The sequence below is a fragment of the Rattus norvegicus genome, chromosome 2, assembly GCF_021556685.1.
Source record: "Rattus norvegicus strain SHRSP/BbbUtx chromosome 2, alternate assembly SHRSP_T2T, whole genome shotgun sequence".
In the NCBI taxonomy this organism is placed as follows: domain Eukaryota; kingdom Metazoa; phylum Chordata; class Mammalia; order Rodentia; family Muridae; genus Rattus; species Rattus norvegicus.
The window spans coordinates 118,964,277-119,108,455 of record NC_141535.1 but is presented as its reverse complement, the minus strand read 5'-3'; the positions used below and the strand labels follow the sequence as shown (position 1 = coordinate 119,108,455).

At 44.4% G+C, this 144,179-nt stretch overlaps 1 long non-coding RNA gene across 11 annotated transcripts; it reads right to left on the bottom strand.

The window, feature by feature from the left end:
- Nucleotides 1-72,742: 72,742 nt before the first annotated feature.
- On the bottom strand, nt 72,743-122,990 carry LOC120100803 (uncharacterized). Of its 11 annotated transcripts, none has more exons than XR_015671584.1 (6): nt 122,876-122,974; nt 121,654-121,836; nt 111,492-111,599; nt 110,743-110,859; nt 108,716-108,912; nt 72,743-79,285 (listed from the first exon to the last, which is right to left on the bottom strand). It is a non-coding gene; the product is annotated as an uncharacterized LOC120100803 (long non-coding RNA). The 11 variants fall into 11 exon arrangements; XR_015671582.1 differs by having other exon boundaries at nt 111,492-111,625; nt 122,876-122,961; XR_015671581.1 differs by lacking the exon at nt 108,716-108,912 and having other exon boundaries at nt 111,492-111,625; nt 122,876-122,982.
- Between the last annotated feature and the right edge of the window lie 21,189 nt (nt 122,991-144,179).

Sequence of the window (144,179 nt, the reverse complement as noted above, 5' to 3'; positions counted from 1 at the left end):
ATAGTACAGAAATGATAGACTACAGAATAATATAATATAGGGATATACATAGTACATAAATATACGTAGGAACAGCACTGGGACATGGCTTTCTTAAGGTATTTGACACATAAATATGGGGACTTAAATTCAGATCCCCAACAGCCATGCTTTTTAAAAAAAAGCTAAGCATTACATAACACACTGGTGACCCCAGCACCGGTGGAGGAGACAGAGGAACTCTGAAGCTCATTGGGCAGCTCGCTTGACAGTCGGCAAGCCCCAAGTTTATTGAGTGACTCTGGCCCTAAAAGTAAGGTAGAGAGTAACATTGACCTCTGGTCTTCACACACATGCACACACACAAACACATAAGACGCACTCCACAGAGGAACTTTCCTAGAAAGATACAGTATAGACTATTCACAGAAACAGTACAGTATAGAAATATGCACACTTTCATCTTCGTGTGAATAGGTAGAAACCGTCTTAACTGATGATTGTAAAATATTACAAAAGAGACACATGAGACTCAGTCATAAAGAGATTCAAAGCAAGCATCATCTGGAGAGCGCACACTGGGTGCACACTGGAGTCCAACGGAGAAACTATTCGACCAGTTCACAGCTGGCTGGAGCGCTCTCTGTACAGACCAAGTGTATGTCAAGGGTGCCTCTGGGCAGCACGCAGACTCGTGTGGTTCCAGACAAGGTAACTCTCTGCAGTAGGCCCAGTATGTATGTTTTATCCCTGGAAAGATATAAGGGGAAAACATAAGGGGAAATGGAGAAATAAATAAATAGAGAAGATGAAGAGGAAAACCATGGGGTGAGATTAACCATGGGGTTAATAATTTCCAGGGAATTTTTTAAATCAGTTTTTAATTTATTGCCATTTCCCAAAGTATGGTCTTACAAACTGATACATTGTATCAGTTGGATTTATAATATAATTCATGGCTTTTGGAGGGCAAAACGTGGAGATACCTTCACTTTCTAAATTTTCTTTGACCAAAATAAAATGCATACTTTGTCACACATCGTCCAAATGTTGATGAAGTGAGTCAGGCCAAATGACAAGACTGAGCCTTCTCTCCTTGGACAGGCATCTCCCAGACACACTCACTCCCATGGGGTGACTCCAGCATTGGCACTTGTTCACGTTCATGATGCTGTGATCCAAGTAAACCCCCTTCTCCCTGGAGCTATTTCCCAGCTTCCAGAAGGCCCCAGGAGGGATCGGCATAAACACTGTGTCCGTTCCTAACTGGGAGCCAGGCAGCAGCAGCTGGCCTGTTTGCATGCTATGCAAATGGAGCTCTGTCAGGGAAGAAAGGCCCACTGCTCTGTTGCTTGCAGAGCAAACATGCACTGCTATGGGAAGGAAGCCAGCAGAGAAACCAGACAAGGGAGTAGGCAGTGAGGTAGGACAAGAAACATCTTCCACAGAAACAAAATGAAATGGCACAAAATGTTGCCAAGGCTTGGTCCAGCTTTCTCAGTCTGGACAAATAATACTTGGGTGGGTGCTGGGCAGGAGCCCATGGGTGGGCTCTGGAGTGAAGGGAGGAATGATGGGGAAAAGAAGAGGAAGGGAGGGAGGGAGGATATGAAGCAAGACAGACGTGGCCTGGGTTCCAAAGCCTGGAAACCTGTTTCTCTACACCCTGTGTTTCCTAGTCAACAAATGTGCAGCCGCCACACTGGGTTTAGGGCAGAGTTAATGTGTCATCTTCCAGGCTTTTCCAGACATGGTGAGAGCTGAGAGTCCAACTCCTCTGGGTCTCCAAAGCCCAAAACAGCGTTCCCCAGTAGGAAGAGATCTAGAAACCGTAGGGGTCACAAAGAAGCAACCTGCCTATCACAGACTGTGTGATCCAGTGAGGAAGACCTGCATAGCTCTGACTCGAACCTTCCTTCAACATGTGATGGGTGAAGTCTCTTTAAAACACCTTAGGTTAGCCAAGATAGTTGGACGTTCCAGGCCCCAGTGTGCATGCTGACCCTGCCCGTGCACTCAGGGTGTTAGCTGCAGATGATGGAGGATCTGTGTGCTTGGTGAGTTCTCAGTTTCTCCCTTCCTCCCAGGAGCACGTCCCTCTGAACTACAGCCTCCGTTCCGTGTCTGTCTCTGTTTTCTTATAGCCCCAAAAAATGTGCTATTAGTCAGGCTTGTCAGTTTTATAATTTAAATAAAAAATAAATAGAAATTAAAAGAAACCCTCATATTGAAGAAACTGCTTCTATTCAATGTCTTTTTTCTGAAAAGAAGAAACTTGTGAACGGCTACTTTTCACATTTATCTGAATTTTACTATCTTTATATTTTAATTTGTTGTTCTCCTTCATATAGTACCTAATTTTGTTTATACATTTTCCTTAATTAATGCCTCTTTCTTTTCCTTAGTTTCCTTTTTCCTACTGCTATTTTCTCCATCCCCCCTTTAACTATATATTTGTCTCTTGTCTTTTAAAAATATTCGTGTTTTATCTTTATATTCCCCTTCTTACACTAATTCCACCTTTGAACTTTTCTCACTAATAAGAAAGGCTTTCTGCTAGGTTTTTTTTTCTTATTTGTCCTCTTCCATTCTTAGCTCTTCCCTGCACACCATCCCCTTTCTCCTATCAGATATTGAGCATGGTCTCATTCGTTTACTATTTCTATATTTACTTCATTTTTTTTACTTCAGAAACATCCTACATTAGGTTTGCCATCTTTAGTTTAGTAAGCACTGGGATATATTAGTGGCTATAATTGCTTTAAGTGTATTTATGTCCCTTGCACTGGTCAATATTCCTGCTCATATAATAGTGGGCTTCCTCCTGGCTGAGTGCTACCAGGGATTGAGCCCTTAAGAGCAGCCTGCTCAATAAAAGGACAACCCCCCACCCCATACCCCCCTAGAAGGTAGGAGAGATGTCCAAACCAACAAGTATGCAAATGACAACACAGAAATGTGAGAAATAAAAAAATAAAATAAAAGACAACTTGACTTCCCCAGAACACCATGACTCCTCAACGACTAAGCTCAAAGACACTGAAACAGATAAGATACCAGAGGAAGACTATTACAAGGTGCAGGCAAAATGATCGGTGAGGGAAACTTGCTTGCCCATGCGATCCCCTCACTCATAAAGGACCAACTTCTGGTACAGCACAGCCTAAAGTAGCCTACAGTCTCACATCAGACGCAACCAAGCAAAGATGTCTCTATATCCAGGTCACATTTCTCTCTCTCTCTCTCTCTCTCTCTCTCTCTCTCTCTCTCTCTCTCTCTCTCTCACACACACACACACACACACACACACACACACACACACACACACACTAGCCCTAAAGAAATGTTCTCCAATGAGAACAGCCTAGATAGATTCCATGACCCAGAACTTAAAAGATCATCATAAACATAATCTTAGACATTCGGGACTCTAAAGAAGGCATGAACAAACATGTCAATGAAACGAACAAGGATAGAAATGAACTCTCAAGTGATTTTCAGGAAAACACAAATACATGGATAAATGAAGTGGTAAAGGTACTTCAAGACTTAAAAACTAAATTCAGTAACAAGATAAAAACACTGAAGAATGCTCAGGCTGAAATGGAGGTAGAATTGGCAAAGTTAACCTAATTAGTTCTTCAGAACAGAGAGACGCGATAGATAGAATGGATCAGTAGAACTCAAACTATTTTTAAAATGTGAAGGGAGCATATAGGAAAAGAAGAAACACTGAAATACCAAACCTTTGGATTATAGACATGGAAGGAAGAAAATTCCAGGTCAATGGCTTAGATCAGATCTTCAACAGGATCATAAAGGAAAATGTCCCCAATTTGAGGTGAGACATAGCCATATAGATACAAGAAGCAGTAGAATACCAAATAACCAAGGCCAGAAAGGAAATTCCTCAGAGTGTATCATGATTAAAGCACTAAATACACAGAACAAATAGAAGATTCTCAAAGCAGCAAGAGAAAAAGTGCAAGTCCCAGATAAAGGGAAAACCCATCAGAGTAACAGCTGATTGCTCAATGGAAATTTTAAAAGCCAGAAGAGCCTGAAGCCATGTACTTCAAGTTTTAAATAGACCACAAATGCCAACCTAGTCTACTTCACCCAGCAAAACTCTCTGTCATAATGAAAGGAGAGAGGAAACATCCCATGATATAAACAGGCTAAAAGAACCCATGTTCACCAAATCGGCCCTACAGAGAATACTGGAAGCATGCTTTGGACTGAAGAGAAGCAGCACAGCCAAGAGACTGTAGGAAGAAAAATGAAGCTATAATTATAGAAACAGAAAATAGGACAAAAATACAGCAAATAAAGCAACAAAATGACAGACAGCAAGCAACCAACGTCTTTCAAGTAATAGCTAAATATGAATGGTGTCTATTCCCATGTCAAATACACTGGTCTGATTAAAAAGTTGGGAAACAAAATTCATCTGGGGCTGAAGAGATGACTCAGACATTAAAGACACTGATCACAACAAAAAGAAACAAAATAGAGTTTAGTTGTTACATTCAAGAAACTATACTTAGTTCCAAGCATCGGTGCAGCCCAAGAACGAAGGGAAGGAAAAACATGTCCCCTGCAACTGGGTCCAGGGAGGCAGGAGTCACCGTCCTCTTATTTGACAAAATAGACTTCGAGCTAAAATTAATCAGAAAAGGTAAAGAAGAAGCGTCGTTCCTATCAAGGAAGAACTAACCTTGACAATGTTATAATGCTAAGTATATTTGCATCAAATGCTGGCACACTTGAATTTATAAAAAGCATGCTACTAGACGTCAAGACAAGGTTAACCCCAAATCAATGATCATGGGCAAATTTTAACATCCCAACCTCTCCTGTAGATTATCGGAACAAAAAACATCAGAACAACACGTCTGTCGTGAAGAGTTAAATGGGTTCATACAGCAAACAGACCCAACAGATACCTACAGAGTATTCTACCCAGCACTAGATGATAAACATTCTGCCCAGCACTTCCCGGGAGCTTCTCTAAAATAGACCACACTCTGGGACATAAAGCAAATCTTAACAAATTCTGAAAGATTGAAATAACTCCACACATCCTAATCGACAGTAACGTAATAAAACTTAAAGTCAAAGAATCTCTAGTAAGAACGCAAACTCTGGAGACAGAACAAGGCGTTACTGAATGATAAAGACTCTCTAATAAGAATGCAAACTCGTGGAGACTGATTGATGAGCAGGCCAAAGGAAAAATCAAGACAGAAATTCTTAAATTCCTGAAATTAAAGTAAAATGAAAACACAACGAAGAAAAACTTCCAGGACACAGCAACAACAGTCCTGAGGGGGAAAATGTACAGCTCAATTATCTACATTAAAACATCAGAAAAAGCACAAATATGTGTTTTACTGATGCGACTCAAGAATTTGGAAGACACGAGAATGAACCAAACCCAAATGCAGTAGACAGTAAGAAATAATAAAAATCAGAGCAGTTGTAGATACATGAAATAGAAACAAAGAAAATAGTGCAAAGAATCAACTAATTTAATAGCTGGTTCTTTGAAAGAATAAACATTGCCTAGTTAACCTCTTCAAAGACAGAGGAGACTCTAAATCAGACACTAGCAGGGAAACACCACAACAGATAACAAAGAAGTGCCCAATATTATAAGGGAAAATCCATACCTGTTAATTAGAAAAATCTAGAGAAACAGATGAAAATTTAGATTCATCCAAACTACCAGAGTTAAACCAAAAAGAAATTAATAATTTAAATAGGCCCATAACTAATAAGGAGTTCAAAAAGTGAAGAAATGAAAATTCTTCTGACTGCAAAAGACCCAGTCAGGGCAGATAGCAGAATCTACTAGACTTCCAACGAAGAACTATAACCAATACTTCTTAAAATAAAAATAGAAGGAGCTCTTCCAAATTCTTTATCTGAAGCCATTACTACTGTAACATCAAGACCAGCTGAAGGATATGGTAATAGCATCAGCAACCAGTACAGGCCAAAATCCCTGATGAACACAGATGCAGAGATTCTCATCAAAATCCTTGTCAACACAATACAACCGTATATCAAAAAGACATCCACCATGATCAAGTGGATTTTATCCCAGAGATGAAGGAATAGTTCAATGTATTTAGTAAATTATAGCAATGGATTTAAAGGCAAACCACACGATCAATTCAATAAATACAAACACGGCCTCTGACAAATTCTAACATGCCTTCATGATAAAAGGCCTAAAAAGACTAAGACTGGAGGGAACATACCACAACACAATAACGGCTGTATATGACACCCATAGTCAATATCATCCTAAATGGAGAAAAACTCGGAGAAATCCCATTAGTAATGAGACAGGGTAACCCACTTATCCCTACACATTTTCAAGACACTGCTTGAAGCGTTAACTAAAGCAGGAAGACAGAAAGAGGATGAACTTAAAGGGATACAAGTAAAAAGTCAAATTATCCTTATTAACAGATAATAACACTATACATAAGAAGCCCTAAAAGTTCCACAAGACAATTTCTTGGAATAATTAACACTTTCAACAAAATGGCAGTATGCAAAATCAATGTGCAAACATCAGTATCTTTCACCTACCAATAACAAACATGCTAAAAGGAAAAAGAAAAAAAGACAACAAAAGAAAAAAGAAAAGAGAAAGAAAGCAAAAAGAAACCCACCAAAACACTCCCACTCATAAAAGCCTTTTAAAAAAATTGTGTGCAAACCTAACTGAGGAGATGAAAGATCCTCTAATCCTCTGAAGAGATTGGAACAATGGAGAGACCTTAAAAGCTCGTGAATTGGTAGAAATCATAGTGTGAAAATGACCAGTGTTCTGAATAAGAATAGCTAGCACAGGGCTGGAGAGATGGCTCAGCGGTTAAGAGCACTGACTACTCTTCCAGAGGTCCTGTGTTCAAATCCCAGCAACCACATGGTGGCTCACAACCATCTGTAAAGAGATCTGATGCCCTCTTCTGGTGTGTCTGAAGACAGCTACAGTGCACTTATAGACAATAAATAAATACATCTTTAAAAAAAAAAGAAGAATAGCTAGCATAGGCTCATAGATTTGAATGGTAGGTAGGTCCTTAGAGAGCAGTCTACCTAACAGGAACTAGATGTGGCCTTGTTGGAGTAGGTGTGGCCTTGCTGAAGAAGCAAATCATTGGAAGTGGGCTTTGGAGTTTCAAATGCTCAAGGCAGGCCCAGCGTTTTTCTCTCTTCTTGCTGCCTCTGGAACCGAATGCAGAACTCTCAGCTACATCTCCAGCACCCTTCTACCTGTGTGCCACCATACTTGCTGCCATGAGAGTAATGGACTCAACCTCTGAAACTGTGAGCTCCAATGAAATGTTCTCCATTACAAGAGCTGCCATGGTCGTGGTGTCTCTTCACAGCAGTAGGACACCGAGACAATGACCGTCCTCCAAAGCAGTATACAGACTCAATATACTGCAATCTCATCTCATGATATTCTTTATGGAAATAGAAAAAATAACTAAAAGTGATATGGACTCACAAAGGCTACAGATACCAAAAGAAGTCCTGAGCACAATGAACAATCCTGGAGGAAATATCATATCAGATATCAAGCCATATTTGCAAAGCTATAGTCATAAAAGCTATATAAACATGTAGGTCAGTGGGACAAAACAGAAGACCAAAAATGTAATTACACCTATCTCATATTTAACAAAGATCCCAAAAATTATATGCTATAAGAAAGAAAACATCTTATAGTATAGATTACACGCTATAAGGAAGACAACACTTGCTGGGAAAATTGGCTGTCCACGTATACAAAAAAGGAAGTTAGAATCACATCTATTACCCTGCACGGAAATCACCTGGAAATGGATCAAAGGCCTCAATGTAAAACCTGAAATGTTGAACTACTAGAAGAAAATGGAGGCAGGATGCAACATGGTACAGGCATAGGAAACTTTTCTTGGTGGGATGCCATTTGCTTGGGAACTAAGCACAGCAATAGACAAATCTGACTCATAAGACTAAAGTCCTATGCATAGCTAGGGAAACAGTCAATGGACCACAGAGGAAGGCCACTAAGTGGGAGAAAATCTTTGCCAGCATACATCTGACAGAGAACTAATATCCAGAATGTATACAGAATTCAACAGGGAGTCAAGAAACCAAATTGTTCAAGAGCAATGGCAATGGTCTGGATTTGGGGTGGGGGTGGGGTCTCCAGAACACCTCTGACTATATATATATGCAACTTTTGACTTCTGGGAAGAGTATAATCCCCTTGAGTAGAGTAACATCAATTAAACATGTGTGTGTGTGTGTGTCTGTGTGTGTGTGTTATAAAGCGTATACAGCAGTAATTTCTACTGGCTTTTCAGATATGTTAGTATTAGTTATCCTACTTGACAACTTAAACCTTTCACAGTTTTATCAGTCTTCGCTTCTGCATTTTGAGGATGTGTAGTAAAAACACCCAAGTTCCGAACAAAGCTACTTTTGGGCCTTCAGGCATTATGATACGAGTCCCATCCACAGCCCAAGGTCTCCTTTTCAGCTGTCTTCAGTTCACTTCTCTCAACACTGCTCTCCGAGCTCCTGTTGTCAAAGGTCATGGGGACTCCCACTTCAATCTATTTATTTTAGATTCTCAATATCTGTGCTGGACATGTCCCCATAAATTGGGTATTTTTTTAAAAATCCAATCTTTAGAACAACATATTTAGTTCATATATTAATTTTTTTAATTTTATGCTTCTGAGTATTTTGTCTGCATATATGTATTTCTATGCACCACGTGCGTACCAAGAGCCAGAACAGCACATCAGATCTCCTGGAACTGCAGTTACAGACAGTTGTGAGCCATTATATGGGTGTTGGGACTCAACCCAGGTCCTCTGCAGGAGCAGCAAGTGCTCTTAACTGCTGGGTCATCTCTCCAGCCACACATCTTTTTACTTTAAACTATTTAAAGTTTAGCTATTCTTCTAATTCCATCATCTCCACTACCGGTTTGGATGTTACACACTTCTATTTCTTTCAAAAATCATCTGCCTAAGGTAAACATGTATTCATACTTTATTGAAGCCTGTGGTTTGTGATGCTAACATTGATAACATTGTCACCTTTATAACTCTATGCTCAGGAAACACTCCCAGTTGCTGTGTTTTTCTATATTTTACTTCTACTTTGGGACCTCATAATTTTCATCATTTATCATATAGTTAATCTTTGCATAGAAGCTCTTATTGCTTTCTGCTTATTAAAAATTCTTTCTACTAGGCCATCAAGATGGCTCAGTGGGTAGTATTACTTTTAAGCCTGATGACCTGAGTCTGATCCCAGGAACCCACATAAACATAGAAGAAGAGAATTGGTTCCACAGAGCTGTCCTCTGACTTCATATCTATGCCAACAGCACACACACATAGAACTTTTCTGTTACGACTCAAATTTCTTACCTGAGATTACTTTCTTCCTGCCTGAGATACACTCTATAGATGACACCCTCACTTGGTATGTGTTTATCAATACTGGTTTTTGTTTCTCTTTCTAAAAAGCACATTCAGAGAATATAAAATTCTAGGTTTTCCAGTACTTTGGTATAATACCATCCCACACATCCATGGCTGCTTCTGAGAAGGTGGCTCCCAGACTAATTGTGATGCCTACACAAGTGACCCTTGCGTCAGGCTCCAAAGATCTTCTTTTCATCTTGATTGTTCTGAAATTTCTCTGATGTCAATGACTGTTTCATCGATATTCTCAAGATTCTTTGAAATTTCTGTGTTGAAGAATGTGTTGCCTATAATGTCTGGAAAATGGACTGCCATAATTTCCATTTTTAATTTTTAGTTTTTAATTTAATTAAAATATGATTATATCACCCATCCTCCTCACTCCAGTTCCTTCCATGTTAAACCCCTCTCCAGGTTCACTTTCAAATTTTTGGCCTCTTACTCCTTAATTATTATTGTTGTACATATGTGTGTGTGTGTGTATGTGTGTGTATATGTGTATATATGTGTGTGTATGTGTGTGTATGTGTGTGTATGTGTGTATGTGTGTGCGTGTGTGAGTGTGTGTATGTGTTGTACATGTTTGTGCGTGTGTATGTGTTGTACATGTTTGTGTGTGTGAGTGTGTGTGTATGTGTGTACATGTTTGTGTGTGTGTATGTGTGTGTGTGTATGTATGTGTGTGTATATGTGTATGTATGTGTGTGTATATGTGTATATATGTGTGTATGTATGTGTATGTGTGTATGTGTGTATGTGTGTGCGTGTGTTAGTGTGTGTATGTGTGTGTACCTGTTTGTGTGTGTGTGAGTGTGTGTATGTGTGTGTACATGTTTGTGTGTGTGTGTGTGTGTATAATAAACAAATAAATGCTGCCTGCTGCATCTATTTACTTTTGTGTGTAAGTATAGATGACCACTTGGGTTGGATAAACATTCACAGTGTTCATCTCTAGGGGAAACTACTTCTTCCTATCTCTGAAGATTTCAATTGTCTGTAGCTCTTCATCTAAAGATGGGACCCCACGTGATCTCTGCCATTCACTGTGGTATTAACCATTGTTTAGATCTTCTTTAAACAGCCATATTGTTGGGATTTCAGTGGTGTGACTTACCTGTTATAGGTAGAAGACTCAATTATGCAGCAGATTTCCTGGTCTTTTGTCCCTTACAAAATTTCTGTCTCCTCTTCCATGCTGTTCCCTGAGCCTCAACTGAAAGGGTTGTGTGAGGTTATATGAAAGAGGAAATGGAAAAAGTAGGGGAGAGACTTAAATCGGGAGGTCGGAAGTATGTCAGTATAGAAGAAGGAGAAGAAAGATGAGATAAATAACACTGAGAATTCTTGAAAGGTCCATAAAGAACATATAGTTGTATATTTACCTAAAACTACATATGATACATATAAGTGCATATGTAATCACATGTATATAGTTTAAATGGCATTATACTACTTGGAATGATAATGTCCCCCTAAAGGGCTGTAGACAATCGAAAAAGTAAGCCCAGTCCAAGACACGAGAAACTTCCTATTGAGTTATTTGTCAGAAGATTCCAGAAAACTCACAAACAATATAGGCTATTTCTGCTGCCATTGGTGCTTCCCAGAAAGTGAAGAGAAGTCATTTGTGCTGACAACACCACACATTTCAGGAACAGTAATCTAAAGGCATGGAGCAGGATTTAACCTAAAAGCTTCCTCACTGAAAACAAGCTTTTATAATAAATACCAGAAAGGTGTAAGCAAGATACCAAGGAAGGAAAGCATCCAATAGTCCTACCTAGCTAGAATGTCTACGAACAAACAAACAAAAAATCAGATATCCCTGAAGGTTCAATAGTGGTACTTACATGTTGGGAATTGCCAATAGCTATCTAGCTGGACTTAGGTCCACTCAATAGGAGGTAAATCATGCCTGGTACCGAAGACGGAATCAACCACCCATAGCTAATCAGGTCATTAATTTTAGAGGAGAACATATTGCTGCCACTTTATTAAACGAGTATAATTTCTAACTCTATTCTAAATATTTAGCATTATACCAACAGTTAAGTGTAGCTCTTCATCAAAGAAACTGCTTTTTGCAACAAAGAAACAATTATATAAAGCTACAGTTGGTCAAAATGCAGAAACAAACTCTGGGGGTTTGAATAAAAATAGACCTCAGAGGCTTACGTGATTAAATAGTTGGTCCCCAGTTGGTGGAACTGTTTGGGAAGGATTAGGAGGTGTGACCTTGTCAGAGGAGGTGTGCTGCTGGGGATAGGCTTTGAAGTTTTAACAGACTCATGCTATTTTCAGCATGTTCTTACTCCTGCTTGTGGATATGAGTTCTGCTCCAGCCACCTGCAGCCATGATTTTACTCTACAATCTATCAGATACTCCAAACTCCTGCAGCTGGAGGCTCAATTAAGTTCTTTCTTTTATATGTTGCCTTGGTCATGGTATTTTATCACAGCAATAGATAAGTAACTGAGAAATTGGTACCAAGGAATGGGCCATTGCTATGGGGTTTTTGTTTGGCTGGTTGGTTTTCAGCGTATGGAAAATTTCGGACTAGGAAAGTGATTAAATGCCATAAGCATTCAGATCATCCTAGTTGGAGCTTAAAAGACAAAAATAATAGTGCAGAGAACTGTGTCAACTCTGGACAGTCAGATCTCAGAAGAGGAACAACGTTAACGACCATTCTTATGGTGTGTTGGCAAAGAATGTGGCTGCCTTATATGCTTGTTGTAAGAGTCTGCTTGAGGCTAAATTGACAAGGTTGTACTTTGTTGGAGTGGATTTTAGAACAATGTTGATGTTGTTTCATGGTTATCGGGGATCATTCTTCTGCAGGTCTACAGTAGGAAAGAGCAAGAGGGGCAGAAAGATAGAGAAATGTATAATTGGATCCACCCACCCAACTGAAGGTGCAAAAGTGTTTTTATTTAAACTCTTTAAGGTCAATTTGTGCTAACCATGTATTTTTAGATGTGTGGACTTCCACTGGAGTGTATCAGGGGCTACAATCTTTTTAGAAAATTACACTCACCCCCTCCACAGCACCTATTAATTGGCGATATCTCCTCAGCTAGGGTGGGACTTCCTGCCCACCTCTACCTTCCATGGTGGGACTTTGTCTGGATCAAGCTTGCTGAGGCCCGTGCATGCTGCCTCCAACCGGGAGTTCATATGTGCAGTTGTTCTGTGATGTCTCAAAGACACTGGTTCTTTGTAGTTAGCTAGTATTGTGGTTTTATTTTCCCATATATGTATACTTTGATATTGCCCAAATTCAAATGGTCTTTGAACCTCCAAAATAAAGGGTTATAAAAAGATTTCATTACTGTTATAGTCTTTAATCTTTTGAATAAACTTAGACCTCTTCAGAATAAGTATGAAGCCAATAGAGATCTGACACTCATGCTAGCTTCCAGACCAAGGCTCTCTGAAGTGAGGCACTCATACCTCGTTAAGTGCAAAAGGTGCCCCATTTGAAGAGAAGAGACATTTTATTCATGAGTATTTTACCTTGTATTAGGAATTTATCTCGAAATTAGAAAACACTGATATTTGAAAACTTCAATATCAGAACTGACATGGGTATCATTACGTGACCCACAGAAAGAACAGCCCATAGCATGGTTTACCCCAAGATTGACCATGATACCCTCAATCTCTCCCACTCTTACACAGGGTGTAAGTTTATGTCAGCATGTGTTCACATTACATTTTTCAGTTAGGAAACACATTACCAAATGAACATGTAGCTTCCTAATGTTTGCTACACAAATACTGTGGAGCATATGGAATATTACTGTGAGGAAGAACGTGACTGAGGGAACACTTCTAACAAAACATTCTGATGTCTACTTTACAAATAAAAGTTAATGACCTTCTCTTCTCTGATAAGACATTGTTGTATCCTCAGAGAAATGTTATCAAGAAGGCTCCTTGCAGCCATGAACACCTGAAGACAGCTAAAGGAAAGAAAATAGTCTTCCCCAGGGATGAGTCCTACCAGGTTGTTCAGTCACCAACCAGTCAACCCTAAAGTCATACACATGCAAAAAATACTAAATGGACTTGACAAGTTGTGTCTATATATCTCTCTGTGTAACAATTTTTAAAAAGAGGCCATGAATTTGAGGGAGTCAGGGGAAGAAATATGTAAAGGATTGGAGGGAAGACAGGGAGGGAGAAAATGATATAATTATATTTTCATTTTTAAAAATCAGAAATAAAAATTTAAATTAAAAAGAAGGCTCCTTGAAATGGTGTATAATGCATGGCATATAAATTTAAATATGTTAGTGATAATTTGCTTAGAAAGATTTTAATTCTCCTATCTAGGAGCCCACTCAACAGAAGACCCCCCAAGTACAATTTTTTCTGATAATTGCTGTTGGGTTGAGATTCTATCTCTGTGGATGACTCCTTGTCCTCCAAAGTGATGAATCGACCCTTCCTCTGTACTTGGATCATGTGACCAGCTCTATGCTGTTTCCTAACATCCTATAACCATACCCTAGACACACTTTATACCATCTCCTGCTCTTCCATATAATTAGACATGATGAAATAAAGAAACTTGGAGTAGTGTTCCAAAGTTACTCACAGACACTGAATCACAGATTCAGCATTGTGATTTCACATAGGTACTAATGCTGTCAGAAGTGAAGTTCACACAGCCGGTGTGTGACTTGGATCCTCCTATGAATCAATGGTTTTAGGTTGGAAAATCTTAAGCAAAACTCATTCTTCGTATCTAGGAATCTCTGAGGAGACATAGGACATTATGCTTATAGATTAATAAGTTTATAATAGCCTAACATAGTCTCACAAAGCTCTTTTTTAGCTTCTAAGAGATCTGGGGCTTCTACCTTCCAAATCTCAGGAAGGGACACAGAGAAATCAGAGGAAGAACTGTCCCTGATATTTGCCCCCTTCTATTCATTTATCTGTTCTGTCATTGCTGCTTGTTTTTGTACTTATTGGAGCAAACTAAATGACTCCTGGTTTTCTAGAGAGTAAAAGTTATTTCTTTTGGACCTAACAAACTGATCTTATCTCCTAAATTTCCTGGTCATTGTTATCCAATGTATCCCATTGTGCTGTCCTATGTATGTCCTAAAACCTTGTGTTTGCTGATTGATTGATACAATATTAACTAGTATACTCTCTGCATAAGTACACACACACACACACACACACACACACACACACACACACACACACTAGAGGAGCCAAGGGTAGGGGTTGGCAGGGAGAATCTGAATGCAGAAAGGCCAATACTTAGAGCCTGACCCTTGTGTTCCTAGAACACACGTTAGGAGATACTGGTATGTGGAGACTCAGAAGAGTAGTCTGTCTGTCTTGTCTCTGTCTATGAACAGGAGGCTAAAGAGCCATCTGCAACATACACACATTGTGAGTTAAGAGGACTATACAAAAAACCTTGGGAAATGGTCAATGGTGGCAAAGTATTTCTGTTCAAGCCAAAGAACAACTAATTTTTCTAGAAGAAATAGACTTTAAGGATTTGCCATAATAACCTCTCCCCTCATTTTCTCTTACACACTCCACATTTTCCCACTCAGTGTTTCTTCTAGTACTTTTTACTACTATGTGATCATTTTTACTATTGTGTGGTAATTTTTACTACTATGTGGGAATTGCCATAAGTTTTCATGATGATAAAACCAGAAGTCATTCTTTACTGGCCTCCCATGATAACCACTCCACTACTCCAGAAGGGCCCTGTTAGTGATCAGGCCAGAGACCTAAGAAAAGCATACAGGTCATAACGCGTAATATATCGGTCTTTAATTAATATTTCTTATTGAATGCTCGTCATGGTCATAAAGCTGCTCCACGAATAATGTTGAATGAAATTCTGATATGATAAAAGGCTATGCAAACAAGTGCCATGTGAGGAGAAACAGCACGAAAGAGGCACTCAAAGGACACAAAAAGAAAGCATCTTTCTGTGGATGCCGCTTTTGTGACTGTGCCTGATGCTCACTGGTGCATGTTCTCCATTGTCAATACGCAGGGGAAATGACAGCTCACGATTTACAAGCAACTGATGAGCCCCAGTATGTATTTTCATGTCCCTGTCTCCCTGTCTCCTCCAACGTCTCTTCTTTCGACTCTTTTCTGCTTCTTTTGTTTCTTCTTTTGAATGGCTGTTTCTCAGGTTCTACCAAACAGACATACAACTTCTCAACTTGGTTCTCTCACCCCATTAAAATGAAATGAAAGGGCCATTCGACAATGTGCTCACCACTTTACTATTCACGTATCTGAAAGTATTTTAAGCCTCTTGGATTGGTGACCTGTGAGATCCTGGTATGTGATAATCACCAGAGCTGTCCCCCAAGCTACTTGCACCATATCTTAGGTGGGCATTGTGGGCCCATAACGCTTCTGTAGGCACAAATTGCAGAACAATTACTGATGAGAGAAAGGTCATAATAATAGGTTACAAAAGTCTGGCTGGCTTTGGGACCATTTAGAAGGAACCATTTTTGCTCCATTGTTGTAAAGATAAGAAGGAAGTAGTTTCAGGTAGTTAGAGACAAGCAAACAAAAGCCAGGGCAGCAAAGCTATAGCCCGTCTACTTTCACTTCCTGCCTACTCCATTACTTCTAGTATTATTGGAAATAACATGATTGGAATGACCTAAAGGTTAGGGAGTGGGCAAGTCTTACCCGGTAGGGAGGGGACAACACTGTTGGGTAAACCCATATGAAAGTGAAAGCAGTAACATTTAACAGAATCTAAACTGATGCTAGTGGTGGGAAAGGACATTTAGCTGTTGAATTTTTTTATTCTTCCTAAGTGGGTACCTTTTATTAAGGAAGATATAGTATGGAGTTTTGCAGAATGGGAGGAGGGTGGACAGGAGCTGGTGAGAAGCCGAAGTCTACTATGACCCTTCTGCATCTACAGTGCCTCTCAAACATTACAGCAAAAAAATCAATAAGATACTGAATTGTTTTCAATCAATAAATATATTTCTTGGGCATTTATTCTGTGTCAAAAATGACTCTACAAAGCTCAACTATTTTTGCTTTTAGTACACCCAGAGCTCTATGGATCTTTAAAAGGGCTGTACAAATGACATCTGTTTTCAGAAGAATTAAAAGATTTGATAGCAGTCACTGTTCTGTAAAGCAATATTAGTGACATTAAAGAAAACACTTCTTTAAAAGTCACAGAGATATAAAAACACCAGAAAGATAAATTATGATGCTACCAGCATCAGTAATCAGCTTTTTAATACTTGCTATATGTTTATCATATTGAGTCATATTTATATCAAGTCACTTCTACCATAAACTAAATCTTTCACTTAATGAGTACATAAAATAATGTGAGCATGACCAAGAATTGAAGTAGAAGTGGAAAGCAATCTACCATGAATTCCTAGTCCAAAGATAACATTTCCTGCTTTCAGATGTGAAGAGATGTTGGCATTTGTCAATACCTGTGCAAGCTCAGTGCCTAACACTGCAAGGTTCATGCCTGTTCTAAGGTCAGCATCTGCTGTAAATTCACGGTCTGGTTCAAGGGCAATATTGAAGGAATGAGCTCGAACATCCTATTCTCAAAAAAAAATCATGAGGAGCAAGTAGAAATTAGAAATTAGAATGCAGATTCAAACAAAACTACCATCACACCTTCTTCGATGATATTAATTTACATATTTCTCAACCCATGGTTGTTTTAAGATGTTTAATCTGAAGCACTAGCTAATGGTTGATCTGAAAATATGTTGTTAATGTACTGCTAACCACAAAGCACTCAAGTCAGTTCCGAGTTTTTCCTCCATTTCTACAGTCACAGGACTGTCTTGAGATCTGGATAAACAGTTAAACTTCCAGGTGTTCCCAAAAGCCACAGTGGTTCTATTTTATCTATCATCTCTGTTGTAGCTGGGGTTTCTAGTGCTGTGATAAACACTGTAAGCAAAATCAGCTTGTGGGGAATGGTATTTCAGTTTGCCTTTCTGCATCACAGAGCAAAAACTCAAGGCAGGAAACTAGAAGCAGGAACTAATGCAGAGGCCATGGAGGTACACTGTTTACTGGCTTACTCTGCTAGACTTGCTTTCTCTGGTTTACTTTCTTCATTTTTTTAAACAGCCCAAGACTACCTGCCTAAAGGTAACACCACTTTCCAAGGGGTGGCACCAACCACTGGGCCCTCATCTCCATCATTGATGGTTGGGATTCCTTTGTTCCAGAGAACCCTACCTTATGTCAAGTTGACATAAAACTAGCCAACACAATTTGACCCACAAACACATCACCTATTAAGCCATAACTTTTCCTTTCTTCTTGTTCCAAAGATAATTGAATATCAACATTATACTGTAAAACATTTTTATTATTTATTAAAATAAATAAAAATAAATTTAAATATAGTATTTGTTATTTATTAAAAGTCTCACAATCTTTAAAAATTCAAACACATTAAAAAGTTCAGTCTCTCTAAAATATCCATAGTATCTCTAAAAATGTAATGTCTCTCAACTGTGGGCTCCTGTAAAACAGAAATAAGTTAAATACTTTCTTACACCAAGAAGAAAGAACCAGGACATAGTCACAATTAAATGAAAGCAAAACTGAACTCCAACAGAATAGAAAGTTCAGTGCCTGACATTTGAGACTTACTCACAATCCTCTGGGTCCTAAAGGGTCTAGGATGCTGGCTCCACTTCTCCTGGTCTATCATTCACAGCACACGCAGGTTTTCTCCTAGGCTCAGGCAAAAACCACTTCACAGTAGCTACTGTCCTTGGCAGTCATCCATAACACTGGTATCTCTGAAATGTTTGGGTTTCCTGATGCAATTGGGCTGCACTTTCACCAAGTACCTTTCCTGGGCTCTCTCCATGGTGGCAAAATTCAAATTCTCCCCTGGGCACCTTCTACTGCGATTTTGTCATGTTTATCAATGGCCTCCCCCAACCTCTAAGCCTCAGCATATTGCTTTGATCTCCTTATACCTTCAAAATCAGTACTAACTGGGTGGCTCTTAAACACTGCCCGATTCAGCTGACAAGAGATGCAGGCTCAAACCCTCTTGACCTGAGGAAATACCCCCATAAGATTTCACCTCCATAATACTGGTTTCTTCTTCATCATTTCTAACACTTCAGATCCAGATGCTCATGTCTGATGGCTGTGACAGAGTTCTGAAGGGACTTTCAAACTTCACCCAGAAATTTCAGAAACTGGGCTCCCATTGTCTACACTCAGAATGCTCTCAGAATGCTGATCTTTCAAGCTCCCTCAGAACAGCCTGTTGACCTCTGAGCACTCAAGGGGTTTTCCAGCTCTAAGTTCCAAAGTCTGTCCACAGTCTTCCTCAAAACCACACAGTCTGTTCTGTCCCAGTAATACACCACGGAACCAATTTCTGTCATAGAGTTTTCACTGCTGTGATAAAACACCATGACCAAAATCAACTTGGGGAGGAAGTACTTAGAGCTTTTAAGTCCATAACTGAAGGGAATCAGTGGAAGAACTATGGGAAGCAATGGTCAACAGAGGCCCTGGAGTACTACTACTTATAGGCTTGCTCTCCCTGGCTTACTTGGTTTGTTTTCTTATACACATAGGACCATCTATATAGGGGTGACACCACCCACAGTGGGCTGAACCCACCCATATCAACCATGAGTCAAGAAAAAGCTCTACAGACTTGAATACAGGCCAGTGCTGTGAAGACATTATCTCAACTAAGATTCCTTCTTCCCAGATGACCCTTCCTTATGTCAAGTCAATCCAAGAACTAAACAACTAATCTAAAACACTTCACACCTACCTGTGCTTTTCTAGTGAAGATCAAAAAAGGCAGAAGGCCACCACAGACATAGCAGCAAACCCTAACTATGGGAAATCTACACAATGTGCTACATACAAGATGAGTAAACTGGCTTCTTCAACAACAAAGGCAGGGAGGTAGAAAGGGAAGGAAAATAGGAATTTGGAAATTTGGAAATTTAAAAGATATCAATGAATCCGTGAGTGGACATTATTTTCTTAATATATGATTTAACATGAAACCTTTTCAAAGTATGACTTTTTTGAGGAATTTGAACACTAAATACTGAATGTATATTTAATCACATTAAGACTGTCACTTTTAAAGAGTAATAATAGGTTGTAGTTAGGTTTTTAAAAAGCTTTTACCTTTTAGAGATAACTATAGATACAATATGGTTCTGGGGCATGTCTCAAAATGGAGGAAGAGGTTGGTAAGATTAAAATGAAGTAAATGTTCCTAAAAAATTTATTATTAAAGGGTGATGGATAGCTGGGAGTTTCCCACATAACTCTGACCTACTTTTGTGTGCATACATGTAAATTTTTTCATAAGGAAAAATTTTCTTTTAAGAATCATCAGGTAAGGGGGTGGAGTTAGTTCTGTGATTGAAAGCACCTGTTCTTGCAGAGGACCTAGGTTTGGTTAGTATCACCCACATGGTGGCTCAAAACTATCTGTAACTCCAGTCCCAAGGTACCGGATGCCTCCTCTGGCTTCAGGCACTAGGCACGAGCATACTATAAAGATATGCATTCATTCAAAACACTCATACACATAAAATGAAGATAAGTCAATCAAACAACAAAAGAGTCATCAGGAGAACTGAGACCAGGCCAAAAGGCTTAGAGGCTTGGGGAGGTGGCTCTGTCAGAAAAGGATTTGCTTCCCAAACACGGAGTTCAGTTCCCAACACTTATGCACAAAGAAGGCAGGTATGGTGTGATGCGTATCCATAACCCCAGTGCTGGGGATGGGAGGAATGGACCAGTGGCTTAAAGGTCTGGTTGGCGTGTAAGCTCCAGGTTCAGTGAGAGACATAGGGTCTCAAAACATAAGGGAAGAGAAGGATAAGGGTCACTGTCATCCAGCTACATATGCTGTGACCTACAACTGTGACCGCAAGATCAAACGATGCAATAAGGCCTGTCATAGCTAGGGTGTCTGTTGCTGTGACGGAACACAATGACTGAAGCAACTTGGGAAGAAAGGGTTTATTTGGTTTATTCTTCCACATCTCTGTTCATCGTCAAAGGAAGTCAAGACAGGAATTCAACCAGGTCAGGGACCTGAGGCAGAAATGATCAAGAGGCGATGGAGGGGTGCTGCTTACTGACTTGCTCTCCATGGGATGCTCAACCTGTGTTCTTTTGTTTGTTTGGGGTTTTGGGTTTTTGTTTTGTTTTTTTGAGATATTGTTTCTCTGTGTACCCCTGACTGTCTTGGAAATCACTCTGTAGATCAGGCTGGCCTCAAACTCATAGAAATCTGCCTACCTCTGCCTCCCAAGTGCTAGGAGTAAGGTATGCACCACCACTGCCTGCTAACCAGCCCAGAAAAAGTCCCACCAATAGACTGGGCTCTCCTGCATGAATCACTAATTAAGAAAATTCCCCAGCTCCGAAAAAAAGAACCAAAAAAAAAAAAAAAAAAAAAAAGAAAATTCCCTACAGCCAGATTTTATGAAGACATCTTCTAAACTGATGATCCCTCCTCTCTGATGACTGTAGCTTGTGCAAAGTTGACATAAAACTAACCAGTACAATGGCACAAATCTGAAAGTAACCAACTACTTTTGGGACTGGATTTAAGGCTCACTCCATGAATGAGTTAGATCTTACACATGACACTGCTAAAGTGGCCGAGAACCTGAGACAAGACAGGCCATGGCCAATGGTAAAACCTACTATGATTATGCTAAAGAAACATAACAATAAAATTACTTTTAATGGCCTGCTACTATCAGTGCCTTCCTCAACACTCATCAAGAAGCTTCTTCCAATAGATAAGAGTTAGTCCACAGCCCCACAACTGGATAATTTTTGTTCTCTCTCTTTTAAAAATTAAACACACACATTAAATGATATGTCTTCATCAAACCCCTCACATGAGGCCACAAGGAGCCATGCAGAAGAAGAGGTGCAAAGGCTGTAAGAGCCTGAGGTGGTGGATGACTCCAAGAACTACTCTAGACACAGGAGGACCAAGGCGTACATGACTGCACAAGAGCCCAATAAGACAAAAAAAAAAAAAAAAAGGCAACAAAAACCATGGCGGCACAGATGACACAGGTTCAAGCCAGACAGTGTCCCAGCACTGAAAGGGGAAGTGTACATCAGTCTCACCCCTAACCAAGAAGCCATCTGCAATACCTGCTGGGAGAGGGAATATCCCATTTTCCAATAGACTCGCACCAAGCATATGAACTGCATGCCGGGGCAGGCCCCACAACTGAGAGTGGTTGGGCTACATAAAACAAACTTCATGGGGTTTGAGGGGGCAGGATGGGGGGTTGTTTCTTTGTTGTTTGGAAATGTTTTTCTTCTCTTGTTGGTCTTTGGTCTCTGTTTTGTGTGTGTGTCTAATTTTTAAAAGAGAGAGAAAGAACATATACTAGGCCTGCCTGTAATTTTTGCCTCCCTATGTGTTTGAATTTTGTAGTTCCTGTGTTAATAGCAGCCCTCCAGTATCTTGTTTGTGTTTCTATAGCACTTGAACATGAGAACTAAGTATTAATGATGCACAAAGTCTGTCTGGTTTAACATTTTTATCTTCCATTGCTTTATATTGACTTAATCCATACTTCTGCACCTCAGGTAATGCAAGTAATTAATGACCTTTTCTATATGTGATACTAAATCTATGAAATGAGGATTGAGTCTTCACACCACTAATACCTTTGTATAGCAGGATGTATCAAGTATTTAAATACTTTTATTTCATTTTATACTTAAAATTCCATTTAGATAACTAAAAGGTACAAAACTATCAACACTGAAGATAAGATATGTAAACAAAATGATGATACTATCTTTACAATAGTATCTTCACAGCACTTAGGAAGGTAGATCAAGAGTTCAAGGTCATTCTCAGCTACAAAGAGAATTTAAGACCACCCTAAGCTACATGAAACCCTGTCTCAAAAAATAAATGAAATAACTAGTCAATTGGATTGAATGCTTCCTTAAAAGAGTTAAAATCATTAAACATATCATCGAAAGTGGAATCTTCAGCTTGGTCCAGTAGGACCTTTAAGAGAGCTGAGATACTCTGAAGGAAAGGAACAACATGAAAACTATATATATGAGGTATTAAAATTGGCACCACTAAACCCTTGTCACTAAAATATGTCCATAAACCTGTGTCTGCATTTTCCTTAAGTCTTTGAGACTAGAAATCCTTAATATCTCTAGGACTATTGCTTGCATTTTTCACATTCAACTTAATGTGTACTTGTAAGTTGTTTGTCCTAGCCAGAAGGGGAATAATTACAATAATAGATTTATGAATATTTTCTGATAAGAATATATTTTTAATCCTTTTCTTTGACATTGGTGGCTGGGCCTTGTACCTCAAGCAAAGAACTCCACTTGAAAACCAGAAAATATTTCATTTAAAATCTCTTCCTTGGGAGAGGGGGAAAGTGGGGGGAACATGATCAGGTTTAAGGGGGGCAGGAGAGAAGCCCAGAGGGCCAGAAGAATGAGTGGAAATATGCAGCCTGAGGAGAAAGGAGGAGGGAGTTAAAGGGACACTCTAGAAAGTTTCAAAGACGTGGGAGGTGAGAGACTCTCTGGTTTCAATGGGGATAGACCTTAGCCAACTGCCCAACACTGAGTAGAGAGAACTTGAATGAACAGTCCACCTCCAGTTGATAAATAGGGCCTCAAGCGGAGGGACTGGGTTACCAACCCATAGTCAAAATTTCTGACCCAGAATTGTTCCTGTCTAAAAGAACTGCAGAAGAGACTGAGGGAAAGGTGATCAAATGACCAGCCCAACTTGGAATCCGTCTCATGGGTGAGCACGAAGGCCTGACACTATTATTGATGTTATGATGTGCTTATAGGTAAGAGCCTAGCATGGCTGTCCTCTGAGACAGTCCTACCAACAGCTGACTGAGACAGATGCAAATACTTACACCCAATCATTGAACTGAAGTTGGGAATCCTCACTGCCTGGTCTGGCCTCAGTGGGAGAAGATGCCTTTAATCCTTGAAAGACTTGATGCTCCAGGGAAGCTGGAGGTCTGAGGGGGGAGCACCCTCTCAGAGGCAAGGGGGAGGAGGAATGGGATGAGAAATTCTGGGAGAGGGACTGGGGGCATGACTAGAATGTAAATAAATAAAATATTCTTTTAAAAAACATACAAAAAAAATCTCTTGCTGCCCCCACTTGAGCATACAGCTCACTACTTTCTAACTCTGCCATGTCAGGGTCATGTAAGGAAAAAAAACATGATTTTTAGCCTTAGAGACTATGACACAAATGAGAGTCCCAATACTGGATTATTCTCAGGAAAATGCACCTGTTTCACAGCTCAAGACCTTTAGCCTTTTTTGTTTATTTGTTTTTTGGGTTTTTTTGTTTTTGTTTTTGTTTTTGTTTTTGTTTTTGTTTTCTACCTAGAGTGTTCCCTGCATGGTGCTGTGTATCAAGCTGAGAGCTGAGGACAGCTACCTCTCAAGACACATTATTAAAAGAACATCATTAAGGAAACCATTATATAGTATCATAAGAGATACACATCGTAACAAAGGAACAATTCTCAACCTAGAAATACAAGGAAAAACTCACACAAGGAATTAAATGAGTTAAGGAAGGCAACCCAGGGTCTGGAGAACTAAACAGAAATTATAGAAGTGAGTAGGTCTGAGGGTCAGATAGAAACATTTGCAAGCAGCCTTGGTTGCAGATTAGATCACATGGAAGAAAAGCCAACAGAGCTTGAAGATATATCTCTTGAATTGTTAGTGCCTAACAGAAAGAACAAAGGGGAAGTAAAAAAGATAAAGAGGTAAGAGAGAAAATGCAATAGCTCTGGGATACCCTAAAAAGTCAAACATTTGTCTCATTGGCATGTCTGAGGGAGAAGAAGTTGGGGGACATTGAAAATTGCTTCGGCAAAATAATGGCAGAAAACTCGAATCCTGAGAAAGATGTGTACAAGTCCAAGAGGCATTTAGAAGCTCAAAACGCATGGTCAGTGAAGTATGTCATCACATCACACTATTAGATTGTTTAAAAAGTAAAGAACAAAGAAAGATTGCAAATCTACAGAGATATATGTCAAGCACCATTTAAAGACAAATATATTACAGGTGCTGCAAATTTCTCTGGAGGATTCTAAATGTCAGGAGGACACAGAACAATGTGCTTCAGTCTCGGAAAGAAAACAACTACCAGCCAAGATCACTGAAAACACCAAGGGAAATAATTCCCAGGGAAAGGATAAGTTGCGGGAATTCATGACCACTAGACCAGCATTATGAAATCCTATACCTGGAAAAGAAAGAATTTAGGAAATCCCATTTTTTTTTAAGAAATCCTGGTAGAAAAAGTCTTGTGCCAATGAGAAATAAGGAAAAACATATATTACTAACACACTAAACTAAAAGTGTACAAGAAAAGTAGGTAATAAGCAAAATATATTGGAAGCTACCTGAAGAACATAGGAATAAAATGTAATGTATATGCCCTCCGTGTTGAAACAGCACATCGTTTTATGTTAAAAACAAAAAACAAAAACAAAAACAAAAACAAAACAAAACAAAACAAAAAAAACAAAAAAATTTAAAAAAAAAACCCACATACAGCATAAGGAGATCTCAGCCTGATGTAGCAGTGGGTAACTTTAACACCAAAAATAAGTTTACATCACACCTCAAAGGTCATGTGAGAGCATAAACGCTTCAAGTAGCCATGGACCTGAGCAAAGCCACACTGAAGGCATAGCAATGGAACCAGAGAAGACACAAGGGAAACACTTTAGGGGACCACACAGGTATACTTCCTCGATAAGAGTTCCAAAGTAGGGAAAACAGGAATTACACTGGAAGGCTCTGCCTGGCCAAGTAGACTGTTTCCACTCTGTTAACTTACAGAACACAGTGGTCTGTGGTGGTTTGGATGATAATGGCTCCCACTAAGCTCATCTGTTTGAAACTTGTTGGAAGGGATCAGTTGGGAATTATTAGGAGGTGTGGCCTTGTTGCAGGAAATTTGTCACCAGGAAGGGCTTGAAGTTTCAAAAGCTCACGCCCTTCCCAGGGTGCTCTCTGCCTTCTGCTTGAAAATCAAGATGTGGGCCCTCAGCTCTTCCTGCCACCATGGCCTTCCTCTGACATCATGGACTCTAACTCTTTGGAACCATAAGCCTAATTAAACCTTTTCTTTTATTAAAAACAAACAATGAACAACCACCACAACAAAAATCCACTTCAGACACTTATTTCTACTTTATTATTAGGTAATTGAACCAATTTCCCCTCATGAAAATTTTTCCTCATGAAAAGCAGCCATTTGATTAGTTTTGTCTGCTTTGTTTTTATTGTTTACTCATTTGGACAAGGCCTCACTTTATCTCCCAGGCCACTCCCAAAGTCACGAGCCTCCTACTGTGTCCTCCAGAGTGCTGAGATTATACTCCAATGGCATCCCGCTCAGCGAGTTTCTTCTATTTTCCAATGTAGGCTCCTATAACCTTTTGTTAACCTCTAACTCTTCTCCAACTGCCGATCACTTTGTATACTTTCTGCTGCTCCTAAATGTGGAAGGTGGGGATGGGGCCAGGATATAGATGGTAATAGAGAATGAGGGGGAATTCTTTTCTCAGAACCATGCCTGGTCCCTCCGGCAACATGCTCTGGTAGAGTACACACTGTATAGTCTACAGGCTGGGCCTGGTAGAATGAGCACTAGACCTCGCCTGGTCTGGTCTGCCTCAAAGGCTGTCCTGCCATCAACCGTAAAGTCACAGACAAGTCATTTAACTTTCCAGTCTGGGTGGAGATTGGAGAGAATAGAGCTCTAGTAACATTCATCCTGCATGCTTGAAATTGCCAAACTCAACATGCTGCTCTTACACTCTTCTCTGATGCTGCTTAAGGGTTCCGGAAAGCTGAGAGCATTAATTAATCAACCTCTCTTGTCTGTCACCTCGTCTTCTGGGCTTGTGTTATTTCAAAGATGAACTTAGAGCCAACCAGTTGGCCCTTTTATTCACTCTTCTAACCAAAGCCCTGTATCTCCCTTCCCCTCTCTCTTTCTCTCCCTCCCCCACCTTTTCTCTCTTTTTTCCCTGCCTCTCTCTTTTCTTATTAATAAACGTTTCTTCTTCCTGACTTCTTGTCCTTTAACTTAGGCCACCTTTCCTTGCCCTCCGGTTTCTGAGCCACCACCTCAGTTGAAGTCACGGACATCATAGCACAAGTCTCCTATTTGGACACATCGTTCATGCCTCTCAGCCCCACTCTTGGAATCATGGGAAAGAAAGCCCGTGCCTTTAAATCTACCTGTCTCTGGTAACAGAGTTCTTTTCCTTGGGGAGTTCTATCCCTCAGTTCCCCTGTGGCCAAGACCATTTCCTCATACACATCCCTCCAATTATTTCCTCTTCCAGGTCATTAGCAGAACATTGGCTCACGTGTATGGGATTCCACCTTTTGCTCAGATTCCCAAACGTACCCACCCATCACACTGATTTGGAGCATTTACTGCAAACAGACCCACCAACCACACTGCCAGAATGTGCCCGTCTGTTTACTGAGGTGGCCCTTCTGCTCGCTGGTTCACAGGTTCTATCAAACTCAGATCCTGTGAAAAGCAGTAAGCATGCTGACCCCCTCCCCACCCCTCCCCCAGCATCTCTCCAGCTACTAAGCAGTTTGGTTTGGTTTGGTTGCTTTAACGTACAAAGTATTCAGTGTCAATGATGTCAAAGAAAATGAAAGAATTTTCACTGCAGTTAGAGAAACAAAGAAAGGGACATGGACTTTAGGGTGTTGAGGAGAGGTGCAAGCCAGGGGACACATGTACCTGGAAGACCTTTAGTCACTGGCCTGACAAGGCACATCTTCGACAGCTGGCCGGTCCACGCTGTCGATGCTGTCAGAGGCGGGCTAACTGCGGTCAGCGTGTGTGAAGAATGCACGGTGCGCGAAGAATGATGGAAAAGAACTCAAAGCCTGTACGCTGCTGAGACTAAGGAAACTTGGATATGAGAGCCTTTGTGAAAACTACCATCAAGGTGTGTGGTACAAAAGAGATACCCTAGTTCATTACAAGTAACATTGGCTTGGGAACTGTCCTCTAATTTACTTTTGGGCCAATGGTGTCAGGTCATCTATCATTATAAACTTAGGAGTGATTTCTAAAGGCAATGAAGGACAGAGAGAGCTACAACTGCCCTGTGGAAAGAGAGTGCATGCCTTCTTTTCGTAGAATTTTCTCTTGCGTCTTCGACCTTGTTGTGCGTGACAGCTCCGAGCAGACCGTATTACATAGAACCGTGTTCTTTTTCTCGCCTCCAGCTGTGGTAATGGGAAATAAACGAGGCTGATATTTACAACTCCATTTTCTTACTTGCTGGAATATTCTGTGATTTTTTTTTTGTTCTCTGATTGGATTCACAAAATTACTGGTTTGCTATTTCCAAGTTATTGAGTTCAGGTTGCAACCAGATCAGCCTTGGCCAGCAGGAGTGGTTCCCAGGAGCAACACCTGCCTGGGTGGGATTCTCACCACACTGCCACTGGATTTCAGCCACAAAGGGCAACCTCAGCTCTTAGGGCTTGGTTTGTTTGTTTGTTTTCCCCCTTTTTTTTTTGGATCTCAGGACTCACATGTGTTTATTACACATAATGAGGGAGGGTTATTGAGAAATAAATTTGAGAAACAAGATGCATTTGCTCGCACAGGTACCACCCAAAGACCTCTGGAGGCAATGTGAAAATATTATAATGATGTTAGGCAAAAGAACCATTGACATGTGATCCTGCAATATACTGAAAACCTTATGTATTATAGATAGAATGTATTAGAATATCTGTAAAGATAATGCGTGGTGATTTTTTTTATTAGTGTTACTATTAAAAACACCTTAGGCATGCTAACTTTCTGAAGCATACGCACCTTTTTTCCTACTGACTTTACATTAAAATCCGATAGGAAAACCGATGTAAATTTAGAGGCTGAGTTAGGAACTGAGAACAGTGGGGCTGTTCTCTGCTCACGTCACACAAAGCCCGGGGGTCTTGCTTGGTACACTGCCCACGGGAGAACATATGCACTTCTGTTAGTGTTTGGGGAGCCTGCCTTTGTTCCACATTCTAAGGCCCTGCCTGGTTTTCTTTGAAATGTAGAGTAGCATCCATCCACCTCAGAGATCACTGTGACCAGTGGCAAATGTCCACTGCCTTCTGATAGCTGTACCTATGCTCGCAAAGGAAGCAATTGTGATCATTCTGGGGCTCACCTTGGTGGGCATTCTTAGGCCTTCCTGAGTAGTGTGACCTTTATAATGTCTTTAGTGACGAGACTGGAAAAACTACTCCATACCACAGACAACATTGAGTGAATTCTGTTTTGTTTAGCTATGGTTCAATCTCTGGAATATATTTAAGATGGTTTCACAAATCCCCGGATGCATCTAGAAACCTGTTTCGCTTTTCAAAGCTCCCGTACAGTGGGTTACTTTTCCGTTTGTCCTTGTTCCTTCTCCCATCCCCATGTACAGCTAAATTTAAACCTTAAGCCATTATTTTCCATAAAATTCAAAAGGAAAGGCATTTATTTTTCATGCTTTAGTAAAACACTTTACTAGTCACTTACATTAAAATCAGTCCCCCTACCTCCACCCCCACCCCACAAACAAGTGTAGAAAAATGAAAACTGTAATTTGGAGTTGGTAATATCCACCCCTGTAAACTCCCAGAGCTTCGAATCTATTGCTTACTCTTGGTTTTTCAGGGCTTGTGGTTCAGACAAGAACTGAAAGACAAAAATTCCTTCTGTAACTTCCCTGGAGCCCCACAGTCAACCATTCCAACAAAACCACCATTTCCTCGGGCTGATTTTTCTATTGTTGTTGGAAAAATGAGTAAAATAAAATGAGGGGGGTCAAGACGATTAAAACTAGTGTTATTGAGTCATAAATTTTAGCAGACATTTCCAAAATATTTTTTAAAGAGACATGAATACCAATTTAACAAAAGAGGGAAAGTTGGTAGTGGACCCTCAGATGCCTCTATCACGTGAAGGTGTTAGCGACAGTAACATTTTCCTTCCTCCATCTCCCTCATCCTTTACTTGAGACAAGGTTTCACTAACTATCCCAGGCTGGCCTTGAAGCTCTGACCTTCCTGCTTTAGCAGTCAGAGTACTGTCTCACCATCACGTACCACCATATTCAAGGTGTAAAAGGTCTTTCTGCGTCAGACTTTGAGACAGCCAAACCCTGTGTTTTGTGCCCTAGTAGGATGATGATGTATTTTCCTCATACTGGAGAGTCGGATGCCCACCTTTGAGATGTGGCAAGAGAATGTGAATGAACTTTAAGGACAGGTATAGTTTACTCCTCACTGTCCCTCCCTCTTTCCAGCCTGGCTCCAGGTGCACACTGAGTCCTCAGTTACTCCATGTCCCATGCATGAAATCAGTCTCACCTCGGACGTCACAGGCAAATGCTTAGGACTTGCTCTCTATCTTGAGCTGCACATATATTTTCCCCACCCAAATTTCACACTTTTTAATGTTAAATTCAAGATTCTGAAACTGTTTGGGGGGGGGTGGGCCTCTAGAGAGATGGCTTGGCAGTTCAGAGCACTGGATGAACATGCAGGGGACCCAGGTTTAGCTCTTAGCACTCACAGGGTGGCTTAACACTGTCTATAATTCCAGCTCCAGGGCATCTGGTGCCCATGTAGGTGGTGCATAGAGAGGCCTACATGGAGCCAAAATACTTCCACGCAGAAAATGAAATTAGTGAATGAGCATGTGAAACTCCTTTGGAAACTTTGGCTTTTAAAGAATGGCTTCCCCATTCCCAGACTCTGTGGCAAGTATCCCGGTGGTGTTAGCAGGCTGCCCATGACCCTGGCACAGAGCTCTCCACGTCAGTTCTATCGCTGCAACGTGAGAACGAGATGTGTTGAGGGATGTCGTGTTCAAAGATGCTCTCAGGCCTGGGAAACGGCTCAGCTGTAAAGTGCTCGCATAGCTAAATGCAAGTTATGACCTCAGGGGTCAAATGTCAAGGTCAAGACAAAGCAACCCAGGAACAGTACTGTGGAAAGCTCCTGTGTTTCCAGAAGGTAAGGCAAACAAACTAGAACCCCATTCGGACTGAGGTCTTGAAGCTGAGTTTTGTTTCGTCTGCTACTCACGTGCTCTACTCCTTGAATGACAACACTAATATTTTATGAACACGAAAACGCTAATGCAAATACACTGCAAGGAACTCTAGTTATTGGGAGCTGAGATAATCCCATGATCACTGGGTTGAGTAAGTGCTTTGGTGCTGATGTGTCTATGTGGGAAGAAGTTTCTTGGAGAATCACAGGTTGTCTTCACAGCATGCATCCATGGCAAAGTCCCCAGATAAATAGAAATGCATATTTTTACTTTATCTCTCAAGGAAATGACAGCCAGAAAGCGTGAGTAGCAAGAAAACTAAACTCACCCTTAGGTAGCTGTTTGATTCATGACAATTGCGTGGGCTGAACTCAAAGTCTAGATGACACAAATGCAAGCCCATGGAATGTGTTGCTACAACTTTGGAAAGCGTAATGAAAGCCTTCCGTTGTTCATATCAGGGTTGTCTCAGTAAGCATGGATGACCCCTGTCCTGTCGGAGGAGGAGGAGGAAGGCAGGAGCATTGGGGCCAGCTGCCTACGGTCCCCATTGCTCTAACTTTCTAGACCCTTCCTTCCACTCATCCCGAAAAACCCAGGAAGTCGTTAACTATGCAAGGGATAGTATAATCTCTGACGTCAGTAAGTTGTTTGTATAAAATTGTCAGAGGGTCTAACTGTTCTCTAACACTGCTTATAAAAGAGTCTGAAGCTGTAGCCGCTTCTCGGGCTTTCTCTTGGGAGGACTCAGAGGTTATGCTTAGGAGCGCAATAAGAAATGACTGCTATTCATTATGTGAGAGTTTTTCTTACTTTGTGTCTCCGTGCCCTTACAACTTCTAATTGTGTTTCTTGTGAAGTTGGACGCTCCTGTGAGGCTAATTCCCTGGTAAAGATGGGCTGAAATAACATGAACACCATATGTGCATGCGTATCAAAGCTAATAAGTATGTCTAGTGTATGTAAATTTTGTGATTTTTGTAAGTATAAAATACATCTATTAAAAAGTAACTTAATAAAAAGTGATTTAATGCTTTGTTCCTTCTAAGAGCTGAAGTAATTAATATGTTTTATATATTGAAAGAGTGAAAAGATTTTATTGCACTTAAACTTTTCAAAGAGTACTACAAACATGTAAAGGCCGGTTTCTGCTCTGACGATATTATGCTTCCGTGGGACCTTGCAGGGATGGGTCTCCCCATCTTGTTTAACAATGCCCACTTAGAATTGTGAGGTCAAAAGGGAAGGAAGGCGAGAACCAGGGCATGCAGTTCTGAGGTGGACACTGGCCTGACCCTGTGATTGGTCACTGGCACCACGGAAGGAGAAAGAGGGAGATAGGGAGAGAGGGAGAGTCAGAGAGACAGAGACAGAGAGACAGAGAGAGACAGAGAAGGAGGGAGGAAAGAAGTGGGGGAGGGATGGAGAGAGGGAGGGAGGAAAAGAGGGAGGAAAAGTCACAGAACTGAGAATCAAAGTAAATTTTCAAATTTTCAGGCCAGAGTCCCTTTTCTCTCAATTCTCAGAACTTCCCCCATTACCTTTTTAGAAAGTTATACAAATGAGATGCACAAAATCATTAAGTATTTTCTTAATCCCTCACCCAGAAAAACCTTAAATGAGACCACGAATGTGGAAATGACTGCTTCCCTCACACCATGGGTAAAAACCACATAAAGCGTTGGTTGTAACATGAATTTCTGGAATTATAAGCATTTGAGTTTATTTTGCAATAGAATGTGTCTTCTGAAATTGCTCAGAAATCAAAAGTAAGAGGATAAGCCCCCCCTGAATGCCTCCAAGTACTCGATTAGCAGGTAGAAATGAGAATCACACTTTTCATAGCTGTTGAACGTGTGGGAACACGTGGATATATCCCCAAGGCTTTGGAGTGATGTAGATTTTACCACTTCCTTTAATGGTGTAATTTCATATTTTGGACATGAGTAAAATAAGCCCCCTAACAAAAACCATTTGCTTTTAAGCAAATCCAGTCTGTTTTCAAAGATCGGTGTGTGCCTCTCACACCTGACTTCTCATAAACAGCAATCAAATCCTGGTTAATTTCCTTCACCCTCCAGTATGCTGCCCCCAAAGCTCCTGACTTGTGAGGGCATCCGAGTGTATTGTGTTACATCTCTGCCTGCCAGCTGGATTCTCCCAGTGCGTGCTCTGTATAAACGGACTGAAAGTATGCAGCTCAAAGTACAGTCAGCCCTTCCCTCCCTCCCTCCCTGTCTCTCTCCTCTTCTCCTCCTCCCTTCCTCCCTCCCTTCTTCACTTCCACCCTCCCTTCTTTGTTTTCTTCATCCTTCCTTCCTTCCTCTCTCCTATCTCTCCTTCCTCCCTCTTTTCTCCTCCACCCCTCCCTCCCTTACCTTTTCCCTCCCTTCCTTCCCTTCTCCATTTCTTTTCTCTTACAGTCTTTTTTTTTTCTTTTTAACATTAAGAGTCATTATCGCTGTCTAGACTTTTGTCATAACAGTCTGTGCTTTTCAGAACAAATGTTTTGTTGAAGTTCTGGCCTTGATAGTAATCATTTGATCCCTGCTTTCTGTACCCTCTGGCATTCAGACCTTCTATGAAAGACATGAAGTCACGTACATTTTTGGTTTTGGTTTTGGTTTCTTAATTTGCAAGGTGAGATTGGGTTCATCTAAAGTTGTTAGATTCAAAATATCTTTCCTGAGAATATCTGGATTTTTTTTCAGATGGAACATAAGTAAAGTGAGGGAAATGGGATCAGAGTCCCCTCTCCGGGTGGGATTTTGCCCAGACAGCAGGTGGCTGGAAGGTGAACACCGAATGGGAGACGGAGTCCTGGACTGTTCCCAGTCGCTTCTACCTTGCTGTGGCTGCCCAAGTTTCTTTTCACTTTACGCATGTGCCTGGCTGTCTGGCATGCTTACTTCCTCTAGTTTCTCTCACAAGCCAGGCTCAACCCTAATCAGGGGAGAGACGGACCAGCCTGGATGGCAGTCACTCCAGTTTGCATACTGGAATGTTGAAGTAAGCACCTCCTTGCTTATTCTGTATAAAATGGCACACATCTATCCAGACTGGTATGTCTTCATCACCCACCCTACCTGGGCTGCAGGATGACCCTAGGAGTCACTGTATCATTTTGTGTGGTAGGTCTCGTGTAAAACAGCTCATTCTAAGTCTTTATAAAATTTCCTAGTGTTTATACACTAGACCACCTAAGGGCTTTCATTATAATACCCCCACACATGCATATAACGTGCTTTGATCTTATCTACTTCCAATGCCCTGTCCTATGCTCATGCCCCATTCCCCTCCTGCATCCCAAATAGCACTTAGAGAAGTCGTCGTTTTGACGCAACCAAGTCATTTTCGGCTAGGAAGGACGTAAAAAGCCTGTTCGCCAGAGACTATGACAGCAGGTTGATGCTGCCTCGCAATGAAAATGAAGCCTCGTGCACTGCCACGTCAGTCAAGCGGGACATCGGCGTACTCACAGGAAACTGATGCTTCCAGCCCAGTTTCTTCTCTTTTCTTTCCCCATGAATACTTGCTAAAGTGTCATTTTTCAAACAAATAATACAAGATTGAAACTTGGCCACAGGGAAGCAAGTGTTCCCTTAGTTAGGGAACCTCAGATAGAACTTATACTCTATTTCTTCCAGGCGTGTGTGGTGTTTAAATCCTCAGTGTCCTGAAGGCCACCTGTCACATGCAAATGCACAGTCTCGGAGTGAGTTCAGCCCCTTGGTCCCAGGTGTACCCTGCCAGAAACTCCATGCCATTAGAATAGACAAGAGAATCGGCACACACTAAAACCCAGTGACCAATGCCTCGTGCAGAAGCAAGGCCTTCACAGGGCGACTCAGTAGCAAAGAAGCTCACAGGAGCACTTGTTAGTGTCTTGCTCCACTTCAAGGAAAAATTGATTCTTTTAGGAGGTCAAATTATTTTTGTATTTTTTTTTCTTTTTTCATGCATGGTGACTCCATTCTGTGACCTGGTCAGCTCCTTTAAGAAAAGCTCAGTTAGGGGAGCTGCCTCTTATTGTCCCCTCGCACCAATGCAGGCATGGCACAAGGACAGTTTCATTCTTAAGTAGAAAGTCACTTAAGTGTGACCTATTGTGTGAGCCTAGGTGCTTTCATATCAAGCACCGGGAGCTGACGAGGTCTTTAATTTGTCTAAACCAGACTGATAACTTACATTGAACGTACAGTTTCCAATCAGCTCAACCATTCCCAGATCTCTACGGTCAGTTTTACATAACACAAATTCTTTAACTAATGGGCTCTAAAAACAATGTCTAGGCCAATTCAATGGCTCACGGGAAAGCTGTCACTCAACTAAAATGATTTTGCAAAAAATGTAAGACCAACTAACTTGTTGCTGTGGAGATTTTTTGCCTAATGTGGATTTATAACCAGCTCAGATCTATATCCATTCTGGAGCAGTGGCATTGAATGTTCCAATACAGAGAGAGCATCATAGTTCCCAAGTTATACCTCGGAGGGCAGCTGTGAGGCTGTGCTCCAAGTCCTTGCTGGGTGGATTTGCTGACAAAGAAATGTCCTCCAACCACATGAAGAAAAGGAATGGTAAGACATATATGTGTATATATATATATATATATATATATATACACACATATATATACACACACACTCATATATATACATATATATACACACGCATACATACACACACATATATATACACACACAAATACATACACACACATATATATACACACACATACATACACACGCTCATATATATATACATATATACACACACACACATATATATACATATATATATACACACACATATATACATATATATACACACACATACATACACACACACATATATATATACACACACATACATACACACACACACATATATACATATATATATATATACACACACACACATATATATATACACATACTTTGTCCTCTTTGCCATGTTTAGCACCTGGAGAGAGAGCTCAGTTAGTTGGTAAAGCCTTTACCCTGCAAGCATGAGTATCTAGGTTCAGTCCTCAGAAGCAGTGTGAAATGCTAGGTGCAGTGGTATGCACTTGTAATCCCAGCCTATGGAGGCAGAAGCAGGAGGATCCCTAAGGCCCACTGCTCAGTCAGCCCAGCCAATTGCAGAGTCTCAGGCCAGTGGCAGACCCGGGTTGAAAACACAATCTGGGCATCGTGTGAGCCAGACAGCTGAGGTTGTCCTCCGGCCTCACAGTCACATGCACACACATGAACAGGAACACACATGCACAAATGCCATTGTCTTACTGAATCCTGAGCATGCAGAGGAAGCATCTCCTTTATTTTTCTTTGAAAGATTGTGAATCTTGGTGAGAAGGAGCTGCCAAAGTTCTAAATCCAGAAAGTAGCAAAGTGGAGACAGTTCATTTAGTGTCTCTTCTGGCTATGGGATAACCAGGGTTGTTTGGGAACCCTGGAAGTTGAGGTGGGGATGGGAGAACTTAATCAACGGTAGCACACAGTCCTATCAGCAGAGAGCATGACCTAGAGGCAATTTGTGCAGAGGTGCATTTTGTGGCCTAGAAGGCCCTTGCCAAACTATGTCTTATGGCTCTTCCTTCCCTCCGTAGGCAGATATTGGTCCACAAAGGCAATGGGAGCAGAGATGATGAAGGGGGTGGGGGTCCAGAAGCCCTGCGAGTACATACAGTGAGTGATCAAACAGCTGCAGAGAGTCAGATCAACCTTACTTGGGGTGATTCGAGGTTTATATAATTTGGGGGGGAGGGGTAGAAACATTGAGGATGGGCAAAGGCCATTGGCTGAAGACTTAGAGTACCAGAAGTGCCTCATTAGGATGGGGAAGCATTTCAGGAAATCTCAGGTGCTAGGTGAGCAGGTTCTTAGCAGGAGAAAGGAAGTTGAACCTGTAATCTAACTAAGGCTACGTGACATTCTGCAGGCAGAGGGTTTAGTATTCCCCACACAAGATGAGAGAAGGGGAAGCCCTGCCAATGAAGGGAGTCCTCCATATCGTGCAGAGCCCCAGAAGGCTTTCCGGTCAATGACAGACTTCAACCTTAATTAGCAGAGTTTTCCACAGTGTCTCGCAGTCATGTCTACAGGACAATCATTCCCTGTAGACATCACAGCTGAGAATCACAGGAAGAGAACACTGAATGTGAATTCAGGGGAGGTCGTGAACTTCTTTTAGGACTTTTAGGGTGTGAGGCCTTTGTGTGTCAAACCTGTCTTTTGTCAGAGGCTGGGGCATGGTGGTAGGGAACTTGACAAAATACATGAGTAGAAACTTCCTCTGCTTTTGGTGAGTCAGTCACAGGACTCATGCCAAGGCCACATAGGACTGGGAGCAGAAGTACTGCAGCCAAGATGTGGTGAATGCCCCCAAGTTAGGAGGGACTCGTTTCTCTAAACTCGGGTTAATGTCACTCAGCAAGGCTGACAACTGGAAAAAATCTGTCACTCTTGATCTAACCGAGAAGTAATAAAATACTTAAAACAAAGGAATTTTTTAATTTTTCTGGAAAACAACTCCTGAAGGCAAGCTCTGACCCCTGCAGTTCAGGAGGGCACTGAACCTCTGGGCTTCCAGAAATCTTAGTTTCACAAAACGTTATAGCATCAAAAACCTATTGGAGTACTGCCTGGACTCTACCTGTGCACCTGTCTCCCTCTCATTTCCAAGATCTTAACTGAAAAAATGGAATCTTAAGAAGACATTTTGTAGGCACCAGAGTTGAATTCTCTCAGTCAAAGAATGCTCGGATTTTCTTAAAGATTCCTCACCAACGCTGGACTTTCTAATTTGATCTCACGGTTATCACGTTTCTTGGTGGCTCCTAAAGGCAAAACCACATCTGTCTCATTCACTCCCCTTCACTGGAGCCTGCTGTGGCTTCATGAACATTTTCTCCACAATAAAGTTGGATAATATTAACAAGGGGGGTTGGGGATTTAGCTCAGTGGTAGAGCGCTTGCCTAGCAAGCGCAAGGCCCTGGGTTCAATCCCCAGCTCCGAAAAAAAGAAAAAAGAAAAAAAAATATTCACAAGGATGAGCTCTGTCTTTGTGCCCTTTTGCACTTAGCTTCTATGGTCACTGTGAGATGGCCTCCTGGTAACCCTGGGATTTGAGAAAAACTATATCAACTTTGTGAACACAGAACCCAAACAGGGGCCAGGCTCCCACATTCATATCTTTGAGTGTTCTCCTTCCACACTGAATGGTGGGAATTGGGGATTTGGGGCAGGGTGTTCCAAGGACGTATCCCCAAGGAAGGATCTTGGTCAGATCCGCTAGGGGATGCTGACCACCATTTAATGAGGAAACCCAAGCATCTCTGAGAAGAGATGGGCATGGGAGACTCTGAAGCTGCCTGCCTGTAGCCCCTGAGGCAGCCCCAGCCTAGCTTCTGAGGACTTGAGGACTATAGTCTTGACCACCATACAGACTTGCAACAGATCCTAAACCAGAAGCACTTTGAAGCTACTCCTGAGATCTGACTTACAGGAGTTGAGACAATCCATGTGTTTAAAGCATGGCATGTGGAGAAAATTGATTACACAATAACATAACTAATCCTCCAGGTGTCAGAGGCAATGGCAAGTCTCTCACCTGCTTCCCTTCCTTGCCACCTGTCCCAAGTGCCTGGCATCCTGACCAAAAAAACAAAAAAACAAAAAACAAAACAAAAAAAAAAAAAACAGATGAATTGGGGGTAAAGGTAGAGCAGATGACAATGCCTCTGAGATGCTCAGAAGGACCTCCTCCCTCTCAAGCCTCCTCTCACAGAGAATCCTTGTAAAGGAAAGAGGCCAAACTGGCATCCTGGTGGTGAATGCCTGCAGCGATGGTCAGCACTGTCTGCAATTTCACAAGGTCTGGAATCGCTTAGGAGATGGACTCCAGGCAAGCCTGCAGAGTAGATCTGCGTCATGTTAGCTCAAAGAGGAAGCCCCATCTTCATTTCCAGGGGGACCATTTCCTGGCCAGAGAATTCTAGACTGAGTAAAACAGAAAATGGGGAAGGGGGGCTATTCATTCGTGGCTCCCCGATTTTGACTGTGAATACAGTGTCCTCCCCCGTCAAGGGCTGTAGCCTGGAACTGAAGTATACTAAACCTGCCTCTCTGTAGCTGCTTTTGCTAAACTGTTTTAACCGGAAGAGAGTAACTAAGGCATCTCTCATACTAGGTTCTCAGAAAGTAGAAAGAGTCCCGTGTGTTGACGCGGTTGGTGAAAGTGCCTGCGTCAGAGCTGGACCTGAGTCCAGTCCCTAGAACCCATGCAGCTGAAGGCTAGACATGACTCCCAAAGGAATCTTCCGGACTCCACACATGTGCAATGCCACACATGTGTGCGTGAACACTCATATTCACACACACACACACACACACACACACACACACACACACACACACACACAAACTTAGGAGAGAGTTGGAGACTAGCCTGGGTAATAAATGAGATCCTGTAATTAAAAACAATCAATTAAATAAAAAACAACAACACAAAAACGACATAGTAAATTCTATTCTCTTTCAAAATATGACATGGAGAGGTGGGGAGGGGAGTAGAGTAGCGGGATACAGTTGTCCCCTTCCAAAGTCAACTGCTAAATCTTTATCAAGATCAAAATGGCTCCTAGACGAAAACCACATGTCTCAGGAAACCCTTTACATTAAATTTTATATTAAAGTACTTGAACATGCTCTAATTGCAAGCTTCCCTAAGGACATTGTCGGTGGGAGGTCAAGGGGTGCATTGGAAGCAAGATGTCAGACCAGGCCCCTCAAGGACAACATATCCTCACTGGGTCTGCCTTAATGCCACTTGCGTATCTACATAGTGGAGCCGGCACATGCTTATTCATTCACACACTGAATAATACTGAACCTGAACTTGCCTTAGAAAAGGCAGGTCATCTGTCATTCAGTGATTTTGAACCTATGCTGCCAGCCTAGCATTGCCTAACACAACCACCACTACCAAGCCAGGCTGTCCCCTCTCCAATGTCTCATGCCCTCTCTGCATGCGGTCCCTCAGAGAAGCCCATGAAAATGGCCACGTGAGCCCAGCCCTTGGCCCCATTGTGTGGGCTTGCGGAGACAGCCTCTGGAATGTTCCTCAGAGGAAAGTGCTAAAGCCATGGAAAGCTTCCCAGCCTTCCTGTGAGGCCACAGAATGCACATCTGCACAAATTGTCTCTGGACCATGCTCTCTGACGTCACAGGTTTGCTGCTTACAACAGTGTGCTTGCACTTTGCTGTCTCTTTACAGGGCTCTCCAGGTAGGAAGGGCAGGGGGAGGCATCACACGAAGTCACTGAATCCCTCCTCGCCTTCATGATTTCCAGGGAGCTTCTGCCAAATGAGAAGTATCTCTCAGCAAGAGATTCCCAACCCGACTGCCCTTACACCATGCAATCTGGGACTTCCCTTAATTTGTGAAAGAGGCTCCAGGTGTCTTTAAACCCTGACAGTGGAACCACTGCCACACCGACCAGCTTTCACTGTGCCCCAGAAGCCCCATCGATATTCTGCAGAAACGCATGCACATCGGTGTCCATGGCCGCTCTTTGCAAAGTAGAGATAAAAGCAGTCGAGTTGTCGCTAAGCAGAGGAAGGGATAGAGAAAGTGCGGTACATGTGCCCTGAGTATTTATAAGAAATGAGATCAATATCTGCGGACTGTGCACGGAACTGGAAATCATTGTGCTGGGCAAAATAAGCTAGACTCAGAAGGGCACACGCTATGTTTCTTTTACATGTTGAATCTAGATAGAAAATCAATAAAGGGGGCCAACAGACTGGGGGTGGCCTGGGCCGGGTGCTTGCTTAGCATTCGTGAGAGCCTGGGTTCAATCCTGTATACGTTTCTTTTTTTAAGGACAGGGAAACTCTGGATCCCCCTTGAACTTGAGTACTGTTCACTTGCACTCAGCAGATATGCCGAGCAGGTGTTTCTACATTCCAGGAAAAACAATACAAATGAGGCAGTGGGGGAAAGGTGATAAGCAGGAACTCTGAACACCAGCACTTGGGGTGAAAACTCGGAGACTAAGCAAACAGTGCTGTGCTGTGTTGACTCTTGGGAACGCGTTTCTCACAGAGGCAGAAGCTGACAACTATGAAGTGTCTGCGCCCTGAGACGGAACAAACGAGTCAGTGGACAAAGTGTGGTGGAACCAAAGCCCTCACACTGACACGGAAGTGCACAGTGAGGCTGAGAGGAAAGGTAGAACAGACCCTACACAACGGAACGGACCTAGAGAGGTCAGTGTGTGCGGATTCATGCGAAGAAGAATGGAGGACAGTAACATTTGTGTACAAACAATGTCACAGGGAGACCCATCACTGTGTATGGTAACTTACGAAGCTAAAGGACGGGGTGGGGGGTGGGGATGGCGCAGCCATTGAGACAGTGGAGTGATCTTGTGGAGGAGCTGGGTTTGGCTCCCAGCACTCACATGACAGCTCACAGCCATCTATCGCCGGAGTTCCACGGGATCTGATGCCCTCTTCTGGTCTCTGCAGGCACCAGGCATGTATGTGGCAAAGTACTGACATACATGCAGGCAAAGTACTGGAACCCATTAACTAAAAATAAGTAAGTCTTTTAAACAATTAGCTATGGATCTGTGCATGAGTCGCTGGAGACACACGTGTCTGGTTCTCTTTACTAAAGGGTCTAGCGATACCCCAGGGACAATCAGGTTCCCAGTTCCCAGATCTTGGCTTGAGATGTCATGTTTTAATCAAAGGACCTAGGACCCATAATGATTCTGAGACTAGGGCACAAAATGTATAAGATCAGCCTTTTAATGTTAGAAAAAAAGGACATGCTTATGACACAAATGAATGTGGTGTCTTGGTACCCAGGGCCCAAGATAGAGCCATTGAACAACAAAAGAAGTAGTTGTACGGTGTGATGGGACATATATATATATATGTGTGTGTGTGTGTGTGTGTGTGTGTGTGTGTGTGTGTATATATATATATATATATATGCTTAGCCCAGGGAGTGGCACTATTAGAAAGTGGGGCCCTGTTGGAGTAGGTGTGTCACTGTGGACTTTGGCTGTAAGACCCTTGTCCTAGCTTCCTAGAAACCAGTCTTCCACTAGCAGCCTTCAGATGAAGATGTAGAACTCTCAGCTCCTCCTACATCATGCCTGCCTAGATGCTGCCATGCTCCCACCTTGATGATAATGGACTGAACCTCTGAACCTGTAAGCCAGCCCCAATTAAATGTTATTCTTTATAAGACTTGCCTTGGTCATGGTCTCTGTTCACAGCAGTAAAACCCTAAGATACATGGGAATTCCAGTGTAATAGCATATCAGCACAGCCACGTTAATAAACAAAGTTGGATAAACAAATGGGCAGAAGAAATAGCCACATTTTCTAATATCAGAAAAAATCCTCAATGGTTTATGTAAATACTCCCTCTACTCAGAGCTTCCTTCCCTATTCCCTGACTGTGGGTGATGGTTACTTATTTGCTTCTAAGACAGGGAAACTTTGGGGGGGGGGGTCACGTTCAGTCAGATTAATGACATCTCTATTGCATTACAATTAATTAATCATTATATTGATATGAATATGATGCATAAGAAAGACACTTCACCTGGAAGGTCTTCCTCCCCAATGTACACAACACAAGCAGAAGCCCAAGAAAGGAAGAGACAAATACAAATCGATGCGTGTTCTACAAGATACCTGTACAACACTTCACAAAGCTGTCAAGAGTATCAAAAGCCATGGAAAAACCTGAGACACTCCCAAACACAGAGCCAAGAAGGAGATGATGACTGGATAGCTGTGTGTGTCAGACACGGTTCTGAGACAGAAAAAAATAAATAAATAAACACAACTAAAAGCTAGAGATCCCAGGAGAGTACAGTGCTTAACCGATAACACTGTACCAGTGTGCTTCCCTGGTTAGACCAAATGCACCCAGGAATTCATGTAGACTATTGCAGACGCTGGGCACAGAGTACATGGGAAACACCTTCGCTGTTCAGGACTTTCCCATGGGTCTACATCTCTTCTACTAAGTTTATCTCTAACACAGCTCAAAAAGTGAGAGGCTAGGCCCAATTGTTCTAAAATTGTTTTCCACTTCCAAGATTTGATGTGCCACTGGCTGAACGTGGTTGCGTGGGAGGAAGGGCTGGTCACGTGACGAAAGCAAAGTGCTCTCTTTGCTTCCACAGTAACAGACAGGGGCACAGTCAACCTCAGCCTGAGGTCCCGAACTGGAGGCAGAGAAAAAATTCTCTGAAAAGAAAACACCGAAATACATCCAGGAGACGGGGTGTTTATGACATGGAAATCCAAGACATGGAGAGGGGAGAGAAAAGGTCATTTTCAAGAGTAGTTAAAACAAAGGGGTGTTGTGTTATGTTGCTGTTGTTCCTGATGTGCTACTGTGTTCCTTTTGGATGCAATTTAAACCAAAATAAATTAAATAAATAAATAAATAAAGTAAGTGTTGGGATCTTCTCTGTTAACCATTTTCTCATTACTTAACAAAAATGAAGCAAACTTAACATATTACAGGCCTTCTGAATCACAGTGATGCCATCAATAACTTAGGTATACTTCTTAGGGTTTCAGTGAGAAAGAAGTATTTCCCGGTCATGAAAACTGGAGGGGCAGAGAGAGCTACGGGGTTCCTCTTGGGGTCATGATGATAGCCGCCCACATCCAGATTGGGGAAACTGAGACTTCACTTGTATAGAACTTGACTTAAACTTTGAGACAAGACCCGAACGAAATTCTCCCAGCCCCATCTAAACCCAGCTGTGGTGTGCTTCCTGTGAGAAGCTGACTACGGTGGAAGAAAGGGTTAAGTCCATGAAGAAACTCATTTTTCAGCTACTGGCTGTGGAATCTTGGGTAATTACTGGGGCTTACTCCAGACCACACCTTAGTCAAACCTGTAATGCTGGCGTTTTCTGCATTTTCTTTGCTACAAGCTATGGCTTGCCCCTTCCGTGTATTTGCCCTGTGTTTCCAAGCTGATCCTCCAATGGCTGCTTTATCCTCTGTTCAGCCAATAAACCAGCGTCTGTTGACTTGGCTTCGAGGCATTTGCATGAGACAGTCATGCCAGATACATGGAAACAGACCGAGCCATGCTGGATTAGTTCCCTTCCTACCTTAGGAATAAGGAGGGGAGGGGGACTGGTTCAAGTAGAGGTTACGATTTAATTTTTCTTGTCTAGGAGTGGTTTGGGGCTGCAGTCTTAGACCCGTTTGACTTCTTAAATGCACATTGAGTTCTTCTAATTTCATGAAATACCATTCTGTGTTCTGTAGAATAGCATGGTCCTGGGACAAGCACGAGATGTGTGTGAAGCTGATTCTCCATCTTAGTGAGCTCTGGAAAATAGAACAGTGACAAGTGATTTTTAGGTAGGCCATTTTAATCTACAAACAGTTGGGTTTCTAGTCAGCAACTAAAACAATCTTACTTATTGAGGTGGCATGGTCCTTTGAGTGGAAAAAGAAAACTCATGTGACACCCAGGTCAATGGGAACATGCCTTGACTCTTTGGAAAGAAAATTGCTGTCTCGTCTTATCCTCTGCACCCCTCATCCCACCGCTGTTGTCATCATCAGGCCTCAGAGGAAGCCAAGTGAATCACAGGCTCAGAAGAAGTCAGAGTCCTATGGCGTAGCCAGAGTGGGACTCTTATCTGCTTTAGTGTTAGGTAACAGGTGCAGATAATTTGAAGAGAGTGGTCAAACACTTGACAGGAGGCAACAAACAGGGCTTGCCACTCGGGCCAATGAGATTCAAGTGTCTCGGGGTTGCTCTGGATAACTGGCAATGTCAATATCGCCCGACACTTGTCACACATGTACGAGTGGGAATGCTGCCTCGAGCACCATGTGCCTCGGAAGACAGAGCCGTCTTGAGGGATCGACGTCTTCTCTTCAGGCTTGAAGAAGGAAAATCATAGAGGAAGAAAAATGCATTGATTAACTTTTTTTAAATTCCCAAAGTAAGGCAAAAATTAACATTTTCAAAAGCATGTGAAGTTGTGAAGGACTGAAGGGGTGTCTCATCAGTTAAGAGCACTGCACGTTCTTACATAGGATCAGGTTCCTGTCCCAGCACCCGCAGAGTGGTTCACAAGCATCTGTATCTGGTGTCAGGGGATCTGACACATTTTCCTGGCCTCAGTAGGCACCAGGCATGCACATGGCAAGTAAATATACATGTAAAGAATAAAATAATATTTTAAAACAATGTGTAGTGTTTTAAATGAATGAAACTTCCATCCTGAGATTGACCAGTGTTAATAGTCTGGCACATGCTTCTGGAACCTAGTTAGCAATGGAAATATACAAAAAGTGGTGGAAGCAGGGGGAAGAGTAGCATTATATTCAAGAAAAGGAATGTTGGCAATACCCTTCCCAGTGCTGAGTGGAGTCCTCAACCTGCCCCATCACAGCCTTCTATATTCCAAGCAACCAAGACTAAGTTCAGCCTTCTCTTGGCCAGAGTCAGGCCCTGCTTGTCCTCGTACAAGTTCACGAACTCCATTGGAATCTATTGTTTTCCTGTAAACTGTTGTTCCTATTACTCTGTCCCACCCCAAGCACACTCATCTGGGCTGCCTCCAACTACCCATGGAGATAGAAAATGGCTGATAGGGTCTCTGAGAAGATGTCCTTGGGGACATCTAGCTTCCTTGGGTCAATCGGAGACCTTGGATCACTGACTGTCCGAAAGGTATTATTCCCCAATGCAGGAGTAGCTATCGAGGCCAATTCAGCAGCTGCTCACTGAGCGAGCAAGACAAATATGGCTACAGATATTGCAGGGGCTGATGGGGACCTGTACCATTGACAGCACCAGCAGATCCTAAAGTGCAGCTTAGGTTGCCGCTCTTTGAGTTGGGTTCATGAGAAACATTAGTGATAAGTTGCAACTTGGGCCAATGTTAGCCCAGGCTGGCATCTAAACAGAGGCAGGGCCATGGGCAGAGTTGTAGAGCATGTTCCAGAAGACCTAGCATGGATGTGTCAGCCTAGAATTCCAGGGGCAGCAGATGTGACTTGGAGGGACACAAATGAAGACACGACTCCAGAAGTGTCTCCCTTTTGTGGACAGAACACACAGCATGTCGTCGGGGACAGAGCATGGGAAGCTCTAGCCTGGACTGTGGATGGTCATCCCATGTTAAGTAGAACACAGAGGACAGGGCCATTCCACAATGATGCATGTGAATAAGAACTTATTTCTGGCATTTTATTTTATTATTTCACCTAAGAAAATGATGGCATTCTGCAAACTAACTTTTGGTTGCTTATTACATTGGGTTTGCCATTGGGGGCTACTAATGGGGATGGAGTACTGGGTGCCATGTAAGGGCCTTGACCTCTGATCTACTTCCTTGGATGTCCGCATGGTGTCTAGCAAGGCCTTCTCAGGGGGTATTTCAACTTGTGTCCTGAGCAGGTGAATATGTTGACCTTGCAAGACTAGACATACATTCAAACATACAGAAAGACAGACACACACACACATACATATACATACACATACATACATATACACACACATATATATACATACACATACATATACACACGTACACACATACACACATACACACACATATATACATATATATATACATACACATACATATACACACATACATATACATACATATACAGGCTATAATCTAAACCTGCAGAGATCTTAATTAGCTGCTTGCCTTTCCTCTCTCAATTAATTAATGCATATGGAGTTTTGCCATGAAGTTGCCACCAAGAGTTGCCCTCAGGATGGAAGGGCTGTCAGTTCTGTCTGGCAGCAGAGAGCTCTGATATCTGGGAGTGTGAGAAGGTGCAGCTAAAAGGCGCTTGATGCAGAGGGACTCAAAGGCATGACGGAGTTGCTGAAAGCAGGGGGTCGAATGAGGAGTCTGGGCACTAGAAAGTTAGTTCAAGGGATGTTCTTGGGAGCATCTTGCAGGCCTAGTTCTCAACACCTGGGGCTACCATGTGTGCTTGCATCTGAAGCTGTCTTTGGTGATCCTGGGTAATGAAGTCAACCTGGGAGCTTGCCAAAATGTGCAGCTAGGCTGGCCCATGTCCTGCGGTGTGCACGCAGAGACCATCCTCTCCAAATATTTATCTGGGCTCCCATGCCAGAAAGAGGTGATCTTTCCCCGTTCCTTTCTCTGTCTAAAAGGTTATCTGAGGATTTCCTGGTCTTTGACTGAAGGAAGTACTCCTTGGAAGCCTGTAAATAAGTTCTATGAAGTTGAATTGCCACATAAACTGTGACATACAGAATACCCTCCAGCTGCCGTTCTGGGCGCCTTTTTAAAGGTATAAATAGTCAAGCATTTCCATTAATGTCACTTGTGCCTCACTAAGAGACTATCAGGAATAAAGCTTTTGTCCCTTAAGATTAAATTCTTTTTCAAAAATGATCTTCTGGTAGGAATGTTGTGACGTACAGTGTGAGAAAACCAGAGCCACTGGAACTGGTGAAAATTACCCAATAATGAATCATTCCTGGAAAAAGAACTGACACAGGCAGGAGTCTGGGGAATCAAGTGAAAAATGGCCCAGTAGCAGGAAACACAACTGGATTCCCTTGGCCAGCAAAGAAAGACACAGCACACATGGTCCAGTGCTCACAAACCACGGGCATTTAATATTTGCAGTCTGTGATGAAGCTATCAGTGTTCACAGGCTGAGTATGATTATGGATATGTTGAGGTTCACCAACAAGAAGCTGCCAGGTAAGTGTGTACATCAGGTTTCCTACTCCAACTTTCCATGCTTTTCATTGCACCGTGGTATCTCTCAGACATGAGTACTACATATTCCACTGACTGCTGTAGAAATGAGAACTAGTTTAAGTCTGAGATTTCCCATAATCCCTCCTCTGACAGGCCCATCAGCTTAGAGTGCCGATGTGCAACAGAGAGAAGATATTTTCTAATAAGGGCAGCTGCCTCAACCTTTAATTTAAAAAAAAAAAACAAAGTGGCATATGTGTAGAAAAATAAAATTTGAGAAAATTATCGAGGTTTTCAAATTGTCTTAAGATATAAAAGAATTTTAAAAAAGATATAAAAGAATTAGATATTATCAATGAATTCTTAAAATGCAAGATCAGATTTCCAGGAAGATACCGTAGATGAAATATGTTAAATTATTTTCAGGGTCCTAATGCAAAGAATGTTAAAGAGATTCTATCCTTTGATTTGAGAAAGAGCAGAGAGAGAGAGAAAAATGTTCTTAAAATAAATAAATAAACAAACAAACAAACCACAGCAGCAAATGTTGACCACACCATGTTGGTTTAAGGAGAGGCAGAAAGAGACATGAGCTCATACAGTCACAAATTAATAGGCACCAACACCATCAGGAGTAAAAGCGTCAGCCTCAGTGAGCACATAGTCTAGCAAGGATGTATCATCCTGTTGCACATGTGTGTGCATGCATGTATGCATGCGTGAGTGCATGTGTGTGTGTGTGTGTTTGTGTGTGAGTGTGTGCGAATGTGTGTGATTTTTTAGGCCTATTGAAGGAATTAAATTAATATCCTTAAATAGTCACTGACTCAAAGCAAGGGCTGCTTATGTCCCACTAAAGAGTTCTGTTTGCCTCAAACAGCAAAGCAATATGTCCTTATCAAAAATGGTGACACATATGCTATCTACACAGAGCATGCTCTCGAAAGAGGAATTAAAAATAAAATTTAAAAAATCCGGTAGTCCTAGAGGGATCTGAGGTAAAGGCAATTGAATTATATTTGAGGGAAATATACCTCCCTAAAAGCACTGTCTCGGTGAAACACAGGTCAAGGAGTGTTGGGTTTCAAACCATATTTCAGAATGAATTCGGACAGTTTAAGCCTTGGCTCATTCATACCTAAAATCCCCTCCACAGAGGCTGGCCCTCGGCCCCGTCGCAGTGTGTGTGAGAGTCAAGGTTAGCCATATTTCTGGTGGAGCAGTTACTCTATGGCACTGTTTCATGGGTAATCATGGCATCAGTATTTAGCACTTTTCATCTCCAAAGCCCTTAACAGTTGTTAATTAATATAAACACCCCCCTCAGGAGACAAATTAATCACACCATAACAGCTCCCGTTCTACCAAGTAGAAAGCTGCGGTGCAGCGGGAGTGATTGGCCCGATGCCACGGAGAAATGGTGTTTGAAGACAGGAGTGGCCTGAGGAGCTCCTCCATGTCAAGTGGTAACAGAACATCCGTTTTGCACCTTGTCTCCATTACAGTGTAGACAAGGCCAGCCAGCCCAGGGGCTTTCCCCAGTTTACTCAGTGGAGAGCCAGAGAGGATCCAGGTGCCTTCTTCACTGTGGTGTCGCAAGGCTGGTCTAGGGGGACCGCAGACATTACCATCTCTAAATCTTGAAAAGCAATCTCCAGGGAAACTGATTGCTAAGACCCTTGGCTGGGCATGGCGACAAAGGCCTGTTATCCCAGCACTTGGGAGACAGAAATGGGAAGATCCAAGGTTGAAGACCAGTCCTGTCTCACCTAGGCACTTTGGACATTGATAGATTACAACCACTAGAAGTCATCCCTGTATAGTATTCTTTCTACTCACAAGTCTGTCTGCATGACTGCCCAAGCAAAACCCAGCAGCCCGTTCATCTGAACTGTCGCCAAGGAACTTCTGTCCGCCATTTTCACCACCTTGTAATGTTCCAGGTCAGAACGTAATCTACTTTCTCTTATTCTCAACACGTAAGATGTTCTTCCCCTCCTCAGACCACCATGTAGTCTCACAGAGACGGAAAGGCTGCCTACCTGCCAGTGAGAGCGGCTTTAGCTGACCAGAAGCAATTTCTTCCTTATCCTGTATTTTGGCCTTTGTGTTTTCTACAGCTTCCCAGGGTTCAACATCAAACGCTATGGACTTCCAGGTAGGAGTTCTTAGGAAAGTCAGTACCTTGGCAGCAGTTTTTCCACAGATGGTGGACGCAAAGAGACCCCTTCTAGACAAAGGGCAAGTTTGTATTTTGAGCCATCAGTTCTGCAGTGCCACTACAGAAATCTAATACAATTAGTAAGGGACACTTTAAAAGTTAACTATAAAAAGAAAAAAATATATAGGTCACCGGCCTGAGAGACGTTTGTCCTGCTGGTAATTACAATAACCATCAAATAAAGCCATAGCTAACTTACCTGCTGCCTAGCAGACCATGAGGCTGAGAACTATCCCGAACGTTCCAGTGCAGTTTCCATTAGCAGAGTCAGCAGAGAGAGGTGTCTGCCTAGCTGCTTGGGGTGTAAAGCAGGCAGCCACTGTGGAGCCCCACCCTTACTACCAACACCAGGGAACCCAGCTGTATCACCTTTGGGTGTGTGGCTAAAGGAATCAAATCTATACACAATAGAGATACCATGCTCTAGTCATAATAAGGAAAGTATAAAATCAGCCTAGATGTCCACCAACAAACCGTTGGATAAAGAAAATGGATTGTTATTCGACCATAAAGAAAGGCAAAGTCTTTCATTTGGTGACAGGTGAGTGGAACTGCGGTCCATGATTAAGCGAAATGAGCCACACTTGTGCATTTTCTCTCCTTTGGGGAAATCTATGGGGTGTTGGAGGGGTGGAAAGAGACATAATATTAGGCTGGAGATGACCAGAGAAGATGAAAAGGCTTGGGGAAGGGAGGAGAGGGTGGCATGTGGTAGGAGGCTATGATCAGGGTTCAGTAAGTATATACAAACAAGAAAGTGTTGCAAGGAAGTCAATGTCTGTATGACTTATATATGAAAGCATTACATTAAAAAATCATTTGGGGATAAAAGTAGAAACAAAATATTTCTACTTAGGATGGAAAAAATGGAAACAATTCAAACACGCACAGAATCAGGAGGAGATGTTTTTGGGAAGACTCTGCGTGAACGCACAAAGCTCTATGATGGAGTCTCCTATGGGCAACCTCAGCCGCAGCTGCTCACTGTGGTGAGCAGGTGGTCCCCAAGCTAGCTGGGCCGCAGACACCCACACTCCGGTCATCCCAGCCTTCACTTTTGTCTTTGTGGCTCTGCTCTGGTCCAGCAGGTGGATAGGGCGCTCGGTGCTGAGATTTAGGAATTGGCTCGTTAATAAAGCGTCAAAGATTGCTATCAGTTTGAAGGGCAAAATTCACACAAAACAATTAATTATAAGTGTTAAAACAAATGTATTGCCTCTGGCAGGATTGAATCCCGTATACAAAATGGGTTAAAAAAAATTTTTTTAAAGGAATGCTCTAATTGAAAACTGGCAGCAGCCAAAGACACAGATAGTTAAAACAGTATCTTATCAGAAAATTAGCAGAATGTAATTTTTATTGGGTTTTACAGATGTTATTTTTAACCACATCAAAAATCCCACCTCATGGCTATTGGCACAAATTGTCATAATTACTGTAATTCGAAGTCTGAGCGGGGGAATGGCTGTCGAGATAGCTATCGCCTCTCAGACGGAGACTGTGCTCGCAGAGCAGCCAGAAGAAGGAGCCTATGTTTTTGTACTTGGTCTGGGTTTCATTTGTGTCTTTTATCCAAGCTCATTCTTACGAATATTGAAGAATAATTTTTTCCCACCTGGAACACTGGAGGAAATCAGGAGGTTAGTGTTAAGAGTGCCGAGGTCACCTTTAATTAATGTGCCAATCACCTCGCCTCAGTCTGCTGGCACAGAGCTACATTCTGTTCTATTTTTACTTCTGCTGGTGAACATGCCCACATTTAATGCATATACTAAATTCTGTGTGTAATAAATTCGATCACCTTCATAAGCATGGCTAATGATACCAAGCTAAGGAAAAAACAGATTTTAATGCCCATATAGCCAGATTAACATGGTGAAACCTAACTTATCAGTCAAAAATAACATGAAGAAACGCTGTGAGGAGTATTCTGAAAAATGCTCACATCCAGAGATTGTCAGTGACGCTAACGCAAAGCACCTCAGTAATTACACATGTGTAGACTCGGGATGAGACTGGGGTCCCTCGGCTCAGTCAATATGGAGAGGGAGTTATAGTAAGAGAATAGAACAACACTTGAGAGTCACTTCCTAACAACAACAACAACAAAAAATGCAGAACTAACTGCCTATTTTAATGTCACCAGATCTGAGTCCTGTTAAGCCATGGAAAGTTTTCAAAATGGTTTCTCAGCCTTGATTCAAAGTGCTCTCAAAAGAAGGAATGTGGATTAAGCAGAGATGTCCAACAGATATTTTGTGTTACAACCTTGTAAGCCCTGAGGACCGTAATGAATAGAGAGTGTGCTTCAAGAAAGGTAACTCAGACAAGATCCCACAGGAAATAACTGTAAAATAGGTAGGAAATACAACTCTAGGTAGCATATTCACGTTAAAGAAAAGTTCATTAGGGGCTGAGGATAAGGCTCAGTAGGTAAAGTGTCTGAGGATAAGGCTCAGTTGGTAAAGTGTCTGTCTGTCTTGGAATTAGATCCCTACAGGACCTAAGCTAAGCATGGTGGTACACACTCGAGATCCCAGTCCTCAGAAGGCAGAGGCAGGAGGACTGGAAGTTCGAGATCATCTTGGGCTGCATGAGAGTTCAGGGTCAGGATCAGCTACACATGAGGAAGAGAAAAGATAAGGGGAAAGAGGGGTAGTGTCTATCAGGCTGTAGGAGTAGAAAGGGGCAGAGGGTGCTAGCTTAAACAAGGACATCTTCTTGAATTAGGTGGTATGTGATCAGAGACCTGAGAGATATGATGGGGAATGTCAAGCAGATACATTGGGGAAGAATACGCCAGGCAGAAGAAAGGGCACTTGAAGTGTGGAGATACTGGGGCTCCCTAGTAAAGACAAGATGGCGGGAGACACCCATGAGGCATCCTTCAGATCTTCTGTAGGTCTTGGAAGGCTGTGAAAGTTTTGTTCCAAGGCAGCTCTGTGAGGCTATGAGCAGTGGATCAGGCAGCTGTTTAGAATGAAAGAGAGAAGGAAGGAAGGAAGGAAGGAAGGAAGGAAGGAAGGAAGGAAGGAAGGAAGGAAGGAGACATCATAGTGTTGTAGCCGGCTGCAGGATAAGGATGACAAGAAGCTCATAGGAACTGGCCAGGTGGGAGGGAGGTCTGGACCCCTGTGACAGTACCATAGGGGATGAAGAGTGTTCAGACTCTGAGTACATGTGGGATGGTGGATCAGCATCATCTGACCACAGATGGGAGGAGTGGGAAGAGGGAAGCAGAATGACTCTGGGTTCCTGCTGATAAAAGAAGAGAAGTTGGAATGCAGTCATCAGAACGTGGGAAGATGCAGTAGCTTGTGATGTCAGTGTGGAAACCAAGAGTCACATGCCAAGTTGCGGTATGTTTTGCTGTCCTGGCATGGTGAGATGTTGTTGGGCATTTGGTCAGGATGTCTGAGCTTAAGGCAAAAGAGGTCAAAGAGAATTACATACACATTTGGATGTCATGAGCTTAGTGGTGTCATTTAAAACCAGAGACAAGATCAGTTCCTCCAGGCAGAATATGGAAAGTGGGAGGGCTGCCAAAACAGAATTCTTCAAATATAAGAGAAAGATTTGCCTGACCTGGCACATGTCATGGAACAGACTAGACTGGTTCTGAGCAGGTAAAAGAAGATAGACGGGGGCTGGAGAGATGGCTCAGTGGTTAAGAGCATGACCACTCTTCCAGAGGTCATGAGTTCAAATCTTAGCAACCACATGGTGGCTCACAACCATCTGTAGTGAGATATGATGCCCTCTTCTGGTGCATGTGAACACAATTACACTGTACTTACATAAATAAATAAGTAAATAAATAAAATCGAAGGAGAAGGAGAAGGAGAAGGAGAAGGAGAAGGAGAAGAAGAAGAAGAAGAAGAAGAAGAAGAAGAAGAAGAAGAAGAAGAAGAAGAAGAAGAAGAAGAAGAAGAAGAGAAGAAGAAGATAGAGACCAATTTACTTCTAGAACACTCACTTTAACACTGTTCTTTCCCTTTATTTTGATACTAATTCAGATACTGGTCACACAAACACATGAGTAAATAATAAGTAAGTCTGTGTCTGGTGTAAGAGGTCAGTGGGTCATGGTTTGATGAACAACCTTGAAATATGCATCTTAGAATGCTGTGAGAGTTTTTCTAATTCTCTCTATAAGTCCTAAATATCGGTGTTCAAATATGGCAAGACTCAAAGGAGGTAGATGTATCAAAGGCAGGTGTCCCACACACACACATGCATGCACCCACGCACACCCGAATGCTTTAAAAATAGGCTTTGGAATGTTGGGAATTGATTTTAATGTTTTGAATTAATCTGGAATCTGTGTGTCTAAGCAATGAAGGTTCTTGTCTCCAGTTAGTTTTTGATCAATGAATAAAGAGTCAATGGCCAACAGCTGGACAGATAGACTGACTCTGGACTTTTAGATTTGCTCAGGCTAGGAACTGAGAGAAAGAAAGGGGAAAGAGAATCTCCATGAGTGGAGGGAGACAGGTCAGATTTAGAGCTGCAGAAGGAAAAGCATCCGAAATGTAGATGAGAAGGAATGCAGCTCCCAAAAGGGCTGCCCAGAAGGTGACAGGGCAGCAAAGCTAAAACATAGATTTAGACGGTGTTGAGCCAGGAGCACTGAAGGGAAATGTATGCTAGCTGGGCAGAGAATTAGAACTGCCCAGCCTTTCTTTGAGTGAGTCAAGGTATATTAAAATTAACATGTGTGTGTGTGTGTGTGTGTGTGTGTGTGTGTGTGTGTGTGTGTGTGTGTGTGTGTGATAGTTCCTGGGCGGGTGCACACACATTCACATTCAACCTGCCAGGAGCCAAATCAGTATAGTTGACTACTGCTACAGTGGAGCTTACAGAAAAATGGATGAGAGATGAGTGGATTTTGGAAAGGACTGGACAAAAGATTGGACAATGACAGACAGGAGCAAAGCGTCTGCATTGTCTGTAGGGTCTGTCCTGTGAAGAAGAGCAAAGCAACACTGTGCTCATTCAGACTAGCAGGAGCGCAAGCTGAGACACCTTCCTCAAGCAGAGCAATGTGGGTGAACCCAGAGGTAATGCTTCGAGTTTCACCCTAAAACAAGCTACAGTGTTGCCTTGAAAACGTCACTCCTGAAACAACGTCCCGAGTTTCATTCGAGGGTTTAAATCGTATCTTCGTTTTCCCTTTGGACCCAAAATTAAATTAGAAGTAATCATTTGATGTAGGGAATCAATTACAGAAACACCTCTATCTTCTAAAAAGAGGGAACTTTCTAGAAACATTAAGTAGTAAGCATTCTGAATGAAAATGTGTGTGTGTGTGTGTGTGTGTGTGTGTGTGTTTAGTAAGTCTTTCTGTCAGTAAAGAAAGAAAAGTAATCCAGTAAATAAACAGTTAGGAAATGAACAATAATGATATTAGCGAAAGTGTGTGGCTGGGCTAAAAGCAGCTGGCTTTTTGTGCTGAGAGGGAAGGGTGCAGAACGTGCTGAGAGTCAAGAAAACATTTGGCTTAAGAGCCAATGACTAGCTCAGCTACACACCAAAAAGAAAAAAAAAAACCCATAAGGAAGAGGGAGTGGTGGAGACAACAGTCAATGGCAGCCCTGAGGACAGACCCCCAAAGGGCTCTGCCTGGGCTGCCAGACCTGACTGCAGTCCCACACCTTGTGCCTGGTCTCTGGGTGGGAGACACAGACCCAGGACAGTGAGCATCCCTGCCCAGCTCTCATGAAGGATTTGAAGCACTTCCAGACCTCGGAGGCTCATAAAGATGCAAAATGATGCAACCCAGAGACCAAACTTTGAATGTTTGCCTTGTTCCAAGGGAAATGGTCTCTTTCCAAATGGCTTTCAGGGCGTAATGAGAGGCAGCTGGCTGTCCATGACATGTAACTTGAGGCTTTGGCATATGGAGGTGAAGGGCTCCCAGATCTCAGTGACTTAGGGGACAGGTGGAGGGTGGGAGTTTGATAAAGATGGGTGACCACAACACACAATAGCGTGATGGTGCAGAGACAGAAGCAAAAGAGAGAAAGGGAAAGGGATTTCAGAAAGGGGGACATTGACTTGGCCTTGGGTTGTAGGCAGTGCAGAAGGTGAAATGGTTTAAGCATTGAGATGTCTGGTAACCGCAAACAATCTGTTTCTGAAAACCTCCCATTTCTCCAGACTGACCCCTTTTTTCTATAGAAGTCAGTCCTGGGAGCTTTTGCTGCTGTAGCAAAATTTAACGTGTTAAGTCAATCAGATTTCTCTCTACAGCAAGATTCCATGTATTAGATACAAAAGTTTTCATTTCGATGGAAGAAAGTAAAATGCTTCAATCTTTCAAAGGGGGGAGGAGGTCATGAATCAAGTCACCTGGATGTTTCCTCAGCATTGGATGCTAATTAACAAGGTTCAGCAAACAAAGGTCCGCTCCTGTTTTCTTGTTTCAGCTCCTAACAATGACAAGCAGAAATCGGGAGGAATCTAAACTTTCTCAGATCTCCCGGGCATGCAATCTGCCATTCCCAATGGCAATCTCTTTGGCTATAATCAGTGAAGGAGCCTGTCCAGCTGCACGACTTCTCATTTTTAATCTGGTTTTCGTGTGCGTAGAAACAAAGCAGCACAAAGGAATGTCAAATAGAGTGCAGCTAATGAGCTAGGAAATGCCGTGTTGTACGCTACTTCAAAATATCGGGGACCCTCTTCAGTATTAAGAAATTCCCAAAACAAAGCGAGTGAGAGAGAACAAATTTTTGTTGCAGAAGCAAGAAATGTGATAAACTAATAAGAACAATTATAATCACTTCCTTAGCGCACAGCAACGATGAATGACACATGTAAATAGCTCCAGTATATTCATTTAATATTGCTGATAATTAACGTGAGCACTAAATTAGAATTTCCTTTATCGGGCAGAGCTGTTACCCGTTGCTGCAGCCTAGCAGTGGCTCGAGAAGCAGATACCTGGGCGAGGAATATGCCCAGCCTGCTGATAAGAGAGGAGGGTTCAGGTTTTTAATTCCACAAACAAATAGAGTGTTCTCACACATCAGACTTCATCAGAATGTAGCTGAATTAATTAATAAACATGCCTTGCATGCTGGCCTGAATTTTTGTAATTCTCGGCATGAGTCCATACATTTCCTGGTTTGCATCTGTAAGATGGAGAGTTGCCCTAATTTTAAAATTTGAGCAAGTCCTACAAAATGTATGGAATGTATTTTTCCAGTAATGTTGCAGTTTTGTCATGTGGTGAGGTGATTTGTTCAACATAGCTCTTGACTTCTTCTCAGATGTCATAAAAACAAAAAATAGGACAATTATCTATGATTTGTTTCTTTAAAAAAAAAAAAAAGTAGAGTGTAGCTCAGTAGTTAAAGCACTTGGCTGGCAATTCCCAGTTCTGGGAAGAACAAAGTAAGTGACTCAGGTAATGTCACCATTGATTGTCAACTTGGCACAAACGCAAATCACCTGGCAAGAGAGTCTCCATGAGGAAATATCTTCATTGGGTTGGCCTGTGAGAAAGTCTTTGGGGAGTTGTCTTAATTGCTGTGGGATGGCCCAGTCCACTGTGGGTGGTACAATTCCCTAGGTGCCTAGAAAGAGTGTCTTCACTGTATAAGAGTAGAGAAGTCAAGCTGGGCATAGGCAGGCAAGCCAAGCAAGTGAGTGTGCATTCCCAGTTCTCTCTGCTCCTGAGTATGGCTGTGATGTGGCCAATGATTTACCTTCCGTGCTATGATTGTTTGAAAGAAAATGGCCCTTATAAACTCATAGGGACTAGCATTATTTGAAAGGATTAGGACATGTGACCTTGCTAAAGTAGGTGTGGCCTTGTTGGAGGAAGTGTGTCACTGAGGGGTGGGCTTTGAGTTTTCAGAAGCTCAAGCCAGACCCAGTGGCTCTTTGTCTCTTCCTGCTCCCTGCTGATCCAGACGTAGAACTCTCCTCTCATTCTCCAGCACCCTGTCTACTTGTGTGCCACCATGCTTCCAAACATGATAACAGTGAAATAAGCCTCTTAACTATAAGCCAACCCCAGTTAAATGTGTTCATTTATAAGAGTTGTCATGGCTATGGCAATATAACCCTAAAACACAGGCAATGGACTTTAACCTAAAATTGGGAGCTAAAACAAATCCTCTCTCGGCTAAACTGCTTGTTTTTTTTTTTTTGGGGGGGGGGTATTTTATCACAGCAACAGAAAGGAAACCAGGACTGTGTGTCAAACAACTTAAACTAATGAGAACGGCACACCTGGGTCATCTAAGCACACCCAGCTCCTGTTAATTGTTCAGTAAATACTAGGTCCAGCAAATCTGATGAAAATAATTAAATGAGCCTTAAGTGGAGAGATAAAGCCAATTGTTCTGAATGGATGGCAGTTTCATTTCCCTGGAGTAAAATCATGTTTGTAAGCTTGCTGCTTTAACAGCTCCAAAACCCCCAAGTCCACTGGTAACCTAATACTCAAGAGAAGGGTAGATTATAAGTCTGAGGTCAGTCTGAACTTCACAGTGAGTTACAAACCAGCCTGAGCAATGGAGGGAGATGCTGTCTCAAAACTATTTTTAATTAAATTGAGTAAAAAATGATTCCAAGTGCTAAGATGTATAGTCCTTCCTCTGCCACTGCCCAAATTCAAGCCATCGCCTCCTGGTTCTTCAGAGGCAAAAGAGGTCACAGTCAGCTGCCTGTCCTGTGTCCCCTAACCCTTACCATTCTCCAATCAGTAAACGGAGTGACTTCTTTGCAAAACCCTATCCACATCCCCCATGTCCTCGGCACACAGCCAAAGCCAGAGCCTTTATCTCACTCCCCTGCTAGGTCCACAACGCAGTCCTTGTCTGTGTTCAACTCTCTGTAGCTTTCTCACATGTTGATCTCTTTCTGGAGCTTCCTATTCCTTTAGGTAACAACCACTGCTTCCTCCTCGGCCCGCCCTCCACTCCATCCTTCCATATGGCTTGCCATAGCTGTCTTTATGGTTTAGCTGAGACACTGTTCCCCCAGGGTTCCCTAATCAGCCCTCCACCTCTCTCAAGAGTAGGCCAGTGCAACACCCTAATGCCTTTACCTCCTGAGTCACAGCCTGGCTTAGGTGTTATCACAGTTCCACAGCAGCACCTCTCAGAATGCCTGCCATAGAGCTGGCAGTCAGGAAATCCTGTGGACAAACCAGGAAGATCTTCAAAACTCAATGGATCTCCTTTTAGGTCATTGTATCATAAAGTAACGAGGCCAAAGCTGTGCGGCAAACGATGAGGTGATGTGGTGAGGACATCAGAGGAGGCCTGGGTCCTCATCCTGGTGTCTGGACTGTGTGTCAACTGCAAAATGTGTGTGCTTTCTGGCTCTCAAAGTCTCCAGAAAGGAAAGCTGCTCTGGGAACTGTAGAGCCTGCAGTGTGGCGTGTTGCCTTTGTTACTGATGACCAATGCCTGGGTGCCTCTTTCACTCTGGCGTTTCTGCTGAGAAGCCTCAGAACCCGCACACTTCCCGACTCCACCCCACACATCAGTGACCAACACCAGGGGTATCACCTTCTCTGCTCCGTATTTTCTGCTTGTGAGCTACCTCAGGAGGATGTCCTTTTCCCCAGTGGCGACCCTAGGCTCTGGGTGAAGTTGGTTATGCTCCAGCCTCCAGATATTCACAAGCCAAAGGCTCTCCCACATTGTTCTGGCCAGCAGACATGGGTGTCGCCATGTCCCACAGAGGATTCTCAAGACAGAGAGTCACGTCATCCACTGAGCCCAACTGGTGACAAACAGCAGCGACCAACACTACATATGGATAAAGGAAGCCTCCTGGGCCGAAGCCAGTGTTGCAGACCACAAACAGCAACGGGAGGTACCTTGGCCACACTGAGGCTGCTCACTGGTGCCTGCTGGATGCTCACTCTGCACAGCATCACTCTTGAAGGAGGGTTGCCTTCTACACCTTGACCAAATAATGTGACGTCGCTGAGTTTCTCATCTTAGAATGTGGCTTATAAAAAGGATTGCCTTCGGTATGATGATGCTTGAAAAGAAATTAATGCTTAGAGAAGTGGGGTCAGCTTTGTGACAACAGTGTTGGGTTTGTACGTGAAGGACTTTGCAACTTTGTTGTAAATGGGTCGCCACAGCAGGGTTTGGGCCTTATTTCTGGCTCACATGAAGTTAGCACGCAGGAAGATCCTTTTGTTCCCACAAAAGCTGCCTCTCTGTAAGCAAAAAAGGACCAAGGGACCAGGAGGAGCACAGGAAGGAGCACTTCCGTGCTACGACTTCAGCCTCGCTTCTGTATCTGAAAGGTTTCAGCGCTCAAGTGTTGGCACAGCCCTTGTTGACTCAAGCTGATCAGAACTGCTTTCTTCGGCAGTGAGCTGTTAGATCAGGAAAGAAACCACAGAAATTCCTTAATTGCTAGTCACCTGAGTGTGAGCAAAATCAACAACCAAACCCACCAACGGAAACTATACCTACCAACTTTTTCCTGTACTTTTTTAAAATACAAGCTTATTTTTTTAAAAAAATCATTGCCAGGAGAGTGGTCAAGAAGACAGGAGACCACTATGGTCCAGGGCTTACTTGCCTAAGATGAGCAAGGCTGTGACTCCAGTACCCAGCACACACACACACACACACACACACACACACACACACACACACACAGACATACACACACATACATATACATACATATACACATAGACACACAGATACACATACATATACACTATATACATATACAACACATATACACCGACATACATACATATACACATACGTATATAACATATACACACATATACATAGATGACACATACACATACACACGGACACACAGACATACACACACATACATATATGTACACAGACACACATACATATATGCATATATACATATACAACACACATACACACATATACATACACAACACATACATATACAACATATTCACATACACACATACATAAACACACATACACACAGACATATCATACATTTACACACACACACACATATACAACTATGCTGAAATTGCCTCTGAAATGGCTGAGCTACCCCAAGGGAACAGCTTTGTGATCATGACTTGATTAGCAATCATTTACGTTCAGAATGACTTCTTACTTCCATTCACAGAAGCATTAGATGCCTCCCTGGAGGCCCATGCCCATGTGTACTGTGGGCGAAGACACAATCTGCCTAGGTGCTTGGCCTGGGGGGCGTACCAGGTGGGCTCTGCACTCTGGTCTGTGAGGCCCAGGGATACTCCTGTGTCTGCTGCCTCAGTGCTGGATCACAGGCATGTGCACCAACACTGGGTTTCAAAACTGACTGTTGATAAGAAGAAACTGGAGGTTGGCGAACTTTAGGCATTTGAGCTATGATACAATCGATCCCTTCTGATAAAGCCACAATAAAAAATTTTGCTTCCTTCTGACTTTTATTATTATGGTTTCTTTGCTATTCTTCTTCTAAAATGTATAGAGCAATGAGTGAAGATGCATGAAGATGTAGCCACTGTCATTCACTATTTACTTAGTGACAGATTTTAAATTAGTGTGGATTTTCACGTAAAACTCTCTTGAAATTACTAATGGGCTTGACTTTCTGAAGCCAAGTCTTCCAGGACAAGACCTACAGAGACCACTGTGCCTTCTTGCAGGCCACAGGGGCTCTGCAGCTGACCATAGGAAGCCTGAGTGGCCCAAGAAGGTTGTGGAGACCTCTGCCTGTATAGCTGCTCCTCTGGGATAAAGCACACCATGGCCGTGAGTGCTCTAGGAACACCACGGTGACTAGATGCAAGGTGTGGTTTATAGGTCTGTGGCACACTCACTCTGTATGGCATACACTAGTATCTTGCTTTCAATGTGACTCCTTCATGGGAGGTCATTTATCAAAGGGTAGCTAATGCTGTAAGAGCCCTGGTTTCCAAACTCTGTCATCCCCAGCAGGGAATTTGGTGCCCTAGCACTGGAATGGGAATGGAATGGGGTGTTCTTAAGTATGTCAAAATCTAACAGCTCTGCTCTATTTCCTCAAGTCTTGGGGACACTGGTGACAGGGAATTGGCCTTTGTGTGACTGTTGCTCCTCTCATTTGAAGAATCTTCACTAGATATGGGTCACTTCCCAGGAGACTTCCCCTGTGGCTGAGAAAATCTCCCCTTATGTGACTTCCCACTGATGTCCCAGTAACAGGCAAGGTTCTTAGTACAAGCTCTTCAGTACCACAGCGTGGCTTCCTGTCTGAATAAAAAGATCACCCAAGTGTTATCTCAATGCCCCGTCTCTCTGAGCACCCGGTATTTAGTGTTGGTATGTTAAAATAAAATGTGAACTAAAATCATTGTACAAAAAAAGAGTGGAAGATGGTAGGCAGGAGACACGGTGATTTTCTAACTTTATTTTTTTTTTCTAAGTTAAGGGAAAGCTGAAAGTCAAATCTGAATCATAGTTGAAGTTGGAGGGAATCTCAGCCACCCTAAACTCCACTGAACTTGAACTCACTCTACACACCCATGGGTGTCCACTCCAGGCACAGCAGGAAGGAGTTATCTGACGTGGTGCCCAGCCACCAGTGAGGGTCCACACTGTGGTCCTGTTTGGGAATTTTCACATGAGACTAGTTGCCTGAGGAAAAGAGAAATTATAAGACTTCTGGATTTCACTAACAACATCACAGTCTAGTTTTATGTCTGTGGCCACTAGGAGTCTGGGAAGGAGAGAGGATTCTCCTGGGTCCCTTCATTCATAGAGGACAGCCATGGTCTCATCAGTTACTCTCTGTCTGACAATGTGGTCATCAGTTTTTCTGTCATCCACTGAGACTCATTGACATGCCACCCTGATGCTGATGTGACAGCTCGCTAGCAGCTCTTGGCAGGCTGCCCACACTCGGAATCACCTCCTCCGTGTTTACATTATTAAATGCAATGGGAGATAAAAATGTTCCTGGGCCCACTAGATCCTGCTGATGCACACTTTGACAGAGGGCTGGACTGGACGCTGAATCGCCAGACTTTCTGGCAGGATGGAAAGGTATGTGGTCTCACACACGGCAGCCTTTTTAGGACAGCTGGCTCACGGTGATGGTAATTACAAGAAGGCCCTCGAGAGACAGCTTCCGGGGACTGTCGGTTCTCAGAATTTGTTGGTAACGGGCAAACTCCTGACAGAGCACAGACCTTGAAAAGCCAGGCTTTCCAGGCCTTTCATCTCTGGTCTGTCACAACAACCCAAATACATTTTTCCTGGCCTCACAACAGCCTTTCTTTGTGTCATGGGCTTCAGATCCTGTCCATCTTCAAGGCTCAAGTTAGTCACCCCTTGCCCTCCTGAAAGCTTCTGGGACCACCGGGACGGAAGGGGGCGTGGCTTCTTCTCACTGTATTCCCCCTAGCTTGAGCTGCCCCCTAACAGTCAGGGCAAAGATGCATTTGATACTGCCTCCTCACAGTGTAATTGGCCTGTGTGGTGGACGAGGCTATAAAGCTCAGTGTAAACAAGGGCCCAACCCAAGGTCACAGATAATAAATGATAGAGCCGGGAATGTGCTCGTGTAGGAACCCACCCCTCGAGTTTTGTGTTACTGGGACACCCTGAAGTTGTGAGCTGCCTTGGACTGGGATCAGTTTCTTTTTGTCTCCTATCACTGTGAACAAAGGAGACTTAATAAAGAATTGTCACGTTAAAAAGGCCTCCAAGACCACACTCTGCAAAAATGGAAAAAAGAAAAATCTGTCAGCCCTGTAAACTACTGACTGCCTCTCGGACACACGGGTGGCTCTAAGCTTTTCCTCTTCCTACCCCATCTGTGGCAACTTCTTGCTCCTAATAGCTGATGGATTAGTGCTGATCTGCACTGATGGCTCACACCTGTGAGTCAAACGAACCCCCGTTCCGATTTGTGCAATCAGCCATGCCCAGGTAAGACCACAGGCTTCCCAAATGACAGGCAAAGAGACCCACCTGACAGGTCTGACCAGACACCTGTGAGATCTGTTGCAGTGGGGAGAGAGGTGGGGAGAAGGAAGGGGACCGACCCAGTTCAACCACTAGACATGAACACTGAACCAACAAGTGTGCCGTCAGCAGTAGGAGCTCTGCGGAGAGAGAGGGTGGAAGGTCCGCAGCCAATGGGAAATGAGCCAGGCAGCATGTCCACAGGCACGCAGATCTACCTCTGTACTGTCAGCTGAAGTCCGAGATGTTGAATCGACTTTAGAGTTTAAACATTACTGGACACAGTCATGTTTTGATTTCCACAATCATCTCAGAGCAGCAAGCTGTAGTCAAAGGTGTCCTAATAATCCTTATATAGCATCTCTTGGAAACAAGGAATGTGGCTGCAAAACACATTGAACTAGGGCAGCTCTCAAGCTTCCTAATGCTGCGGCAACCCTTTAATGCAGTTCCGCATGTTGTGATGACCCCCCCAGCCACATGATTATTTCATTGCTACTTCATAACTGCAATTTTGCTACTGTTAGGAATTATAATGTAAATACCTGATAGCCAGTATATCTGATATGTGACTGCTGTGAAAGGGTCATTCAAGGAATCACGAGCCAGAGGTTCAGAACCTCTGTACTAAGTGCTAAAATTGTTCACTCTGAACATCTGTGGTAGGCCCAATGTATGGCTCCTGTTGCAAAGGGACCAGTGTTCTTAATGTTTCCTTTTCTGGATTTCTCCTGAGTCTTCTTTCAGGATAGTAATGGCTTCTGGAAACAAGTGATTGTTTGTGTCTAGGTGGGCACACTTCTCTATGATCAGTCACAGAAGCAAACATCACATCCCATTTCACACACACACACACACACACACACACACACACACATACACACACCACCTTTAACCATTCATGCTGCCTTCTCAAGGGGAGAATTAGAGTCCACAAAACAGGAACCGTACCAGTGTCAACCATAAACATTCAATTTTCATGTGTTTCCTTTGGGAAGAAGAAAAGACCCCCCTTCTACGTATCAGAAGTTTATAAAAGTTTCATTGTATTTTTTTTCTCAAACTGTATGATTAATGTCCCCCCAGGATACAAATGAAAATGACCAGAAAGACTAAGCAGAAAGCCTTACTTGGAGTCAGGCAGAGACAGATTAATCTCAGTCCTCGGGAGGCAGAGACAGATTGATTGAGTTTGAAGCCAGCCCAGTCTACATAGAGAGTTCCTGAACAGTCCAGTTATGTAAAGAGACTGTCTCAACTAAACAGAAAAGAAAAAGAAAGCCTTATGTAAGTGTGAGGCATTGTTTCCAATCCCAGAATCTTATCTTCAAATGGATTATTTTTGTTCGTAATCACACATCTTAAAGCATTGAGCCAGGAGATTATTTAGTTCAAAGTTGGTTTGAGACTAGTTGAGGGCTAGGCTATAAGCAGAGGGCTCTGGTTTCTTCTGAAGAAATTGAGGGTGATCTGATACAACTGTACACCAGGGCTTCCACACACAGCATGCCACAGGCTTTTGTTTTGACAAAATGGCTCAGCTATGGACCAGGGTTTCCTTACCTTTTTTCTCTTCTCCTTTCTCTTTCTTGCTGTCTTGGTAGTTTGAAGACACGGGCTACCTTTGCCCCTTTGTGATTTCAAGTTCTGATGCAATGCAAAGCTTAGACATAGCCGTTCCCTCTGGTTGGCCAAAGCCCTGTGGGAGCACGTGCAAGACCTCACTTGCTTTGGAGCTGAGCTATGAGAAATCATGCTGAACCATGCACTGGTTTCTTCTCGAGAAATTGGTGGTGAGCCGAGACATGCTTGACCCTGTACACTGTGTCTTTCCACACTGCCTATCCCATGACTGTCCCGTCCCATCCTGAGCACTTCCATTAGGCAGAGGAAGGAAAGAGGCCCCAAAGGCCAACGGCTTGGGTGCATATGACCAAAAACATTGAAAAACTTTGAGGCTCTCGGGAGGCGTCTCAGTCAATAACAGGCATGTGCAACCTAAGGTTGGATCCCAAGAATCCATGTAAAGGCAGGCATGCTAGCCCAAAGCGGTGCTCATGTTGTTTCTAGTGTGAGATGGGAGAATCCCAGAGGCAGGAGAATTCCTGGAAGTTTACAGATCATCTGAAATATGCAACAACAGACAACTAAGAGAACCTGTTTCAAATGTGATGGACACCTACACCCAAGGTATCCTCTAACCCGAACGGATGCAGTGCTAGGCACATTCCCATCCATCCATCCATGAGTATGCACAAACACTACACACACACACACACACACACACACACACACACACACACAGAGGGAGACAGACAGACAGACAGACAGACACACAGAAAACCTATATCCAAATTCTATCTCCACTCTTATTGGCCAGCAGGTCCTTTCTTGGGAAGTTCCTGAATGAACTGGTCATTGGAAATCATATAACACCTTACCTGGCAGGCACATTGTGAGTGCTCAATACCAACTGAGCATAACTGTTACAGTACCCCTAGAACAGTACCCCTAGAACAGTACCCCTAGAACAGTATGACATTGGCACCCATTAAGTGGAAAGGGAGAAATGCACTTTTCACCCCCATCCAAGGCAAAATTAGAAATATTAGTCCCAGAGTCCTGGATCTGTCTGTCTTACAGCCCTGAGGATGACGAGCTAATACACACGAAAATGTGGGAGCAACTCGTTAATCAACATCTCCAAAATGTGACAGCCCCTAAATAAGGAAAGCAAGGTTCCATCTGATTCAAAGGCCTGTGCTCTTCCCACTCCAGCTCACTGTAAATTCCATTGTGGGTGGGGCCCGCAGGCTTTCCCCTGTGATCTGATCCCACCCAATTGGGGAATGTGTTTCTCGGAGTTCCTTCAAGCTCAGCCTCTATTCTGATGTAAGAATCATGTTTCCTTTCCCAAAACGTAGAGCTTTCACAAAGCAAGGGGATCTCGGGTTGGCAGTGGCTATGAAGGGTTGTAGTTTCATGAGGGAAGCTCAAGCTGCCAGTTCACATTTTCCTCCAGATTTTGTTAAAAGTAGACGAAAACTGTTGAGCAAGGTGGTAGGTATAGCCAGCATCTCGGCTGGAAGGAAGCGCGAGACCGGAAAATCTCGGTCTAGAGGTAGAAAAGGAGGAGGAGGAGGAGGAGGAAGAGGAAGGAGGAAGAAGAGGAAGAGGAAAGGGGGAGGAAGTGTGGGAGAAGAAGGAGGGGGAGGAGGAGGAAGAGGAAGAGAAAGAGGAAGGAGAAAGAGGAGGAGGAGGGAGAGGAGGAGGAAGAGAAGGACGAAAGCAGCAACAGCCACCAAGCCGAGAGTCCGATAGTCTTCCCTAGACAAGCCCCTGCCACACGCCATTCTAGGTTTTCTTTTCGGACTTGTGGGTAACGTTGGAGGTGAGAGGAAGGAGCAATCCCACTGTATAATGTCACAGGCCACCGTCCTGAAGATGAATTGTGGACATGGAGCCTGCAAATTTAGGAATCAAGCGGGCTCAGGCTGAACACCCACCCACCTTAAACTTGAGAGGCAAAGACAGCAGAAAGGATGAGAAACCCCCCCCCCTGCGAACCCAAGGGCTGAAGCCAGAATATTGTCATTTTAATGACCACGTTCTCAGCATCTAGACAGCAAAGTCCTCACAAAGGCGACACTGTGGTCAAATCCTCGTTCACCAACAAGCGTGGTCTTCGAAACAACTGTCCCATATGTGAGACAGGCATGGTTGACAGTTGGAAACAAAGCCAAAACTTCCCCTTCGCCTCTCACCAAGGCCACAACTTTAGAAAAATTGTCCCCCTCTAAAAGCTACTTTTTGATGAGCCTTCCCTCTGAGTCCATATATCTTACCCATTAATGTAAGCAAAGAATTGCTATTGACTTTCTCTCCTCCTCCATTCGACACAAGCAGCCTTCTCTCTCTCATTACCAAAGAAGCCCTGAATAGAAACGTTTTCTTCCCTGACCTTACAAAATTCGAATGTGCTGTCTGTCAGGTCCCTGTCTCACAGCGACTGTCCCCAGATTTGGGGTGTCCTACTTCCTGTTTTGTTGTTTGAAGATGGTCTACCTTCCTTCAAAGCTGATTAATCTCAGGGGCCTGGAGCGAAGGCCATGAGGCCACGGAGTATTCAGGCACCAAGAAACTTCAAGGCAACAGAGTATTTGCAGTGCCCAAAATTAGAACACCCTCCTCCTCCTTTGATTTTTGACAGCCTATTTTTTTTTCTGCTACAATTTAGTTCTTCCTCCTCTAACAACTTGAGTTAATTTCTGCTCTGCGGCGCAGTCAGAAGCGAAGGAGCCAGGCTCTAACTGTGGACTGAGAAGGGCTGAGGCGCTAAAAGATGAGGTGGGTGGGAGGCTATGGTCATGTTGGTTTTCCATAGCTGAGGTATGGAAGTAAGACTGGAAGACATAAAAGATGTGGGGGCTTGTTTCTCAGAGATGAGCGAGGAAGACTCTCAGAGAACACCCCAGAGGCCTCCCTTCCCACAAGGCAATTTAGTGCACACAGTGATTCCCAGGACTCTGGGGGGAAAAAACCATGTCCCTTTAGTTAACACATTGTACACACAGACCTCACCACAAGCACAATAACTCCTTTAGATCACGCCATTCAAAGGCACAGGTATTTTGAAAATGTTTATAAAAGTCTAGATACATGTTTTATTTTAGAATTGTGTAGTTTCTGCGTAGCTCTGGTTTTATTTGCGCCACTGTATTCAGTGTTCGACCATCACCTACACGCGGTGAAAAAGTTGACTCTTGTGTTGGGAGTGTGAATAATCACAGGCACACTTATCCTAAAACTGACTTAAGCTGTTGTCTTTCTGGGGGTTGGGGATTTAGCTCAGGGGTAGAGCACTTGCCTAGCAAGCGCAAGGTCCTGGGTTCGGTCCCCAGCTCCGAAAAAAAAAAAAAAAAACTGTTGTCTTTCTCTGCACAGGATGCTTCCAAGACTCTCTAGTACTGGCCCAGACCAAGACTTGGGATAAGCTTGTTGCTTTGTAACCATCCCAGGACAAAGTGGGTTTCTGACTGTGGCTATGTCATAAAGCAAAGATCAAGCGCCTTCAACAGGAAGGTATGCTATAGGACCTAGAGCCGAACGTTTTATGTGAAAGAGAGAAGGAATGCAGGCAGAGATGTATGCAGGGAGAAGTGTTTGTGAAGCTTGTGCCATCACCACCACCACCACCACATCCTTAACACTGAGCACGTATGTGCGTCCACTCATTTCTGAGCACAGCAGACACTCCCCCAGAAGCCACACACGTGTCTGATGGGTGGCCTCTCAGCTTGAGGGCAGAACGCTCTGAAACTTGCATCTGAGACCGCCAAGCCTTCATTTATTTCTCCGTGAGGGAAATGCACACCAAGATGAACCCCCGCTGAGGACACAGTATGAGAAGCCGTGGTCAGCACACCAGGCTGAGCTCACCCAGGCATCTCCACTGGAGAGAGCATCTCTGGGAACATAGAAGAACCTTAGTCAGCAGGCAGCAGCACATACCAGCACCTCCTCACAGGAGAGAAGCCCTGCACCATGGCCAGTGTGTGAAAACTTCTCCCACCACTGCCCACATTTTAATGACCATAAATAACTCAAGCTGGGGTGGGGGCCCGGGTCCTGCTTCAGTCATTATTGTGGGAAAACCTGCTGTTGCAAGTCTAAGTTTTCCAAATTCAGAGACACTAGTGGGGTCCCCCTTTGTTTTGATAAAACGAGAATGCTAGAAACAAATCTCACGATGTGATTGTAACTCTGATGAGAAACATCGCTCCAGTCAACACTTGAGGCTCTGTGGAGGAAGAGCTTTGTTGTGGTCTGCAGACAGGAGGCCTGCCCTGGCCGCTGCTCTGCAGACGCTGTGTCTCCAGCACCACTGGAAACAGTAAGACACCTATGCTATTTTAATGTGTGCTACACATCTATCACTTGTAAAGAATGCCCTGGGGGAGGCCCAGATGTCTTCCAAGCAGTACAGACTGTTGCCATTGCTCCTCGCTGCCCACCAGATGCTGAAGATGCCACTCTCTTTGGCTATGAGACCCAGAAAGATCCAGCTAGAACTGAGCTGGAATTCGAGCTCAGTGTGGAAAAGCACTGCTGGGGAAAAAGAAGTCATTAGCTGTCTTTGCTGGGTTATGTACCCCAAGTGCTGCAGTAACTGTAGGGAGCTGAATGAGAATGGCTCTTGTGTGTTTGAATGACTAGTCCCCAGTTGGTGGACTGTTTAGAAGGGATTAGAAACTGTGGTCTTGTTGGGGGAGGTGTAACCTTGGTGGGGGTGATCTTTGGGGTTTCAAAAGGCCACACAAGGCCCTGTCTTTCTTGTTCTCTGCCTCCAATTTATGGATCAAGATGTAAGCTCTCAGTTACTGCTCGAATGCCAAGCCACCTGCTTGCTACCGTGCTTCCCAATATGCTGGTCATGAACTCACTCTCTAAGACTGCAAGCAAGCCCCCAATTAAAGACTTTTAGAAGTGGCCTTAATCATGGTATCTCACCACAATAGGAAAATAACTAAGACAAACACTGACCTTCCAGGCAAGATATGGTCACAGTTGCAATCGTGTCAAGACTGTTTAGTGAGAAAACCATCACTTTCTGATTGAATTTGAGGCCTGCTCCATGGGAAGGAATTTATGTCTAGCACTATATAACCGAGTCAAAGCATATGGCTGGAGAGATACAGGTCCTAATGAGGAAATGTATTGCTATATTTTATTAGTATATTATGTATTCATGTATTTGAATGTAAAATGTATTAATGGGACTTTTGCTAAATAGACATGCAGTCATACTACCTTCTAAATATTTATGTATGCCCTTAGACTAGGGTTTCTGTCAACCTTCGACAGAGATGTGTCTGACTAGTCAATACAGAGTCATAACTCAGTCCTGAGTGCTGAGTATACAACCAAAAAGGAGACATCTAATGATTCCCTCTCCAAAGCTCAGGGAGCATTCAGAAGAGGGGCAAGTAGGTTATGAGCACTGGAAGTCAGAGACCAGTGCTTACGGGCTTGACATGGCAACTTGGAACCATACAGCAGGTTGTCTAGCTGAGCAACACTTGTGTATTCACTCTTTGGTTGATTGGTTTAGGGTGGTGTTTAGTTTCTCTCTCTCCCTCTCTTCCTCCCCCCTCCCTCTCTGTCTCCCTCTCCCCCTTTCCCTCTCTGTCCCTTCCTCTCATACTATTATACTTTTCTAGCCCACTCATGGCAATCCCAAGATCTCACTGTATAATCCTAGGTTGACATGGAACTAGATACGTAGACCAGGCTGGCTGTGAACTCAGAGATCTGTCTCTGTCTCTTGAGTGCTAAGATTAAATGTATCAACATGCCCAGATAAATATTTTGGGTTTTTATGTATATGAGTGTTTTGCCTGCATGTGTGAACACCACTTGTGTGCCTGGCGCATGCGGAGACTAGAAGAGGGTGTCAGATCAACTGGAACTGGAGTTACAGTTATGGGCCGCAATGTGGGCTCTGGGAATTGAACCTGGGTCCTCTGGAAGAACAAACAGTGCTCTTACGTGTTGAGCCACCTCTCCAGCACCCAATCCAAATTTTGAATACATTGTGAATGATCTATGAAACAGAATTGTGGCCACATACACAGCAATGTCAAATACCAGATTACAATAATATACGTATCAAATGTATCCTACATTTGGTAATAAAACTGTGATAAGGTCTTCTGTGTGATTTCCTTTGCAGGGAGAGATCAAAGGGTAATTAAATTTCCGGCTTGACTCAGCAGAAACAATCAGCCTTCTGTTCTGTCCTGCTAAAATGGTTGAAGTCAACACATCAATTAGTCACTAATGTGACCAAGAGCTTCCAGGATGCACAGCCCTGGAAGTCAGAGAACACTTGTATATCAGAAAAGTGTGCTTCTAAGAACAAACTTTTTACTCCTGGGAGATCCAGACTTGGTTGAGAGCCCAGTCCACCTTACCTTTTTTTGGGGGGTGGGGTCTTGAGGCAGACTCCACATAGTCTTGCTTGTCCCAGAATGGTGTAGAGCACTGCCTCCTTTTTAATTATGGACCATACAGCATGACTGTTCCTTTCAACTGGAAAGTTTTCCTAATCCTTGCTACTGCACAAAAGGATACTGTCCTTAGGGAAATAAGTTTAGTCTGTGTGCTGGTTTAAATACATTTAGCCCCCATAGACTCATATGTTTGAATGTTTGGCCCATGGGAAGTGGCACTATTAGGAGGAGTGGCCTCGTTGGAGGAAGTGTGGCACTGTGAGGGTGGGCTTTGAAGTCTCATATGCTCAAGCTCCACCCAGTCTGGAACATAGTGTCTCCTGCTGCCTGCAGATCAAGATAGAAAACTCTCGGCTCCTCCAGCACCATGCCTGCCTGGATGCTGCCATGCTTCCTGCCGTGACGATAATGGACTGAACCTGTGAACCTGTAGGCCAGTCCCATTTAAACGTCCTTTATAAGAGTTGCCTTGGTCATGGTGTCTCTTTCACAGCAGTAAAACCCTAACTCTCTCTGTGTAGGTCAGTGCTTGCTCTCAACATTGGTCAAGAGCATCTTTTTTATTTTTTTATTTTTTTTTTTTTTGTGGTAAGCAGTGCTTACCATAGACTCATGTCTGACTAGAATACTGAGTGAGAACACTGTTCAGCACACAGCCCTAACAAGGATGCCTATGGTAACCCCTTCAAGGCTCCCGGAACTTTGTGCAGTTTCTGGGAGGGCAGGAGATGTGTGGGACTGTCTCCTCGCCATGACACGGCTCCTGTACTCATGAAGTCACAGCAACACTCTCGTGAATGGGAAGAGATACAGGCAGCCAATGGCTGCTGGAGGAGGAAAATATCATTTTACCTCAGTGGCGTAGCCAACACTAAGCTACTCATGCTCCAATAAGTAACTCCATACCTGTGGTCATGCAACAACCAACATTAAACCCAATGGGTCATAAAAGGAAAAACAAAGACGGAGGCAGGCTTGTTGGAAAAAAGTGATACAGAAGGAGTGAGCAGAGAGAGAGGGGAGAGAAGTTACGGTCAAAATACATTGCACACATGTATGAAATTGTAAAAGAATAAACTTGAAAATACTAAAGAAAAAACAATTTTCTCTTTTTAAGTGGCTTAAGTATAAAAGATTTTCTTTTTTTAATGGCAAAGGGGGCTATGGCATCAAATAGCTCAAAACTTGCGTCAGCAGATTTCACACCAAGTAGGTTACATACTACTCTTGAGCCTCAGTTTCTTGCTCTTCAGAATGGACACAAAACTGTACTTACTGCTCTACTGTGATAACAGTACCTGGACCACGGAAGGCACTTAACACTCACTACTGGTTTTCTGTCACCATTGGAGAGGCTGGAGGGGACCTCTCTCTGTTTGTTCCCTAGCACAAAGCACCAAGTCTGTGTTCTGGAGAACCAGAGCTGCAGTCCTGGTTTTTGGAAGGGTCTGTGAGCTGTGAATTTAAAATGTCAGCTGACAACGACTTGTTCAAAGTTCTCTCTCCAGAACAGAAGCGTCCTTTATATCACAAGATGGAAATAGAGTTTTTCAGGTGGATATTTATACATCACAATAAACTGTGTAATTTCAAACTAACCTTACTATGATTGTGTATATAATTACGCACATTATATACACACTTTCAATTATAATTCAGCCATTACTGACATGAAGATGGCAGGAGAATACAAGCAGTAGATGAGAAACGACAAAGGTGAGAAGAAAATGAAAGGGGTCGGCATCTCTAGGGAGCCAGCACCTTCCATTTAAGGCACTATAGCACACCCTCACTCAAGGCTCCTCGGTGACGGAGCTGTATAGACGAACAGCCAACATCAGCATCCTCTTGGGAACACGGGGACCAGTTCCCATCTTGGTTTTGTTTTCTTGTGTTTAATGTGTCATTTTACCCATGCGGGTGTTTTGCCTGTCGCATGTCTGTGGACCACGTTTGTGCGGTGCATGAGGAGGAGGGGGTCAGATCTCCTGGAACTGGAGTCACAGATGTTTGTGTCCAGTCACATGGGCGATGGGAACCACACACCAGTCCTCTGCAAGAGCAGCCAGTGCTCCCAACTGCTGAGCTGTCAGGTTCTGTCCTAGAAGTATTGCCTTCCATTGGTTTTACCTTCCCTTTTCTGACTCATCCCATCTCTGCCTACAGCTGCTCCCATCCAGGCCCACAGCAGCAACATTATACACAGTGCTGATGCACATTCCATAGAATCGCTACATTTCTCTCCATGTTTCTCCAGGCTAAGATAGTCTCACAGAGACACACACGTATGTGCACAACCTTCCTCTTTTCACTGTTCTATGGAAACGGATCATCTGTGAGGCGATGGCAAGGATGCTGTCATCAATACATACTTAGCTCACCCTCCTCATGCCTTCTACATGCAACATTAATAGTTTTATGACATACCAGAAACACACACACACACACACACACACACACACATACATACACACTCACATGCACACATGCATACACACACAATTTAAGAATATTGTCAAAAGCCAAGAAGGAATAAAGAGATTCGGGGTGATTACACATGGTGTTGTGTCAGAAAGTGCTTTGTGCTCAGCCCTCATCCTCGTGTTTTACCAACAGTCTTCTCTTCTGTTTATTCGCTTATTTGGTGCCTTCTGTTCCATGGAATGAATGCTCTGTCTACAAATGCAAGTCATCGGGCTTGCATTCACCACGCTATCTGCCTACTCATAGGAAAGCAACATGGTCCACAGGAGGCCAGGGAAGGAGTGAAGGGTGGCTGTAAATGGAAGTGTGACACATCAAGAAAAGTGCAGCAGGAGAGTCTCTCCCGGAACATACACTGTGGCAGCTGCCCCTGTTTGTGCTTAGTGACCTCAGCCTGACTGGAGTCTGCTTGGCCTTGGAGTCTTCAGAGATGCCAAAACAAAACAAAATGAAACAAAAACAAAAAACAAAAACAAAACCAACCAACCAACCAAACAAAACACCAGAAGAACAAGAACAAGAAGTGGAGGAGGAAGATGAGGAGAGGTTTACAAATGCCAAGGACTACCTCCTTTCCTCCCCTGTACCCCAGATTCAGCAGGTTTCAGGCCTCTTCCTCTTAAAAGTCTGATTCAAAGGGAAAGAGGGAAAGGCCTTATTTATACTAAGACACAAGGAGCTGGGTTCATTGCTTGCCTTTTAATGTCTAGAATTTCTTTTGAGCTCAATAATACAGTTTGTGTCCAGGAAAAGAGGTCCAAAGGTCCTCTAGCACTCACTACAGAGACCTGGGTACCCACCTGAGGAGCAAGAGTGAGCCCAGGCTCAACATCTCATTCCAACTAACTGGGTCCCATTTCCTCATTTGTAAAATGAATGTCTTGAACATACAACTTTCAAAGCCACTCCCAGCCCCACCTAACATTCTTTTCACCGAAGTCCCTCAGAGTAGACTGTGGCGTAGTTCCCTCAAGAAGTCTCCCCAAAAACTCTGGGCTTGCCACAGGCCATGAGGAGGGGCTCAGCAAATGTAAGTGGGAAATCCCTACTCTGTATTGCTGTCCTAAAGTGTCCCCATTTGCCAAGAAACACCTGGCCCTATCGTGAGGATGCTTGAATTCTCATGACATCATTTGTTTCCAGCTTGACTCACAAAACCAAGCCCTACACAGGCAACGGGGCTTTTTCTTTTGACACAACGGGCTGATCCTAGCCCCTGTGGCTTAGTCCTCTGTAAGACTGTCCATCTACCCCAGCAAACAGTTTACCCAGCAACAACCCATACACAGTTCCTGATTCCTGCTTTCTGTCAGAGACCCACTTCTATTCTAGCACTCTCTACCTGGACAAGAGCTCAGATGAAACAGGCCGTATATTCTAGGCTTAACCCAAGACAAGGCTGAGACACAGTGCATGCAAGCCCCTTCCAGTGAGTGGGATATGGCACGTACTTGTACCTCTGTCACTGAGGCCCAAGGTTGAGTCTGACTGGTGTCAGGTTTCTTCAAGATTTTCCTTACTGAGGGAAAAGATCCCAGTGAAGCAAGCAGTCAAGTACCTCATGCTTGCCTTATAACCTTGGCACAATCTGTTAGGAAGAGGAACTACTAGAGGCCAGGATCATTAAAGCACTGGACAGCACTGGGTCCTCAATGATAGAGCTGAGCTGCTGAAATCTGTTCCTGGCCCCCTTGGAGCACACTCATGTGTTTAAGCTAGATGGGTCTTGGTTCCTGTCCTCGAAGCTGGACGCATACTAACACAACCAGAGCCTAAACTAACAGACTCTATTGGCATACGTGGCTTTCACACTCCAGCTGTTTTCTGTCCATCATATGGTTTGCCCCACCTCCTCAGTATGCCCACTTCTCAGCAGTCCACTCTGGGAAACATCACCATTCATCCGCCATGCTCTATTGAAAGTGCGCAGACGCTGACCTCCCCGAGCCAGCACGTGTCAAACACACACCTGCAGGATGCGACTGCAGCACACCTGTCAAGTGCACTAGACTGTGAACTTCTTGTGGGCAGCAGTGTTGAGGGCCAACCTTTGCCTCTGTCGCACTCTATGGTTACACACAGTCAGATGCGCTAAATGACACAATACTCCCACCTCGCTACCACATCCAGAGTGTACTCACCCTTCCTGTGGTGCAGATACTTTGTACCTTGATGTGGGTGGGAGTTTGTCCAGTGGGAATGGCTTCTAAATGGCTTTCAGAGTCTAAAATGGAAGCTGCACCTTCAGAGCGCGCCACTGAAAATGGTTTAGGGCTTTGGGTACACCCTGGTGCTTGTGCCAACAAAAGAAATGGACAAAGATGAAAACGTGACCTACTGTGTTTGGAGAGTAAAGGAATGTAGTCCTAAAGCTCAGCTCCAAGATGCACAGATGCTAAGTAAGGCCCGGAGGGACTCCCTGCCCACCTCACTGCACAGCCTCAGTGTCCGTTTGGTCTTCAGTGACCCGCACTCTTCAAAGGGAACTGTGAAACAAGGGCTCAGACCATGGCTCCCACCTGGATCAGCTCTCCTGAAGCTCTCTGCTCTTACCACCGCGTGGCTGGGCCCCCACGCACGTGTGTGTACTGTGCACCCATTGCTCCTCTGACTCCTATCCCCTCACCCATGCTCTGCTTCTATCCCTCCCTGCAAATACATGCAGCTGTCGCAGAGGTTCAGATGAGTGGCCAGATACAAAAGATGTGGGATGTACACATACAACCAGAGCCCGACAACTTCAGCAATGCCTTGTTCGGGCTCCAGCTTACTCTTTCGGAAAAGCAGCTCAAGTGGAGTGTGGCAGTGAGAAGAATCACACTAAGGTTGTGATGACTCATTGGATAGTGCCAGTCACATATTCTATTGTCTTACTATAGAGGGCAAAACTCCCAAGGGGAAGAACGTGGCGAAGGGAGAAAATACAATGCCAGGGCAGGCGGGCCCTAGAGACTGCAGGATGCTGAGCTGAGCACCACGGTAAATGGTTAGAGCACCACATGATCTAAAAATAAACCTGAATCAAGCCTTAGAAACACAACCAGGAGAATTGCCCTCTACTCTTCCTGGAGTCATACTCCACTGACTCTTCACTGCCTGAAAAACACATGAATGCTAGACCGGAGACATTCCACCATCAAAATGTACTGAATGCTTACTGTATGCTAGAATTAGGAGGCAACAAGAGAATGCTCTCCCACACTGGGGAGCCCTTAAAACACGAATGAAGAGGGACAAAACTGAGTGACCAGGGTGGGAATGAAGCAGTAGAAATGGCACTTCCAGAAAGACTGATATCACGTGAGAGTGCCCACCCAAGCTCCAGGCCCTGTGCCTAAAATGTCATGAAAAAGGGAGGGTCTCCTGGGTCTCCAACTTTAGTCTCAAAGACGAGGAAATACATCCAAAGGTAGAGGTCTGAGTCTGCGGTGGATGGACTGAAGCACCATGGGACACAGAGGGGGACTATCACATCTAATCCCAGCCACATGCTGCCCTCAGCTTCATTTCCTCAGTGTATTTTGTGACATCCCCTAGCACAGCCCCAGTGCCCACAGTATACCTTCCAGCCTTTCTCTTCTGAATACAGGTTCTGAACCCTTTCTGGTCCTTCCACTTTGCCTAGACCCCTCAAGTCCCTGTGAGGTCTTTGCACATTCTTGGGCACTGAAGGGGTCCCCTCTAAATCCTCTTACTTGGCTTACTTGGTCAAAGGGGTCACATCTTTACCTTTAACAGACACTGCCCCTGCTCGCAGGATCGTTCCCCTTCTAAAGGGCTTGTGGGCCTGGAGACCCAGGACACAAGGTGGGATACACAACAAGGAGACCCAAGCAGTGAGATTCCTGGTATCTGGATGAGCAGGGAGCTCCTAGAGGCCTCTCCGCAGAGCATTAACACAGGTCTTTAGAGACCTGCAGGCTCTTCTGTTTACAGTGCCCCATGCTGAAGCTTTTATCCTGGGAGCCAGACTTTGGTGCATCGCCTTAACCTTCCCTTTTGAGGGTGATCTGATTCTTTTCTTGATGATCAGAAAACAACACAGCAGCATGAGAGAAAATAAAAAGGCCCTTGCTTCTCTTTTGGAGATCTGGGCTTACATCTCAGCAGCAGGAGCAGCAGCAGCAGTCCAATGGCTCACTAGAAAGACGTGAGTAGCTGCAGACGCTGCGTTGAACTTGAAGCATCCCATGAACACTACCCCTCAGGGTTGTGAGCACATCTTAGGATTTCACAGGACTGTGCCCAACCTCAAGCTTAAGATTTTCTGCCCTGCCTCCCATTGCTCAACAGAACTAACAAGTCCCACAAAACCCTGGAACTTCAGGAATATCTTGAAGCAGTAGCATTTGTGAAATGTCTGAAGGGGGAAAAAAAAAAGAGAGAGGATCTAGGCCTTCGGATCAAGCAAGAAGGACAGGTGAAAATGTGGAACATGTGGTGTCTGGCACTTAGACTGTGAGGTTCCTGTCCAGGTAGACAGAGACGGACATAGCTATGCCATACACACTCATGAGTTTGTGCCTGGGGAGGAGTGCAGGGTCACTGTATACAGCAAGGGACTGTACCAGAGCAAGGGCTACTCCTTGGAGACATGGAACACAAGTATACAAAACACTCCGAAGCCCTGAGCTCCATGATCTCCAGTCCATGAGGAATATCTTGGTTCTTCACTCAGCCCATCTGAAAAATGAGATTCTCAGCCCTGCACTAAAAGAACGCTTGGTGTTCAGATATCACCACCATTGTTTGGGAGAGAAACAGATGGGAAACAGAAGGGAGAAGACAAAAATCTCAACCTTTTCCTCACAGTGCCAACACTCACTCTCATACGCAACAGAGATCAAAAATGGAATTGGGTTGACAGCTCTAAAACTAAGACATGTCACAGGTGTTCCTGCTGTAGAAACAGCCATTCATTCAGCCAAGAGTCTCTCTAGATCCCAGTCTGGGCTAGCCTTGTCAAGCGAACTGATGACTGGCGCCATGATGGATTTTCTCAAACACTCATCTTCATAAATGTGTGGCTGAGGAAGGCATGCCGGTGCCTGTGAGTCCCCAGAGGAGGGAATCTCATAAAGTCTGCTGTCTAACTCAGCCGAGGCTGAGTCTCCAAGAGAAAGTGTTGTCTGGTGGAGGAATGCGGCCTGTCACTCTTCTCCTGTGGATCCATGAGGACTCTAGAAAACAAGCAGGTGTCAAATTATAAACAGAGGTTTGCTAAAGGCAACAAAATCTTACAGGTCTCCAAATTCTGTCTGTAACACATCACTCTGGTCCCCTCTCCAGAACTTAGAGGCCAAAAGTTTAGGAAAGTCCCATCTATAGATAAAGAAGTCCTAACTTTGAGTCCTAACTTTTGAGTTTGCCTAGCTCAAATCTGCCCTCTGCCAGCACACCGGGCCCCCCCTTCCCTGCTGGGGATCAGCACTTCCCAAGCCTGATGTTACCCAGTCTGCTTCCCACAGGATGATGAGCATTCCTGCTGAGTATTGAGCCCTGTGCCCCAGGGCACACTGCAAGCCCTTGTCCCAGGGCACACTGCAAGGGCTGTTGTTCTGCCTGCTGTTTTCAAAGCATTGAAGGAAGTTTCCTCAACAGAGTCAGAAATGCTGCTCTCCCACTGTCAGCACCAGTTTATCCTGTCCACCAGAAGAGAGGCCACCTCTGCGAGTCATTCAGGAGGAACATTCCCTTCCCAACCCGGGGGGGGGGGGGGGGGGGGAGCTCTGACCATTGACCTTCAGTCCTCAGTCTTATGCTTTTCCAGCTCTACACTGGGCTCTGACATCTACCTAGTGCCCTCAGCTGCTCCTCAGTACCCAGGTTTTCCTGCCCCTCCCCACTCTGACATCTCACAGAAGACACATCCCTCAGATTGACAGCAGGGCCCCTGTCCAACAGTACACCCCATTTCTCCTCTGAGATTAAGAGACTCAGACGGGGGACAGGGAGATGGCTCAGGGGGTAAGAATATTGCTGTGAAAACATGACAATCTGAGCATCTATATGAAAAGCTAGGCATGGCCACACCAGCAATTCCAGGGCTGAGAGGAGCAGACACCGGAGAAGATCTGGGCTTGTGTGCCACCACCATCTCGGGAAAAATAGACAGAAAGCAATAAATAACAATACCAAGTGCCATTACCTGGCTTTTAATTTTAACCATTTGTGTGAATACCTACACACATACATATATATATCACATACACACACATATACATCACAGACACACAGACATGTACATCACACACACAGACATATACATCACAGACACACAGACATATACATCACAGACACACAGACACATCAAACACATACACATATACATCACATACAAACACACATATACATCACATACAAACACACATATACATCACATACAAACACTCATATACATCACATCCACACACATATATATATCCACACACATATATACATCCACACACATCACAGATAGACAGACACACAGAGAGAGAGAGAGAGAGAGAGAGAGAGAGAGAGAGAGAGAGAGGAAGAGGGAGGGAGGGAGGGGGAGAGGGAGGGAGGGAGGGGGGAGAGAGAGGGAGGGAGGAAGAGAGAGGGAGGGAGGGGGGAGAGAGAGGGGGAGAGAGAGAGAGGGAGGGAGGGAGGAAGAGAGAGGGAGGGAGGGGGGAGAGAGAGAAAGAGAGAGCTCATATGCCTTTAGGAAGAAAGACTGGAGGTCAGTGGAGGAATATAGAAACTTTTTCTTCTAGACTGTCTATAAAGTCTTCATTTGAGCATAAATGTCATTTAATTTTTAGTGGGAAAATGTGGACACTAAGTCTTGCTCCTAGAGATATCTGCTTATTGGGGAAGGTGGGGTCAATACCTTTGTTTCATTTAAACAGAAGGTGTTGGATCTGTGTGCAATGGGGTAGGAGGTGCAGACAGGTATAGGGCTGTCCCTATGTTGCTCCCTTGGTAGAAGTTTCCTGTTTTTATAGAAGCCGAATGGGAGCATGGTATCCACAGCAGGCCTATTTCCAGGGCAAGGCAGAGCGTAATGGACTCCACTGATATGACCTGACGTTCACAGAGAGGGACTAGCTCCAAAATTTCAGTCTAGGTCAAATGTGACTCTGAGCCTGTCTCAGCTCACAGCATTGTTACAGAGGTCCCATTTGCTATGTGTGCTGTCAGTGACATGAGGCACACTGAATCACAGTGACCGCAAGTGAACCCCTCATCACTGCTGTCTGTACCCCAACATCTTCTCTTCATATTGGACCACATCGCAGCGCCAGGGCCCACTGATGTGTCTGACTACATCACCAGTCCATGCCACCCACGGACGCAGCTGTCTACACCACTGGACACTCTCTCCCTAAGAGCTATCCCTTGCTAAACACAACACAAGGGTCTCTCTGTGCATGAAGTGCTAAGGCAGGGAACCCTTTGGTCTGGAAGTCCTCCTGCCTGTGACAAGTTCTGAATGGTACCAGGTAAGGGGCAACAGACTGTCACAAAGGTGATTCCATGAAGAAGCCTCCCTTGCAGCAGGCTCTGGTGGCTTTCCACATGACATCCCTTTCTTCCGGAATGGCTATGTCTCAAAGGAGGGCTGAGCCCTCTCTTCTCGCCTGCCTTTGCAAACCCTGGTTAAGAACAAACAGGTTTCTCTGTTTTCTGAAATGAAAACACTGATACTTAACTTCACATATGGACACTTGGGGTTCAGGCAAGGGAACCTGCTTCCTCTTCCAGAATGCTATCCCTGACCTGTCCAGGCTATGGCCATTCTGCTCTGAGCACTCACCTGCCTCCCCACTTTGCCCAATTCTCTTCTGAGGCAAGGAGATGCGGGCTTCCCCAGCTGTGCATCTCTCAGCACAGCCGAGCAGCTGGAAGTGCCAGTGTGGTTGCCACACAGACCTGGTTATCAGTCCCCCAAGGCCCCTATGAGAGCAAAGGCGGAGCAAGGTAGAGGCGTCTTTCCTCTAGGGGAAGACAGTCTCCTCACGTCTGCAGAAACTTGAAAGAAAAGCATGTGCTGTGTCCTGGTTCTGCGACTCTAAACAAATTCAGTCCCTCAGGGCCCTTGGTGTCTGTTCTGACCCCCTAGTAACCTTTGCCATGGGGTTGCTGCAGCAAATAGCATGAAGGTGTCATCAGTGGCATACTACACAATCAAAACTGAGTGTGGCACTATGGAAACATGACAGAGATGAGCTACATTGAACTTGAAGAGGAAGTGTCTTTCTCCTGTACTGTTAAACCTTCATCTGGGCATGAGGACAAGTCACAGCCTGCAGGCCCCGCTGGCTTCCCACACCTGGCACAGCCAAAGAGCCTGTGGGGGTCTGTTGGCCACAGCTATCAAGTCATGGTGACACACTGGCCTCCAGTTGGTCTGTGCGCATGGAGGCCAAGAATGCAGGCTTGTCAAACAGGGATGCCATCCCAGCCACAGGCCACTCATTTATTAGGGCAGAGTCTGTTCCAGCTTTCCAAAGGACACTTGTCATTAGTGTGTTGTCTGTCCTTCCAGAGCCTTGTCTGCAGTCTGGTCTGGGCAGGTGGAGCTGGTGGCCACACAGCAACCTTCTTGTTTCATCCATTCCTGCTTCTGCTTCTGTCCAGACTCTCCGCTGCCTTCTGGGTAGGAGAAGGTTTACATTGACAGCTTGTTCAACATGGGAATAACCAGGGCATGGAGGCCCGAGGTCTGGAGAAGCACATCAAGAAGAAAACTGGCCCCTGCTCCTTTTTACTTGCAAGAAGCCAATGGAGGATAGACACCAAGAAACACCCGGCTCAACTTTTGAAAAACCACCTCTGGCTCTTGGGAAAACCCTGCCCAGTGATCCAAACTCATCACCCTCGAAGCAGGCACAAGCCAACCACATATGTCGTGGAGAATTTCTACGAGGTGGCCACGGTGTCTCCAATGTCCAGGCTGAGCATCACTTCTTAACTCTGCATCAGCAGACCTTATCTTTCTAGAAAATGGATGAAAAGGTCTGAAGGAGGGTGACTGCATCAGGACAGGAATGGCTTTTATTAATGGAGCATTTTCTCAGACCTTAACTAAACCTCATCCACTTTTGTCAGTCAGGGCCGACAGTTGAGAGCAGTATTAAAGGAGGTAATTGCACGTATCAGTCAACAGCCTTTGTCCCTTGGCCTCCCAGAATTACAGTAAAACGGGCCCAGGAAAGCAGCAGGTTGGATTAAAGGAAAGAGCCCTTTCTCCGGTTTCGCGCACTCACCAGCTGTTCTGGGCTGTAGGCACACAAGCAGTAATAATGTCTGGGGAAACCCAGCCTCCGAGGTCTGGGCTCCTTCCCCCTTCTGCTTCCACTCCACCTCGAGAGTGATTTATCTTTGACTTTAAAGAGGAACATTTTTAAAAAAAAATTCTCTCCCCATAGCAACTAAGCGATCCACTCTGTATGAATCTTCCCCCGTTAAAGTATGTGAGTACACAAAAACCTGAGCCTCCTGTCACTCCTCAGACGGACTGTAAACCACCCAACCCCGAGCCTTTGAAGTCACTTGGTTACAGGTCCCGATGCTTGCTTAAGTAAACACCATGAGAAATACAGGCACGTTTTATATGCCTGTGACTGTAAATTGTCCTTGCTTCACCGGGATGAAGTCAGCTTAGGGCTCTGGAATCTGCCACAGCTACAGGAGTGCGGAGTTAAGATGGGGAAGGCAAAAATGCCTCACATAGTCCTGGGTACTCGACACAAATCTTCCTTCTAGGCAAGTGATTATTACCAGGTCCCTGCTGATCCAAATTCCGATATCAAACTTATTCTCCATCCCTCAATGCGAGAGAAATCACCTGAAAAAGCATCGCAAGGTCTGGCCACGAAAGAGGAGCTGCCTCGGGACTAGGCTGGGTGTGCATGTGAGGACAGAAGGGACCGTCCTATGGACTGATGCCTAGGAGATAGATATCAGAAAACAGCAGGCAGAGCCTTTCTTGGGGGGTCATAGTGAAATACAGACAGGGGTAAGCTTAGCCAGCTTTACCTGGCTCTGTTAAAGCTTAGCTGAGGGCCACAGGAAAGATGTTGGCTAATACGCTGGGTTTCTAAAAACTAGATATGCCATTGTACATGAAAGCCCCCAAGATCAAGCCATGCTGGAACAATCTTCCATCTCGCAAGTGGGGAAGCGGGGGTTCCACATGTAGGAAAGTCGGCTGAGTTAGAGTAGCCTGCAAGCGACCCAAACAGGATTCAAACTCAGCCAGTTCCCTCAAAGCCATCTCACTCTGGGGCGGGCTCTTGATTCTAGACACAAGGAGCTCACGAGGGGCTCATGATCTTCTAGAGGCATTGGATTTGTGCAGATCTCGGTGGGTGTCAAAAGACAGAGTAGGGGATCATGGGACAAAGTGATTCTAGGTGAATTCACAGTGTACCTATCAACTTGAAGTCAGCGGCTCTGTCAGTCGGTGGGACGGAATGACTGATTCAACCCCCCTCCCAAAAAAAAAATCAAATTTGCATGAAGTGGGAGGCTTCTCTCTCTGCTGCCTCGTTCTCCTCACTGGCAAATACTGCATGGCCTCTCGGCACCTACATATGTACACAACAGGAGACATTGTTAAAGCCTAGTTTGCCCTGTTAAAACACAAGTAAAACAACTAAGCATGCTTTCCACACTTTGATTGTTTTAAAAGTGTCTCTTGTCCTGGTGTGTAGCTACTTCGGGCTTTGTCGTTCCACTGCCTGGTCAGTAAGGAACTCTCCCATGACCTGCAAATGCCACACCACAGACAGTGCTCCAGACCCTCGGTCTGGTCAGTCTGTACTTCTGAGAATTCACATGTGCCATGCCTTGCTAGAAGACAGTCTACTAGGCCCACGACAGGCCCCTTTTATTTGGATAGATACCAGATTTCTCTCTATAGATGTCATCCCAGTTGGGTAAGAGCAGTTTCCAGAGCCGATGCGATGAGGAAATGGAATCGCGCTATAACACCAATGTACATTTTTACCAAACGTCACAGTCTGTTCTCTTTCTCTCTACACAGCCTGTTCACACCCTTTGCTTGCCTGCTACAGGGTCTACAATGTGTTTAACTGGCTTGTAGAGCTCTTTGTGACACAGAAACACTCTTGGCCAGGCACACGAGTTGCAGTGTTTCTAGGCTCATTGAACACTCCTTCTCCTGTCTCCCCAACATGGTGGCAACCAGCCCAATGCTGAGCCCCATGCCCAGGCACCTGAACCCCCTGGATCCTACTTAGCTGCAACCTGGCTTCATCTAGCCAGGTTCAAAATTAAGTAGTCTGGATAATATACGTTAATTTAACTAACATGGATCCTGCAAGCATCCTAACACACACACACGCAGACGCACGCACACGCACACACAAATGATAATACAGAGAAATTTCACTGATGTTAAAGAGAACATACTCGCCTACTACCAAAATGGCAGGGAGTGTGTCCCTGCGGCTGAGATAAAGCAAATGTTGGGGAGATTAACCAAATTTTGCTAACTCGGGGTGTTGAGAGCTCTAGCTGCTTGAGTTTCAGGTGAAAGCCACATAAAGTACACCTGAATTCAAGGGCAGGGAACCTGAGAAAAGCTGGCTGGAGAGTTGGCGTGCGATGGTGCATCCCAGCTACTGGGTAGCAGTGGTGCTGAAGCCATCCACACCCACATCTGTGCTGGCCGCTGATGTCAACCTTTGCCATACGCACAGGGCCACCTTTATAATAAGTGACCAAGGAGCAGCCACTTCTGAATGCCCATGACCTCATTTATGCAATAACCTAGCCCAATTCAGCACAACTCCCATCACTCAAGAGAGTGAGTCATTCAGTAACATCGGTGCCACCTAATCAAAGCAGAGGCATGCAGCCTGCTGACTCCTTACTTCCAAATGGCCACCAAAAACAACAGGATTGAGCTGTGTCTTTAACTGTGAGCCAAAAGGCTGGCATCTGAGAGTGCTGGGGGTGTGCAGTACATGGGTGTACATATGTGAGAATGTGTCTGTATGGGTACGTATGTTTTGAATGTACATGTGCATGTGTGCATGCATGCATAGGGATGTGTGTGTGTGTGTGTGTGTGTGTGTGTGTGTGTGTGTATAAAAGGTAAAATTAACCCTTTCCTCCTCAAGCTGTTTTTGGTCAAGTTGCTTATCACAGCAATAGAAATGTAACTAATACAGTGTGGGTGTGTTGTGCATATGACTATATGTTTGTCTATGTGTTGTGTGTTCTATGTGTCGTGTGTGTGTTGTGTGTCATGTGTCATGTGTGTGTGCGTGTGTGTGCGTGTGTGTGTGTAAATGTCTGTCAGCTGCTATTTTGCATTAGAGGCTTTTTTAAAGCAAGCCAGAAAAGGAGAAAGCCCATAAACAAGATGCTATGGGAACTAAGATGGCATTGGCGTTGGCCTTTAAGGGCAGTTACAATGCCAGGGATGCAGTGTGAATCTTAGGGAACTAAGATCAAGAAAAATGCTAGGAAGTTGTCCCAGAGACAGTAGAAAAGCTATTCAAGCTGGGGACATGTGCCAACTAGGGGATGACAAAGTCCCACTCACAGACAGCTACTACGGCTGTGGCTCTGAGAGGCAGGACTAGGGAGAGGGAGCTCTGAACACAGAAGAGTCAGGCTGTGAAAAGTTGGAATCCAAAGCCACACTCACCCTGAAATCCTGGAAGACCTTAGAAATCCACGAAGCAGGAAAGCAGCTGGGTGAGACTCCACTTCAGAGGAATCTCTCTGAAGGCAGAGTGGCTAAAACTGCTAAGCAGGACGGAGTTCATATTTCCTCCACACCAAAGTCATTTTCTCCCCTCCCCTCTCCACACCGCTCTCCCTGACTTCCTGTGTGGCAAATCTGCTTAGGGAAGAAATAATTCATAATATGTACAAAGATTGACAGCACTCAGGTATGTTTTCATGAGACAAATGTTAAGCAATGGAATGAACTCAACTGAGACCAGCCAGCATTTTCAAATTTAGGGAGCTACCTACCACTCCTCCTCCTCCTCCTCCTCCTCCTCCTCCTCCTCCTCCTCCCTCTTCTCTTCCTCCTCCTCCCTCTTCTCCTCTTCTTCCTCTTCCTCACCCTCTTCCCCCTCCTCCTCCTCCTCCTTCCTCTCTCTCTCTCTCTCTCTCTCTCTCTCTCTCTCTCTCTCTCTCTCTCTCACACACACACACACACACACTCAGCTGTCTCAAGGACAAAGTGTGAGGCAGGAAGGCACACTGAGGACATGGTTAGGGGACAAACATGTTGTACTTATGAGTGGACAGATTTGACCTCCCAATGACAAAACGGATCCTCTGCTAAGTCTGACTTCCAACAAGAAACGTGCTGTGCTAAGGAGTGAGTATGCACGGTAGCAGGAACTATGTCACCTTCAAGAAGGTATTGAAAGTATCCATCCAAAATTTCAAATATACATATTCCTGGCCAAAAAATTCCACTATTGGGAGTTTTAGCACACACATGTAAAATATCTACAGATACATTTATTCACTGAAAGACCATTTTAACCACACATGGTGAAAACAACATCAGTATTTAACATTTGAGATTTAAATAATGATTTAAACATAGAACGAAATATCATACAGATATACACTAGAGAAATTCATTCACTGAATATATAAAAAAGAATCTTCAATGCACATCATTAAATCTGTGGTTGAAAGTGTAAAACAGTTCATAAGTGTTTGTCCATAAAAGATGTTGCAGAAAATGGAGCACAGCCAACCATCAGCGACTGGGAAATGGGCACCTAAGGGCAGCAAGCATCACCCTAGTCCCTCTCCATGGATACTTTCAGAACTAAGGAAACCAAAGGGGAGAAGAAAGAAGCATGTCTTTGCTATGAATAGCTTCATTTGAGGAGATAAACAACTGTATGCGTGAAATCCAGTCAGAGTCTTCTGATCAGCTACAACACAGAAGAAATGGGGAGTTTTGACTGTCCCTTGTCCAGAGAAGATATAGCTGGAAAGTGTGTCCTTCACTGTTTCACCAGACATGTCAGTGGCACCAACAATCTTCATGGAGTATTATTGTAGGCGTGGAGAGTTGACAGCTCACCACGTGCTCCCTGCCTGATACCCTCACCCTATAGCATGGAAACTGGAACCAATGGGAAGAAGGAGCTTGCTCAAGTGAGTGCCCCACATCCAGGGGCCAGGGCTGCTCTCACCTATCTGTAGCACAATCTCCATGACATCTGACCATCCTAGACCTTGTGAGAAATGGGGAGGCTGGGATCTTGGTCCTCAGTCACTGGACCACAGCAGGGTTCAAGCCCCAGCCCCTTGTGCTGTCTTATGTGTTGACAACAGTGTGGCCCACTCTGTGTGATTGATAAACTTCAATCTCCACTTTTGCTGTTACCCCACATCTGTCTTTCCATGGGTCCCCATTTCTAGCAGCACTGCTTTTCCTGCCATGGTAGAAGGCGATGTGTGAAGCCTGAGTTTTAGGCAGCCTTTTTCCACGGTCTCTGAGCCCTGGCTTGCTAATATCGCTTTAGTTCTTCCACTGAAGTACGCTTCCCACCCAGGACTTCCTCTGCTCTGCAGCCCCATGCAGTTAACCCTGAGCTCCCTTTGGCCTCTTTCTTCTGCTTCTTCCTCTGCACTGGGTAGCTGTGACCCAGACCTAAAAATAGGTCTACTGCGTCTTTCATCCACGGTGCTGAGCCTTTCCCTCCTCAATGAAGGTTAGGAGGAAATCTTGCTTTACCAAATTTAATAATGACAATATAAATGGTGTCTCTGAGCTGGCAAGGTAGGTTCACAGGTAAAGATACCTTGGTCAAGCATAAGACTGAGCTTTACAAGCCATACATGGAAGAGAAGAATTGATTGCTGAAAGTCCTCCTCTGAGCTTTCCTTATATGCCATGATATGCATGTATACACACCACATACACACACCACATACACACACGCACACACACACAGAGAGAGAGAGAGTGTGTGTGTGTGTGTGTGTGAGAGAGAGAGAGAGAGAGAGAGAGAGAGAGAGAATAATAAATAGTATCCTTGTGCTGAGCAATGAATTAAATACTTAGCATGCATGACCAGATAATAACCTTTGGAACAAGCTGGGTTTTTTTTTTTTTTGTCATGCTACCAAAATTGAAGTTTCAACATCTGTTCCCACAGCCGCATACTCTTTCCAAGAAACATGAGCTAAATGTGATGCTGCCCACCACAACACAGAGCCCAATATGAAGAGTTAAGATGACAAACCATGGAAAGATGGGCTCGGAGCCTCTCTGTTACAGTGCAAAGTTCTCACCAAGGTCAGCAGCCTGGTGAGGGACTTTCTGAAATGCTGTTATGTGAAAATCCCAGCAGTAGACCGATCGATGGGTTTGTGAGGGTGCACTTTCTGGGGCATGGTTGTTTGAATGACAGTGGCTCGTACGTTTGAGTGATTGATCCCCAGTTGGTGGAGTGAAGCCTTGTTGAGGAGATGTATAAATTGGGGTAGGCTTTGAAGTTTTAAAAGCCCGTGCCGTTATGGGTGTGTGTGTGTGTGTGTGTGTGTGTGTGTGTGTGTGTGTGTGTGTGTGAGTGTGTGCATCTGTGTGTGTGTGCATGAATGCTTGTGAATGTGTGTACGTGTGTTTATTTATATCTCTGTCTCCTGCTTGCAGATCAGATGTAAGCTCTCAGCTACTTGATCTAGCACCATGCCTGCCTACTGCCATTCTCCCCACCATAATGGTTCATAGACTTCAACTATTCTGAACTGTGAGCCTCTAAATTAGATGCTTTCTTTTATAAGTTTCCTTGATCGTAGTATTTTTTTAAACAGTAGAAAAGTAGCTAAGACACGGGAACCTCGTTACCAATTTTTAAAATAGCCATCCTATTGAGATAACAACACAAATACCCATGTACATAAATCTCCCAAGGGTAAGAAGTGTTCAATATTTTTAGCCAATGAATAAACGAACGAGCAAGTAAGAAAAGCAAGTATTGTGTGAACTTCGCAGGACAGATAAGCAAGCTTTTACTTGCCCTAGATAGGGAACCAATGACAAAACAGAGAGATGATTCTACCCAAGGGTAACTTGAGAACCAATGAGTTTAACAGAGGTTAGTTACCTCCCAGAGCATGGGCAACTTGCTAAGTGGCTGGCTACACCATCAAAGAAAATTATCTTCTCCCCAGCAGCTGTTAACTGCTTCTGTGTGGCTGGGCAGGAGCTGGGCTCTTTTGGGTAATCACAGGAGCTGAGAGTTCAAGGAAGCAGTGGTCATGTCATGCCTGGAATCCAGTGTTCCACAGGATCACCATGAAATGGACCATAGTTCAGTGACAAAGCACGTGGTAAGAGAGGCAAGGATCCCATGTCCACCCACAGATCAAAGAAGAGGAGGAGGAGGAGGAGGAAGTGGAGAAGAGGAGGAAGAGGAAGGAGAGAGAAGTGGAGAGAGGAGGAAGAGGAAGGAGGAGAAAAGAAAAAGGAGGAGGAGCAGGAAGCCTGTTGTTATCCCAGAGAACCATGTTCTCTGGTTTTATTTTGACATCCTATGGCCTCCCAGTGTGGGTGTGTAATTAGCCAGGCACCCTTATATTCTACACAACACAGCTCTGTAAGGCATCCTCTTTAGCCGTTAGGAATTGACACTATGAGAACCCTCTAACTGACCCAGGGAGAAGCGTCATCACAGAAAATATTACCCGAACTTGAAATGAGTAGGCTTCAGAGAGAGTGGAGTGCTAAGTCTGAGTGTCATCACTTGAAATGCCATTGAGATGATCACATTTATGTAACCACATAACAAGTGAACAAAGTAGCAAAGAAGGCTTCTGCGAGAACAGCTCTGCCCAGCATGTCCACACTATGTAGAAAATATCAACAGGGAAATGGGTTGACCCCTGGCTCTCCAGTTTCTACCTGGTATGAATTCTCTGTAGGTTGTGATAATAAGAAATACTAAGATACCTGGTCTCACAGCAGACTCCAGGGAGGCAAGCGAGTGCTGAGCTTGAAGCAGGACAAGCATCCAACCGATGGATCAATACCGTGACACACACAGGATGCTGAGGCCACACTGCCTTGTCTGTGTCTACTCTGTCCTTCTTGGCTGTGACAAAGACCCAGACGGAATCATTCGAAAGCCTGTGATCCTTTCTCTCTTCTCCAAAGACACCTGTAGCTTACTGCCTGACAGGTTTCCCTAGCAAGGTGTACGAGCTGAATTCCTTGTTCTCTTCCATGCACACAGGTCCCAAATCCACAACCTGGTCCCAGGAATGTGTAGGATCAGGAGCTGGGCCATCAGCCTATAGCCTGGTATTCCTCAGCAAATGATTTGAATTTTAAAGAATAATAATTAGAAAACCATACAGTTGGAGAGCATATAAAGTATCCAAAACTCAACTCTTCTTTGACTCCTTCAGTCAAATTTAACGTTTAGACTCCAGTAAGAACAAGCCCTGAGTTGGGCTTCCTCGGCTTCCACTTGCCACCTTGTCTTTCTGTGTTTTTGAAAAGGAATTTGGGAGATTGTAATTACATTATTCCTCCCTTCCCTTTCCTCTCTCCAAACCCTCTCATATATTCCTCCTTGCTCCTTCAAATTCATGGCCTCATTTTTGTTGTTAATGTTGTTATATGTATGTGTGCATGTGAACATGCATTCTAAACACGAGTGTATGCATGCATGCACATGTGTGTGCATGTGTGTGTGCATGTGTACATTCTTAAATACATAAATAAAACCCCCTCAGTCTGGATAATGTTACTTGTATATATTGTTGGCAGGGCTAATCTTTGGTCTTGGATAACCAATTGGTGTGCTCTCTCCTGGTAAAGACTATGTCTCTCCACACCTCAGCATTCCTGAGTTTTTATAAGTCTTTGTTCAGGCCCCCTGGGCTTTTCCCCCATGTACCTTAGTGTGTCTACTGGTGTCGTCCTTGATTAGCTCATGTTTAGGCATCTATGCTGGTGGCACCTTAAATTCACCCACCCAGCATCGCCTCCAGTGAAGCCTGCAGAATGTCATGCCCCTTGTTCTCAGACCCTGTATCTTCCCTGTGCGGAACTAAAATGTAACCAGTGGAGCTGTGGGATTAATTCCTAGAACAAAGGCTACGTCAAGTGAAGGGCCAGGGTGATCGTGTAAACCTCTAGGGAGACTCCATACAACATGAGACTCCTCATTCCACCACACAGATGCATCCAGTCCAGACAGCAGTACTTCTGTGGTGAGGTTTCTAGACCCATTATTTCCCTCGGACTGAAGCCCTTGCAAGCAGATACCTGCCACTGTGCCAGCTCCTTTGTACCTTCCTGTCACCCATCTCCAATTATATAAGTGCATGTGACGACAGCATTTGACTAGGTGGATGCATTACAGGAAAATAAAGGTTAACTCTGAGAGTCAGTTTTCTGACAAAACCAGGCTAGAGTTCCCATGGATATACAAAATACCACCGGCTGTCTCCTCACATCGCTTCATTAGACAGAACATATCAATTTAGTAAAAGCAAACTTGGATGCTGTGGACCGCTGAGGAAAATTCCTCTGTAGCATGGTGGCAGGGTTTCCCACTGTCCTTCTCTTTCTGATGAAATTAACTCCCCACGGTTGGCCAGCGGGGTGATCTCATTTTAGCCAATCAGCTTGGGAGCTGCAGTTGACCTCACAAAAGGATAGGAAAGTATGTGCAGTCATAGCAACCGCAGCTCAGCACCCCCGTCAGTCCTGGACCCTTCCCCTAATGGCAGATGACGGCTGGCTTCTTCGATGATTAAACTTTTCCCCTGAGATCCTCCTTGAATACATTAGCCAAACAAGTCTGATAAATTTGTTTATCCCAGGACAATCATTAGGAAATTACCTGCGAAAGTATTCTCAACAGAGCAGTCTGTGAAGAGAAAGCCATATGGCGGCAAGAACCGGATGAACAGTGCAGTCTTTCGCTGTGCATTCCAACAGGTCAGGCAAGGTTTCCCCTTCCACTTTAATATTTTGAGCAAAAAGCACAAAATCTCAGTAGCCCAGAGGTCACTTCATTTCACAGGCATGAAAGCATTCTTCTGTAAGTACTAGTGTGGCCTTCCAACCCATATTGCACACCTACTATGTGCTGGGTATGGGGATCAGAGTCTTACCCAGTCCCGTGGTCTTCTGGGAGGAGGCAGATATGTTCACAAATGATTACAGCTTAGCATCAGGTATGAGATGCAGAAAATGGGAACAAATGCAGAATCCCAAAAGGTGTTGCCACGATAGCATTTAGATTTGGATACCAAAAGGGGAGGGGGGCTGAGAATGATGTGTCCAAGAAGGAGAGATTCTTTGCAAATATCAGAGAATCATGTGGTTGAGTTCAAGGTCTGTTTCATCTGACTTCAGAAAATGAATCTGGAAATGGTTGGGGAGGGGTGGGCACATTATGGCCTCAAGAAAACCAAGATGGGGAGGAGAAGAGGAGCCAGTCTAGAAGCTGCATTACAGGAAAAAACTTTTTTGTGACTCAAAAAAACAATATATCATGCTCCTTACTTGGGGAGGTGAACAGCCAAGACTTGGGCCATGTCACCCAGCCACCAGTCTACCATAAGGTTAGTGACACCAAGCTGGGGCCCCATAACTGAAATTTTAAAATGAAAGAAGGCATTTGTAGAAGTGGTGGTGTAGATGTGATGGCCCAGATGTGGGCATGACTTTGCCGACGCCACAGGCTTAACAGAAACAGACACTAGAGAAACTTCATGAAAAGCAGGGGTTGACCAGTAACCAAGAGAGTGTGAAACCAGATGGTGGCTCTAGGAGTGGTCACACCATTGGACTCAGAGCCACATTAAGGAACAATTCAGCTCAGACTGGAGCATAGGGTCCCACACCTAAGCCTTCCGTTGTTTACATTCTGTAAAGCAGGGTGGACATGTCCATACTCTCGTCCAGGCCAAGGAGCCCATGTCTGCAGACCTGTCCTAGCATACAGGCACAGTCTACGGAAGACTGTCACCCTATAATCTTGCTGCAAGGGCACCTCCCAACAGAACTGCTTGCAAAGATAGACTCAATATTTTCCAAATTTTCAACAGTATACAGTGGCGTTTAAATGAAAATTTAAAATCTCCTTTAATGATAGAAGTTGTAATAGATTTTATAGTAAAAGCAGTGTCTCTCTGCTGACAATTCAACAGAGACAAGAATGTGAGCATCAGGTGCTGACCAAGCACCACAGACTGTACCCTGCTCAGAAGAAGGCCGTTTTCATTCATTTATGCTTTAATAGCTTCATACCTGTGAACAGCAGCATCTAACCCCAGCTGCATGCCCAGTACCAGTGAGAAAACAGCCTTGGGCTGGAGAGCTGACTCAGCGGTTAAGAGCACTGGCTGCTCTTGCTGAGGACCTGCGTTCAATTCCCAGCACCCACATGGTGGCTCACAACCATCTGTAACTCCAGTTCCAGGGGATGTGATTCCCTCAGTGTTTAAAAAATAGAAGGTGCTGTTACACCCTCATTTGACAGAGGGAAGCTGGGACTGGTAGAGGCTTGGAACCCTAGTAATTAGGGGATAGAAGCAAAGTTGAGCCCATTCTTAGCCCCAGTGGGAGTTTGAGGCCAGTTTGGGTTACAAGAGAATCTGATCTTGAAAATTCCCAAAACATAAGTCAATAAATAAATAAAATTAGGAGTGAAATGAGAGGGAAGGAAGGAAAGGAGGGAAGACTCGATCTTCTCAAAATTCTAGAAGCTTTGTAAGAACTGAAGCCAAAAGAATATTCTGTGTGGTAGCCATGTTCCAATGCCTGCACGCCAGGCGCTGTGGGCCAAGAGAACTGACAGTGGGAATCTCAAGGAGACACACACTCAGGGACTGTCACGGCTGAGGCAAGTGGCATGTTCCTTGAGAGAATGTGGCTAAGAACACTAGACAGAGGAGGCAGATGTGTGTCTGGGGCGCATCTCAGTGAGCTACAGACCCAGCAGCCCTGAGGTCTGGCCAGTGTATAGAGACTGGCAGAGGTGCAGTCTCCCTAGGACAGCATCCAGGAGAGGACATGGGACCTGGACTTCAGGGGCTAAACTCAGGCAACGGCTCCACGACCACTGGGATTGGAACCCAGGTCCACATAATTCTGGGTGCTTCTCACTGCAGGAACATTACAGAAATAAATCATATTCATATTTTTTAAATATCAGTGTCTAACCCAGGTAATTGCCTTCATTCAGAAGCCAGTTTCACAGGGCAAGATACACTTCCCTAAGTGGCTGTTTCTTCCTCATTGCTTCTCAAGAAAATCCTGAGGCAACTCTTTCCAGAGGATGGAAACAGACTCCTTCCTGATTCCAAAGAACTTGTGCTTTACTTTTCAAAGACATGGCCACACTTTTGTTTAGATTTTTCTCCCTCCAGGCCTACACCATGGTGTTCTCTCTCTCTCCTCTCTCTCTCTCTCTCTCTCTCTCTCTCTCTCTCTCTCTCTCTCTCTCTCTCTCTCTCTCTCTCTCATACACACACACACACACACACACACACACACCCCTCCCTTCTCCCCTCTCCTTCCTCCCTACTCTTTCTCCAAAGGTAATCTCTACCTATCCTTTTTCTCCCTGAAATACACTTCAGAGCAATCAGTCTTAATCTTGTCTCTTCAAAGATAAAATTCTGCAAAGACTCTGCATGTAAGCTCAGAGGATGTTTAAAACTCAAGCAGAGGAGACCCAAAGGCCCATTATCAGAATAAGAAGCCTGGCCCCTTAACCCAGAGCAGCATGACCTCTGAGGAGCACAAAAGAGGCAGACACTAGCTCCTTTCCATTTCCTTCTCCATGCACAGTAGCTAACCAGCAGGGTAAGTCTACCTGAGCAGAAAGTGTGCCTTAGCAACAGGTGTGCATCCTATCATCTATCCGCTCTATCTAGAATGCTCCACAGAGAGCAGCACCAGATCTAGGGTGGGAGAGCCCCCACAGGGGTATACATACTTCGGAAAGCAGAGTTCTAAAGTAAGAACTTTGATTTCAGTGCAGGATCCTTTTTTTTCCAGAGTAAGCCAAAGACTTAAGCAAGGGTATTGACCACCTGCCCAGACGACAGACACCCTAAGGTGAGAGGACGGTCAGGTCTAAGAAGGTCACCAGTTCTAATGGTAAGCTAGAGAGCAAACCAAGAGCCGGGGCAGAAAGACAAACAGACCAATGGAGTCTTTTGAACAACTTCCTGTTGTTACTGAGTATCTACCCTCCAAGATTTTATCTAAACTATACCAAGGATAGTATGGTTCTGTTCCCCTGCTCAAGAACCTGCCATAGCTCCTTCTTGCTTCCCAGTGTTATAGCGAGCATGAGTCCTGACTGGGTTAGGGCAGAGTCCAGCTTGCAACTCTTTTGGAGTCTGATTGCTCTCCACAGTTCTCCACTTGTCTGACCACGTGCTCACTGCCTCTCACCTTGGCATTCTCTAATGCTTAGACATTCTTCAGAGGGGTCTTGTCAGTTCCAACGATCCAGGAAGAAAGAACACTGGCCCGAATCATCATGACCAAATTAATCAAAGCAAGCAATCAAAGTGAGCTTTTTAATTCCTATAGACCCTCCCCCTAAGGGAGGGGTTCAAGAGATCAGCATTGGACACGAAGAAGGCAAGAGTAACAAGGTAGTCATAATGACCTCCTAAGGCAAAGAGATGACTACAAGGTGGTCGCAACAAGGTAGTTATAGCAATAGGCAGTCATAATAAACTTCTTAAAACAAAGGTAGGGCTGCAGGATGCTTATGAAACAAAAGCATAGTTGTCCTTTCCTGGAACAGGCAGTACAGAACCATTTGTAGTTAAGATTACAGATGGGGCAGAGCCCAATCCTTGAGACACGGATTTAACCATAAACCAGAATGACCCTAATTTGTCTTTACTCTAAGATGGCTTTCAAGCCCAAGATGGAGGCAGGGTGGCTCATCTTACTAGCTATGCCTCTGTTAATGCAGTTATCCCTCCAACCTAAACAGAACAATGGTTATGCAGCAAACAGCCTAGCAACGTGTTGAACAGCCTCCTTGTCCAGTTCCACATTCTGATCATCACAAACTAGATGTTGGAGCTGTGAAGGCAAGCACAGCTATCTATCCCAATGGTGTCACTTGCAATCTTTGTGTGGCTATGGGCAATAATATGTCCTCTCCCATCTTCCTCATGTGAAAACACAGTAGTAACTTGCGTGAGATCATCCTTGCTGCCAATGTTGGTCTCTAGGCACAGCATTCGGATAGCCAGTCTATCCTATAGAACATGCCCTCCTCTATCACACAGATAGCCTGTGAGCAATAACCGCCATCTAGGGACATGTCTGAAGATAGTGGTGCCTTAGACAGCAGATCGTGAGATGGGGATTGTTTTCAAATGGCTTAACTGAGAGAGCACCCGAGGACACTGACGTTCGTAAGTGAATGTGAATAAACCAGACAAGCTGCCCAGAGAGGAGCGATGCTAAGCAAGACGCCATCTTGGCTCACATGAACTTCTACCTCATCCCATGGGGAACCTCAGGTACCCAGAGTGTGTTACAGGAAGACCTACCTACATTAAGCAACAGGGTCCTATGAGTGTATGACAACTGTGTGGACCCATGGGATGTCCAGGATGCCAGACATCCCGGAAGACACTGGAGTCTTGGAAATTTCCTATGTGTAGGCACAGCCTCTCTAAACCATAGTTCCTTTATTGCCCAGATGAACGCCAGAGTGCTCGTGTCCTTTTCTTTCCATTCTTTACTTCCAAGTTCTGGTTCATATTTCCCTCTTCCATTATCTCCCTCAGTCTCAGGCTGATTTTGCATGTCTCTGAAAGCTTTTGGCCTCACAACTCTGTATACCTTACCATTTAACTGATGGGTTATGTTTTGTTTTAAAGATAGGATTGTATGCATTTCTGACTAACCTTAAACTCACAGGAATCCACCTGTCTCAGCATCCCCAAACTGAGATTTGTTACAAGCACGTGCTGCCACACCCAACTCATTTAATTGACTTCTAGTTGTAGAGATGTTTATTTGTTTAGTGGTCCTTGATCACCTGCCCCTCCACCGGGCTCTGAGAGTCCAGGCTCCTGCACACGACCCCGTGCACCCTTCTGTTTTAATTACCAAGTGTTTTCTGATCAGGATAATGAAGTACCTTGGTTGACCATTTCAATTCTCGGGCCTCTCGAAGCCAGCAAAATCCTTCCCTGGAGTCCAGAGGTGCTCAGCTGACAACCCCGGCCAACCGTGCATGTAAAATGAATGATAATGGCTTCCCCTGCCATTTAGGTCACAGATGAATCTTAGGTGAGACTCTTCTATTGGGCTCTCATGGTTTCTGAAAATTGGCACCCTAGGAGGTGCAAAGTGAACTCCCTGCACAGCTCTGATTACCAACACAGTTTATGCATGCATTAGGAGACAGCTACAGGGCTGGCCGCCTCCTGCATCCAGAAATTGCTTGTTAAATTGAGCCTTAAGTATTTAGCAAGTGCATTGCAGCCTAATTTATGCAATATATATGTGTGTGTATGTGTGTGTGTGTGTATACATGTGTGTGTATATATGTGTATATATATATATATATATATATATATATATATATATATATATCTTTGGAAAGTTGATGCAACTTGAATTTGGTGGGGGAAAGGTCACATTGTACTTGAAATTCTCTTGGAGTCATCTCTCTGTGACAGTATCACACTGAAATTTTCCTCAGAAATATTACTCATTGTTTAACAGTTTTAAGGCAGAGTTTTAGTTCTGTTTTTCTTTACATTTAAATCAACCTGCATTTTCTCTCAAGCTTTTGAAAAAATAAAGTTTAACAGCTGCCATGAATGAATATTATATTGCTTTTGGCACTTTTTGTCATTCAAATCAGCTACTTCATTGATAACTACAAAGTTCAGTTCTACAGCATAGATCCTTGTTTCAAAATTAAAATAATTTATTTTTTGGTAAGAAACTAAAAACTTAGAGAGATCAAATCCTCTAGCTATCCTGTGTCTCAAGCCTGAGACTCAAGTGGCTTGAACAACAGAAGTAAATTTTTCTCAGAGCTCTGGATCAAGCCCAGAGTCATGGCTTCTTCTGGCAGCTTCCTTTTGAGCTTGGTGATGTCCCACAACAACTATAGTCTGCATGCTTGTGGCCCTTTAACTCCCTTTGCTGAAGACCCAAACCCCAGTGTGATGGTATTTGGATGGCCTTGCGAAGTTACTTGGTTTAGATGGGGTAGTGAGGGTGGGGTGACAATGGCCAGATTAATGACCTTTGAAAACAGGAAGAGATGCAGCTGCTCTGGGATGTGCCTTCTACACACACATACACACATACACACACATACATACACAAACACATACACATACATACACAAACACATACATACACACATACATATACACACACATACACACATACATACACATACACATACATACACAAACACATACACATACATACACACATATATGCATACACATACATATATACATGCATACACATACACACATAAATACAAATACACACATACATACATAAACACATACACATACACACACATACACACACAAAAACACAAACACAAACACATATGCACGTACATGCACACACACACATACACACATAAATACACATACACACATACATACATAAACACACACATACACACACAAAAACACAAACACAAACACATATGCACGTACATGCACACACACACACACACACACACACACACACACACACACCATGCCACATAAGGACAAAACCAAGAAAGCACATCCTAAGAACCAGTACATGCTGGTTTCTCAGTCTCTCAACATCTCAGAACTATAGTAAACACAATGTTTGTTGTTGAAGCTGCCACTGTAGCTTCAACATCCTTAAGCACCCTGAGTCCAGACCTCTCTTCACCTGTGTCAACACAACTCCCCACATCTGTGTCCTATCCTTACAGAGACACCAATCATAGCAGATTGGGACTGTCCTAAGCCGTGGCTGCTGTGAGGATGTCGGCGAAATTCTCCTGGTCCTGCTACCTTCTGAGATACTATGGGTGGGGTTCCCTCTTATCAAAGATAGTTGATAAATTATCAAACATGACTCAGTCTCTAACTGATGGGTGAGTGACAGCTCAAGACCAGAGTCACCTCATCTAAGAGTCTCTTCCTCTGCACCCATCGCTCTATATTTGTTCATGGGCATTTGTGAGGTTATTTTAAGAGGAAGGCATCAAGTAAGTACAGGGTTTGATTTGCATTACTAAGCCCCCACCTCAGCAACACAATAAACTTCATACATGCCATTCACATCTGAGTGCATGGACACACTGATATACAGACATACAAACAACATCTTGCCTCCCACAAAATTGTCCATGAAATATAGTAGGATTTATGGACAAAATTTAAAGCAGACAGTTGGGCGGACCATTCACATTCAAGATCTGTGAAATTTCAACATAGGGCAGTAACAAAACATTAACCAGATTTAAAATCCATTAGCAGAAGTGGGCATGGCTGCTTGTTCCAGTGACCCTAACAGTAGGAACATGACTAGATGGAGCCCAGACCCTGTGAGCTCACTGACTAGCTAGTGAAGCCAAATAGAGTTGTTGGTTCAGTGACCAACTGTCTCAAGGCAACAAGGCAGATATGGAAAGAGGAAGATACCCAACACACCCATATGTAACACACACACACACACACACACACACACACACACACACAGGCCACTACATAAACCCGACACACTCATAACACACACACACACTTACACACAACACAACACACTCTAATTTTTAAAATTCCCTAGCCGCTGAGTCTCTATTAGCATTTGTGGGTCACATTAATTCAGCCTTAAGTCCTTGCTCCACGCTTTCGAGTTACTCCATCAAGATGTACACACACATACTTTCCTCCAATACAAACCATGTTGGTCAAACTTTAAAACCCTGAGCTCCGGTTTCATCCAGACAATTCCCTCATACTCCCCTTGATGTTTAGAGAGCCCTGTTCATCTGAACTAGTGAGCCCCAAAGCCTCCTGGACTGTGAGGTCCCCAACCAAGCATTGCCAAGGCCATATCTTTCACAGGAATGGCCACCACTCACTAAGCACAAGTCAGGGAAAGCATATGTCCCCAGATGCCTTCCAGACATACATTTCTCTCATGACACAGGAAGTAGGCACTATGTCAGTGTCTTTTAGCCAATGGAGCTTCAGATGAATTGTGGGGCACCTTTAAGAACAAACAAATGCCTGGCCTGCATGGGAATTTCATAGTAAGCTATGGAAACTGTCAGTGTGTTGCTTTATCCCTACTGCCTGCTCTTCAGACTCTGTTCTAGGCTTCTCCTCAGCTGTGAGCATTGGCCTAGTGCAGGTAGGCTCCTGGGTCTGCTTACATGTCTGCAGGTCTGTGCTGCTCTGCAGAAGTGATGGAGATCCTAAGATCACCAATGAGAACACTGACAGGAAGAGACAGAACAGAACCACATCACTTTTAAGAACCATTTATCTCTTGAGACCACAAACACAGGCAATAAATTGCTTCACTCATATAATACTTAATATTAATTCATAAAAATATAATGCACTGTGACTATTTTAACCTTAGTCAATCTGAGACATTACCTTATTGTGTTAGTGTAAAGAGGGAATAATCCCTTCAATTAAATTTTTCACTATTTTGCCAGATACTACTCTGGTGTGGCTGCCCACTACCGGTCTCAGTCACCCTTTGAAATGCAAAAATCTTAGGTGCTTGGCAAAAAAAGAAAAAAAGAAAAAAAGAAAAAAAAGAAAAAAAAAGAAAAAACCTTCCAATATAGTAGTCTTTGTAACTTATGTGAATTGGAAGAAAAGTTCAATCTTTTCATATTACTATAAAGTTATCTTGAACTCATCAAAACATAAAGCTAAAAAGTAATTGGTATTTCAAATTTTCAGTGCTCTTAATCATTTTCTTTAAATCGTAAGTACAAATCAAGTCCTGCGGTGGTCAGTTGGCAGGAGTTAGAGTCAATTAGAAGGCGGTCACTGGAGGTGTTTGCAGAGAGGATAAACTGAGGCAGGAAAGGCCATCTCGTAGTGAGTGGCCCCCTTGTCAGCCTTCCGACATGGACAGAATACCAGGGCCTCTCCAGGAAGGTCTCAGGCCCTCGGCTCTCGACAGGGCTGCTGAGGCATCCAGCTTCGTCGACTGAGCAGGCACCACACCCTCAGCCTCTCCAGCAGGCCCATCATCGAACTATCCAGTCCCCAGCATGCCAGCGATCCTAGCAAATCTCCTCTATAATATAGATATGCTCATTCTATCGGTTCTTTTCTCCTTCAGAGCCCTGGCAAACACCACTCCTAAGTGTAAAATATGTGCTTCAGATATCCAGGAAGTCACCAAGGCTGAGGTTGGTAAGGTCGTCTTCCTCTTTAAGACAGATCAAGTTAGGTTTGCAATGAGGAACACACATCTAAAAGGACAGCAACCCTACTGAGCTTCCACTGCCCCTCTCCACACTGAGGGAGCATGGGTTAGGCTCAAGGTCCAGTGGGCTGCAGGAATACAGCCCTGCTAGGCATTGCCCCAGAGCAGAAGGTTCCCTGAGCACTGAAGCTGACCTTGGCTTGGTAGGTTGCCTCCTCAACTGTGTGTCTGATGCTCCATGTGCCTCATAAGCAGATGTACTAGTGTCAAGCAAATGTGCTAGTGGGTATACTGGTGAACGGAGGATCCCAGGACCCAAGCAGCAATGGACTCAATGCATCCCACACACATTTTCGTTCTAGTCAGGAGTGAATCCGGAGCTAAGCAAGGGTAAACCTAGAGAAGGCAGGTATCAGGATGTCATCAGGAGGGAACAAGTACCCACAGGAAGATAATCTATGAGGTGTAAGAGAGGTGCTTCAGAAGCAGCTCACCAGAAAATGGGAAAACAGTTACTGATTTGTGGCTTTGTTGATGTCCACAGTGTCAGTGCTTTGACTGTGGGACTGAGTGTGGAATTGAGAGATGTGCAGAGGTGTCCCTAAGACAACAGGAGCTGCCTCAGCACACAGGCTGACATCCTGAATGGCAGGCTGGCAGTGTCAGCCCTGTTCTAAGCATGTGTGCAGCATGTGAGCACACACAGCTGCACTCAAACAAATGTAGTCAACGATGTGACAGATGCAGATTAATTGACGTGGGAAGATAATCTATAATGGCATTTAATGTAAAACATTTAACATAGTATCAGTATCAGGTGGTGGTGGTGCATGCCTTTAATCCCAGCATTTGGGAGGCAAAGGGAGGCAGACCTTTGGTTCAGAGTGATCTACAGAGTGAATTCCAGGACAGTCAAGCAATTGAGGCCACACAGATATAGAGATAGATAGATAGATAGATAGATAGATAGATAGATAGATAGATATAGACAGATATACAAGTGTACATATATGTGTGTGTATGTATGTGTATATGTGTATATATGCATAGCAGTATGTTGAAATATAAATATGTAAATGAATTTATAATCAAGGTAGCTGGAGTGAAACAAAGCATTATTAATGAACAAATATCAAAAACAATAGGAAAAAATTGACATTTTACCTAAAAAGAACATATAGATTCCTCATTAATACTCAGATTCTAACCAAGCTGTCTTCAAGAGTAAAAGACAAATAAGAACCCAGAAACCATAACACATCATCACAGAAAAAGAATCTTCAAGAACTACTGAAAATAAAAGAGAAAATGAAAAATAGGACAAAGTAGTTAAGGAGCAGATAAGCTGAAAATACATTTTTAAGTTAACTGCTGGAAATCTGTAAGTAGAATAAAAATACATGTCCCCATGAAGAAGGATGCAATGGGGCTGGCGAGGCCGTCCGGCTGTTGAGAGCACGCACACTAAGCCAGCCCTTCCTTCTACAAGTTGCTTTGCCCATGGGGCTTTATCTCAGCAATAGAAAAGTAACCTAGACATGGGGTAGGAGAACAAGGTGAATCTGGGAAATGGTGGGCAGAGAATACAATCAAAACACATTATACAAAACTCTCAAAAACTAATCAAAATATAAATATAAATTCACTGTGAAAAATAAACCTTTAAAAACAATGAGAAAATAAGACATAACAGCCAGGCATGATGTCTTACGCCTGTAATCCTAACCCTCCAGGGACCGAAACGGGGATTCCAGTGAGTTGAAGGGTAAGTATAGGGTGCAAAGAAAGACTCATCTGAAGAACCAGCAGTGACCATGTGAAGCGTACGGAATGCGCCTGCGCTGTGCCGTGGTGGAAGAGCAGGCGCCTAGCAACTGTGGGTCAGCCATTAGTACCTCCCCACCAAAAAGGCACATACATACACGGACGGTGAAATACTCCCCACACCAAGTACGTGAACAGACACGCGGAATCATAGGACTAAGTCTGTAGTCACAGTAAACAATTGTCTCACTAATTAGGCCATGGAGATTGCTAACTTGGGAAAAGAGTTAAGAATGTGCGTCCAACAGGAAATCTAAAAACAAATTCATAATTTAAAGGGCTTTTTCCTAAAGACGGGGTATCACTAGGTAGCCCCGTGTGTTAGTTACTCTCCTTTGCTCTGATTCGACACTATGACCAAGGCCACTTAGAAAAGACAGAGTTTGATTGGACTGATGGTTTCAGAGGGTTAGCGCCATGATGGCGGGGCAAAGGCACAGCTGAGGAACAGCTGAGCTCTTGCATCTCGGACTGAAGCAGGAGGCAGAGAGGACTCTAGGAATGGCACAAATCTATTGAAACTCAAGCCCTCCACCTCCCCCAGTGACACATCATTTCCAACAAAGCCACACCCCATAATCCTTCCTCCCAAAGTTCCACCAACTGGAAACCAAGTATTTAATGTATGAAAGCCACTCACAACAAAACACCACACCCTGGTTGGCCAGGAACTTATCATGCAGACTAAGCTGGCCTTTAACTCAAAGATCCACAGGCCTCCACCTCTGGAGTGTTGGCGTTCAACGTGTGCACCACCATACCTGGCAAGTCTAAAGGACTTGAAAGACAGACTCTAAACACAAGGAACTGAAGTTGATACTAACTGTCCATGACTTCAGACTAAACACTTAGAAAATATCATCCCTTTTGTTGGGTTGGGTTGGGTTTTTGTTTTATAATTTAAATTATTAATGTATTATATATGTGTTGGTATCCTACTGAAACCAGAGGTCAAAAGAGAGTGTTGAACCCACCAGAAGTGGAGTTTCAGGCCATTGTGAGTGCTGGAACCAAATGGTCATCAACAAGAACATTAAGTACCGTTAACTGACAAGTCAGCTCTCCAGCCCATTTTAACTCAAGTGTCTTGAGAGCTGCAAAACTAGATCTGCCCTTAGGACACTGGCCGCTCCTCCAGAGAGCACTGCTAAAATCTCAGCACCCATACGGTAGCAAAACAACCCACTTTAACTCCAGTTCTGAGGGGTCTGACGCCCTCGGAACTGCAGGCACTGCACACGTGGGCTGGACAAGCACATGTAGGCAATGCACGTATACTAAAACCTTGGTCTTCTCAGAGTACTTCATTCTGTCTGGGCTGCCCATGTGTGCACAGTGATGCATGTGAGCAAACACATGTGTGACAGACCTTGGATTCACAGTTAGGTCTCACACCAGAGGTTTGGGTTTTCCCTTTTGTTCATTTCTGTAAAGGCTTTCTAGTTCTTATAGACCCACACAGAGCCTCCCCTTCAAGAAAGTAACAAGCTCAATAACTTTTTTAAATTTAGAAGAGCATAGGCTGATGGAAGGGAGGAAAGGAAGGAGGGAAAGAGAAAGAGAGGGAGAATATAGCTAAGAGTCATAGACTGTCACGCTAAGTGCCTTGAGCATTCCTGAGGTAAACAAGTCTTTTAAGACCTCAGATACCTTTGCATCTGTGAATGATCTCTGAGCCCAGGGAAAGTAGGGCACAGTGAACAGAAGCACACACTGTACATAGTGGGGGACAGTGAACAGAAGCACACACACTGTACATAGTGGGGGACAGTGAACAGAAGCACACACTGTACATAGTGGGGGACAGTGAACAGAAGCACACACATGCGCACTGTACATAGTAGGGGACAGTAAACAGAAGCACACACTGTACATAGTGAACAGAAGCACACACACTGTACATAGTGGGGGACAGTGAACAGAAGCACACACTGTACATAGTGGGGGACAGTGAACAGAAGCACACACATGCGCACTGTACATAGTAGGGGACAGTAAACAGAAGCACACACTGTACATAGTGAACAGAAGCACACACACTGTACATAGAGGGGGACAGTGAACAGAAGCACACACTGTACATAGTGGGGGACAGTGAACAGAAGCACACACTCTGTACATAGTGGGGGACAGTGAACAGAAGCACACACTGTACATATAGGGGGACAGTGAACAGAAGCACACACTCTGTACATAGAGGGGGACAGTGAACAGAAGCACACACTCTGTACATAGAGGGGGACAGTGAACAGAAGCACACACTCTGTACATAGAGGGGGACAGTGAACAGAAGCACACACTGTACATAGAGGGGGACAGTGAACAGAAGCACACACTCTGTACATAGAGGGGGACAGTGAACAGAAGCACACACTCTGTACATAGAGGGGGACAGTGAACAGAAGCACACACTCTGTACATAGAGGGGGACAGTGAACAGAAGCACACACTCTGTACATAGAGGGGGACAGTGAACAGAAGCACACACTCTGTACATAGAGGGGGACAGTGAACAGAAGCACACACTCTGTACATGGGGTTTACAGCATCTCCAGCTCCACTCCAAAGCCAGTCCCTAACATCATATTAGCATTGCTTGATGGACCACAGGTTAAAAATGTTCACTGACAAGGCAACAAAAAGCGTCCTTGGGAGAAAAGAGCACCTATTCGGGTGTGACAGAAACTAGCTGAGAACGGGGCCTACCACTACTCCTCATGCTGTGTGCTCTCTGTGTGTTCACAGAGTCCCTCCCAGCCATCAGTGAAAGACCGTGCTGTAATATGTAGAAGAAGCAACTCCAGGGAAAAGCAACTATAGGCACCTCCTGTCCCTCCATCTTCAGATGCAGCTAAATGAAAGCACAGGCTAAATGAACAGTTAACAGCCATCTCCATGATGCAGAAGGGTCACACATTGCCAATCACAGCGGAAGGGTCCTCAGAGCACATTGTTTGGAGACCTTGAAGATGTGTATCGTGCCTTTATAATCATGCAGCATCTGGAGGGTGCCTTGAGGCAGTTCAGGAAAGGCAAGTGGTTCTCCTATCTAACAAGGGGCCTCCTGGGAGACAGAACGTTGTCTGTCTCAGAAAATACCCAGAGCCATCAGCAGGGAATGCGTTTTGTGATTACAAGTCATCATTAAGGACATGGAGCCTTTTACCAAGTCATGGGAATTCCCTTCCGTGGACTCACACAGGGCTGGGCAGAGTGTCTTCCTCTAGGAGTGTTTTAAACAAGGACTTGTCAGGTGACATAGAAGCAGAAAACCTCCTTTGATTTGAGACACTCATTATATTTCTTTATGGTTCTGTTCAAAAGTTGAATTTTCTATTCTCTGCTTTCAGTACATAGAGACAGCACAGTCTCATCAAAAAACGATTTTTTGAGAGCCGAGGTATGGTGGTTCAAATGTTCCCCACAGACTCATTTATTTGACCATGTGGTACCCAGATGGTGGTGCTGTTGGCGAGGGTAAGGAATCTAAGAAGTGCATCCCTGGGGTTTGAAGCTCTGAACAGCATAAGGTTTACGGCCTTGACTGGCTCTGTAAGCCGGCTTCCTTTACTTGCTCTCTGCTTCTGTGTGCAGCTGAAACTGTGGTCAGCAGCTTCCTGCTCCTCCCTCCTGCTTTTGTGCCTACCTTGCCATTATGGACTCTTCCTGGAACCATAAGCCAAAATAAACACTTTGTTCTATAGGTTGCTTTTGGAGGTGGTGTTATAGCGGGGGCAACAGAAAAGTAACAATGTATACAGTCCGCACATCAATTATGCTTGCTTACATTTTCTAGCTCTGGAAACACTCCACTGGGTGAAATCCGTTCAAGCTGGGAGAACAAGCAAACAACACTGTTTCCTCACAAAGTTAAAGGGTGTTGTTTGGGGTCACAGACTCATCAGCTGCTCACCAGCTGGTACCTGCTTGCCTTTGAGGATTCTGACATAGACAAGTTTGAGAATTCTGAGTGACTGCAACCAGAGATAAATTCAGTCTCTGACATTGATTGCTACTGACAGCCAAACTTCAGAACTTCAAGCAGTAGATGAATGGATCTAAAACATGCCAGGCCAAATAAATATTCTGCTTGGCACTGCCTGTGTACAAGAGAAATGGAAAGGGGACTTCCTCATGAGAGAGAGCACTTTGACCGCATGACAGACCTTCTCTTTGGGACCTGGCCTGAGACACTATTGAAATACCCAAAAGTCTATGAACTCCCTTTGGACTCTCAAACTGTTCATTTGAAGCATTTGGGCAGCAGTATGTGGAAGAAATTATTTACAGCTGTTTTGTTTGTTTTGTTTTTTTAAGATAAGAGCAAAGAGAGAGATAAAAAGAGAAGCCATTCAAAGCACATCAAAATATACTGCACCTTCCTTGTATCCAGCCTCTTTGTCTCGCCCCCAGATGACTATAACACCCTGGTTCTCTCATGGAGGCTTGGTCCTGTCCTTTGTTCCTGAGATGTGGGGCACAGGAAACTGTACACCAAGTGCAGCTGACACCCAGGCCATAGGTATGCATCAGATAGCAAGAGTCAACATCTTGGCTTTCTAAGTTTTTTAGTTTCTAAAATAAATAAAATTTTTAAAGGAGAATGAAAACTAAGCAGGTGAAGTGACCATGTGTCCTAAGCTCAGTGTTTGGAAGGCTGAGGCAAGAGCATCAGAAGCATCTCAAGAAGCAGCCCAAACCATGCAGGGAGACATTGCCACAAAATAAGACACACCACAAAGGAAAACGAAAACAAATCTTGGGATCTGGGCTCCTCTGCCTTGAAGTTTTCCTTTCCTGGAGTGGGGGGGGGGGGGGGTTCAAAACCAGGAAGCGCAGCTTCCCTAAGCATCCTGAGTCCTGCGTGCCAGCCCTCCTCTGAACCAATGGAGCAGCCAGGCCAATTCCAGCTTGTTATCCTCAGACTTGAACCAGGAACCAAACCAAAAGCCAAGAGCAAAAGAACACATTCTGCCTTTTTTAAAATGTAGCCACTGTATGAGCACTTGACAAATCTCCCACGCCAAAGCAACTTGGACACAAGTGTGCAAATATCAGCGTGCACTTGAGTTTGAGCCATAACCAAACTGAAGCAGCGTTCCCACTAGAGTGGTCGGCTGGCAAACTAAAACAGGAAGTCAGCTCTTTAAGAGAGTCTGGAGCCAGCAGAGTCTTGGAGAGTGAGGCCGGGGGAGAGACAAAGTTGGTATGAACTAGCTTGCTTCTTTCTTTTCAATATGCAGGTAAATGCTGTTAAAGTGTAGCTTAAGAGCATAGCATAGCGTCTCACCAGGTGTCATGAGTTCAGTCTCAGACACCCGTGTGAAAACCATGCAGAATGGTACATGCTTACAATACAGAGCTGTTGAGGCAGACGGGCCCCTGGGGTTCACAGATTAATCAGCCTAACGCAACGAGTAAACCCCAGGCTGGCGGAGAATCTCTCTTTATAAATAAATGAATAAATAAATAAATAAATAAATAAATTGAATGTAATGAGAGCCAAAGTTGACCTCTGGTCTCTATGTGTATGCAGACACACAGATAGATACATGTGTATGCACATACACCTATATTCATCTGCACACAGACATTCACATACACAAGAGAACATATAGAGGAGACTTGAAGAAGCATCAAGATGAGTTCCTAAAGCCTGAGACCTGAGTTAATTCAGGGACCACCTGCATATTCTCCAAGCCTCAACTGTAGCAGTGACTGACTTAGGAGAGAGAGACGTCTATGGTGAAGAATGAGCGTCCCCTGGCCTCACTTCGCTGTAACTCGTTCCTTATGAAGTGATGATCGTTGATCCTTGTCATTTAGGACGAGTTCCCGTGAACACAGACACGCCGGGAAGTAATGGTGGGGGACATGAAAAGTCACTGAGTATCCCAAACCCCAAATGGATTCATTTTAGGAAGAAAACGTTTTCCACAAAGAATCAAATATTTCCCATAGCAATAAAATAGGATTTTCCTGAGGGAATTTGGAAAATTGCCTCCAATGTTCCAATTGATAAGCTTTTGCAGGAGAAAGAGTGCATTTTGGGGTAATAAATCGCCAACTGACATGTTCTGCACAAAGCAGCAGTGTTTGATACCAAGCTGCAGGGATGGGAGCACAAAGGCATCAATTATCCCAAAATAGACTGGGGCAGAGTCCAGTGAGCTATTAGTTCTTTAGGCTGCGTCCACAGGGGATGGAGAGAAAGGGGGATTTGGCAATCAGCTGGTTAATTTGATCACTGTAGACAACTGCACTGTATAATTTAGGTCGGAAACAAACCCTGACCTGGAGTTCCTAATTTGGAACATTCATCAAATTAATCAAATAATTGTGAATTCTCGATTTCACTGAGTCCTCAAACAGAGTTCCAGGGACACAGATCAAGTGCCTACTTACCGTCACCAGCAACATGTGGCGTTTCACTGTCTGGGCATCTGTGTCTTTCTGCTTCAGGCTTCGTGGCCACCTCCTCCTATCCCACTCTTCTCTCCCAAAATGAGTTTCTTTTCTGCCCTGTAAGGAAACGGATCCATAAGCCACAGAAACCCTCGCCGCGCATACACATGAGCACTGTGTAGCACCCTGCTGGCGCTATGGCGTACCCTCTGTGGTGACTGCCTCAGCAGAAAGGCTCCCTGTCTCAATACACCCAACCTTTGCCATCTTCTCCAGAGCCCACCACGCTACTTCCCAGAACCCTTGTGTCTTTTAGACTTTCAGCTTTTCCCTTTGTACTGGTTCAGGCAACTCAGCAAATAAACAACTGATCCTATGGTGGGAGGAGGGCAACTTCAAACAGGATCGCTATGTTTAAATTAGCAGGAACTTTCTGGAAAGCAATGACAACAGGCATTGAAGTGGATTTTAGACGTTCAGATCATAGACCCAATAAACCTTGGGAATCAGGGCGCAGGGGTTGTTTTTCTTTGTTTGAAATATGTAAGATAAGGAGGGAGCTTAATTTTAAAGATATCTTTGGTACTATTGTGACTGGGAAAGAAAATTTATATACAGCCATGAAGGGATCCATTTCTGTAGCAGTTTTTAATGTCCAGGGCAAATATCACCAAGGGAGAAGTTGTACAAATACTGGAAGAGGGCCCATGTTGAAAACGGGGGGCAGGGTGGGGGGGAACGTTCAGTACCTGTAACTACGCAGGTGGGGGTGAAGCCCTCTGTAAAGCAGGCCACTTCAGCATGAAGGGTGCCATGTCTGTCGCAGGGCTGCCCCGCCCCTCGGCAGCAAGCACAGTCTACAGCATGGACAAGTAATAAATCTCTGTTGAATGAATGAATGAGGAGTTTTATTTCTGTCTAATTAAATAACTCCATATGGAGAAGTACCCAGGGAGCAGTGAGGAGACAGGGTCTCGCCAATTACATCAGCCAAATCAACCGTGGCAATTAATTTGGGGCAGATGCTGGAGCCAAATCCTGCAATGCAAAGGCAGAACCGAGCTCGCTCATTTAGTCCTCACAGTTAAAGCGTATGGAACAGTCGAGAAAGGCCGGTAACAACCAACAGCAGCTCCTGACTATCACGACAGGACTGTGGCTTTTACTTTCCTACAGGGTCCCAACTTTCTACCTGTTACTTGGAAGGAAATTCCAAGTCTCCCCGTCTTGACTTAACTTTTCTGTCACCTCTTGAAAGGCTCCTCTGCCATTTAATCCTGAGTCACATTATGGCACCAATATGCTGAACTCGGTGCCACCAACATCACCAGGAGCCACACATTTGTTAAATCCAGACTTTAACCCTCTGCCCTCAACTCGATGACCCCGATTCCATTTGCCTTTTCCTCCTTTTGGACCCCAAAACAATATACCTGTCTCCCATCCTACAACTTTTAAACAACCAAGTGTTCAAAGGACTTGACAAGTCTGAATTATTTCTCTGGAGAGCTGAAGCCCCCATATCACATATCTCATGGCCAACAGCATGTTCCATTAAACCTTCGAATCATCACATCAAAATGAAACGGCTTGTCTTCTGTCTGTAGGACTGACTCTGCTCACGGCATCACCCCAAATACAAGGGATCATTTGAGCTCCCATAGCCACCCCAACACAGTGCGCTTCAAACAGTCTTGTCTGTCAGCTGTTCAGCAGGAGAGCTTACTCATGAATGTGTCCTATTCATGTGTTCATGTGTGTTCTACACCTGGGTGAGAGCTACTTAGGTCCATCTCCTTCATCATTAGGATTCACCACCTAATGAAAGAAGCAGACAAACCAGGCACTGACAGAGTGTTCAAGAGCGTGAGTGTCGGTCCAATGCTACAGAGACGAAGAGTGGCTAAGTGAACCAAGAGTTAGGAATTCCTAAGACAGGAAGTGTGTCAGGAATGCGCAAGAATAAAGCCTGACTATTCCAGACAATCCTCCAGAGTTTGGGTGCTAACTCCCGATTGTTAGCCTAACTCCTCAATGTGAATAAGCTGAAAAATGAAAGAGAAGTAGCCCCTTTAAGAAGCAAACAGTACTTCATTAAAACACAGGCCCTGCTAGATGCCAAGAGACACTCGCGTATCTAGGAAGGCCAGCTGTCTTCACTCACCGGCTGAAAAAGGTACAAAGCCAGGTACTACACAGGGCCTCCCACTATTTGCATTAGGAAGGGAGATCCTTATAAGAAGTGTTAAGTACAAATAGATTGGTGTTTTGGGACATGTTCATGAAGAACCCAGAAGAAAACATAATCAACAGGAAGGCAGGAGACAATGGCGGATCTCTGTGAATTCCAGAGCAGCCTGGTCTACGTAGAGTTCAAGGCCAGCCAGGATTAAACAGTGAGACCCTCTCAGCCTTATAGAGTCGGCAGGCAGGGGAGGACAGGGTGATTGATAAAACAGTGGTCATCACTAGAAGGTCAAACAAGGTCTGTTTTCTGGGTTTCAACTACAAATGAATTCTTTTTTTTTTTAACTGCCCAGAGGGGATATAGTAATCACAAAGTCTCACACATGGAAGGTTGGGATCTAAAATGAGGAAGGGGTCATCAGTGATAGAGACAGCAGCACCAGTGGGAGGGCAGGAAGGCTGGAGCCTGGGAAAGGAGAGGCAGGACCCTCTTCCAGTGTAGGAGTGGAAGTGAAGGAAAGAGAGCCAGTCCTGGAACACCTCTGAGGAGTATTGCTGAGAGGTCAGGAGGGGCGAGAGAAAGGCTGAGGGAGCAGGTGATGCACCGGGCACAGGTCCTCCTCATGCTTCCTCACCCAGTAAGAGCGCACAGTGCTCCACGCTGCGGCCTTAACCCACCACACTACTCCCCTGGTGATTTTCACCTTCAAAAGGCTAACCTATGTCTTAGTTGGCTTACATTTCTGCTAATTTGCCTTTGTTTAAAACCATCTCTTCCCTCAATCACGACACTCATCTCTAAGCTGCCTGTGCATTTATCTATGCCCTGGAAATTAACCTCCATAGAAGTTTTTTTTTAAGATTTAGAAGACACATAAGTCATCCTTTCTAGGCTGCCTCGGAAAGTTGTGGTTCTATAGAATAAGTGTGGAGTGCGGCGTAAAAGAATTGCCGCTTACAGATCTCAGCGCTGTTCCTGTGCCACGTAGCAGAAGTTACAGGGTCAAAAGGTAAGAACCTTTACATTTTTAGTAGCTGCTGTCAAGGGCTCTCCAAAAATGTTCCAACAACATTACAGACAAGCTCTCATTAGATCTATCTGTGCATGAGAGAGGCAAAAAGAGCAAGGCATGAAGTTAACAGCTCTCGGCAAAAAAACAAAGCACACAGGAGTGTGTTTTACCGAAAACCACATAGCCATCCACTTCCAGGGTCCCAGCTCTCATCGCAAGGGACACTCGTGTGTCCAGCAACAATTCCCAATGCCCAGAATTGTTTTCTGGATATGCAAGAGAAGGGTACAGGGAATGCAGAGAATGAAAAATTATCAAAAATGACCACTGGCAGCCAGACCTTAGAAAAATCCAACAAGGTAGCATGCCCTGTATGCTACACATGTGTGTAAAATTCATGTATGTCTCACAGAGGACCCCACAGTAGATGAAGTAGATGAAAAATGTATGCATAAACATACATTTTTATAATTCCCAAACTTGCAGCCTTCTTGTTAGGATTAAAATGGGCTACAAGCTGCCCTTCCATCCTTCAGTTCTCAAAGGTACTGGCCCACCACAGCTGGACTCAGGTTCCCCACGTAGGATATGACTTAACCCACGCCCCCCCAGGGCAAACATCATTAGCAGGTGTCGGCAGCCATACACGGTGCAAGCACTGTGGTTCCGGGATTCTGGCTGATGAGGACGTATGTCTCATGGATTGTATTCATTCAATTGGCAGAGGACCTTCCCTCTGGGAAAGGACAGCATAACTACAGCAGGGATAATTTCTCTTCGAAATGTTCACTCAGAAAAGCTTCCAGGATGCAGGCTCACCCAGAGACTTGGGACATCCGTGAGCTGTGCTCTCACCTGCCAGGCACAACTCCTTTCCCCACATTTTCTAGGATGGCAGTCACCCACAAGCCCTCAGAGCAACCTCGGTCTGCTAAGTCAAAAGGACCAGCCAATGCATGGTCAGAGGAGAAGTTCAAGATATTCCAAGTATATTCCTCACACCCTCCCCTGAAATCTCACCCAACAGAACTCAATTATTATAAAATCACATCTGGGGCTGGAGAGATGACTCCATTTTAAAAGCACTTTCTTGTGCTTCCAGAAGTCCTAGGTTTGGTACCCAGAACCCGCAGGGCAGTTCACAACCATCCTGGAGAGCTGACATTCTCTTCTGGCCTCCTTGGGCACCAGGCATACACATGGCACACAGACACATGCAGGCCAAACAACTACTGATTAATTAAAGTCTGATATGGTCAGGCATGGTGGTTCTTGCCTATAATCTCAGCATTTTGTCCCAGAGACAGAGGCAGTTTAATCTACGTAGTTAACTCTAGGCAAGCCTTGGCTACCAAGTAAACCTTGAAAAATAAAAACCACCTGTCTAGCTGGGTAAAGTGAGTGCCCACAGTCCTAGCTAACGGCCTGTGAGACTAAGATGTCATCACTGAGCCTAGATATCCAGGGCCAACCTAGAGAACCAAGAGAGACCCCATCTTATCTTAAGAAAAGCAAAAGACAAAACAAACCAAAAGATCTGCTCCTTTCTGCCTTCTTTATAATGACAGGATATTCACTGTCCATTTCTAAAAATGAAAGGATAAAATCATGCAGCATCTGGCTCTAAAAGTTTCTGCTTTTTAAGCCAGGGACTTAAACTGGATAGCCTCAAACTTGGAACAATCCTCCTGCCTCACCTGCCTTAGGACATCAGATTTCGCCCACCTTAAGACCCTCATGGGTTAAGTGCTATAGGGTGATATGCTGTGATCAGGGGTGGCCTTGAAGCAGTCACAGCCACCCGTCTCCAGTGATAGGAGTAACATAGCCTTGAGCTCAGTCACACACAAAGAGCCCCATGACATCTGTGAGCTGCGCTCTCACTAACATGGAAGCCAAAATGATGGTCTGTGGTTACCACTGAGCCTGCAAGGCATGATGGGGAGGAGAGCCTGCAAGGCATGATGGGGAGGAGAGCCTGCAAGGCATGATGGGGAGGAGAGCCTGCAAGGCATGATGGGGAGGAGAGCCTGCAAGGCACGATGGGGAGGAGTAGACAGAGGATGAGTCTTGGGCTCAAGGGTGCAAATGGATGGGAGAAATATATGCTCTAGAGAACAGGCCTTAATTGAATGTTCTCAAGTAGCTGGTAGAGATGATTATGAAATAAATGTCCATGCTGAAGGACCTGCTAATCACTCAGATTAATCATTGCGCTGTGTGTGTGTGTTTGTGTGTACTCCATAGAGTGTCAATTAAAAATAAATCATACTTACAGACCAAAAGCTCATAAAACAGCTTTACTTAATGTTGTAAAAACTTACCCCTCATCAAAGAAGTTCTCTTTGCAGCAAAGAACTGAATCCCACCACTGATCAGACTACAAAGAACAACTGATTTTGGGGTGTCCATCCCCAGTGGGTGCATCTACAACTCAACTCCTGTTCCCAAGGCTCCTGGAACATTTCAGAAGGGGGCGGGGGGTCAGAAAGACTATAGAGCTGGAGGACCTGAAAGTCTTCCGTGTAATTGTAAGTCTTAGAAGTGACAGGGAAGCAACAGCCACACACAGTAACATGGCTGCCTAAGCAAGACCAGAACAACAACCACACTAATAGACATGCAACCATGGAAGGAGGACATCTCATGGTGCCCTGCCCTAGACAGGGGTAACTGGTGACTGCTGTTGACATGAGTTCCCAAGACGGTTGTCCATTGTCAGCTCTGAAATCATGTGCTCAAACAACATTGGGTGGATTCAGGATTGTGTGTGTGTGTCTGTGTCTGTGTCTGTGTGTCTGTGTCTGTGTCTGTGTCTGTGTCTGTGTCTGTGTCTGTGGTGTGCATGTGGTGTATGTGGTGTGTGTATGTGTGTATATGTGTTTGTGTCTGTGTGTGTATGTATGTATGTATGTATGTATGTGGGGGGATGTTTATGGGGGGGTGCCTGTGTCTTGTGGTGTGTGTGTCTGTCTGTGTGTGTCTGTGTATGTGTCTGTGTGTGTGGTATGTGTGTGTATGTGTGTCTCTGTGTGTGTATATATGTATGTATGTGTGGTGTGTGTGTTTGGTATCTATGTATGTGTGTGTGTCTATGTGTGTGCATGTGTGTGGTGTGTGTGTATGTGTGTGTGGTATGTGGGGTATGTGTGGTGTGTGTGTGGTATATGTTTGAGTCTGTATGTCTGTGTGTATGTGGTGTGTGTTTGAGTGTGTATGTGTGTGTCTGTGTGGTGTGTGTGTCTGAGAGTGTGTGTGTGAGTGTGTGTATGTGTGTGTGAGTGTGCGTGTGTGTTTAAAAAAAGACTTTCTTTTGAGAGGGAATGTGGAGGCAGAGCATGCAAGGGGTTGGAAGATTGCCTTGAGGAAATATGCTTAATAGATTATATTGGTTTCAAATGGCAGAATATCCCCTGTGGGAAAAGGAGAGGCTAGAAGGAAGAAAGGGAGGGGGAAATATATGTAACTTTATTTTAATGAAAATAAAAACAAATCATACCTCTCCTCTAAGGAGAAGGGGAAGGGCAATAGAGAGATGAATTCCTGAGGGGGGCTGGGCAGGAGGGAAGGGGCTGCTACTGGGAGGTAAAGTGAATAATAAATGAAAAAGAATAAAGAAATCACACTGGCACAAGAAGACTGACAATCATGTGAGAGATGTGTCTTAGAGCGGAGGAAGATGCAATCCCTCTTTACCTAGAGAAATACACCTGGAAGTGAGGAGACATGTGCAGATGCATTGTGCATTGCCCGTGAGCAGACTCCCCCTGTACCAACCCAGTGACTCCCCTCCTCAAGACAACTTTCTATTCATGTCCTAGGAAGCCTATGTGCCTCCCTCAGAGGAAGCCTGCCTAACCCTTCTGAGTGACTGAGACCTTACATGTACCTTTGGAAAGCTCTGGAGGTGACAGTCACCAAGGCCAGTCCAAGGGTCACATGCTGGAAGGGCACGCCCCTCGAAGGTCGAGCTGTCCTCGAAGGGCGCTCTGGAGGAGAGGACCCAGCACCTCTACGGCTCTAGCCTACTGTTACTTCTGACTATGACCCTAAGAGGGCCCTGCAAAGGACAATAGGTCCCTCAGGTCCTCAAAATAATCGGAAAAAAAAATCTTGTTTGTGTAAGAGTTCCAGAATGAAAGATAGAACTTGTGTGGCCTTGAACTCAGTGTGCATTCTCAAATGTGACACCCAAATTACAATCCATAAATGAAAACATCAACAAATTAAAGATTTCCACTCTCCAGATATGGAAGTAGTTAGAAGTCAAGCCACAGATGTAAGGGAAACACTCACGACTCAGTACTCTGTATCCATAACACATTAGAGGCAATATGTCATACGCAGAGAGATGCATGGCTTGTTTTCAGAATGTAAAGCGCTCACACAGAAATCTAAAGCAATATCCTAGGAAAAAATGGACAAAAGACCTGGAGAAGCAAACACGTTGTCACGGAGTGTGTGTGAGTGCTAAGGAGCCTCACAGGTGGACAGAATTCTAAGTTATTAATAACATGAAGATGATGTGACACGATTCCCCAGCCATCAGTATGTCTGTGTGTGTATCTATGTCACACACACACACACACACACACACACACACACACACACATATATATATATATATATATATATATATATATTACTAGCTAGAGTGTAAATAAGATGACTAGTTTGCAGCACGGTTTGGCAGGGTTTTCTTTTTATTCATTTATCCTGATACCAAGTAACTTGTGAAGACCACATGTCCATACTAAAATGTGTGCATGAATGTTCACTTAATCCTAACTGAAAACAAGGAAAAGTCAAAAGAGCCTTAAAGACAGAACTATACCGATGACTGTACCATGGGCCATGCGTGATCTGGGACACAGTCCCCCAGGGACAGATAAATTCACACAGAAGGATGGGTGAGCCTTAAAAGCCTATAAAGGGCTGTGTAGATGGATCCAAGCTTATAAGCACTGGCTGCTCTTCCGAGAACCCGAATTTGTTACCCAGAACCTAAATGGCAGCTCGAAACCCTCTCTAACTCTAGCCCCAGGGGACCTCACCCCCACTACTGGCCTCCACAGGCACACCCCTGGTGTACAGACGTGTGCACCAACCCAACACCCACAAGCATAAACATAAATAATTAAAAAAAATACTCTGCTGAAGAAAAGAAGCCAGGCCCCAAAGGCCACATATTTTCATTCCATTCAGGCGAAACCTAAGGACAATGCATGACTTCAAAAAACAGAGTTCAGGCTAGAGTGTATGAGGACAGTTACAAACAGGTGCAGAGGAGCGCTCTGAAGGGAGAGAGATGTATTCAGCCTCGGCTATGCTCACGGCTGCATGGGGGAAGCTATGTATTAGAAATCACCCAACTGCCACAGGCTTGGGTTGGTTGTAGTTCATTGTTTTGGTAGGATGAGAGTTAAGTGCCCACTCAACCATCGAGGTGTACTACCAATAACGTCACTCCTCCCTTCATAACTGATGCTAACACTTTAGAGAAATGTGGGGACCAAGAATGAGCCTGGGCCAACCACAAACAGGACCTCATGAAACTGGAAAACTCCTGTAGGGCAAAGGACATCACCGTCCAAGTGGCAGGCTGCACAAATTCTTTTCCGAGGGGATGCAAGCAAAGCACAGGGGTGGGGGTGGGTGGGGAAGGAGCTCGCTTAATGACGCACACAGAGCCGGGACTTCCATCCCCGACACAGCACTAATGAGCTATGGCGGCGCACACCTGTAATCTAACACTTAGGAGGCAGAGGCAGAAGGATCAGAAGTTCAAAATTATCCTCGGCTGCACAATAAATTTAAGAGCAGTCAGAGGTACAGGCGACCCTGTCATCTCCCCTCTCCTGCTTGTCTCTCTAGACATAGAAAGTGTATATATAGATCTAGACGTATAGATATATTCATGTATATGAAGCCGAATCCTAAAAATATCTCCTTTGCGTCATCTCTGGAACTGGCTGCAGAGAGAATGCTGGAGGCGCACATCAGCATTACTTCAGCAAATAATGAGTATGAGCACGTTTCTCTAAGAGCCACTCTGGTAAGTTGGATATCCCGTGCTCTGTGCTGCATAGCTACGCCAGAGACATCTTGGGAACACAATGTTTGCCCTGTTATAACCATTACCACTTAACTTCTGACTCTGTCAAGAGGTGGTCATTACATTTGGGCAATGGGCAGTGGTGACATTGGGAGAAAAGTATTTTCTTTTCATAGTGAACTTCTTTCTCCTACATGAGTAGAAAAAAATTAGTCAGCCTAGAATGTTGGCTTTTAAATGTACCGACCTCATTTTTTTTCAATTGAGCAAGTGTGCAGACGAGAACCATTCTGGAGATCCTCCCACTGTCTATTATTTTGCATATTCATATATGCAAATGTGCAAGTCCAATAGCTTGCCTGCGACATGGCCTCATTCTGAAGCTGTCCTAGAACTCACTCATCCTGTTCAGCTTCCCAGTGCCGTAATTGCAAGTCTGTGCCACCACTTCCAGATGTGCATATCTGATTTCACAGCATTTATGTGTACAGATTAAACATCTCTAATTCAAAATCTATAAACTAAATCAAAGTTTTTTGAGCACTAATATAAAGCTGAAACTTTAACATAGCCTCATGTGATGGGCCAAAGTCAGAATGCAGGCACACTAAAAGCCTGGTGTACAATTATTCCCATAGAGCCTCTATGGAGCCAAACGTATCTCACATTTAATTGTACTTTTTATACATAGGCAAATATTCCTGAGGAAATCTGGAATTCTCTCTTAGCTGGGTTCCTTGTCAGCTTGGCCCAAGCTAACATTATGTGGGAAGAGAAGCCTCAACTGACAAAATGCCTCCATCAAGACGGCCTTTACTCACGTCTGTACGCTGTTTCTTTCATTGATGATTGACAAGGAAGGGACCAGCCCATGAAGGGGTGGGTGACACCCATGGGCCGGTGGTCTAGAGTTGTATAAAAAAGTAGGCCTGAGCAAGCCATGAGGGGCAAGCCAGTAAGCAGCACTCCTCCATGGCCTCTGCTTCAGCTCCTGCCTCCAGGTTCCTGCCTTGAGTTCCTGTCCTGACTCCCCTCCGGGATAGAGTGTGACCTGAGAGACAGAAGCTGAAACACACACACACCATCTTTTTTTTTTTTAAATCACAGCAAGAGAGACCTAACTAAAACACATTCCAAACACTTCTGATCCCAGCTACGTTCGATACGGGTTACTCTCTGCCTGTTCTAAAACAGAGACCAAAGCGGACCGAGGTGGCCTTCCATCTGAGGTAGTAAAATGTGCCATATATGAACTCTATAAATAGCCACCTTTTAAAAATTAATTTACTGGTATCTGACTGCCTCAGGAAGCTCATTTCTCCAAAGAAATAACTTTTTAATATGTTTATATATATGTAGTCTGTCTTTGTTTAATTTTCCTATTGCTGTGATAAAGTATTCCAACCAAAAAAAAGGGGGTTCACTCCAGCTCGTAGTCCAAGAGCAAAGTCCATCATGGTGGGGAGTCAAGGCAACAGGATACATGGCAGCTGGTCACGTCATATGTACAAACAGGAAACAGCCCCAGTAATGCTCAGCTCGCTGAAGACCAAGTGTCACATGCTCAGCTCGCTTTCTTCTTAAGCAATTCAGGACTCCACTCCCACAGAGTGGGGTGCCTGTCACCCACAGTAGATCCCCCTCACACACACATACCTCAGTTAACCCAGTCAAGATAACCACCACAGGCAGGCCCAGTATTACAGGTGATACTAGGCCCCATCAGATCGGCAGTTTAGATTCACCATCACACAACTCTTACTCCAAATCCTTTTGGCTTCTGGTTTCAATCTACAGCTGCTGGCTTCTTGGGCTCAGTGATGATGCTCAGGCAGCTGCCTTAGGGGAACAGAGTAAAGGAACAGTGACCCAGAAGGAAGTGGGAGCCTCTGATGGCAATTACCAGACGACTATAAAAGATCCTAGGTGCCACAAAGGAAGGACAGGGTTGTGACAGCCCAATGGAACCAGTGTGCATCTCAGTTTAAGGAGCTTCTGTCCCTCCATGTTTCCCCAGCCAGGAGTTTTGCTAAGTTCCCAGGTGGACTCTCCTTTCAGACTCTGCCTTCTCAGGAAAGCCTCTCTCTGAATTGCCATAGATTGTGCTGTTGGTGTTACTGTAAAATGTGACTGCTCTGTACTGTTGGTAGGGTTGTCCCATATTTTCTGATAGAGCTTAGCCTTTCTTTATGTTTTAAACTCTTGAGGCTGGGGTGAAGGTGCACTCCTCTAATCCCAGCACCGAGGGAGAGGCAGGTAGATCTATGTGAGCTCCAAAGCCAACCCAGACTAGACAGTGAGATCATGTCTACAAAATATATCAAATTAAACCTCTATCTCCCTCCCTCCACCCTGTGACACAGTCTCATGTAACCGAAGCTGGCCTTGAACTCCTGACTCTTGGGCGTCGTCTTGAATGCTGAGATTCCAGGTGTACACCATCATGAAAAACTTACAACTTTCCATCTAAAACTCCCACACCCCTCCAAGCAGAGCTCAGAAACAACACACACAACTGGAGTTCAGCCTGGTAGAGAAGCACTGCTCCCCCTGAGCTCCAGTGGACCCGAAGTTCCCTCCTCTTCTATTTCTGTACTGTCCTCTTCTAGGCCCATCTCAATGGCTTTTTTTCCTCCCACAGTGCGACATACACACCTCTTTCTAGAGCCCAACTTTGAAATGGCAGGAACCCAAATCATATTTTGGTTTTGTTTTCTGCTATATCACTATACCCACCTCTCATTACAAAACATACCATCCACCCCTTCCCAGATGACACTCTCCTTAGTGGGGTCACATGTCAGCTCCTGGCCATTTTACATCCCCTCTGTGCACAACTCCCACTGCTGAGTCCAGCCTGTGGTGCCTGGCTCCTTACTTTGGTTGCTTTTTTCTCAGGAACTTGACTCATCAGTAAAGTCCCAAGCTTAGCCCATCAGTTACAACTGTCAGCATCTGAATCCCAACTGCCAAGGTCTTTCCCATGGTGCTCTTGGGCACCAAGCCAACCAGAGAGAGCTACATGAAGTTAGTGTCCCTGGGTGTTCTGTGGTAGCTAGATGTAGTTAGAGGAGAGGTTTTCTGGTTGGAGTGCAGAGAAGGGAGGAGGGTAACTAATAAACCAGCCAACTCAAACCTGGTGTTGGCAGAATCTAAAGTGTCCGACCAACGAATGACAAGAAAGGAAATTTAGGTACAGGCTTTTTAGTTATGGACAGAAGTCATGTTGTATAATGAAGTTGGCAGCACACATTTTTAATGAGCTTTGGTTGCACACAGGAGAGCTCTGGTGAAAGGTGCTGGGGGACCCTCAGTGGTGTCTGTGCTGCTTGCTCAGCTTGGCCTAGGGTGGCAGCATCCATCCTTAACAGTGGACACACACTCCTGGCCATCCCCACCTTTGAAGCTGCTGAAAGTTCTAACAACAACCAGACTGGCTTGTTCTTGTTGGATAACCCTTCCTAGGTGTCTGTAACAAAGTCTCTATTGTTCTGTTGGCTCTTTTGAGATTCTTGGTATCTCATTTGAGGGAGCCTTTGTTCCCTCAAGGTAGAAAAACAAAAACCAGAAACCCACATATTACCAGGCCTTTTTACTAGCTGTCACAACACCAGCAGTGTGAGAGTCACTATGCGTAGGAGATGATGCTTATAAGGATCACTTCCCTTTAAAATGGGGTGCATAATTATTGTTTTAGGGGGCAGTTAATGAGTGGAACTTGTGGAAGATTAAACACATTAGATTTGGGAGGGCCAGTGGGGTGGAAGCAAGCCACCATCCTTCCCATGTGGAGAGGGAGGCTGAGTGCTAAGTGTGTCTCAGGAGTCTCTTTCCAACCCCACCCACCATGGGCTTAACAATGTCTGGTATGCCCTGGAAGCCACCCAGCCCTGGAAACCATTCCCAGAGAACACCCCAGTCTCTATGCATCAGTGCAGATTCAGCACACCACGGAGAACAAAGGGACAGTGCTGGCGTAGGGATAAGAGAGCCCTAAACGCATCAGAGAAGACCAGTCCTCCTTCTACCAGGAAAAAGACAACCACTCTCCCAGCCCTCAGGGAGCTCCACCTCAGGGCAAAGCTAGGAGCACATACCCAGAAACGGGAAAGGCCAATTGATATATCAAAGCAAGAGGTGTGAGCAAAGGATTGTGGGAGCCAGAGACAACGGAAGGCTGCAGAGAAGAAGGGACATTTGAGTGGGGCTTTGAAAGAGGAAGAAGAGTCCCACTGTTACACAGATGCTTTATAGAGGAAAAACAAACAGCAACATGGGAATGGTGCGACCAAATCCATAAAGCAGTTTCGACTTGCCGTGTGCCGTGGCAGGTCCCGGTCATGCTTTCAAATACAATGTGAGTCATAAAAAGAATGCACATACAGCACGCTCTTCCGTCCCTGCTTGAGCTTGAAAATCAAGTTTGTACTGCACAAAAAGCTGCCTGACACCCCCAAGTCAATGCCCACAGTTTTTACTGAAAGGGTAGGCAAGCAGGTAAAACTCAACTTTGGAAAATCTGAATACTAAAGTTGATGGGAACAGTGCAAAGCTGGGATAGCCTTTCCCCTTCGAAGCTGATACTAACCAGGTTAGCCCATTCAGTACTGTGTGTTAACACTACGCGGATATGTTAGATGTGGTTTCTCCACCAAGAAGCCCACTATCAGGGAATGAAAATGTACTGACTTGGGGCTGGGGATGTGCCTCAGTGGGTAAAATGCTTGCTATACAGCATGAGGATCTGAGTTCAAATCTCCAGCATTCATATAAATGCTGGCTGGAGGTGGCTTGCCTGTAATCCCAGCACAGCTTGCCTGTAATAGAGGGAGGGATAGTTAACTACGCTATTGGTAAGCTCTGGGTAAAGTGAGACACCTTTTCTCGATATATAAAGTAGAGAGAAATTGAAGAATATATCTGGCATGAACCTCTGGCTTCACACTACTGTGTACCCCCACATATGTGAGCATGTATGCACTCATGAATGAGTGCACACCATATGCATGCGCACACATGAAACAGAATAATGTTGAAAAGAAAGCCATGTCCTAACATGGGGTATCCCAAAGACTGGAACTGGCTGGCCACAATGGTCTCTGGGGACAAAAGCAAACATAGCCCCTGCTCTGTCCTGACTTCATCTTCGCTAGTTCTGCACACCCGTGCACAGCTCGAGACTGAAGAGCGCCATCCTCTTGCACCAGAAAGTGGATTTTCTTTCTCATAAGATGTATTTAATTCTTTTCATTGTAATGTTGGTCATTTTCTGACATGGAAGTCTGATTATTTAATGGCTCCGTCACTTCAGCACTGTGCCCCAAAGATGTCTGGTCATTTCCTCTTAGCACAAAAAATGGAAAAAGAAAAGAAAACTTGAATTCTACAATCCAGGAACTAAATGTTTCCTGAAATGGTTTTGTTTGTTTGTGTTATCCTGTAACCACTTTGGAAACACTTAAGTTTAGACATAAAAGTAGAGTTGTGTTGAAGCAGATTTAAAGGAATAAAAATTAGTTCTTCAAAACCCACTGAAGCTAACTTATATACAAGGAGAGAGAATATAAAATTGTGGAGTAAGGCCTGACCTGGGAGTACCAGCCTTTACTCCCATCATCTGGGAGGCAGAGGCAGGTTCATATCTGAGAGCATGAGGTCAGCCTGCGTGCTGTAAGAAGTGCAGGCTGGCCAGCAGTGTGTAGCCAGACTGTCTCAAAAAGATAACATATAGAGGTTGGAGAGATGGCTTAGTGCTAAGAGCATGAGCTGCTCTTGCAGTGGACCCAGGTTCAATTCCCAGCACCCACATGGTGGCTCACAAACACCTGTAAGTCTTGCTCCAGGAAATCTGCCCACCTCTTCTAATCTCCATGGGCACTAGGGGCACATGTGGTGTTCATAAATATGTATGCCAAAACTCTCATGCACACAAAAACAAATCATTTTTAAAGATAAAATATATACTACATATACATAATATATATGCTTTCTGAGTATATGGATCGTTAGTCCATTGTTAAGTCCGTGAGAAGGCATTGTGGGTAGAGTGTTAATGTATATAATCATAATATATACAATATACATAATAGCTATACTTGAATATGTACTGAAGTAGAATTATGGGACTGTTTTTCCTTTTGCTTTTCTGAATTCAAAAGATTTTGTTGTACGTGATTCCATCTGCCGGTGTTAGTGTGACATCTTCCAGAGAAGTCCCACAGCCCCCCAAACTGGTAACGCCAGCGCTCTTGGTTACCCTCCAGAACTTGATGGTAAGACCTTATGGCTGAAGACACCACATACTTGACTCATAGAACACTGGAGAACTCAAGTCTGGTACTGTCCCAGCCTTTTAGACTCCCATATCGTCTCCGATGACTAGCTTTCAAGGTTATAGCAAGTGCTGCATGCTATCAAAGGAGAAAAGTCAACGTCAGCCATTCCCAGCTGTGCACCCTGAAAACTATAGTGATGGCTGACCTTGCAAGTCATGCTCCCTGGTGGGGTCATAGCAGGGACATCATGGGTATAATCAATCACTTTCTGATTGGGCATTAGTCCTGCTCCATATGAAACCCATATGTGGGACTATTATGGCTAGACACGTCATAGGCGTGGAAGAGAGCCTACTGCTATCGTGCTACGAAACAGACATAGTCCTAAACGTTCCACATCTCATCTGAGAAGCTTTGGCTTGAAGCAGAAGGTGGTTAACACAAGAGCCCAACTGGCCAGCGTGCAGAGCACTCAGCCCTAAATAGACCATGTGTGCTGCACCTCGCTCTCTTCCAAGGCTCAGGGGTCATTGCAGAAGAGGGGGCAGAGTGAGTGTAAGAGCCAGGGGGCAGCTGTACGCGCGAACTCACAGGTTGAGACAGCCTGCACAAAACCTCTGTAAGCCCAAGACAGACCAGATCCCAACACGGAGAAGAGAGATGAGCATCCAACCCTACCCTCGCCACGGAGCTGATGGCAACTCTTAGCTCCTGGGAGAGGGGGAGGGAGTTTTCTCTAAGACTCTAGCCCCTGGTAAGTCTCCAGTGGAAGACTACACAGCCAAGAGCATAAGGGCAGCACAAATTGGTTCTGAAAGTCTTTAAAAAATGGAGGCAGGCCACAGTGGTGCATGTAGATCGTTAATGCCAGCACTCAAGAAGTAAAAGTAGACAGGCATCTGGGAGTTCAAGGCCAGCTCAGTCTATATAACACGTTCTGGACGAACCAGAGCTACATAGTAAGATCTTATCTCAAAACAATCAACACTGAAAACATAAAGTTGGATGAAGAGGTGGGTTCTGGGGAGAGTTGGGGGAGGGGGCCACAGGTGAATACACAAGCAAGCACTTTGTACAAAACTCAAAGAAGTTACAAAACATTAATTTCAAAAAAATGCTGAGTGGATCTCTATTCTCGTTGTTGTTTGTTTGTGTGTTTGGGTTGGTTTGTTTTTCCATATAGGGTTTCTCTGTGTCGCCCTGGCTGTCCTGAAATTCACTCTGTAGACCCAAACTTACAGGACCCTTGCCTGTCCTTGCCTCCCGAGTGCAGGAAACTAGAATCGGACCTTATCAGTTCCCTGAATTCAGAAGCTTATAGGATCCTCTAAGTGCAGAAGCTGGGGATCTGAGCAGGAAAGCCAATCCTCAAAGAAATCAAGGCCCACCATTCTTAGTCACATTTTTCATTATGTGTATTGTCAGAAAGGCAAATAGCACACTGTTTTGCTCCTGAACAGAATCCAAATACTTTCTAAACAATTAATAAGCATCCATGGGTCCCCACCCCACCCTGATAACATAACCCATGGCAAGACTGGACACCCAGGTAATAATGGTAACAGACTTCTCTGCAGTGAGACCAGAAGTTGTAAATCCTTAGTTTGGGGGAAGATCACATTTCAGGAAGTATGACAGAGTGAGGTCGGAAGGGGTTGGAGGCCGGCTGCCTATTCAACACACAGCAGGTGGAGATACCCAGCCCCACTCTCTAGTTATGTGGAAAGTTCTCATGGTAGGAGCTGGGGGTGTGGCTTCACTGGTAGAGTTTTTGCCGAGCACGCAGGAAGCCCAAGTTTCATGCCTGACACCTCCTAATCCAGGTGTGGTGCTGCGTATCTGTAACCCGAACACTTGAGAGATACAGACAGGAAAATCAGGAGTTCCAGGCCAACCTACAATGAGTTGGAGGCCAGTCTGGGCTACACTCTGTCTCAAGAAAGATTGAGAATTAGGCGAGTGGATGCGATAGTCCGTGTTGGGCCAGGAGCTGGCTTTTATTCACAATATAACCAGGGCACTCTCTCTCTATCTCTCTGTCTTTCTCTCTCTCTCTCTCTCTCTCTCTCTCTCTCTCTCTCTCTCTCTCTCTCTCTCTCTTCCCACCCCCCCCCCAATGTTTTAGGCTGCTGCCTAGACCTCAGCAGTGTGCTCAAAGCTGGGAAGTGACAGAGTCAGGATTTGAACACACACCCACAACATCGGTGTCATTTGCAAAAAGGTGTTTAGACAGTAGGCCATTCCCTGTCTCATCTTAGGGCTGCAAAGCAGAAATGACTTCAGCAGGGACGGCCACTTTGTAGCTTTCTTGTCACTGGCTCATCCAGTGCCCTGCACATATGTGGGTTAACACGGCACACATCTGTAACTGCAGAGTTCCACAGAATCTGCCCCTCCTCAGAGACTAGGGTGAAAACGAATAGTGCTACCTGGCACGATGATGCATATCCTTGACCTCAGTGCTCAGGAGGCCGAGGCAAGTGGATCTCTCAATGCAAGACAAGCCAGAGGTATGTGGTGATGCCTTCTCTCTCTCTCTCTCTCTCTCTCTCTCTCTCTCTCTCTCTCTCTCTCTCTCTGTGTGTGTGTGTGTGTGTGTGTGTGTGTGTGTGTGTGTGTGTGCATGTATGTGAAAGCCAGAAGGCAATCTTTTGTGTCACTTATCAGATGGCAGGCTCTTATATTTGTTTGTTTGTTTGTTTGTTGAATGTGTGTGTACGAGTGCCAGAGTGTATGTATGTGCACCATATGTCTGAGAAAGCCTGCAGAGGTCAGAAGAGGGCTTTGGATCCCCTGGAACTACAGCTGGGTGACAGGCACCAAACACAGGCCCTCCTCAAGAGCGGCCAGCGTTCTTAACCACTGAGCCACCTCTCCAGTCCCAGGTCACCTTAGTTGTTGTGACAAAGTCTCTCATTCATCTGGAGTCCCCCAGGCAGGCTGCTCTGGATGGCCTGTGAACCCTGGAGCTCTGCCTGGATCTATTTTCTCAGTGCTCGGATCACGGACATGTGTCCCAACTTCCTGTTTTCCCATGGATTCTGGAAGTTGAACTTGCGTCCTCTCGTTTGCAAGACTGAACTATCCCTGCAGTTTTACCTCCTAAACCCTCCATCTCCTGATGCCATGTTCCCTTCCCCCTGTGCCCTTTGACGGTCTGCCATGCTCTGGGCTACCTATCCTCATGGGACCCTGGGCAGGGAACAGTTAGCTGGTATCTTTCTCTCTCATTTCCTCATCTGCAAAGAGTAGATAATCCTGGGATAAGCTCTCCAGAGTTTATTAAGGATCAAATGTGCCTCTCCCTGCAGACTGTGCATCTATCTGCCGGTGACTTAGACCACCCTTATACTAGTTCTGCTTCATCTCTTTGTGTACCTGCCTTTCGACCTTGTCCCTTTCTGAGTTGCCCTGTTTAATCCCTTCCTTTCCTCCTCTCACTTTCATAGCATAGATCCTTCCAGGAAGCTGGATAGGCACCTGGTCCTCAGCACTGCCCTCCTCCCAGCTCCTGCTACACTGGGGAAATTCCAGGCAGCATTCACTGTAAGCTGACCTAGCGGCCTCGCCCTGGGCCACCTGCACTCGAGCCCCTGTTGGGCCAAGCACTAGCTGCAAGGCTGAGCTAATGTGTCCCCTAAGACCTTCCAGTAAAGTCTAATGGCACCATGCTGAAGTCCCACCACAGTGCCACCTGGCCCTGGTAGCTGTGGTGCAGGTGTCCAGCCCAGAACCATCATGTATATTCTAAGCCTTGACTTGGAGAGACAGCCAGTGTCTAGGAAAACAATCACCACTCCTTTCAAGCCAAAGGCCATCAGCCGTTACTGCCAACTCGGCCTAACATCTCAAACTGCAAACTCCTGCTTTGCAGCAGAGGACTGGAGACTTCCGTTGCTGTAGGACTCTATTGTGAACACAGAAACCAAGATCGACTAAGATGTGTTTTGTCTGAAAAGGCCTGGCTTGGGAGTGGAGGTCGGTTGTTTTCCCTGCAAAGGAAGCGGCTACACTCACCACAGCACGTGTTCGTGGCCTGCATACAATACAAAATAGTGTGATTTGTCAGCGTATCAATTAAACAGTAAGTCTTAGTGCCAGGTTTGGTAGCATAAGCCTTTAATCCAGCACACAGGAGGGAGCGGGAGGTGATCTCTGTGAGTTTGAGGGCACCCTGGTCCACATAGTGAGTTCCAGAACAGTCAGGGATGTGCAGAGAAAACTTGCCTCAAAACAACAGAGGGGAAAACATGATGTTGCCAGCCTATGATTGGCTACTTGGGGTAGAGGAAGGAGATGAAGAGATTAAGGCATTCTCAGCAGCTGCTTAGGAAGTTTGAGACCACCCTGAGAGAGACATACATACATACATACATACATACATACATACATGATAGATACATACATGATAGATACATACATGCATACACATATGCATACATGATAGGTAGATACATACATGATAGATACATACATATATACATGAAAGATAGATACATATATACATACTACAGACAGAAAGACATACAGACAGACATGCATGCATAATACATACATACAGGCAAGACATATAGACAGACAGACGCATCTTTGGTACTCCAACCCAATAATTCAGAAACTGCGGAAGTTCTCTGGAAGTCTAGTGGTTAGAACTTGGTACTCTCACTACCAACATGTGGGAGGCCCAGGTTCGATTCCAAGTCAGGGAAGGCTTTATTTGGCACATACTTTTAATCTCCGGACTCCGGGAAGCAGAGGCAGGTGAGTTTCCATCAGTTCCAGGCAAGCCAGGGCTAAGTAGTAAGACGTTATCTCAAAAAGAAAAAAGAAAGAAATGTCTTCTAACTGCATTCATGTCTGTGTGCAGGTGCTGGGGGATGGGCAATAGATACAGAACAAAAATGAAGGCAACCTCAAAGTCTACCAATTAAAAATGGATGAATGAATTATGCTAATTTTACTCAAGGACTACCATTTAACTACTCTTTAAATGCACGGAAATGGGATCTGGGGTATAGCTCACTGGTATAGCTCACTGGTATAGCTCACTGGTATAGCTCACTGGCAGAGTGCCTGCCTAACATACTTAGGCATTAGATCCACGGGATAGAAACACATTCACATTTATATTTGCAACTTCCAAAACTGAGTGTGTGGGAAGCAGAGAAGGGAACTTGGCTGGGGAAGGAACTACTCATCATGCCCTGGAACTTAGCTGGGAGAGGACCTGCCCAGGTGTCAGGGTTCTGTATCTAGCACAAGAAAGGGAAAGGACTAGGAAATCCTGAGAAAAGTGTCTTCAGAAGGGTGCACACCAAGAGGAGAGGTGCACACCTTTAATCCCGTATTTGGGAGGCAGAAGCAGGGACATCTTTGAATTTAAAGCCAAGCTGGTCAAGACAGGGAGTTTCAGACCAGCCAGAGCTACATAGCGATACCCTGTCTCCAAAAGGGAAACCGAGCTAGGGGACAGGCTGGAGAGATGGCTCAGCAGTTAAGAGCACTTGGCTTCAGTTCCCAGAATCCACTAGTTGTAACTCCAGTTCTAAGGATCTGATGCTGTCATCTGGCCTCTGAAAATGTCAGGTACATAGTTGGTACATAAATATGCTTGTAGACAAAATACTTAGACACGTAATAACAAATCTTAAAAAACTGTTAAGAAGAAATACACAGCAAACTGGTGATGAAGACATCATTTGACATTTTCAAGAAAACTGATCAGAGGGTTGGAGAGGTGGCTCAGCAGTTAAGAACACTGGCTGCTCTTCCAAATGACCCAGGTTCAATTCCCAGCACCCACATGGCCACTCACAACTGTCTGTAACTCCAGTTTCAGGAGATCTGACATACATGCAGGCAAAACACCAATGCACATGAAATAAAAATAAATACATTTAATAAAAAGAAAGAAAACATCAGTTCCACTCAATCATTACCCTGTATGTGCATTTATGTATATGTGAATATATATGTGTGTGTATACTTTGTACTTGTGTATGTCTACATTAATCGCTTCTCGGCCTTTTGGCTAAGATCAAGTGTGTATGTCTACATTACCTATTATATGTGCATTTGTGTTATATGTGTGTGTATGCATATGTGTGCATGTGTTAATATGTGTGATTGTGTCTCTGTGTTTGTAGGTGTATATTTGTGTGTGTTTCTTTGTATGTTTGTGTATGTACTTTGTACTTATACATGTCAATAAATCTATTATATGTGAATTTGTGTTATATTTGTGTGTGTATGCTTGTGTATGTATACATGTGTATGATTTGTCTGGTTTGTATATGTGTATTTCTGTGTGTTACTGTGTATATGTTTGTGTGTGTACTTTGTACTTGTGTATGACTATAAATCTATTATATGCACATTTGTGTTATATGTGTATGTGTATGTTTATGTATACGTGTGTGTTTATGTCTGGTTTGTAGGTATGCATTTCTGTGTGTTTCTGTGCCTGGGTGTGTGTGTCCCTGTGTGTGTATGTGTGTGTGTCTGTGTGTCCGTGTGTGTGTGTGTGTGTGTGTGTGTGTGTGTGTGTCTGTGTCTGTGTCTGTGTTATGTCCGTGTCCGTGTGTGTATGTGTGTGTTTCAAATACTGCCTTCCTTAGTTGTATTTACATTCCCATTTCACTCATTCTTATCTCAAAATAAATCCCTTTGTCAATGTGTCTTTAAAAATTAGAAAAGCGCTTTCCTGGAGAGCCAGTAGCCTGGTGGATCTACTCTGCTAAGTAGTGTGCTGAACAAACCCATTTGAGCAGAATGAGGCCAGCAGGTGAGAACGTAGAGGCAGTGAAAAAGAGAATGTTAGCCACTCCAGGGACTTCACTTTAGCCTCCCTCCTTGTGTCAGGGCATCCAGGTGAAGTCAGGCTGCAGGTCTCACCCCTCTTATTGTTCCTTGAGCTCCTTCCTGCCTGCCCTGGAGCCCACTGCTCCCTGCAGGGCTCAGAGCTGGCCCTGGGGCTGGTGTCTGCAGGCTGCATGTTGCATCATGTTCAGGACCCTCAGGAAGCTTTGAGGTATCCTGACTTTCAGACAGACAAGCCACCAAAGTAAACACCGTGGGAGACACAGCAGGCCACACACCTACAAGACTCTGACATTTCAACCATTAGCACATGTCAAAGTGGTTTAAGATTGATTAAAATGATTAGGCCCCTGTGCTTAGAAGCCTCGCTCCTCATCCCTGGGTGAGTTTTCTCCCTTTCCATTTCCCGAAAAACACCGACCATCAGCAAGGTTTGGTAATACTGCAAAATCTGGGACAGAAAACTGTCACAGCCTCCTCTGTGGGGCACCCAGCCACCTCAGAGATGATGTGACAAAGAGAGAGCTTTTCCAGATGGAAAATGTCTGTGAAAACATTAGAGCACAGGTAGGGAAACTCTTGGGGCTGAGGTATTCACTCACCCCCAAAAGTGTGTGCTTTTTAATGGATGCTTCACAGCGCTTATATCTCTCCCATCAGTTCCGAGCGTGCAAATAGAAGGTTGAGCCCAAACCTTAGGAAGAAGTGATAACACACAAAGCTAGCAATTGTCTAGATAAATCAGGTTTTGAAATCCGAGTAACAGTAAACAGATCCTCACCCAGGCCTCTATAAACAGTCCCAATTAAGCTGCCTGGGTCACACACACACACACACACACACACACCACACACATACACACCACACACATCACACATACCACACACACACACACAGACACCATACACACCCACACACACCACACACACACACACCCCACACACACACACACCAAAGTAGAAGGCTGTTTTGGGAAGAAGAAGGGGATGAGCAGGAGGGGGACGGGAACCAGGCAGGATGACGGACAGAGTATGATCAAAGTACACAATGCCAAGTGTCATAAGGGAACCCACTAGTGTGTGTAGTTAATATCTGCTAATAAAAATAGTTACAGCATCCAAAGCACAGGTTCTCTTCATTCTAGACATGCTTTGAAACCTGGGTCCTGACCTAGATTTCTTTAGAGAGACTTTATTGGTTCGATGTGTAATATATGAAATAAATAAGATCACACATTAAGATATGATCTTCTTTCTGCCTCTTTGGGAATCAGGGACCTTCTCAGCGTGGAGCTTCTTTGGCCCTGCACCCCAACCAGAAGGCACCATGGAGGGCTAGCTCTCAATACATTACAGTCAGAGAAGAAGAAATTGCACTGTGCTACACGCACAACGCTGTGACTACACTTAACCGTAATCTACTGTGCCTTTCAAAATTTCCTCACCACCAAGAAATGGGAAGGGTTTGGGGTGATAAACACATGGATTCCTTTGCAGGTGCTGTGCTCGGTGTATAAAATAGCACTGGACCGAGGATGTAGCTCAGTGGCAGTGTGTGCTCAGTACACCCTGGGTTCAGTCTCTCACGCCAAAGACAAAACACAACCAATAACAGAAGAAAATTATCATGCTGTACCCATGTGCATGTGCACTTACTTTATTGCAATTAAACTTGAAGTGCAGGGCTGAAGGGGTGGCTCAGCAGTGAAGAGCATTTGCCACATTTGCAGAGGACTGAGTTCAGTTCCCGGCACCCATGCTACTCGACTCAACGACCACCTCTAATTCCAGCTGCAAGAGATCCAGCGCCCTCTTCTGGCTTCTATGGGAACTGCACTCATGTGCCCATTACGCACACAGACATGTAAATAAAAATAAATCTTAAAAAAATAAAATAAAATTTAAAAAGTTTAAAAGACATTCCTCAATAGCACTTGACTAAATTCAGGACACCTTCTATAAGTTGTTTTTTGTTTTTTGGGTTTGTTTTTTTGTTTTGTTTTGTTTGACAAACATCATGGCAAACATCAGTTCCCCTGCTGAACCTGATCCTCGGAGGTGATCAGGTAAAGATTAGCTGTTAGTGTGAACACTTGGAATTCCATTTGCTCTCTGACTTAATTGGATTGGGGTCCACTTCTATTACATAGCCAGCTTCCCAGTTCCTCATTCTTCCTATCAAACTCCCTCTGCCACTGAGATGCTCCACTCTGGAAAACGCAGAATTTCAGGATGTACCTCAGGCAGCTCGGTTCTCCAAGGCTCTTTTAATTCTTAAGTGGCTTTTCCACATTCAATATTGAATGTTGACTCCCTTTTTCTTTCTCTGGTTAACAGTTTTTGTTTCGTTTTGCTTTCTTTTTCAGAGAAAATGTTGATTTATTTTGAATCACAGGACGCAGGGTGCGGTCAGCAAGTATGGATGTGAGACCATGAGTGGAGGAGTTGGAGAAGACCAGAACAGCATATCAGATCCTCTAGGACTAGAGTTACAGGTGGTAGTGGGACACCAGACATGGGTGCTCAGAACTAAGTCAGTTCTTCTGTAAGAACAGTATACGCTCCTAATAACTGGGCAACAGAAAGTCGGGCTTGGACTCCCCTCGTTTTTGTGCCTCTAAACAGATTCAATATGTGTTCTTTGTCTCTCCCTCCCATGGACTGGTCTCCCTTTCTCTCTGTGTTTCTGTCTACGTTCACAACACCTGTCTCCCCAGGAAGCACATATCCCATTTCTTTAGCTCCAGGAGTAGGCGTTTATATTATTTCCCAAAGGGTAAGAGAAAGCTATCAGAACTTGGCAACATATAAAGTAAATACCCACTAATTGCAATGCGTTCATTTAAGTCAGCCTTTATCCCCCATTCACATTGTAGTCGATGTCTCTCTTTGAAGTCCTGTTGAATTTGTCCAAAATTACCTCGCCCGAGGCAGGCAGCTGTTTGGAACATTTGTTGTGAATGATCCCCAAAGCAGTAAATCTCAGCATTGGTACAGGCTCACACACCACAAAAAGGAAGCGTCCCGGGCAGGGCAACCATCCAGGCTCAGATCCCCACGGTAGGAAGAGAAAAGAGAGAGAAAGGGAGAGAGAGAGAGAGAGAGAGAGAGAGAGAGAGAGAGAGAGAGAGACGCACGCAGCTCTTAGGGTATGATGCTTAGCATATCCGTGATGATGTTATAAACCATAGCCTTGTACTTTACTCACATACAGAACCAGCAGTCAGCTGTGAACTAGCTGGTAGGGGAGGGGGAGGCTGGAGAGATGGCTCAGCAGTTCAGAGCATTGACTACTCCACAGGTCTTGGGTTCAACTCCCAGCAACTGCATAGTGGCTCACAACCATCTGTAATAGGATCCGATGTCCTCTTGTGGTGTGTCTGAAGACAGTGACAGTGTACTCACATATATAAAATAAATAAATCTTTTTAAAATATAATAGCTTATGTTTTTTGCCATTTTACTCTCACCCCAGAACTTTATTTTACCTATATAAAGAAGCATGCCCTATAGGCACCATGCATTTTACCTGCCTGGATGTGTGCTGTCCTTACACGTGATGCAGGCATGCTCTGACACTTCCAAAGCTTCGAACCCTATGCAGGGCATCCTTCTTCCTATTTTAAAGGAATAAGTGTTGTCTAAGTACTTTCTGCCTATGTCCAGGCTCTGCTTTTGTGAGCTTAGAACTGACTCTGCAGCAGCAAATGGAAAGACTTGAACTTAAGCCAGTGACTCCCTAACCCAACAGGGAAGACTTCTTATTTTACAGAGCTTCATGGGAGACATCATGGGCACGTGGGAAGTGGCAGGAGATTGTGCTGCAGCCCCAGGGACAGCTCGTCTTCAGGCAGTGGCAAATGAAGCCATCAGCAAGAATTATATACTGTCAGAGTCGTGCTGGAGGAGTTCAGCATGTACCAGCACACAGGAGAGCAAGTCAGGAGATTGGGAGCTTGAGGACAGCCTGGGGGGTGGGGGGCGGGATTGGTGGAGGAACAGCTAGTAAAGCTGATGATTTCATATTCTCAGGACGCCTCGGTGATTACATCAGCAACAGAGCTGCTGGTCTTCTTTCTCTGTGCTTATTACATGATTATCTGTGAGAACTGAAATTTTCAGATAGATAGATGATAGATAGATAGATAGATAGATAGATAGATAGATAGATAGATAGTAGATAGCTGGATGGATAGATAGATAGATAGATAGATAGATAGCTGGATAGATAGATAGATAGATAGATAGATAGATAGATAGATAGATAGGTAGATGGTAGATAGCTGGATGGATAGATAGATAGCTGGATAGATAGATAGATATAGATAGATAGATAGATAGATAGATAGATAGATAGATAGATAGATAGATAGAAGATAGATATGAAAATATGCCAGGTTAAAGAAAAGTCTATACTCCTGAATCTAACTTAACAGAATTGGCAGGAACTCATGTCCTTTATTCATGGTTCACATACTAAGGTGGGAGGAGGGGTGTGTGACTTTGTAAGCCTTTAATCCCAACCCTTGGAAGGCAGAGGCAGGCAGATCTCTGTACGTTTAAGGCCAGCCTGGTCTGCTGGTCTGCTCCAGGCCAGGCAGAACTGCATAGTTAGACTGTTTCAAGTGAAGAGGAAATAAAAGAATAAATGAACACTGGGAAGTCTACCAAAGGATGACAAAGCAGTTGAGTCACCCTGGTGCCCAGACACTAGCCCTATGCTGTGTGCCAGTGATAGGAAATGTCCACGCTGGCTCTGGAGGGAGGGGGAAGAAGCTGCCACTGGCAGAGGGATACTCTCAGCACTGATACGGGGAATAACTAGTGTGGGTGGAAATACCCGGAGCAGTCTCTCCACAGCTCTGCAGGTGCATCACTGCTAATGACATCAGAAGCTGACCTCGGTGTCTCTGCACCTCTGTGATACCCATTGCTTGATACTCATTTGATAGTGAGTAATATTCCACTCTACCATTTTCAGTACTAGCCTACCTTCTCTATGCTTTTGCCACTACAATTATTTATTATTTATTTGTGTGTGTGCATGTTGGACACATTGTGGCTGTGGAGGTCTGAGGTCAACTTGCAGAAGTCAGGTCTTTCTTTTCACCCTGGGGGTCCCAGGAATTGAATTCAGGTCTCTAGGCTTTGCACAGCAACCTCCTTTTCCCACTGAACTGCCACACAGGCCCTCTTATATGCTTCTAAAAGTTTATTTATATCTTAGAGATACATTGCAAAAGGTTGAGGGGTGGCTCAGTGAGAGGAGATGTGACTATCATGCCTAAAACCCTGAGCACACACACACACGCACACTCACACACACACTCACACACACAGAGGAATTCTAAAGCAATTAGTCTAACATCTTTTCTCTTTAAAAGATGTGTGTTTTCCTTGAGGTTTTCTGTTCTGCCATCCCCAGGAGAAGTCTAGTGCCCTTTGAGGTGCTCAGTACCTGTCGTCTGTCTGTCCAGGTCTTCTTAGCCAGCTCCGCCACCGTGAGTGGCTGTCCCAGATTGATGCTGTTTGTCTATCCCACTCCCCGGGGTAACTTCCCAAACATCTGTAACTTATCGTCCTACTGAACTTCACACACGTGTGTAACCAGCTTGACTGCGAATTCTTCATTTGAGCCCAGAGCCCAGAAGGAGATCCCTCATATCGTGTAAGTTCGAGAGGATAAACCACACTTCCAGGATAGTGTGTGTTTAGCCCTCATCTTGAAAGATTCCTTTTGTGAGAAAGCTCAGATCCAATTTCAGTACTAGGCATCTCCACAGCTTCTGAGAGCGGATGCCAATCATTTGTCTTGGTTGCTACGGGGGTTGGGGGGCAGCGTAGCCCTTAGCACTCTGTAAATCAGAGCAGACACTTCTTCATAGGTGAAGCCACCGTGTGGACATGTGGAGGAGGGCTGAAGCCAGAGGCAGCTCTGACTCCTGAAAACTGCTCTCTGAGGATTCAGGTTGGTTTTGTCTTGGAACATCAGATGTTTGTCTGAGGTTAGAGGGCAGCACTGAAACTGAAACAGCCTAAAAGTGCTGCTACCACCCTTAAAACATCAGTATCTGGAAAAGGTGGAAGACTGAGGGGGCAGCCCTGAAAACCAACGGCCTCACACTAATTTGTTTTTAATCTCTGTTTATTTGTGCCTCCCTTAAAACCGTTTCTGTGAATAGCACTTAGGAAGCAGCATTCTTTAGCTCTGCTGAGAATGTCTAGCCCCACCATCCCAGACACTAAAGTAATTTCTTCTGAAGTCACTGTCTTACATGATGGCATACTGGTCCTGGCTTCACCTGCCACCCGCTGTTGCCTTTAAGATAGCAAAAACCAGATTGATCTATTTTTTTAAAAAAAAAATGTTTGCTTATGTTGAACAGTGAAATCTTATGCTGGGAAAAGTCCCTATTTTTAATAAGCCTTAAACAACAACAAAAAATTCTACCTTAGGTGCTAATTAGAATCTAGATTCAGGTGTGAACCTCTTTGACTGAAAGTGCGTGTTGAGTAACTGCAGGAAATGGGCCAATTTGAGGTACAGCAGCAATTACTGAATTAGTAGAAAAGTTCAAGTCAGGCTTCAGGTATCAGATCATTACAGAGCCTTCTGGGTACAGCTAATCCCACAGCCACTGGGCTCCCAGCACCTGTGCGTGCCTGTGTGAGAGCCCAGGGAGGGGAGGGAGCTGTTTCCCCCTCAAGGAAACAGCTCACAAGAGTGCAGAATCCATCCAGGGTAACCCACCTTCCTCCTGTGCTTTCCCTCTTAGGACAATGATCTTAGAATCTATTTTAACTGATGAGATGGCTTCATTCTCAGTCCCAGCATTAGCTACAACCTCAGTGTCCTGGGAAGGGACCAATATTATGCCTAGAAAGCCGGGCTCTGAGGTAGCCTCCACATCCACAGGGGTGGAATGGGGTGGGGTGGGATGGGGATGTTCCTGAACTTGGTTGTTGCCAAAAGTGGAGAAAATCCTTCACCCTGCTGCAGCGAGAGTCTCCAAAGGCCTTGAAGGGGGCATTGGTGGGAACCAGCAGGGTGGCCGTTTGTTGGTGGGGCTCTTCAGTTCCTCTGGTAGGATGAGTTTAATTCAATCTTCAAGTTTTTTCTAGGTGCCTACTGCCACATCCCTCAGGACTGTGTTTGGTGAGTCATTGCTGCACATTGCTGACAGGGTTGCTGGCATTACAGGTGTGAGACACCCACCTCACCTCCACAATTGATCATCTTGAGTCCAACTTGAAGACTTACATCATTGGACTTTTTCTCTACTTCAGTTCAGCTCCTCATTCCCACCAGTTGGAGAGATCTGAGTGCACTGGTTTCTTTCACCCCAAAGCATACTAGGCAGCCCACCTTTCTTCCCATTGGCAGCTAAGTTTGGAAAGATCTAGAGGCTCTCTGGGCTTCCAGCTTGACTCATCCAGCTCTTCAACACAGACGTGAACTCTTGTAACTTGTCATCTATCCTGAGAGTCTTGTCATATTCAGAGTCAAGTTGAGGAAAGAAAATGAAAGATCTGGGCGTGGTGGGTGTAATCCTGTAATCCTAGCACTCAGGAAGCTGGGGCAAGAAGATTAGATGTTTGAGGCCAGTCCAGACTATATAGCAAAACCCATCCAAGAAATGAGAAAGGAGGGAAAATGGGACTGAGAAGGAGGGAGGGAGGGAGGGGAAGGAAGGAAGGAAGGAAGGAAGGAAGGAAGGAAGGAAGGAAGGAAGGAAGGAGAGGTGGATATGTGGTACACATCTATAATCTCAGCTCTTTGGAGGTATAGGAAGGAAAATGAGAACTCAAGGTTATCCTCATCTACACAGCAAGTTTGAGGTCAGACTGGGCTATGCGAGACCCTGACCAGAGTGAGAGACAGAAAAATAGCACCAAGTCTTCAAAAACAAATGCAAGATCAGAAAGAGGAAAGTGGTTAAAAACAAAAACAACAAAAATAAACCTGTCCTTGTCTTCTAGAGCTACTGTAACAAAACGCTGGAGGTTGGGTAGCCTAAAAAGTAGAAAGTTACTCTCCCACTCCTCTTTATTGAATCATTTATTCACACTCAGTATCCTTCCTTCTTAGGCTTGGAAGCTCAAGGTGGAGGCATTGGGTCTTGCTAAGGTCTCTCTCTCTCTCTCTCTCTCTCTCTCTCTCTCTCTCTCTCGCTCTCTCTCGGTTTGCTGATGGTCATTTGCTATCTCTTCATGTGGTCTTCCCATGTCATGGACCTCTTTCTGTGAAGGTGTCAGACATGCATGTAAATAGTCTCACTTTAGAGCTGGGCACAGTATCTCTCGTTTTTCATTGCAGCATTCAGGAGCCCGAGCTGTGAGTTCAGGGCCAGCCTAGTCTACATAGTAAGTTCCGGGACAAAGATACAAAAAGAGATCCTGTCTCAAAACCCATCATCATCTTCCTCCTCCTCCTCTTCCTCCCCACTCCTTCCCCTCCCCCCTCTTCCTCCTCTCCTCATCACCACCACCATCATCATCATCACTGGCTCACTTTAACTTATTTCTCTCTGAAAGACCCAACCTCACATTCCAAAGCACTAGGGACAAGGACCACAAAGTAACTAAAGGATGATGCCCCCCTCTTGGTATAACCAAGTTACCCCACCTTCCAGCGGTACCAGACAGCGGTGAGACAAGGTCACATGTAACCCAACTGTGCACAGAGCTTTGATGCAGGAAAGAGAGATGTCGAAGTGCAGGGGTAAAACAAGGTCTTCACACAGCCCCATCTGGCCTCAAACTTACAGTAGCCTTTCTGCATCCATCTCTCGAGTCCCCAGACTACAGGTGTATAGTACTCCACCTGGCTTGTGCATGAGGAACTAAGGTAAGCCATCGGAGGGTGCTCAGAAGTTAGCAAGCACCCGGATGTGGAAGCTCTTTTTAAAACTAGAAATAAAGCTACGGTATGATCCAGAAACTCTACTTCTGAACAGATCTCACAAGGAAAAGAAGTCAGCATGTATGTTAGAGACATCTGAGCTCACATAGTGACTGGCAGCATTAGCAGAGCTAAGATGTGGTGTTGTTTTAATTGTGTACCAGGGACAAGTGGATAAGAAGATGTGGTGTACGTATTTATGCACAGTGAAATATTACTCTGGCTTTTTTTTTTTTTTTTTTGGTTCTTTTTTTCGGAGCTGGGGACCGAACCCAGGGCCTTGCGCTTCCTAGGTAAGCGCTCTACCACTGAGCTAAATCCCCAGCCCCACTCTGGCTTTTAAAAATGAAATTTTGTCAAGCATGGCAATGTGAGTGAGCCTGAAGGTCACTTACAGGGAGTGAAATAAATCAGGTACGGTAGGATACTAATCTCATACCTTCGTTTCCATCAGGTGAACGCCTTGATCTCCCAGAACTAGAACATAGAATAGTGATTTACAGAGGCTGAAAGGGCAGAAGAGAGAAGCCAATTGAAGGGTGCAGGGGTGTGATTGGGTAGCAGGGCTAGCGTTCAGTGTTCTGGGGCACAGCAAGAAACTCTGGGCAAGGAGCAATGAGTTAGAATATTTGGAATGTTGCACAGAGGAACAACCAGTTTTAGACACTTCCCTCCGTGCTGTAGTCGCTGACAAGGTATGAGCGCCCCTGAAAAATAGTCTTTCACACAGCTCCTGTAAGCAATCCTAACAGCTCACACTGGACTGTGTGCCCACCTACACACAGGCACGAGTATGCAGGGGGATGAGAGAGGGCAAGGGAAAGGAGAACTGATGAATGTGAAGAAATACATTATATGTGTGAAAAATAGCAGACTGACCCCCATTAGTGTGTGTAATTAATATATACACACTCACAAAAACAGGTTTTAATAAGTGGCTAATACTGAGGTAGTCAATCTGCCTGTTATCTTGGACTGAACATTCCAGAACAGGGGTGGGGAAGGTGAGATGAGGTCATCTGTGATATAGCTACATAGATATAGTGCCTAACATGTCCGTAAAGAGAGCCACAACAAGCTGGAAAACAGCTTAAATCACGGCCCATCCTTTCCTTGGTATGAACGAAATACATGATAGGAGGTATGCATCATTTTTCTATCGAAACTTATTTTATATGTTATTTACTTGTTTATTTACAAGAGTGTACGCACATGCCAAGACATACGTGTGGCTCCCACAGGACAACTTGTAGGAGGACTCCTTTCTCTCTTTCCATCATGTCAGTCCCAGGGACTGAGCTCAGGTCTTCCTGCTCGACCACGAGCCCTTTTACCCACTCAGCTGCCTCACCAGCCCATCAACTAAAACTTCTTAAAGTATGTTTTCAAAAACCCATCGTGACAGAGTTCAGAGACTGGCAATCAGTTCATTATAATAAAATACAGTGGGAGGGGGAAAAATCTATACAAAAAACAAAACTTTATAAAAAAAGAACGTTCACCCCAAACCTATAGTGTGCTCTCATCATGTCTCGATATGAGAAAACCAATCACAACAGTTGATTATTAAACATCTCCTTAATTCCTAGGCCCTGTTCCCTTAACTCGAAAAGAGCTGAGCTCCCACAGCCTAGTCTACGCAGCCGTGGGACCAGACTGGCATTGCACAGGTCTTTTCTTACACTTATAAACCCAAGCAACCCCTGAGGTGGAGGAGGACAGGACACTAACCACACAGCAGGGATATCATGCAGTTCTCAAAGCAGAGTGTCAGTGGGAACTTGACTTTGGGTCATGTGTCTGTGAGCTTCGGGACTGCAGTGGCGGGTTAAGTTAGGACGGTTGTCACCGAGGGCAGAGACCTTCTTGTAACTGTTTGCCAGACTGAGCTGTCTAGGGCTACATTAGTTACCCAGTTACCCACCTGCTAAAAGGCCCTGCTCTACACACACTAGACCGAAACAGGCTCATGAGACAGAGATGGGCCGGAGGAATGTTCCAGTCATCAAGGATCCAAGGCTCTGCTCACGTGGCTCTTAAGATCAGAGGTCGGAAGAGACCGTTGACTAAATGAGTCACTGTGTGTGGTCTAATGGGGTTTCTGGCACATGATAGGGATGCATTAATAGACCTAGAGGAGGCAGATAGGTAGCTCCCGGTAAGGACCTGCGTTGATGAGGCCAGAAA